General features: G+C 32.1%; 2 protein-coding genes across 4 annotated transcripts; one reads left to right on the forward strand and one right to left on the reverse strand.

Annotated features, from left to right (window-relative positions):
* Positions 1 to 14724: 14724 nt before the first annotated feature.
* On the forward strand, positions 14725 to 66839 carry LOC127698585 (neuropeptide prohormone-4-like). Of its 3 annotated transcripts, none has more exons than XM_052202100.1 (5): positions 14725 to 15103; positions 50232 to 50373; positions 61686 to 61817; positions 63468 to 63581; positions 64602 to 66839. In XM_052202100.1, the coding sequence occupies exons 2-5, from the start codon at positions 50232 to 50234 to the stop codon at positions 64793 to 64795; spliced, it is 582 nt and encodes a 193-aa protein (XP_052058060.1). In that variant the 5' UTR covers positions 14725 to 15103; the 3' UTR covers positions 64796 to 66839. The 3 variants fall into 3 exon arrangements, with proteins under 3 accessions (XP_052058060.1, XP_052058061.1, XP_052058062.1); XM_052202101.1 differs by lacking the exon at positions 14725 to 15103 and adding an exon at positions 49935 to 50076; XM_052202102.1 differs by lacking the exon at positions 14725 to 15103 and adding an exon at positions 49959 to 50048.
* A 23816-nt stretch (positions 66840 to 90655) lies between these two features.
* On the reverse strand, positions 90656 to 109116 carry LOC127698569 (abscission/NoCut checkpoint regulator-like). Its single transcript, XM_052202076.1, has 11 exons — positions 108932 to 109116; positions 104457 to 104578; positions 103464 to 103520; positions 102288 to 102451; positions 101602 to 101693; positions 100662 to 100809; positions 99481 to 99783; positions 98749 to 98831; positions 98373 to 98555; positions 95135 to 95259; positions 90656 to 93193 (listed from the first exon to the last, which is right to left on the reverse strand). The coding sequence occupies exons 1-11, from the start codon at positions 108977 to 108979 to the stop codon at positions 93121 to 93123; spliced, it is 1398 nt and encodes a 465-aa protein (XP_052058036.1). The 5' UTR covers positions 108980 to 109116; the 3' UTR covers positions 90656 to 93120.
* Between the last annotated feature and the right edge of the window lie 22562 nt (positions 109117 to 131678).

Here is a 131678-nt window from a genome sequence, read left to right on the forward strand (position 1 = left end):
AAACAACTACATTACGTCAACCCACATACACATCAAGTAATGTTAAAACCATATTACCTAATGAAAAAACCACATTAAATAATGGTGAAACGACATCGAGTAAGGATAAAACCATACTAAGTAATGACAAAACCATATCAAGTAATATCAAAATATCATTAAGTAATGTCAAAACCATATTATGTAAAAAAACAAAATATCATCAAGTAACAATTAAACGACATAACGTAATATCAGATACCACATAAGACAGCTTTGGTGCTCCATAGTCTTAGGTTTTCTGTTTATAGGTGTACTGCTTATTTATGATGAGAATTTCAACTTTTTAAATCTACATTTCATACAAACGCGGTTTTTGGCCATTGTTACAATGAGAATTTATTCGGAGTTTTTAAAAACCTTGAAGTTTAAAAGATTTGTTGTTCTTAATTCGATATGAATACGAACAAAAGGGTATTCTGTAACTAAAAAAATAGATTGTATTGAAAAACTGACCTAATCACAAACTTTGATAAAATGTAAACTATAAAATTAATGCACAATGACTTAGGGGGTGGGCCAACTAATCATTAATCAACTGTATACCAAATATCATTAACTCACCTAAACACTCGTCGCCGGCAACGGCACTCTAGCGAAACATCGGTGTATAAGCAAAGCATTAATTAGCAAGGGTTTTGTCAAAGAACGTCTCGTTCGTTTTCTCAAAACGTTCATCGGAAAGTAACAAAACCTATTCAGTGTCTACTTCACAAACAATACAAGATGATTTTGAGTTATAGATTATAGGTGCTGAAGTTGTGTACCTTTTTATTTTTCTTCATAGTGTCCCCGTTATTTGTCTTCGTGTTATTATATATCTTTTGGTTGTACGACTTTTGACGTGACTCGGTATTTATACATCCTGCCATCGGATTTTTTACTTTTTAACTTGATCTCGACATTGCTGGTGCAGGTTGATCCTGAGGTGCGAATCGGACATGAAGGGTTTTTACAGTGCTGATTTATTTTACTTTAGTTTCCCGTTATTTGTCTACGTGCTAATATGTTTCTTTTAGTCGTACGACTTTTGACATGACTCGTTATTTATACATCCCGCCATCGGGTTTTTGGCTTTTTAACTTCGGGCATTGCTGGTGCAGGTGGGTTCGATTGGGACATAAAGGGTTTTCACAGTTTTGTTTTATTTTACTTTAGTTCCCCGTTATTTGTCTACGTGCTATTATGTTTCTTTTGGTGGTATGACTTTTGACGTGACTCGGTATTCAAACATCCCGCCATCGGGTTTATGACTTTTTAACTTTGAGCATTGCTGTGCAGGTGCGTCTTGGAGTGCGATTCTGACACAAAGGGTTTTTACAGTGTTGTTTCTGTTTTGTTTACCCTTGTCTTTATATTTACCCAATGTTTACTGTATCGAGAAAGTGTATTTACTATATACAGTATGCTCTATCAACGATAAAACCTTTTTGGGTGACGTCGTTGCCAAATTCAAAATTAACTATCTACTACACCTTTTTGTTTGGCGTCTTTGTTTGATTAATTTGTATGTTTGTTTAAATTTTTTCGTCAGTTGTGTTATATGTCTGTGATATATGTTTATACAGTTTGGCTGCTGGATCTTAATTAGAATCATGTGCAAAACAGTGTAGCCGAGACCATTGATTGGCGCGCTGAAATATCCCATTGACTGGGTCAGATTAGGTGAACGTTCGTCTGTAACGCCCACAACTCACGACGTATTTATTATAAACATTTAAACTGTGGGGTTGCCAAAGGGTCTCAGTATATATACGAACTACAGTGCACAGTATATTATATACATATTTTATTTGCGATCATAAAATGTACGAAGTCGTCCATTACTATGTAAATTGGGTCGATTAAAAAAAAAGCTGAATATGTTTCTGTTGCCAAGGGTTTTTCACAAGTATAGTAGTTAGCAGAAAAGATCACCAAACTATACATTTTACCTATTCAAAAACGTAAATGCAAATTTCACAAGGCTTGATCCAAATAGCCTTTTTACTGTCTAATAACTTGCAAGTACGAAAAAGACAGGAAAGAAGTATATTTTGTCTATATGTTTTGTGTTTGCACACTTTTTAAAGTTGATCATGCATTCGTTCTAAAATAAAATTTTGACCAGATAAAAGTTAAAAGATGACATAATTGGACAACCGCAATTGTTAAATCGCTTTGACGTCCGAAAAAAAGATAATAATCAACACATCCATTGTAACTTTTAAAGCCAGTTAAATCCTTTTTTGCTGAAAGAACGTCCGATATCAAAACATAACAAAAACACAAGTAAAGAACGTTTAAGTATTCAACATAAATCAAAACACAAAGGCTATTCCTGATTAGTTTTTCGAATTATTTTATTTAGGCGTTGAGACCCTTTGGTGACCCCACAGTTTAAATGTTTATAATAAATACGTCTTGATTTGTGGGCGTTACAGACGAACGTTCACCTAATCTGACCCAGTCAATGGGATATTTTAGCGCGCCAATCAATGGTCTCGGCTACACTGTTTTGCACATGATACTATTGTCACATTAATCTGTTATGTATGTTTCAGTTGCTCATCCAATTTTTTCAATATAACGGAACTATAAACAACAGTCATACAAGTGGGAGGTTTGGCTAGCTATAAAACCAGGTTTAGCTCACTTCGAAAAATGCCTGTACCAGGTCAGGAATATGGCAGTTGTTTTTCACTTGTTCTGTTGATTGATAGCGTTTGATTTTGTCAGTTTTTATGGACTTCCCCTTTTAGAATTTGCCTTGAAGATTGGTATTTTTTTTATCCTTTTTATCCGACAACAAACGTGGCTAAAATTAAAACACAAAGTAAAGATAAATGCATGTAATGTCATATCTTTATTTAAAACAATAAAAGATAGAGAGAATCTCGCAGGCAAAAAGAATAACAATGTCAAGATCTACCTTTGTCCTTATGTTATCAAGCTTTTCAGATAACTCCAGTTGTAGCCCTTAAATGACGATTTTTGCTAATTTCAATGCTTTTGCCCATTAACTCGAAAACTATAAACAGTTAGAAATTGTTAGGCTATAATTGCAATAATGATCAGCAATACAAGATCAACAAAAATGCTTATAGCCCGACACCATTGGATGACTCCTCAAAGAGTTATTGTCCTTTAATGACGATTTTAATCACTAGTTTTTCTCTTTATTGAATAATTTTTCAGAGATCTCCTGCTCTAAAGATAATGTTCCAATTTGAACCAATTTTGAAAGTTTGGAAGAATGGTATGTAGTATAATGTTTGTGCTTTTTTTATTCCAGTCAGCCAAACAAAATTGCCGCCATTGAAAAAATAGAACATGAGGGTAAAATGTTTTAATTGTCTTATATCTTGAAAAACATAATAGATAATAAATAATTAGAATGTAAAGATCTTGCTACTTCCTATTTTCACCAAAATTATAAGATGACTTCTTCAAGGAGTTATTGCCCTAAAAATGACGATATTTGGCTATTTTTTATGGTTTTGCCCGTTATCTAAAATTATAATAATTAGGCAGAAACTATTATGGCAGATTTTTGATTGTCGCTTTGGTATCTTCCGCCTTCTTTTTATATGCTTTATTTTAAAAATTAATAAGTATTTAATTATAGTCTGGGAAGTAATTACTTAAAATAAATAATATTACAGTAACTTACAGTAAATAATATTACAGTGAAAAGCTAGATGTGAAATTCCACTTTTATTCTGCAAGTATATATTTACTACCGCAATTTATCTCCACAAAATTCAGTAAAAGCTTTAATTTATTTATAATACTTGGTTTAATGAAAATATTACGTTTACGGAAGTCTGACAAGTCGCTACAAACATGCGCATTGCAATGCCACTGACTAAAAGAGGCTTCATAAAAAAGGAGATAATGGAATAAATCACCATCAAGGAAAGGAAAAACAATAAAAGAAAATTTAAAAGTCATAGATTTTCGAATACTTTTCATTTCAAGTAGCCTTTTGTTATTCACTGTGGAAAAAGGCGACTAAAGAAAGATTTAAGAAATGAATTACACGTCTATTCCGTTTTCAAAACCTGTGAAAAGAAATTAGCTCAAATTACTAGTTTATATCAAATCAGACTGAACAGATGTTAATTCATTTTAACAAACCCGATACTCGATTTATACCATATAATCTTGTAAAAACTTTTCAAACAATTTCCTACACTTTTTAAACTTAAGGATAATCATGAACTTTTCTTAAATATTAAAAAAATACTGTAATCTACGAATCTATTCTATTAATGAAAACAATAACGTCAAACAAAACGGGTGTGAAACTAATGTAATTGCTTTCAAAGTTTTGTGTAAAATAATTTACTAAGTGTTAACGTAGTGCACTTTCTGACTGCGCACTTCAAGATTCAAATTTCTTCAATGCTTTTGCGTTAATTAAGACTCCAATAGCTTAATGATCAAACTTCGTGTAACATGCTTTCCTTCCATTGCTGTGTACGCAGTTTGCTACGTTGCAATTAGTCAAAAATAGTAAACAGGGTGTGCTGATTAAAACCACACAAAATTTGCTCTGAAACATTTTTATTGTAGTTATCATCTGAAAAAATCCGGCCGGGTTTATTTCAATTGTCAGTGTATTTAAAAAAAATTTTTTTAATTCTCATCTTAAAATACCACAGCCGCGGTTTTGTCATTAAGAGTGAGCAATCCCAAGTCTTAAAACGTTTGCACTACTAGTTTTGAACGATATGCTAAATATGAATACATTTTTACCAAATATTGAATACTAATTATATTATGTACTAAATTTCAACATATTTTATAAAAAAAATCAATGTCCATTTCTACTTGCTACATTTAGGAAATTCTGTAAATAAAAATCCTCTTGGGAGCAACTGGCGATTGACTGTAATTGTCATAACATTACTGATACTTTCGAATGACAGTTGATGTTTAACCAAGTTTACCGGTGTTAAAAACCTCTAACCTGTTTGACAGACACCTCAGTTGCATTGTGAATGTATGTGTCAATACTCCTAATAGTGCATGGCTGGGTATTTACGCATCCCGCACAACTAAATGAACGAACCAATAAGAATGGCATTGAAGGTTTTTGTGCATGTCCTGAATATATGCTGGTGGGTCCTGATACGGTGCTGGTGACTTTTTGACAACACGTCAATATTTAGAATCAAACTTTGCATAATTAGTAGAAATGGAAGAAGATTTGCATTCAAACGGATATGTGACACCTATTTTAACTATGGACATTCATTTGACTATATTTCTTAAAAAGTCCGAATCTTAGTTAATTATCAGATGAAAACATATTTAATTAGAATAGTTTTGTTAAAGCTATTTAATGACCTTTAAAAATAGTAATTTTTCATTGAAATAGGATGCTTACTTAAAATATATGTTATAAGACATCCAAGAACAAAAATTGAAGCTACATTTTAAACGACATTGACACTTTTGTTCCATTTTACTTTGATCTGTGTCTCATCTCACCAGAGACTTTTTGTTCGTATAAGAACATTCGATGCCAAAATGTGCTAATCCTATGGAAAAATCTTTGGCGCAAAGATTTGTTTAATTGGTCCAGATATATTTACGAGTTAAGATCTAAACTATTGTTGCCTCTAATTTCCTCCTTAATACATATTGTTTAATTATTGATGTTTAACGGCACTTTCAGCTCACTAAGCTATATAATGGTGGCCTGTTTTTTTTTATATTTGAAGCCCGAGTACCCACTGACTTTCGGCTAGAAACTGGCAATTCTTGTCAATTAAGATCGAAGTAGAACGCACTTTAAATTACCTTGAGCAAGGTTCAAATTTAAAACATCAGTGTTGGCAGGCTAGTGATCCCTGTAGGTGAATCACTTAGACCACTCGGCCACTAAGCCCCCGTCCCCTAAATATATACGTTGTCTTCGACATATTTGACCAAATGAAAAACGACCCAGACTTCTTTTTCATACATGAATGATTAAAATTGATTCGTATAACACGATTATAGTAGGTTGCAAGAGCGCCTTAGAAACAAATGACCGATCTTAGTGTACTCACAAATATTGAAAGTTAGTGCAAACACTAGCACATTATCAGGACAATTTTCTTTGGCAAATTTGCGTGACTTTTGCGATTAAAAATCGTTAATATAGGATATTGGTGAAAAAAGTAGTCGACATAATTGTTGTTTTATTGCTGTTTTCAACCTTACCAGCACAGAATCAGGACTCACCAGCACCAGAACATTCTCTCGCAGGACAACCTTACCCACCGTGATAGGGGAGACTATAATACCGAATCGAGCACAGTCTTTCTTGAAACCATATTATTTAGTCCTTTAGAAATGTTTGCTGTGGTTTCTAATCAAAATGAATTGTTAGCAAAATGCCTCGTGAAGGGAAAGTGTCAAGCTATTTTGCATGTAAAAGAACCCCCGCATGATGAGGAATCCGTAGGCGGACTGTTTCAAGCCAAATTTCTGTTTCTGTCCAACATCCCCTTTTGCGATAGCAACCTAAACTTACCACCCTTCGTATATAATTTATTTACTGGATCCGCATGAAAATTTGCAACTGGACATTTAGCAAAACAACAACCAATCATTTAATCAAAGTTGAATCTTATGTGATTTCTAATGCCATTTAAAACCACTTGTTATCCTCCACCTTTAATATTGTTCGTATAGAAAAGATTTCATCATAACGGTGGATCATATGAGTTATTAGCGATCTATATTATGGCTTACTTAGCAGGTGTCGTTTGCCAAGAGTGTTAAGCAGACTGCATGATTCTCACGTGTACGATAATACTTTTTACATATGTATAGTGAATCATGATAATTAGATTAAACGGAGCTGTAGGGAAAACGCAAATCGACCAACACAACTTATCCAAAAGGCTGACAGGGATATAGAAATGTGGTAACCTGGGCTCATTTTATTCCGATAAGAAACCTGTCTTGATAATTCCCGTTTTCGGGCTTTGCAGGATGCATAAATTCTTAGCCTCTTTCAATTTAATTGGGTTTTTTTTGTCAAAACTGTATCAATGTATAAGGAGAGTTTGTGCTTTTTGCTTTTAGAAGAACCCTTGCAATTAATTTTGAGAACCACATAGGAGACCTCTGCAAGGCATAAAATCTTTATTTTAGTGGCAGTCCCCAGTCCCCAGTCGCCCTTCATCTCGAACAGCCCCCTTAACAGAACCTATCTCATTGAATTATATATTTGATTTGTTTTCGTCCGAAATATATACATAAAGTATTTATCGCAGGGCGTATAGATACGACAATCAATCAATCAATCAGCAGTAGTTCAACATGAATAGACAAGTAGAGGTCATCACCACTTGGCATTCAACTTTTGGACAAGCACGTAAACAAGAATTGGAATATCTAACAAAATACAAATGACCAAAAAATTCACTCATACCAGGCGAAAATCTAGTTGAAATTAAACAACAGAAATTGTATGAGCTTTCCTAAAAAAACAGGGAAATAAAACAATGGTATTTTGGTGTTAACATCTGTTTAAAACTTTAAATAGTCATTAAAAGTTTATTGCCGTCTAGATTTTATCTATGTTATGCCGTCCACGAGGGAATCAACAGCCCAGAAGTCAGCACTTTGTGTTGACATAAAATATCATTGATATATTCATTTTCTGTAAATGCTGTTTATAAAATGTTAAATTTCTCGAAATACTAAGGTTTTTCTAATCCCCAGACATGAAGTACCTTAGTCGTATTCGCACAACTTTTCGGAAATTCGGTTTTCAATGCTCTTCAACATCGTATTATATTTTGCCTTCCATCTGTTTGGATTGGGGCGCCAATGAAGTCTCATGTAGACGGAATGCGCGTCTTGGTTACCTAATTATAAGTCTGGAGTCAGATAAGTTTTATATCTATTTCACATGAATTAAAGTTTGGACGTACCAGATTAAAAATATGAATAAAGTAGACCATCATGATTAAAGAAAAGTAATAGCATAAGGGGACGACCATTTGATTTCCGGGCGGAGGCTTTTGACAATGAATATCCTGATCTGGTAAGAGCTGAAAATTAATAACTTTTCCCAAGACAGGATGAAAATGTATAGTCTACAATACAAATGCAAAATAAAAAATAAAGTCACTCACTTCCTCCCATCCCCTTCCCTCGAATATCATATGGTCGTTCCCTACAAGCTTATTTTAGTAGGTGCAAATAATTTTTGATTTTGAAGATGCATCCTCATACATTCCATCGCAGAAGAACATAGAAAAGATTTAGTGCTTCAATTGAGAGTCCGACTTAGCTGTGTGGGACATCAAACGCCCCCAATCGTCCGGCTTGAATTTCACCTCCGATTCTGTTAATGCTTTTTTTTACCTGGGAAATGCGTGAAGGACGAAGTTGGGTACACTTTTTACATTTAGACGTGTTTGAGCCTTTTGGTTTATCTTTAAAACAATAAAAATGATAATCATGCTTAGAGTCCGTTATTATTTTTAATTTTTTCAATCTAAATGTTGATTTTTATTACATATATTTTATCGAACTTTTGAAAATTCGCGTCCGTTTGAAAACTAACCAGGCAATAATTTTAACTAGTATAAAGGCATGAAAATATATTAAATGGTAAAAAGCATCTATCTTCAAAATATAACCATTAGTTAGTGATCGTAGTGAAGCAATTTGAATAATATTTACAATTTTCAGGAGCTCTCATGACAGCGCGTTATCTCAACAAAGGCTACTTTATTCTTGATAATAAAAGTTCGATCGATAGTTTAACTATGTGACAATTCTAATTATCAATATTTTTCAGTTATAATAAGGTTTTTCAGAGTAGATAGATAACTTTTTAATTTAAACAAAAATACAATCGTTGGTGTAGTTTATTGAAACATTTTTTGTGGAAATATACTATTAAGCTTTTTTGGTAATAAAGGAAACGCTTAAATACAGTCTGTAGGACATTATATAAAGCACATGAATCTTGTGTACTATCAAAAGCGGTTGTCGACTGTCGCACGAAAAGGTAACGATTATAATTTGCAACGGTCGGTGCAAAGTATAAATCGGCCCTTGCCTTGTTAAGGACTTAATCACGAATGATGCTGTTTTCTTTTTAGATCCACCATGACAGTTGTAAAAGCTTCTTTCTCAAGTTCATGGTTAATAAATCCGGATATAATATATAATATCGTTGTTGTAGAGCTCTGTCGTTGTTGTTTCTAACAAAAGAATTGTTCTCATCAAAAGAATTTTTTTTGTTCATTATCGTTGTCACGCTATCAATTACAATTTTTATTCAACTTTTCGAATTTTATAAAAAGAAGATCCCTTTACTTTGAAATTAATACATCTTGGAACGGAACGAACTAATTAAATATACCGGAATTAATTGGCAACACTAGACAGTCATGCAAGAGTATTCATATGGGTAAAAATAAAGTTTAATATGATTATAGTAAATAAGACTTATATAGGAAAGATAGTGTGACTTAGGTTTCTTCGATTAAAAGGAAGGAGTAGGATAACGGCTATTATCCTGACATAACAAAAAATGGCAGTCAAATTCACCAATTCTCAGTTCAAAATTATGAGAGGGAAAAGAATAAATGAACAGGATGATAAAATCAGAAAACAAAAAAGTTATATATGATGTTATTATGATGTAATAACAATGTTGAAATTAACATTTTGACGTAAGAGAGGCGGAAGATACCAAATGGATAGTCAAAATCATAAGTCAAAAACGAACTGATAAGGCCATGGCTAAAAACGAAAAATGACCAAAAAACAACATATACAACTAAAGATTTAGCAACATGAACCCCACCAAAACAAGGGGTAGTTTCGGATGTTCCTGAAGGGTAGGCATATCATGCTCCAATGTGGCACTCGTCGTGTTGCTCATGAGAGTACAAACCTGGTGATAAGTCTATTTCGGAAGGTCACATTTCAAGAAAAAGAGGACGGGATTTTAGCTACGATAATTGGAACATATTTATCGTCATCTGTGATACAGATACTCGATACCGGTAAACCAACTCGTGATGGCGTCCGTAAAATTTTCGAAGGGATGATTTCAACACTTGGAAATACAGAATCATGTTGCATGAAATAAACAAATTTACTTTTAAAGAAGAACTATGTAAAGTTGTTCAAGTTTAACCGTATAAATTACAGGTAACAATTGATTTCAGAATTTCGGACATATTTCTCCATAAAATTGGCAATAAATTCCTGTAACGTAGAAGAATTTTAAAGACTCTTACCTGTAGTTGCAGACATGATGTTATGTTCTATTCGACTGAATAAAACTTCTTATTTGGTTGCTGTATTTGGTTGACTGGGGTGGGGTAAATAATGGATATTTAATGACTAACCATTGTTTTGGTTTCTTTTTTTTTTGCTTTTTTTTTATAAAGTAAACCAGTCAAATGTAAATTTAATGAAAATTAAAAAAAATGATTATACGGTCTACTCTATAAACAATGTCAGACAACTCTCAATACCATATGTATATATTTGAACACCTGAAGTCTAGACATCTGGAATATATCTGTCGTCATCCGTGAAACAGATACTCCATAACGGTAAACCAACTCGTGATGGCGTCCGTAACATTTTCGAAGGGATGATTTCAACTTCAACACTTGGGAATCTTGGTTTAATAGATTCCTTGTGAGCAGTTACCCTCAATTAGGAAATCATGATAGGAAATGCAAGCAATATTGACCTGAATGACCAGCAAAATGTTATGGTCACTTGCTTTCATTTAGTTTTATATTTTCACAAAAAATGGAAATAATACCGTTCCTAAAATTTAGGCATGTCATAAGTATTAGAAAATTTAAGTCAAGATGAACAGATAGAACACGAGAAAATGTATCTTGTTTTTATTTGTCCTATGTTTGAGTACCCCGTATATTGGTGAACAATTGCGATATTTACAGTTTAGATAAAATATTTAAACATTACTTACTACAGGCCGAGATGAAACGTATAGCGGTCTTTGATTCCGTGCTGAGGCATTGACTCAGAAGCTTCAAATCAGTTGCCTCACTTAAATTGCGCCACTGACTTGTAACCAATGCATTTAAAGATGATTAAAGCTGCAATTTTGATGTTTTGAAAAATTTTCTCATTCAAAATTGGTAAGAAGGACATTATTAAACAAAAACAAAATTTATCGAAATTAAAGCTGTGCATTATTTTGTTTCAGATTCAAACTAATTCATTTTGATTTAGGATTTTCCTCGGCGCAATTTTTAAAAAAGAGAGACGAAAGTTACCAAAGTGATATTCAAGCTCATAATGCCAGGGTAAAAAAAAAACGAAAAACGATCAAAAGACAAAATAGAAACTGTCTACAAAACACAACATAGAAAACTAAAGACTGAGCAACACAAAACCAACCAAAAATCGGGGTTGATATCAGGTGCTTTGGAGGGGTAAGCCGATCCTGATCCACATGTGGCACACGTCTTTTGCTCAAATAAGTACAAACCCAGGAGAAAAGGACGGGATTGTGGTTACGACAATTGCAACATATGTGTCGTCATCTGTGAGACAGATATTCCATAACGGTCAACCAACTCGTGGTAGCATCCGTAGCATTTTCATTTGTGAAACAGATACTCCATAACGGTAAACCAACTTGTGATGGCGTCCGTTACATTTTCGAAAGAATGATTTCAACTTCAACACTTTTGATTTTTGGTTTAATAGCTTCCTTGTGAGCAGTAACCCTCAATTAGGAAATCATGATAGGAAATGCAAGCAATATTGACCTGAATGACCAGCAAAATGTTATGGTCACTTGCTTTCATTTAGTTTTATATTTTCAAAAAAAAAAAAGAAATAATACTGTTCCTAAAACTTAGGCATGTCAGGAGTATTAAGAAAATTTAAGTCAAGATGAACAGATAAAACACGAGAAAATGCATCTTGTTTTTTTTTTTTTTTTTTTTTTCTAGGTTTGAGTACCCCCGTATATTGGTGAACAATTGCGATATTTACTGTTTAAATAAAATACAAAATTGTCCCGTAGAAGGTTCGATAATTGTAGAAGATTTCCTTATTTTAATCAAATAGAATATTCATAATTAAAGACTATTCTTTACTTAGTATTCATACACAGAAAAATAAATTCTTTGAAATTTTATTTCAAAAATTTGTGTACTGCAAATTTCCTTGGTTGGGACGTTGAAGACCAAAAATTGCATATTTTAATTAAGCCATCGTCATCAATGTGGGGTTGATGGCTAAATTAATTTATAAAATACTATATCCTTCCGCTGGGGTTGGCCAACTGGAATTTCGGATCGGTACTAAAATGATTGGTATGATAGAGTATCGATGTTGTCTGTTTTCTACCAAGAATATGTTTTTAGATGTCTGCTAAAAAAAATGCATTTTAGTCTTTGCAATTGTATTGAATTTTGAGTCAGAACGAGAATTGAAATACTGGTAAGAACTAACAAAGAAACATTCCTGTCATATTGACTATGGTCTCTGAAAAAGAGCTGTTTTTAAAAAGAAAAAAATATATATGGATAAGGTCGAAGACGAACGCAAGGTGGCGATTAGAACTAATTTGACCAAATGAGCTTAAAAGTGGCCATAAATGAATTTTCAACCAGGAATCGTGTTAATGGTAAAATAAATAAAGAGTAAATCCTTTTAGATAAATGATTTTTATTTCATCCTTTGCACCTTGCATTTAAGCCGCACCAGGTTTTATTATCCTTGTCTTCTTGAATTACTAATCGTATTAAACATTGCTTACCAGATCGAGGAAGTCAAATTTTATTTCGTGTTTAAGTACTACGTAAACCAATTTAGAAGCAATACGGAAAAACATGTACTTATAATAATCAAACTTTTATTATTTGTCGAGAAAAGGAAGAACATGCACGAACCAGTCCATTTCAAATTAACACCGTCGACTAAATACCCTTAATGTATTACAAATATTTATTAAAAATACGTTTCAACTAATCCTGCTGTTATTGTGACGTGCAAGTGGGAGAAAAAGTGTTTTCTAAATTTGTAAAGCGACTGAAATCAAATTGAAAGTTTGGAGTTACCTTCCCTGATCATATGAGTTATTCAAATTAATACATTTTCTTCGGGTCTAAAACTTCAATCTGCAAAATCTGCTAGTCTGCGATTATTGCACTGATACAATCTTTGACAACAAAAATTGCGATCTGACTGTTTGTTTTGTTTAAACTCCGATTATACTAGTCGGTTGTACTGTGTGCTAACCATTAAAAGGCTTATGAAACTGATATTGTGAACATTATTTTTAATGACTTGAGTTAAAAGTGTTTTTTTCTATCATTCGCCTGGGAAAGCACGCCGCAACTCATTGAAATGCAGGATGATTTTATAAATGCACTTCAATAAATATATTTCAAATAGTGTAAATTATAAGAAATGTTGATAAATATAACTGAGACAGCAACCCCTCATCACAAAGAAATCGAAAGATATCTGGGACTCTATAAACAATGTCAGACAAGTTATTAACACAAAATGGACAAAAATAATTCGGACAACTGCTGTCGAGAATTCTACTTTTAAAGTATTATATTAAATTGTTTAAATCGATGTTAATTTTAATGCATTTTAAATACGCTTCCTTAAGATTAAATATTTTCACATCTCCTTTTCTTCGTATTTCAAATATGCTTCCTTTCTGTAATCTTGTCGTGTTTCCCTATTATTTTCTGCACTGCAATCATACAATGAATAATTATGAGTATTTCAACACAAGGATACGGAAAAATACTGTTCGTCATATTTGTGGGTTTTTTTCCATTAATTGTATGATACATTTTTTGTAAACTAATATTGGGAGTGACGAAAAGTGCTCATAATTTCTATTTCATGCACAGCAACATTAATATGACCTAATATGGCCTCATATGTCATTTAAAGTCATTACGTGTTACATCCGCAGAACTTTGTCCTCATTTCGGAAATTATGGGTTTGTAAAACCTTTTTTTGAGACAATGTTAACTTATTTTGAAATCTTTTCTTTGCTTTATCTCATTTGAATATTACATTATGGGGAATGATACCCTTCTGTCCAAAACTGAAACTGAACAGTCGATTTTCTCATTTTTTAAACATAATGCACTCATTAAGTCCTTAATTTATTATATTAACAGACGTCGCATAACTCTTTGGTATTGTATTAGGCACTACTGCGCCTTAGAAGGAAGGGCCATTTAATTATTTATTATTAATCTTCTTTGCAATTTATTTTTCAAATACCAATAGAAATTCTCTAGTATGCATTGTACTTTTATGCCAAACGTATTTTTTTCTGATTCCAAGAAAAGGTATAATTAAGCCACATTTCTTATACATAAACCATACAAGTATAATTAACAATTTTGCATTATAGTAATATACAGTATGTCTCGTTGTAAACAAAATAATCCCAGGTGAACACTCGCTGTATTGTATTAACTTATCAGTCATATGATAAAGCATATAGTAGCTTCCGTAACCATTTGTATTAATATTGTTCTGTAATGGTAAGATCATCTCAGTTTATTATTCTCAGAAATCTTACTTTTTATTATCCAATAGTAACAAATTATTGCCACTAAATGAAATATCTATTCAATCAGTAAATAAAAGGTAAACGTGCATGATTTGTCTATCATATTCAATATCTTGTATGCGATTCAATTTTAACGATAAATTAACACAATTACAGTATCGAGTAGGCATTTCACTGCACTATCCTCAGTGGACATCCATCAAGCTTGACTGGGCGGTTACATTTATAATTCATAATCTCTCAGTGTAGGCGATTGCTGCTGTACGTATATGGAGTTGTCTTTCATAAATTACTCTGTGAGAACCAAATAAGCGACGAAGAAAAAGAAAGACGGGGAAAACACAGAACTTCTTCTTTTCCGGAGAAAATAATACTAGTTTTAAAAAAGGATAAAAAAAATTATTTAGAAGAAAAATTCTGTTTTGGATACATCTGACTGTTAAAACAAGCTTTTAAGTTTCTGCGGATAAACATTTCTAACTAATTTACAGACTTTGCATCAAAAGGTAGGTTGCATGAACAAGTAGATGTTTGTATACTAAACTTGGTAAAATTGTAATATACTCATAGTAAATATTGTATTTACATGATCTGAAAACAAATTCTGATAACTATTAGATGTTAAATGAAGTTCTTAGACACAGCATTTCAGATAGATACATATTCAAGTGCAGTATGATGAAGTCTTTTTCGTGTCAATTAGAAGTTTATAGAATTCTGTCCATAAATATTTGAAGCAAATGAAATTAAATGCACTTTTTAGTCGACCAGGGATTCATTTGGTTTAAATTAATCGTATCGAATTCATTGTTAATGATTCAACAAATGTCTCTTGAGACGGAGAATATACTTAGAAATTCATAGTTCTTAAATTAATTGTTCTGGTCATTAGTATCACGGCGGAGCATAAACTAAATTTTAAAAGCTATGATTTTAAATAGCGTTTTTAGAATACCTTATTCATTTGCATAAAGCAAATTAATAGGTGGAGTATAATTACGGAATTCAATATTGGAATATTTAAAATTCGTGTAAAATCAGAATCAAATTGCAACTGTATAGGCATAGGTAGAGTAAAATTGGCAATTCAAATATCAGAATAAATTACGTTCCTTTAAAATCAGATTCAAGTTGCAGATTAATTTAATCGTTAAACTTTGACCTGTTTAATATTTAAGTAGTAGTTAATGCTAATTTCCTAAATTTAAATGGTAAAATAATAAACACGCAATTTACAGAAAAGTTGTTTTCTGTCGAACCTCCGTTTTCACAGATATTAATTGAAATTTTTGAATGATTAAACGGTTTTAGGGCTATTTGTATTGTTTACTTTTTTTTATTTAAAAGCTCCGATGAATTAAGTTTTAACACACAAATCTAAATCGTCGTATTTCCAGTAATGTTCCGGAAGTTCTAATGTAATGTTTTCATCTGATTTTTTTCTACATTTATCATCATTTTGTGGAGGTATGAAAGCTTTTATTTAAAGCTGACAAGAGATTATAAGTAGATCGATAGAAATAATGTTTTAGAGCTATGATTAGAATTAGTTTACGGTTACTAACTTACCATTCTCAAAAACAATTAGTAACTCCATATGGCGATAAAACTATTCTTCGAGCATTATCAGATCCTCGCCAATTATTCAATAAATTGTCATTTCTACTTTTCACCCTCAAGAACAGAAATATAAGAGATCGTTTTCACTGCCATTTGCTTGAGCAAGTAAATTATCTGCTCTTTGGTGTGAATTTGCCTTGCGGAAAGTTGTTCCTTCTAAATATTTAATTACGTTAAAGACATGGCTATTAACTTAAATTTACCTCATGAAATATTTAATAAACGGGATAATATTTACTGGTCTCAACTGAATAAGAGCGGGATATTAATTAATGAGAAATAATATTATCCTCTTTTCTGGCTGATCACACACAGCAACGTACATGTAGTACAACTATAGTTGCTAACAAATGAAAATGAGGTGTTTTTTGTGTGGAAGAATATGGATACCAAAAGACCAGTGAAGAATTGAATAAGTAATTTAAGATATTTATGACCAATTAGTTGGGGTCATGTTTTTGCAACTGAAATTAGGGATATACATATTTACGTTTTTAAGTTTTAATTTTACAAAACAACAATAGTGTGCATTTGTTATGAGCTCAGGGGATATGAAACAAGACAAAAAAAAAAGTATATACAAGAATGTTACTTTAAACCATGTATTTTATCTGCACTGTTTTTTTATAAGCATAAATAAGAAAAATAAACTTCACTGAAAACTTGGGGTATCGTATAATTTTCCATATTAGAAAAGTTTTATTTTATTTATTTTAGTTATCTGAATTTTAAATTGATACATATTTGTTTGATCTGAGCATAGATTCTATGCTCGAAGTTATGACGTGCTTCATTTTTGTGATGATTTATGAAGTACCAGCATTAGGAATAAAATAAACAATATTGATGATTATTGACATGGGTTTAAGAATATTTATTTATTGTCCTTTTTATTTTTTGGGTTATCATAAATGAAATTCTAGCAAATATTTTGAGTATAAAATTCTATTTTGAACTCTACTTAGTTTGGGGTATCTAATTTACAATTTAAATGCATATGTAAATACTGTAAAAGAGCAATATACTAGATTAAGTGCTGTAATGGTGGTATTGTAATATTCAGTATAACTGCTTTGAATATTTTATCTCTTGTTCAACCAAAAATGTATTTCAACGAAATCCTTGTAGCATATACTGAAAGAAAGGAAATGCAACACAGTTTTAAACAGTTTAAAATGATCCATTTAATAATAAATGCCAATTTTTTGTATAAAAAAATGTTTTGGTTTTTTTTTTCTAAGATTGCTACCCAATTGAAGTATGCCACACTTAAAATGATTGGTTACCTTGACGGGGGTATCAGCCAATATATGCAATATTCCCTGTGAACAAAACAAAGATCAGAAGGGAGATTAATGATAAAATCAGAGTACTCCAGTATAATTTTATTTTATTCGGGCTTTACATGGGATATGGACTAATATTCCATGTTTGTGTCCGATATGATATAAAATACTGCCAGGGAATATGTTTGACAAAACCAATATATACCTGGTGCGAATTTAATATATATTGAAAAAAGTGTACGTGTTAAAATCTCGAGCCTCAGCATCGATAAATTTCAAGAATGCTTTGTTCCTTTTTAGATCATTTACACAGCGGTCGACGATTTGATGTTCTTGTTTACTTCACCCCCTCCCTTTTACTCTTTTCAAAGTTTCCCGTAATATACGTCACTTAGGCAATTAAGAAACGTTTTAATGTAAGTGGGTGTAAGTCATTTGATTTCCAGTTTTTTTTTAAACATTTTTATTTGAATAGAGGGAGTATTGATGTATACGTCAATGAGAACCTCACGATACAAAAAAAAACAAAAGACATCTAGCGTGTATATAGTAGATCACAATGGAAATCGAAGATTTAAAAAAAATGTTGTAGTGTAGATATTTGCATACCAAGTTACAAATCATAGAACCCTCGGCTAACTATGCAATGAAATGGGGAAAAACAGCAATGACAGTGCTGTTCCTTTGAATTTTTTTTCTTTTCACGTGTGTGTAGTAGGTTTGTGTCATGAATTGATACAACATAATCCTTTCTTTTCCATTCGTAAGCTGAATATGCCATTCCTAGTCGGCATCACTTATTGTTGTAACAGTGCATAATATGTGATTGCATGCATTTGTATATCTATTCAAAGCTAGGAAGATGAAATAAACTTTTTAGTTGTCCATTATGGTTTTATCAGCTCTTTGACGTGTATTTTAGGTTTTGGATTTTCAAACATTTTTGATTCGAGCTTCGTTGAAGAGACATTACTTGTCGAACTGCGCATCTGGTGCATTAAAAGTTGTACCGTATACTAGTATGTAATTACACCAAAACATTACGTTTTGCTTAAATTATTTCTGACATTTATAGTTGACCTTCAGTCGGAAAATCAAGATCCGATATTGGGATTGGTTGCTGTCTGCTATAGTTGTTCACGATTGTTTTCTTTATCATTTTCAGTATACATCATGCCTTTTGAATTGTGTCACATTTTGTCATCCCGGAGATTTCAATAGCTTACTATATGGTAAGGGTTATTTTACTCATTGTTGAAGGCCGTACGGTGACATGTAGTTTTTCATATCATTGTCCTTTGGCCTTTAGTGGATAGTTGTCTCGTTGGTTATTATCTAACATCTTCTTATCAATTCAATGTTTATTGTATTACTATTCAGAGGATACGTACTATTGTCTAGTAGAACAGTAGTAACTAACCTATCTTAAGCATTAACTGAATTGGGAAGCCATATGACAGTTTGTGTTATGAACTGTGAGAGGGTTTGTAATTCCCCGATGTCTATGAAATACTAAGAAATACCAACTTTTTCAAGAACTTTATTTTTTATGTTGTTCTTCGACTGTACAGTTGCTTGACGGTTAACAAAATACCAAACAGACAATTTAAAATAATAATTAACTAATACCATATCAAAATCTTGAGAGAACAGAGGCGCCAGAGAAAGATAAAACACATGCTTATGGAGAGCGCATTTAGCTATTGGTTCATTTTACGTGAGCGCTTTTTGCTACACATAGTGTGGAAGTCTCTTTACATTTTGTTCATTGAGAAATTCGGAGTTGATGTAACATCTTTAATCGCCTCTGCTTGCATGCGCTCTCCATAAGCATGTGTTTTATCTTTCTCTAGCGCCTCTGTTCTCTCAAGATTTTGATATGGTATTAGTTAAAACAAAAACAGACAATACCATGGTCAAAAGGAAAACGACAAAAAGACAAACAACAGTCTATAAATTGCTACACATAGTGTGGATGTCTCTTTACATTTTGTTCATTGAGAAATTCGGAGTTGATGTAACATCTTTAATCGCCTCTGCTTGCAGTTTATACAAACCGACAAAAGCGCTCACGTAAAAAGAACCAATAGCTAAATGCGCTCTCCATAAGCATGTGTTTTATCTTTCTCTAGCGCCTCTGTTCTCTCAAGATTTTGATATGGTATTAGTTCTCAGACAACCTAGATTTTATCGTGAGCTGTGATTAACATTATTTATTAGGTTTGGTAAATTAATTATCTCTCCGTTCTAGGTTCGACTAACAGAATGTCAGATTACATTTCCATGCCTTCCTAGTAGAATTGATTGATCAAATACATCAAAAATGTATATAATTAGGTAAAAACTTAAGTGGTCGAAGATTATTTTGTTACTTTAAAAACAACAAACATTTGCGACCTCTTTTGATACTAACAGAAATAGGAGCGGTTTGTTTTGCTCAGGTTAGGATATAAATGTAATTATTATAAACTTTTTTGATATCTTTATTAAAATGTTTACCCTTGAATATTGCTATCCCAGTTGTAACTTCCATTTCAATGCAGTCATAATACACAGACTCAGTTCACGCAGAACATTGGAGATTTAATAGCAGTCGAATAAAAGCTTCTTTTTCTATTTGTGAAGTGGAACGAAAGTCCACATTAAATAGATCTATAATATTTCAAATGGAAATCAGCATGGAATGATTTTCAGTATTTGAGAAAACATTGTTTCACAATTACCTTTATAATTTGTAAATGTATCGTTGTTACAACTATCATCTGTCATTTTCGCTGATGTCGATTTCATTTTAAAGCGAAATTGTCATGTATATGTCAAGTGTGAAATTTGACTATCCCAAAGAAATAGATCTCTTAATCCTTTTACAAATCTGCCATAAATCTGTTGGAACCATTCAACTTTATAATGAATTTCTGTAGGTTTCGAAAGCGGAATGAAAAGATTTTAATTTTAGACAACATTGTTTTTGAAACATTATTCTCTGCTCATGACCCCGAGACAGAAAACGATAATCTTAAAAGTATTCTAGAAGATATTTTGTATAAAAAGCTTTGAAAAAGTCATTACAAATTGATGGATAGTCTGTCTTATTTAGTTTAATTTAATCCGTCTATTTGAGAAAGAAAGACATTTAGTATGTTTCGTATCTATCAATGCACTATATGATAAAAATATGTCAAAAAGGTACTTAAATTTCAGTGATGGAATAATTTTTGCAAGTTGTGCTTGACTCACTGATTGTATTTCAGAGTTATATCTTTACTATAATTCGTTTGTCTGTAAAGGGCTAAATGAAGTGCCTGCTTCTAACTATATTGTATGACGCTTTAAAAATCAATAAATACATGCAGCAATAATTTTGCATTTTGGTTAATTTAAGATTGCTGTTCTTTTTTTCTGCCTTTTTAGCGCAGCTTTTGTTTTGTATGTACTTAACAAGACAAAAAGCTCTTCCTCCACTGAAATTACCAGGGACTGTTTATATTGGAAACAAAATTGTAATTCTTTTTAGTTGTTCTGTGCAGTCTCATCCTAAAAAATGTTTTAAACATTTTTGTGGCGTTGTTTTATAGTTTTGGGTGTTTATCAAGGTAAATATTTTGATCCTTAGAATGACGCTTCTTTTACTTTTCATTTTACCAAAATGAAGCATTTTATGGGAACAAATAGCAAACACTTCCTAAAAAATGTAAACAGAAAAATCCAACATTGCTGACGATCAATGGTCTAAACCAATATTGGTATTAAACATTCTATATTTGTTCTGATGTACAATAAATGGAAACAAGATAATGGAGTCAAAATCTAGGCATCTGATCATTTTGTTTATCAAGGCTTATATTTGTCTTTTACAATACATCACAAATACATTTTCATTTTGAAGTATGGTTTTACATTTGATGAACTTCTATACTATTTTACTGTGCACGTTGTACTTCGTCAGCAATATAATTTTAACAAATATGGTAAAAATAAAATAAAGGAATTTAACGGAAATTGTAATTTTAGTATGTATACGTAGGATGATTTTTATTTGTGTTAGATAAAAAGGTGACAAGGTATGTCAAGTTCTGATGGAAACAAATTAGACGAAAAACCGACTTAAGTTAAACAGTTTTGAAAAAGTTCATATTTCATTTTTTTCTTTCAAAAACTCACAAAAACTAACGTAATGCAGGTTTTGACTTGAAATTCATTTAAGGAGCTAAATCGAACATTAATAAATACCCCCGGTTTTTGGTGGGGTTTGTGTTGCTCAGTCTTTTGTTTTTCTATGTTGTGTGTTGTGTACTGTTGTTTGTCTTTTCGTCGTTTTTCGTTTATTTCCATGGCATTGTCAGTTTGTTTTCAACTTATAAGTTTTAATATCCCATTGGTATCTTTCGCCTCTCTTGAAATAACCTTTTTGTTGCATATCATTTTTCTTGGTGAAGAATAGCGAAAAGAGTTTAAACATTTACATGAACACTAAATATTTCTTCCCTCGCAAGAAACATTTAACCTTATTTTAAGAATTCTATTGTATACAATTTTTTGAAAGCATCATGTGCGATGAATAAAGAAGACTGCGCCTTAATCTTTATATGTGCAGAAAATGAATTTGATTGAAAGGAGCTGATTTCAGAAGGAAAAAGGTACCCGATTTTCTGTGGTTGATGTGTATTTCTTAATAAGGATACACACGTTTGGGACAGCCAAATATTGGTCATACTAGCTGTATAACCACACAGGACCTAAAACAATAGTCATAAACCATCTAAGTCCAATTTGAACAAAGGGCGTCACAACCTTATGTTTTATACAATTTATATAATTTAGCAGTGGACAATTTCTATAAGTGTAAGTGACCAATTATGACCAAGTCAAATAAGCTCAAATTGGAAATATAACAATATACTTTCAAAAGGACAAGTTCCATTTAAAATAAAGGATACGAAAGTTTTATACTTTAAATTTTTTTCAATGTTTAAAGTGTTTTTTGACTCAATTATACTGTTCAGACGTATGAATGGTAGTAGAGCCAGTAAATTTATATATACCCATGTAGACTTATTAATCCTTTGAACAAACTATTCTTCAATGTTATCAATTTAACATTGTTGTAAGATCTTTGAAATTGTTTTATTGGTACTTTTTATTGATTTTGTTTTCAATAAATTAAAACGTAACTAAATACGTATTGTTATGTAGTTATGATCCTACATCACATCGATACTTATACTTTGTCAATGCTCAAGGTCATACTTATCTTAGACTGTTTGTGACATATTTACCCTAAATCCACTGAATGTGTATTGATTGATATTTGATAGATATAAGAAGATGTGGTATGAGTGCCAATGAGATTTATATTTGAGTCTGGAAAGATATGGTTTATTTATGAGTTGACATTGGATTTCAACTAGAGTTTTCACTAACTGCAAGTACTCTTAGATCTGTGATTTGTGTCTTTTTTTTGGGGTAAATTTTTTTGTGCTTCGTTCCGATGAGTCAAGCTGTTACAATATTGTCCTAGATTAAGGAGAGGGCTTGGCACTCAAAAAAATGTTGAGTTGAGGGCCGTACGATGATCTATAGTTTTTATTTACATCCTCGTCATTTGTTCAAATTACATAACAAAGTATAAGAGAAAAAGAGAAAGCTGTTGGGGTCATAGGTCTCGTATTTGGAATTCGTTTCGGATTCCTTTTCCGAATGTATTAAAAAATAATTGTACATATTATTTTAGCAGTGTTATTTAGAAAAATGAAATCTATATTCCGTTCAACCTGTTATAAAACATGGTTTAGCTATTGCTTTTATATTTTGGTAAATATTATTATTCAGATTAGTTGTAAATTTTCACGAGCTTTTTCTTTTTGTGGTTGTCCGATTTTAATGTAAAAAGCAATAAACCACTGATCGACCGGATAAACAGGGTACTTACAAAACTATACATACATGCAGTTTAACCATCCAACATGCTATACCAGTCCAAGGTCAGGAAACCCGTCAATAATTTTTGTTCTGTTAATATTGCAGGGTTTGTCGGTAATTTATCTAAATATTTGGTTTTGATGGTGGATATTTTGAAAATTCTGTGGAATAAACTCACAATTTGTCTAGAATTATATTTAGAGCTTGATGTATACTAGTAGTTTGAATCACCCCCAGTTTTTGGTGGGGTTCGTGTTGCTCAGTCTTTAGTTTTCTATGTTGTGTTTTGTGTACTATTGTTTGTCTGTTTGTCTTTTTCTTTTTTAGCCATGGCGTTGTCAGTGTATTTTCGACTTATGAGTTTGAATGTCCCTTTGTATCTTTTGCCTCTCTTGTGTATTATTTACGCCGTCTGTCTAGTTTGTGTTGTTTTTTAGTGTCTTATTGTACATCTACACCTGCTTTTATATAGAAATAGTTATCAAAGGTACCAGGCTTATAATTTGATACGCCAGACGCGCGTTTCGTCTACATAAGACTCATCAGTGACGCTCAGATCAAAATAGTTAGAAAGCTAAACAAGTATAAAGTTGAAGAGCATTGAGGACCATAAATTCCAAAAAGTTGTGCCAAATATGGCTAAGGTAATCTATGCCTGGGATAAGAAAATCCTTAGTATTCGAATAATACATACTTTTGCAAACAGTAAATTTATAAAAATGACCATATAATTGATATTCATGTCAACACCGAAGTGCTGACTACTGGGCTGGTGATACCCTCTGGGACGAAACGTCCACCAGCAGTGAAAAAGCAGAGACTTACTTATGATATTGATTTTTGTCAGGTTTTTTTCACAAATCGATATGAAAAAAAATTACGATACTTATCCATTTACATTGTGTATTTACAAGAGCTTGTAAAAGTGTGGAAGGCTATGTGTCTACATATCTTTTTGAATTGTCAAGAGAAAATTGTTCAATAGCACAACATTGATAGTTCGTATGTTAAGATTTCTAACCACAGGTTTAATTCTTTGATCCTATACATTGTCATTTACACAAGTATCTCGGGAGTAAACATTCGACTGTCACGTGGAATTATTAAATGCAGTTATTATTGATAAAATTCAAATTATTTGTGACAACAATAAGTCTTCCTTGCCTGATAAGTACTAATGGGATGAAAATTGCAGTCCTGTCGTACGAAATTTCCCAAAGTGCTCTTATAAATAGTTATTATCGAGAAAGCAAGCATACACAAACCTTTCATCGTATCAAAGCAAGATCGTTTTTTCATACAAATTGCGCATATTGTGTCTAATTATTTTGTATATTCGATGTATATTATTAATAAAACTCGCTAGGTCAAGACCTCTACCATTTGAAATAATCTTCAGTATAAAAAGTACGATGTATATTCTATAGAAAAATGTTTTTGACAAAATCAGAGGAATTTGTTTGCCCTATACTTTTTAGTAATTACAAAAATGCCTGTATCTTAACAATCGTGTATCGTCTTTCCCAGGTAAATATTATCCTAAGAACTTCAAATTCCCCTGAATCAGAATTTGAACTAGTCAGCAAAAACATGGCAAAATGGTAAAGTTTGTGTTTCACCAATACCAGATGAAGTTTAAAGTTACCAGTTTGCTGGTACATAACACGAATTTACCGAATGAACTGATTGATAATGGACATGTCAATATGTATAGTTTCAATCAATTTAAGCGAAGTTACAACTGTTTGTGTTTTTATTACGCAACATGCATTTTATTAATATAGAAAGGATCTGCATTTTATAGGTCATTGATAATATGAATTTTAATTTTAATGCATGCTTTAATTGGTAAGAATTCGATAGTGCTAGATGCAAATGTTAGCATAGCAAAAACGTAAGATTAAAGTTACAGTGTAGTCTATAGCTAAATGAAAACACACATTCAGAAGTTTTCCATACTCCTCAATTCCAACAATGCGTCTCTCTCTTTTTCTTTTCCAAAGAATATTAATTGCTATCTTGACATTCACTTATTGACACTATAAAGATTTAACCCTACATATACAGAACCAAATTAGAATGTATCTGTTTTTTCCGTATTGGTTACCAAGAGGTTTTCATGGTTAAATAAATAAGTCATAATACAATTATCATAACAATACAGGACTATAATGTATGTATTAAAGCCAAGAGGATGTTCATTTGGTGTAAAGAAGTATTTATGGAAATTACGGAAGGACGAATGCTTGGTTATACAAGAGAATAATACCATATTAAACAGAATCCTTTTGAAGTAAGCAAAATTGGCGGCTTAAAATCTGAATTTTATGTAAGGGACAACGTCATTGTGATGTCAACGGATATGTTGCGGTGTGTTTTTAGGCATTCAGAACAGACAGAAAATCAATGGTTCTTCTTTTCAATATGTACAACATGAATAATGGTAATAATTTATGTAAATGGGTATTTATTTCAATGCAAACCTCTACAATTGGTATTGGAATCATTAGATAAGTAGGGCTGTTCATTCATTTGCAGTAATAATTATCACTTAATAATTAGGTTTCATTTTTTGTTTGGTTTTAACATTACATAACATTTTTCGTTGGCACCATATATTCACGTTCTGTAACACCAATGTGTATTTTTTCTTTGTTCTTTTAAAAATTTAATTCGCTATAGTCTTTGAGGACGTACGTTTGGTGAAGAAAAAAAATTGAAAGCGAAATAAAATAGAAATATAACATTGCATTATATTATTCTTATTATACGTTTGTTTCGGGTCGTTTGTTGAACAAAATAACTGTTACAGTAAATTTCTAGCGCCTTATTTGATGTACTTAACAGTCAAGACGGGTAGGCTGTATTCATGAGCTAATAAACTAGTTAAGTTTGACATGAGCGGGGTGCATTTTGATGAAAAGAAAGTGTAGAGATATTTAGGCTATTTTTTTTTTTAATTCTCTACACGTAACAAAGTTTTGTAGGATTAGATTAAATATTACATTTGCAGAAATTATTTGTGCATATGGTTTCATAGAAGGTCGCCATTACAGTTTATAATCAGTCATTTCCATTGTGCTGAGTCTATTTGTTAGTCGAGTCCCATTTTTATCCTTTGGTTATTATCTGTTTATGAAATGCTTTGAAAATAACATGCTTATACATTTTGTAAATGTAACAGGTTTATGCAAATCGCAGGAACGGACCTTAAAGAAATAAGACTTGTTGTCTATTTGCTTTCAACTGTTGCTATCGATCTTGTAAACTGTTCTCGTTTGTACCTTCTTTTTCATTGCCGGTGCTTTGTATGACCCGTATAATCAATATGGGACTATCTATACAAAACTTAATTGATACTTGCACTGAACTTAATTTCTTTAATTTTATTTTCTAATTTGTTTTGTAGTGATATTTACATCACCCCTAAAAATAGACATTCATCTATCGTATGATTGATGTGTGTATACTAGTAGGTTATTGGATGCTAAAGTTATATTCCGTTACAAAGAAACATTTTCAGAAACTACATACTTAACTGCGTCTATCTCAACAAAGCATATAACTTAAAATACATTGCTCAAACTATGCAACAATTTCAGACTAAAAGTGATGAAGCTATTTTCTTAAATGCTATTTCAAGCTTAAAAAAGACACAGAACATTCCTGTCCTTTGTAAAGTTTAATAAATCTAGACTTTATTGAGCATGTATAAATGTTTTGTTGTGCCTGTCAGTTACAGACTTGATTTTACAATGCTTTAACAAAACTCAGATGCCATTTAACGCTATTTCTTTGATTGATGACGTAATTTTAAAATTCCTAAAACGTAAATTAATCAATGGCGTTAACCAGTTTATCAATTTTTGAGGTAACTTTTTCAATTTAAATGTTTACAATACTATTGATCTGTTGCTTAATTATTTTCTTTTCTTACGTTTGCTTTTTTCTAACTTTAATTATAAACATGAGAAGGAAGGGCTTTAGATAATCGGATCTTATGTTAAATGAAAGATTTGAATTAAACTGGAATGGTTGCTATGCTAACTATAGGTAATACAATACTTTAGCACTGGGTGCTGATAGTCACCAATGGTATCACTAGCTCAGAAGTTATACTTTTTTTTAAATTCTCCGTTGATAGATTTAAAAATTATTAAGAAGATTAGGATCAAACTTCCTCAGGCATGCAAAGTTGACCTTAATTGGCTTTGGCTATTCACTTTAAGTCCCTTTGAGTCATAAAGCTCCTCAAGTATTTCTGCATTTATACACCCTTTGCTTTCAACTTTTGGTGTTTGGACGATCCTGAGGACGGTTACTCCAGAAATGAGCTTTGGATGTTTCAGAAATATTTTTACAAAAATTTAAAAACTTTGGTAAATATTTTGAACAAATTCATTTTTCTATTATAATTTTCATTCTTCATACCTCACTTTATCTTGTATTTGCCCAAGAACAAATAAGACCAGTTCTTCAAGTGGAGCAGTATTTATTCAAACTTTTTGACACTCGATATTTCCAATTATTATTAGGACGGTTCATATTACCTTGAAGCTTCAGTATACAGAGGTGTTGTTTGTATCCTTCCGTTTGCTTTGAGTTGACTTCGACATTAAACCTCCTCTGGAATTTAGATTTTTGACATTCAATTGAAAATATTCTATTTGAAGACCTTGCAGCAATAAGTTGAAGAGTGGATAAGACTGAAACCTAACCATGTAAGGTGCAAAACAAAAGTTAGCGAATTGGAATTTTGCATGCAAGGCAACTGATGAATCTAATTAACGTAAAAGTATAATGATCTTAAATTATAGTCGTAGAATAGCAACAGTCGTGATAGTTTTAAAATCAAATTGTTCAGCTCTTCTTTGTAATTGAATTTGTTTTAATCGAATTGGATGTATTCCTACACAAAACATGTGAAATGCGTAATGATGTAACCTGTTGTTAATAGATGAATGCTTTTGTTTAGCTAAACATTGACAGTTATTAAGTTATTGCTTGAAAAATGTTCTGTATTGTTTGGGTTGCTTTAACACTTCTATGATTTGAAAAGAGGGTAATGTTTTTAATTCTAACTTTATTTTTCATGACACTAGTACTAGGACTATATTGGACTTTGAATTTCTGTTCCCTATCCTTAGATTTTTTTCTATTCTGGACAGGTTAATTTCTAATTCACTTGAATTAAGTTTACTTTTTCTTTAAATGATAAACAGAAACCATGACCTTTGTAGAGATAACGCGCTGTTACGGTAGTCCATATATCTCTTATTTCTAAAACCTCTAAAAAAATTAAGTGGACTAACTCTTTGGTGTTTTAGCACGGAGAGATTGATTACGCAAAGTAGATATTATCTGTTGAAGTGTTTCCAAAAATAATCATATATGTGAAAAATGCGCAGATGGTTTCGTTGGAGACGAGTTCCACTATCTTTTTATTTGTCAAAATGACACGATAATGGACCTCCGAAAAAGATTTATTCCACAATATTATTTGAATAATCCATGTGAGGCTTAAATGTGTCGTATGCGTATACTATGTCATACAGAGTTACTTACAAACTTGTCTCTGTTTATTAAAAATTAGTCCACTATTTTAAACCTGGACTCCTGTATCCTCTCTATCCCCCATGTTTTTGTATTTACACTGTTCATTATAGATTGTATTGCTCTTTGTATATTGTATAATATTATGTTTTGTGTTTGCTTATGTTGCACACTTGTGTGCCTGGGTTGTTGAAATAAAATCTTGAAATCTTGAAAAAGAGTTTGCTAAAAAGACTCAGTAACCAAGTCAGAAATATTTCGAAAAAAGTCAAATACTAGTATTACGAAACAAATGATATAATTTCCGTAAGCAAAACGCTTGTTTCTGGAATAACTTTGATCAGTATAGAAATAAAGAGATGTGGTATAAGGTACGCCCATGAACAAAAATTTGGTGAGACAAAGAATAAAACGTTTGAGAGCATAACAAACAAAAAGAGTTTAAATAACATAATTCGTCCAAGGTCAACTTGCAACTGTACAACTGTACCAAGTAAGAAATATGACATTTGTTTTCCGTACGTTCCGTTGGTTGATATAGTCTAACATTTGATTTTATCAGGTTTTATGGATTTCCCCCGTTTTGAATTCACCTTGGAATTCGTTATTTTTGTTTATATTTTTTTGCCTGAGGGAGTTGCAACCTTAGTTTCGTGAATACTAAGTGCACCTTTAGTAAGTGTGCAACATTCCTTTATATATTTATTGAATTAATTTCTCTTTGAATTTTTTTGCATAAAAAATGCAATATTTGCACTTCCTTTTTTCATTTTGCAAATATATGATAATTTAAATCATGTACCGCGTTAATTTCAGTCTGGGTTTGTTCACCAGGATGCACAAATTTTCGACTTCAATAATACCCTGAGATATAGAAACCGCAGTTTCTCCATCTTAGGGATAAAACTCCTTTACAAAAGGGCGTCTGTTTTGCTTTGTGGGATGTATAAAGACATAGCCTCGTCCGGTAAGAGTGGGGACGCTAAGTGGGACATCTCGCTTGTGGAATTTGTCATGCTGTCTGCAATTAAAAGAACCCTTACAAAAAGCTTTAGGTAGGACGTTAAGGTAAAAAGTGAAATATTTGTCCATATCCAACTTTTAACCTTTTTTTCCATTTTCAGTCTAAGTTTGTTCAGCAGACTGTACTTTTAAGGCATAGATAATACCACAGAGAACAAATTACTAGTATTATACACTTTCAATTACATTTTAAAAAATGGCATATTATGCTAAATTACTTTTCAATTACTTTTCAATTATATCTGTATTGGTAAAATTTGGTGCATAGCCTCTATGAATGCTCTTTAACCCTGGCGGTGCCCCTATCAGTGGCATTCCAAGCCTCCCTTCATTTCAGTCTACCCACTTTACAGAACTATTCTTACTGAATCGGTTGTTAATTTGCTCTTTTCCTAAAAAAGCATCAATGTTTTGCAACCGGATTCAAGCCTTGTCAATGAATGAATCAATCAATGTAAAGTAATTTTCCTTAAAGTTTATGTCGTATAGAATTTACATAAACCAGAGAGCCTTTAGTCGCCAAAAAAGAAATGAAGATGAATAAAATCGCTACTTATTCGAAGTATTGACATGAAATGTCAATTTAATGCGATAAATATTACCTTCCTCGTCATAAAATGATGTTTCAATCCATTATATTAATCAACAAATTGTTCTATCGCTGCTTGGTTGTGCATCTGCAAGTTCAGAATATAAAGTTAGCAACTGATATTGCTCTTAGGCTGAGATATATATGTTATATCGATAAAACGATAATTCGGCATCGATACGCCAAAATAACAAAAATACCGAACTTTAAGGAAATTTCTAAACGGAAGTCCCTTATCAAATGGCAAAATCAAAAACTCAAACACATCAAACGAATTGAAAACAACTGTCATATTCCAGACTTGGTACAACACAATGTTACGCTTATTTTGTCGTTTGAGGTATTGCAACTTAATATATAGAGACTAACTGATCTGTATTGGAAAAAATGAAACCGGTGATGGGCCCATGTAATTTTTTTATCATCAAAACAGAAATGTTCTTACATGTAAGAATAACGTGTCATTTTTATAAATGCATACAATATTTTATGAAAAACCGAATAATTACTTACATTTCGCCTCACTTTTATTGAAATATTAATACACATCTATAAATAACTCTTCATATTACAACATGTTTGGCATTATTTTCAATTTTTGTCAGAAACAAATGATAACTAGTATAATAATACCAGATCAAATCTCATTGGGACATGTGTCGTTATATATAATATTTTTCGATATCAGATATGACATACGATTGATGCAAGTAATCATTTTGTCTGGACCGTCTTTTTATTATTGTGCACTTAGCACCGTCAGTTCGTTACATATGTGCTGTTGTGAGTAGTTTTGTCAAGACACATTGTGGAGTTATTGCTTTTATATACTTATTAAATTCAACTAGATATTAGAATATCTTGCAATGTTTTAACAATTACTATACTTTATGTATTCTAAAAAATAGGTTTCACCTATGAGTTCGTTTTATAGAAAAACTTCGAATATAAAACTCGAATTTCTTTGATATATATTTTAGAAATTATATATGAGTGATATAAACAACAAATATTTCAGCACGTACAACTGTGTTCGTATAATACCCCACAAGTTTTTTATGTTTCGATACTTTCATTTTATAGACTATAAGAGCGAACCATATAGCAGCACCACTGTTCAATCATTGCGACAATTCAACGCTATACGTCGGGTATACAAAGTCAAAATAGTTGCTATTATCTTCCCTGAAACTCGTGGCATTTTCTAGTCATAAAAAGATCATAAATACCAAATTTTGATATCTCATAAATTCCAAATTTGGATATCTCACCTTTGAAATATAAGTGCAGACAAATTAAATTGCCGGAACATTTGAATTCGCTATCTGCTAAATAACCATGTTTGCCGTACACAACCCAATGAAATTGCCCCCAAAAATTAAACGTTTTACAAAACATGCGACAGTAGTCAACAAACAAACGCGTTATAACCTGTTCTCAACCGCAACAAAATCTTATTATCTTCAACCTGAAACTATTATACCAGTATAATAGTCCCAGCTTTAACCCAACAAAAATTATTACTTAGGCACTGTCGAAAATCGTTTCGCCCTTACCGTTCAACGATAATAAATAAATCTTTTCTTTTTTCTTTTCTTTTTTTTTCTATTCTAATTAGGGTATTTTTTTTACTGAAAAGGGATTGCAACAGATTGAAATGAAAATGAGTATACCTTATCCAAGATTTCCAAAAAGTTTTTCACACTCTAGAAATATACTTTTTTATTACATCGAGATGACCGTGAGGATATTAAACTAGTGCAAACTAACATTCCATATCGTTTGTTATAAATACATCTCTTCAATGAATACTGATAAAAATATTTTTGTTTAGAACATAAATTAATAATATGAAAATGTTTTGTCGTAAGTATATATATATAAATATATAAGTAAAAAATCATTGATAATATCTATGCACACGTACCGAAAAATTGTGTTAAGAGCATGCGGAAGAATATTTCAAGAACGTTTTGCGACAATCCCGGCAAGGACCGGTAACTCTAGAATTGTTTTTGCGGGAAAATATGAACTCCTACTCATATCCAATCTTTTAGAAAATCGAATTTTTACAGAAGAGTGTCCACTATGCACTTGCATTGCACTATTATTAGAATAGTAGAATAGAATGATATACAAATGGATGAAAATTATATATACATGTAACTGTTATATTAATATAATATATAACAACAAACCAGTGTATACTGATTTGTATCACTACAATATAATAGTTATCATTTTACGGTGAGGTTGAATTTCCTGTCATTTATTCATAATCAACGCACGAACTTGTCTCAGAAAAAAATATATATCTGTACATTAACCTCAGTTTCAGGTATAGAGATGTGATTTTTTTCTGTGACAAGTGCTTTTGACCAGCCACAAGAACTTGCGGTCATCCGATGTTCAGTACTTCAGTACTTTGATTTGTTTTTAAGTTTAGATATCGTTTAAGTAGATATATTTCGTATAAAGTTGCTATTATAATGTCATTACGATTACCTAAAAATCTCATTCATATTTTTTTAGAAAGATTCCAATGATTTTTGTCAGCTTTCCTTCTGCACCAATATTTGCAGTAAGATGAAAGTTGGTCGCTTATGACAACAGTTAATTTTACAAAGTGGACTATATTTCGGACGCTTCTTTTAAAATATGTATGTATCAAAGTATTTCAAGATCAACAACTTAATTAAATGAAGTTCAAAATGTCTCATACAAAGATAGGGTGGTAAATCTGTTCTTATCATAAAGTTCATAAAAAATATGGATATGCATTTTTATTTTAATTTGTCAATTTTAAAATGTTTTTGATATCACATTGAAACTGCAAGTGAAATGTTTGCACAAGAATGGCACTAACAGACTATCATCTGTATAAAAATTCCAAAATAAGTCTGAAAAACAAAAACTGGTATGTTTGATGACTAAATTATTACAATAGATTTAAGGGATTATATGGGTTTAAAACAGATACGGAATTTAATATTGTACGCAAACTTAAAACACAACAAACAAAAGGTTTCCGAGTAAATATCCGCTTTCGTGCAATATTCTTTGAAAGCATTGAAGGAATGGCTTAAAATAAAAGGTAATATTTACATTTATTTTCATTAAGGATCGATTAAAAATTATGTTGCTACAAAATTAATGTACGATTTTCCCTTTTATCGTGAATGGGCTTTTAAAGTTGACAAATGAAAGGGAAAAATCAGAAAGACTCAGAAACAAACACGAAAATCCAACAACAGTCGACTCATTGTACGATTTCAGATAAGATAACAACAGGAAATAAAAGAATAGGATGTGAAGGCCCATTTCGTTTGGTTGACAGTGTTCTATAGGATAAAGGCGATGACTACTTTGCCACGTGTTTTGCTTAAGATTTTAAATCTTAAAAATAAAACATAAACTATATGTATCGCAGCGAAGAGATATTTACCTTTTTTCAATCGAAAACATCTATTTAGATTACTAGGCTTATAATTTGAAACCCCGGAAATTTGAAGATCTTGGGTTCAGTGTCAGAAAAGCCTACTGCTTTCAATAAAACACCTTGTAGAAGAACTTATGGCATTTGCTATGGAAATTCCTGACAAAACAATATTTAGTTAATATGATATATTATCGAAGAAGTTCTATTCCGGAAGTCTATAATTGAACTATTTATAACAAAATGAAAAATAACCAGTAATTGACACGCAGTGATAAAGATTATTCAGATTATTAATTTTCTGAAAGAAATGGCATTTGTCATAATCATCAAAATATATTCCATAGTCATTTCAGCTTAAAAAGCCTACGATTTCTACAGTTATTGACCTTCTCAAAGTCAAATCTGCAGACAATAATTCAAAATATCACATTTAGTTCCCATTTTCCTTTGCAAAGAAAAAAATCCTAATCGTAATGTTGAAAAATATATTTGAAGATGTTAATTACAAGACAAAGACAGCCTTAATTTGAAAGGGTATGTCGTCTTCTAAGTTAAAATATCATGTTTTGACATCTTGATTTTCATTTTACGACATAGCAAGGGAAAAGTATTGAAAACGATACCAATAAAATATCTCTTCAAGAAAACCTAATAGCTATTACAAGGTTCCATTTTCAGAATAAAGCTCACTGTTCTACAAATGATCACATGTATACACATAATGTTTTATTGTATTTCTATAGTACACATTGTACCGAGTATCCTGTTATCCTGCTTCTTTGTTGAGCGAACAGAATAAAAATCATTGTTACGTCACAGTTCATTTTATGGTCGTCTTCGCGGTCCACGTATAGGTCGTGTAGATTTCTGTAACATCAAAGACAACGATTGGGAATTAAAGAAGTTTATTTATAACATAACATAAAGTAAACGGATAAAGTCAATGTCAAAGACTTTATTGATATAAAATCTCAAATCTGGATTGTCATCAAACACAGAACAAAACACGTATAAGTATTAATATATGTGATATATATTCATGCATTTTCAAGACAAAATTTAAAATATTAATAGAAGAAATATGTCTTTTTACTTTCATTTTTACTGAGGAAGCACAAATATCAGGCGTTATTAATGTCCATATAATAAAATAAGTATATAGAAGAATTTATATTTAAAAAAATTATCATAAATGATATATAGTGAAATAAATTAAGTTAATCTAGCTTTCTTTTAACTTTCATAAGAATCCCCTGTATGTCTTCAAACGAAAAAGGGGACAAATTGGCGAAAAGAGGAGCACAGTTGGTTCCCCTAGGAATGCCGCTTGTGTGGTTAAAAATACTTCAAAAAAACATAATAAATATATTGTTACTTAAACAAAACAAGCATCTGTATGATGTCAGTTTCAGATAACTTATCTTTAGAATCAAAGAAGAGTTGTTCCCTTATAAAACAAGATATTTGTATTGGCGTTGGCTATTTTTTTATGAGTATTAATGATAGTTTGAGATTTATAATTGTCTTAAAGACTTTAAAACAAACGATAGTGATAGATACTTTTGTCGGAAGTTTCTATAAAGCATATGAACAAAAGATTATATCTTACAAATGGATAAAAAATGATATTCCTATTGATATCTATCTATATATAGATCTCGAAACTCAATTTCCTTACTGTTATTACAGTAATGATACTGAGGCAGCTCTTTCTAAGTATCAAATGACATTGTCCCTAAAGGCAACTTTTTAACCTTTTATCAATGAATTTGGTCGTCAACTGTCACAAAGCCAAATCAAGCATTCTAGATATTAGATGATTTATTCTACAATACTTAGTACTAGAACATCTATATGTTGTCTACACATCGCATCAATGTGATATGACACGACTTAATTGAACTTAAGAATTCTGTATTAAACCCTTCTTTGAGTTCATACTTTGACATAATGTGAACGAATCAAACGGCTGTATGACTAGTTATAACTTCCTTTCATCATGCTAACATAAGCTTTTGCTTCTTTTTTTATGTCGTTATTCCTTTCCGGGATTTGACCGTCGGAAATTAACGTCACATTTATACATTTCCCTTGTACATTTATAAATTAAAGGTAGACCTTTGTTAAGATAACTCTTCAAATCATTAATGCGTTTGTAATAGTCAGCTTCGTCAAGGCTTTTTGAAAAGCATTCATACGAATCAGAATCTAAATTCAAGGTTATGATTTAGATATAAATAAGAAGATGTGATATTAGTGACAATGAGACAACTCTCCATCCAAGTCACGAGGTATTAAAAGTTAACAATTATAGGTCAAAGTACGGCCTTCAACACGGAACCTTGGCGTATATTTATGAAAATGGTTGACACAAAAGTAACATTGATTTTTAAGAGATGTGTCTATTAAACTATGTAAATAATATAGCAGATAGGGGGTTGCATTTCTGAAACATTGCCAAAGTCAGCAGCTGAAAGTATATATTAGGAAGAGCAACAAGCTTGATTATCCGAACTTTTTTGCCATTCTCAAAATTGTTTGCTCGATGAGTGGAACAATTTGTGAATGTGAGCGTTCGAATAGTGAACTCGGGTTACTAAAAATATGTTTACATGCATCTATGGTCCAGGAACGACTCAGTGGACTTGCACTAATGCACGTGCATTATAATTTACATTAAGAATTTGGTGTGGTAGTTGACACGTCTGCACACAGGCATCCACGAAAAATGAAATTGGAATCAAATGTATAAGTCCTGTTTAACCATTTGCTTTAGTTGTTACTATTTTCATGACATTAATATCAATAAAACAAAATTGAATTTTTATACGAGTTCGTAAGGTGACCACCCCTGACAAATTTCTGGATCCGCCCTAGCATGTATGCCTTCTATAATGCCATTACAAGACGTATAGTCAACTGAATCACTGCAGAAAGCGTTACGGCCGCATCAAATGTTTAGAATATTTTTTTTTTTTTCATTTTTTCTTCATTTTTAGAATAGCCCTGCAATATTTCCAAACTATTTAATGCTATTTAGCAATTCAATTTCGGATCTGGCATCAACATCATTATCTATACAAAACAATGAGTTTAAAACCTTTCAAAGACAGCTTCCTTTTACAGAAAACAGAAATAAACCAATTTATTGGAATACAGAGAACTGCATGTTGTAATTAGTTGGACGTCACAAAGATGAAATATTATAGATGCACTGAAACGATGCAAACTTATAATAGATTTGTTTTTGTTTTGATATAACTTTTACTTGCTTGTTAATTGACTGATCATAAGTCATTACACGGAAACATTTCCATAATACAAATAAATAGCCTTTCAGTTAGAACAAATACGAAAAATAGCATGTATCGGTGTCATTATTTTACGGAAGTTCGGTTGTTTTGTCGATTCTGAATACACAGTTGTTTATGGTACAAGTTACATTATTTATTAATCGAATAGCTGGCGTTAAATAGAATATCTTTTCTTAAGCCTATATTGGTACCCAATGTTCCAACTATTCTAAATAGTTATAGAAGTAGTCGTGGGAAAGGCTGATTTATATGACACCAGTAGAAACGTTGACTCGAGTTGAGCTAGCTAATAGTGCTAATCACTTCAGATGTTGGGAGAGTTAATAGAATTAGCGGAGCTAGGAAATCCACTAGGGATCGTCATAATAACAGCAAAATTAATCAATCGTAAAAACAACAGACTTTATTGGTTAAACTAGAGATTAGTCGATCAGTCCAATTTCTGTGTACTCCGGAAGAATAATACAACAAATATTAACTTTCCTAGATTTGAATGGATATGTCACTGGTCACTAGTAGGTCAATGTTGTAACAGGGATAGAGTGAATATCTATTGATTACAGATAAATGAGGGATAGGAAATGACATTATGGAAGATTATTCCACCTACAATTTAAGTGGTGTCCTTTAATTATTAATACACTATCTTCACACATTTTAAGATAAAAATCAAAGTACTGAAGTACTGAACATCGGATGACCACAAGTTCTTGAGGATGGTCAAAAGCACTTGTCTCAGAAAAAAAACAACATATCTCTTTACCTGAAACTGAGGTTAATGTACAGAGATATATTTTTTTCTAGACAAGTGCGTGCGAGTATGATGAATAAATGACAGGAAATTCAACTTCACCGTAATAACTATTATATTGTAGTGATACAAATCAGTATACACTGATTTGTTGTTATATACTATATTAAAATAATAGTTACATATATATATGATTTGCATCCGTTTGTATATCATTCTATTCTACTGTTCTAATAATAGTGCAATGCAAGTGCATGGTGGACACTTTTCTGTAAAAATTCGATTTTTCTAAGATTGGATACGAGTAGGCATTCATATTTTCCCGCAAAAACAATTACAGAGTTACCGGTCCTGTCGCAAAACGTTCTTTGAGATATTCTTCCGCATGCTTTAACACAATTTTTCGGTACGTGTGCATTGATATTATCAATGATTTTTTACTTATATATATATATCTAACTACAAAACATTTTCACATTATTAATTTATGTTGTAAACAAAAATATTTTTATCAGTATTCATTGAAGAGATGTATTTATATCAAATGACAAGGAATGTTATTTTGCACTCGTTTATGTGCGCATATTTATCATGTTTATAGATCGGTTACAAACCCAAAACTAATTTACATAATGGAAATCTAGGCGATAGCAATACATCGGGATGACCTCAAGGTCATCGCGATGTAAAAAATGAGTTATGAAAATAAAAATTTTGCAAATGGTGCGCTGCCTACATTATAACAACTCAATGAATGTGTAGAAACTGTGATTTTCGGCCAATCAGAACTTTGGATTTAAGATAAAAATTGAAGGGAAGCAAATTCACGAATTTTTCATAATGGAGTAATGTCGCCTCCTGTTTTCCTTTTAATAGAAGAATAAATTCTAAGATTGTATATTAGTAAAATCAAAGTTGAAATGATATTCTCTTTTTTCAGGACTGGTTGTGATAAGAAATGAAGTGTAAATACAATATATAAATTGATGATATGACTAAGTGTAAGGATATAACCTCCGTCATTTTTGTTAATTATAGTTTGTTTTAAGACTAAGATCTGAGTATAGAACAATCATTTTAGATGTTTTAAGCTTATCTGTATACAAAAATAACACTGACGTTTTGATCATCCTTGACATGCCTTTTTTTCACTCCGAGTAAGAACAACAGGAAACATGGCCTATCTCGAATGTGAAAAATGATATATTTCATTCATCACTGGTTTGGCAATTAATGTATGATATATATCATAATAAGAAATATCCAAATGTAAAATGGACATTTTCATGATAACAATATCTTACAGCAAAGCAAAAATCCCATCATTGCATGCCCTTTTAAGAGTATACTAATCGATAAATATATAACATGCGAGATAGAAAGACTGATTTTAACAGCAACCCCAATCACTCTGACAATTGTAAATCCTGTTCTAACTAGCCTTTTGATCATTGATAGACATTCACACTGATGCCTTAAAGATCTGTGTGTTCTTTGCTTTGATACATAAAGGACGTTTTCCTTACTATTAAAGACCGTCACAAACCAAAAGGACAATAACGTAATTACCATATGATTTCGATTTGTACAAAGTCAAACGTCTTGGGTTCTTAAGGCTTAAAAGAATATTGATAATCGGTAGACAGGACAAGCTGCCGACATGATGTCAACACACTAGATGTCCAGTCTAATGAGAGTTGAGAAGGGAAAGTCAATAATGCCTTATATTAGCAATTTTGTATGCGACACAACCGACCTTGCTTAACATTAATTCAGCAGTAAAATAGCACGAGATTTTTTTTTATTTTTTAGCAAATTTGAATTAAACCATTATATTAGAATTTGAGATATAGTTTGCAATAACTTCTCTTTAACTAATCATTATTACCTCTTTTTTTTTGAAATCATGATATTAGTGATTTCACGCTTGAATTAAAGAGAGATTATCGTCTCCTTGAAGGAAACAATACTAAATTATATCGCATCAAACTTGATGAATGGTATTCGCTTTAAAACCCTAGTTTCTCGTCAGTGGCGCTCGAAACAACGAAGAGCAATAACCTACAAATAATGACAAGGCCGATAGTCCTCTGTGCATTGGGAGTATAACTATAGTGTGCATTTTAACAAATATTATTTATTGTCAAATAGAATTTTAAAGTATTAATAAAAGAGTGATAGCAGTTGATAAGGAGTGAAGAACTGTTTCAACTTTAGTAAAAATATATAGCACTCTTTACCGAAATTCTTAGAATAGTTTTTTCTCAGTTGATATGTTACATAAACTAATCATTTTTTCTTTTAAAGCCATTTGTAATGTCTGTCCATTGCCATGTGCATTAGAAATATGAACAATGAAAAATATGCATTTATAATTTAATTAAAGATAGAGACAGGGACTGTATATAAGCTATTCCTTATATTCTATGTTAATTTCGTGTGAATTATTGTTTTTCCCCTTACCACTGGAACCCTGTCTCAATGTGATACACTCGTCCTGAACATACATGAAATATTAACCACTGGAAGGTAAGCAACCAAAATCAATCAATCAATGTGATACTTATACTTTTATCATGTTAGTTCTACACGGTAAATCAAAGAAAAATATGAGTTAAGCATATAACCATATACTGGCATGACACTGTACAAACGATCGCAACACGGTTCATCGTGACATGTAAAAAAGATAAAAAGCTGCAAACAAATAGTTCTTTCCTCTGATAGAAAAAACGACAAGTCTCGAGAGACACGGACCAATATGCCAGATTGACACAATTAAAGCTTCTATTATCCTTATTAATAACGTTGCATTTTGCACTCAATAACATTTCAATAACAGAAACGAGGGTGCAATTCATGACGAATGCTTGATTAATATTAAATAGAAAAAATGTAAATACAATTTCGATCGATTTTGGAGTTAGAAAATTGCTGTTTTAGATAACAATGATTAAAGAATGTTGCTCATCAACTACCCTTGATATCATAATCAAATGTAGTATGTCAAATAATTGAAGTAGGGACCCCATGCAAACATGTCGTTACATTACTTTGAATTTTTTCAGTAAATAAATATTTTCAATTAAGTAAGATATCAGATTATGTTGAACTATTACCACATCTCCTTATTTTCATATTAAACGAACAACTGGAATCTTATTCAGATAACGTAATTATATTCTTTGTTGACCAATCAGAAATCATTGCATTTAAATAAAATTGAGAATGGAAATGGGGAATGTGTCAAAGAGGCAACAATCCGATACTTATTTCTCTCAATTTTGTGTGTTTTCACTTATCGAGATAAAACGGGGATGATTGAAATTTTGTATATATAAATATAATCCCAAACATATTGATATACATATCCAATGTAAAGAACCTCGTCTGAGGTTGCGCACGTATTCGTGTGTTGTCTTTTATAAGAAATTAGTGTCAGCTTTTTAGTAACTCAATATTTATTCCTATTTTTTAAGATATGACAAGTTGTATTGAATTGTTGTATAATGTGTTTTTGCGCTATAGTCACTGTATGTTTCAGACAAGACTAATTGCATTAGTGATGTGACCGCTACTAGGTCAGTGACTTGCAAAGGATGTTTATATATTTAATAGATTTTTTTATGTATGGATATAGGATATATTTGCGAGCTTACAATTTAGGAAATATTATAACTGAACTTATAAATTTCATGTTGACAACTTATTCATAAACTTTTTTAAATCAATCATTAAAATTTTGAATTTAACGGTGATTTTCGGAAATTATATCTTTCTTACGATATGCTTTCATATTTCATTTCCTATATGCTGTATCTAAGATGTTTCTTGAAGAAATAGTGATAAACAAAGATTCACGATTAATACACTGCATATACGTTAAACAGTCGATATTTACTACTCACCCCAGTACTCCTTGTATGAATCTGAAAGAATAAACAACCATGATAAGCTTTTTGTATGTTTTAAGTTTCCGCTGATCGTTGTATTGAAAAATGTGCATGGCGTGTACATTTGTTAAAAATGTCTTGAAGCATATATATAATGGTTTTTTTTTTCATTTCTGTGCATCTACTCTATATATGTTTCTTTCAATGTTTTTTAGCACAGAGCGACCTAAGTGTTTGTGTCTTTTAATGTTTATAGAAGTCCAAATAGGTATTACGTTTTGTACGGCTTTTTTATATTTTTATTGGTTGCTGTCTTGCAAAAGCCGCACAAGACGTCAAAGCTATTTTGACTATGTTTGTAGAAGGTACTGATCTTTCCTTTGTCTGATATCGCAGCCGTTCTAAGTATTTTGTTATTTTTGCGGATTGTTGCTTGCTGTCGATGTCCGTGCTTCTTTCGTCCGTTATATGTTTTATTATAAGAACATGGAATTACATATGTACTTACAACTTCAAGATATAAAAACTCTTTAAACGTTCAATGTGGGAACAATAATTCCATGACATAGCATATTATCATTTGATAAAAACACTGCTAAAATCAGTGTCGTTGCATGTTAACCGTCTGTCATATTTGTTGTTCGTTTATTGTTTTGTTGTGAATCTCGTTTGAATTGTTTCACATTTTGTCTTCCCGGGGCCTTTTATAGCAGACTATACGCTATGTGTTTTGCTCATTGATGAAGGACTACACTGACATGCAGTTGTTTGCATCCAGATTGGCTAGTTGCCTCATTGGTAATCATACCACATCTCTATATTTCTATACTTTATATCTGTAAAATGAGATGCCCGAGCGACGTCTAAAGTAATCTAGAAATCCAATTCTTTTGAGGAGGGGTTGGGGTGGTACTATCATTTTTACATCGCGATGACCTTGAGGTCAATCCGATGTATTGCTATCGCCTAGATTTCCATTATGTAAATTAGTTTTGGGTTTGTAACCGATCTATAAACATGATAAATATGCGCACATAAACGAATGCAAAATAACATTCCTTATCGTTTGATATAAATACATCTCTTCAATGAATACTGATAAAAATATTTTTGTTTACAACATAAATTAATAATATGAAAATGTTTTGTAGTTAGATATATATATATATATAAGTAAAAAATCATTGATAATATCAATGCACACGTACCGAAAAATTGTGTTAAAGCATGCGGAAGAATATCTCAAAGAACGTTTTGAAGGACCGGTAACTCTGTAATTGTTTTTGCGGAAAAATATGAATGCCTACTCGTATCCAATCTTAGAAAAATCGAATTTTTACAGAAAAGTGTCCACCATGCACTTGCATTGCACTATTATTAGAATAGTAGAATAGAATGATATACAAATGGATGCAAATCATATATGTATGTAAGTGTTATTTTAATATAATTATATAACAACAAATCAGTGTATACTGATTTGTATCACTACAATATAATACATGTAGTTATTACGGTGAAGTTGAATTTCCTGTCATTTATTCATCATCCACGCACGAACTTGTCTCAGAAAAAAATATATCTCTGTACGTTAACCTCAGTTTCAGGTAAAGAGATATGTTTTTTTTTTCTGAGACAAGTGCTTTTGACCATCCTCAAGAACTTGTGGTCATCCGATGTTCAGTACTTCAGTACTTTGATTATAGATGGTAGGTGTTTCTGGTATGCACGCTCAGTCTCTCGTGATTATTCGTCGTCGACAATGTTCTCTGATCTGTGTAATCTTTACTGGTTATCCAAACTGCGATATGGGTTATTGATTTTCATGGAAATTTTGTGAATTATTTATAAAAATTAAATACAAGCCTGAATACCTTAGACGTGTTCGGTCATTGTTGTGTGAATCATTAAACAGTGTTGATAGATTTGGTTAAGTCAGGCGCGTATGTTTTGACAAACTATAAATCTTTTGTTAAACAGTTGAGCGTATAATTGTAAATAATTACAAGTATAAACTTTAGTATTCGTCCGTTTTATAAACAGTTTAGTAAATTCTGTATGTTAGAAGTTACTTATAGCCTTTTACAAACGGTTGAAATAGTAAGCGAACAATATTTTCGCCCTTTCCATCACGATCTTCTATTCCATAACATGCTTTTTCATTTTATAATTTCGACGTTTATCCTTAACATAATATTTTTAAAACTAGTTAGATAGGTACTCGAACTATGACTAAATGAATGCACTCGAAACAAAATGAAACTATTCACAGATTATAACAGCAAGTGCAACACAGAAACGTTAAAAGTAAATTAAGGTTTGCACCACATGACACACTTGTTATAAGACCCGTGTTGGAATTATATTTCAGATGTGATAGAAATCTTTCCAGTTGGATTAATTGATTAACTGAACGATTTATGAAAATTTGTGCACACTGGCTGTCGTTATAATCAACGGGAAAATGCCGAAATACCTACCAATAATTGCAAAATGAGAAACAAGAAAAGATCAAGTACCCGTATGCCATCATCAACTATACTATAGGCTTTAAATCCCGCTTAATTTTAAGATAATTCTATTTCATGAAATTTTTGTTCAGCTGAGCCTCAATAAAGCTAATGATTTGATATAATGGAAAATTGGAACTATTCTTATTCTACTAATTTTCATTTCAAGATATAATTAAATTTTTGGAAAATTCTATTAAATATCGGGTTTCTCTAGCCAGTGTGTTATAGTGGTAGTATAGGTTTGGAAGATAAGTAAGCTGAACAATAAGGGAGGTAAGCAAATTAAAAGATCACTTATAACAAAGAATACAAGGGCAATTTCTGAGAAGTATATTGTTGCTTCATCGTATTTTTTTACAATTTACATAATGCAAAATGTGTTTTGACATTTTGGAGCATTTGGTGTTGGAGGTAGATCTTTGAAAATCTCTGTTAGATTTACTCCCAATGTTTTACGGCTTCACTTGAAATAATGTATTGACACTGATTTGTCTGTAGCTGAAGACTGTATTGTTGCCATTTAATTTCCTACACTGGCGGTGAGGTAATGGTAGAATTTATTCCTTTTTACGTCAAATGAATCTAAGAAAATTGTTCTCATACAGTTATTGGAAAAGTCATGTTTATCCAAGCTTATTGAAATAAACCTCGTCACTCTAAAACAATCTAATTAACTTAAACAAGTCTTCAGTAATTAAATTGAACCTTTTCTATTAATTGTTGAACTGTTTAAATTTAAATTATCATGGAAGGCCAGAAAGTAGTTGACTAATATCAGAGAATTCATCGTAACTTTGGAATTCGATTAGAATGATTAGATTTATTTGCATCTTTAATTGTTTTATAAAGATTAAAATTCTGGTGTTGACTTTGTTATTGTTCCTATAGCACCACCCACAAGTCGTTAATATTTAGTGATTCATTTTTTTCACTTTAACTTCAACATTTACATCGGTCGTGTTTGATATTCTCCATTATTTATATAGGTCAAACAAATGATCAAACATACATGATACATGGCACGATACTAAACCCTAACGGGAGGGACTGTGGTTGAATTTCATATGATAAAGACATAATCTTTCGATCAGTTTAATGGGGTCTGGAGCTGGCATGTCAGTAACTGCTAGCCTAGTACTTGTTGATTTATTTTGATCATTGTCATTTTGCTTAGTTTCTACCGTTAAGTATTCTAACATCGGACTCAGACTTCTTTTAAACTAAGTTTTACTGTGCGTATTGCTGTAGGGAGGGGTTGATATCTCACAAAACATGTTTAACCCCGCCGCTATTTTGCGCCTGTCCAAAATCAGCCATTGTTAGTCTTTTAGGGTTTATGTTTCAGGGTTTAGTCATGACGTCCTTTTCGCTGAAATAGTATACATTATTGTTTAGGGGTTCAGCTAAAGCCCGCCTCCGGGTGCAGGATTTTCTTGCTGCGTTGAAGACCTTGGGCTTCTTTCTGCTCTTTGGCCAGTCGGGTTGTTGTCTCTTTGACAAATATCCAGTTTCCATTCTCTATTCTATAATAAAAAAAGTTAAAGTCCATTAGCATTGAAGTTCACCTTGTTTAAAAGCACATGCAAGCTGTTCGCCAACAGTATTCGGATATCGGCGCCTTCCAGAAAAGTTTGTCCATACTCCAAAAGATGTTTCATACAATTCACTCTTTCGTTACATTAAATTTCAATTTAAATTTTGAATAAGTTTTGAATTTTCAAATATTTTGGCCTCGAGCATCTCTGAAAGATACATTCATTGTAGCAGTGCGAACAAACTGCAATAAAATTGGTACAGCTAATGTTATTACTAGAAAGAATCAAACAAAGTACTCTTGGTTATTCTTCCTGCTGAGCGAGTATCATGTCTGTAGTTCTCAAATGGAAAATTTAACTACTCTTTGTTAATCTATGCACTTTTCATATTGTTCAGAATGAAACGATTTTTACAGTCAATAAGTGATTGCCAACCAATTATATTGCATTTACTATGTAAGTTTCGGCTTTGACCACAACAAAATTATACCATTTGCATTATTTCGTAAATATAACTGTCCAAATATATTATACACAGATAATTAGTTTACTTGAATTTTACATAATGGTGTGTTAATAGGCAGCATATTTTGTTATCTTACTCGAAAACAGCAATGCTGCACGTATCAAAAGATGTTTTGTCATTGAAAAGGGTAAAAAACAAACTCCGTAAGAAAGATATGACATATATAGTTAATTATGCTTTTCAAAGCTTTTCCTAATCCGACTTTCCCTGAGCCTAGACATGCAACTAAAATATCCAACACTCAATTTAGTTTTCAAAAATGAAATGATGCAAAAATGATTTAAAACCCTGATAAATAATTCACAAATGCCACAGCTTTGTATCAGGTTGACAGCGGTACAAGGCAATTGAAGTATGCTTCATTACATATAATACAACTCTATCAAATGTCATCTAACTGTTCAATGTAATCCTATTCATTGGCGAACTTCCATTCTGCAGCAGTTATTCGGACCCAATACTCTGGAGAGCACGAAGCAAGATTTATATGAAAATGGATATTGTAATGAGACACTACGCATCCTCAAAATGTGTTGCATAATTAAAAGTTACTGGTGAAAAATTAATAGAAACAATATCGTTTGTCACCTAAAAAATGTATTATTCGATACTTAAAATATGTAATTCAAGATTATTTTTTGTAAGTTTCTTTGTTTAGTAGATGACATTTTCATTTAATTGTAATAGATTGAGGCCAGGTAGAATTCAAATTAAATAATCCTATTTCTTTCTTGTGGTAAAATGGAAAACACATAATGTCTTTTACAGGGTTTATGCTAGCATCACAGATGACTGAGATGAGACACAATACCATTTCTACTTTAAAAAAATCCAACATTTAAAAAAAATACTGTAACTCTTGTGCAAGTTACATTGCCTTCATTATAATATGTTGTAAATCAAATGAGCTGCATGAAGTAACATTGCCATCCTTCCTAAAGATGTGTTGTAATAAGCTGCACAAGTATACCATTCCAAACTTCTGTACTTCATTTACCGTACAAACAGTCCTTAATGAAGTCAACGAGGAAAGGCACAACATTCATATTTTATAGTTGATCGAGTTGTCTAGGGAATGGGATGCAGTGCAGGTGGCAGGGTTGCTGTTGATATCTTAACATCTTGAATATGAAAATTCCTATGATGAAATAATTAAAACTTTGCAAGTGCAAAAGAGCACTTCTAACATTGAGAGCTCTGCATACGTATTGTCGCGACTAACCAACGGAGAAACTATAGCAGAAATGTTACAAGTAAAGTGTTATAATCATCAATCATTCATAAGCCTAATATCTTTGATGACTTTTTATTCACACGTTCGTCAATATCAGTTGCCTAATGTTAAATGGTGAAAAAGTTATCGTTTGTAAATAATATAAACTGATTAAAAGATGTTCATCTAATCATTTTGTCAGCAGTTTAATATCCGCTGTTGTATTTCTGAGTAGATATAATAAAGCAACTCAAAAATAGTATAAGAACAACACAATAGACAGCGGTGCCCATTACAAGTAAGACCAATATAGAAAAGAAAAGTTAACGTTGTTTTATGTTCAATCTGGTTAAAATACAGATCAAATAACAAAGCTCAATTGAACCAATGGAATTGGTCCTGACAATAAAAACAGCTGCCATTTTAATGATCTTTTATGGTACCAAACGATTAAGTTTTCATGTACTTGCATTTTAGCAGAAAATGACATTTAAAAGATGAATGTATACGGGGTGAATTACAATGACAAACAATGTATATAAGCTGCGCAAAGTTAATTTCGTTATTGAGACTGTAAATTGACTTTCATCTCATTACTTTTCTCTACATGAATGAAAGATCGAGAATTGTTGATGTCATTATTACTGGTTGAGGGAAACCACAAATAGCTTGATAGAAATAGCAGACCTTAAAGTATCTGATATCCATCAATAGTTTAATGCAGCTTTTCACAGGCCTTTTTGGTTATTAATGTTTCAATGGCATTGTCAACATAATGGTATGAAACTGACCATACTTAGATGGAATATGGGATTGATGCTTACGATGCAATTAAATGACCATCGCTGTCTTTCGATCCTTGCTTTAGCTTGTCCATTCATTATATATATATATTGCTATTTGCATTTCCAGTTTCTCGTTACTTGATATTTTGAAATATAAAACACTTCATACCCGTATGTACAGTCATATGTAAACATGTTTTGGCGTAGTTCTATGTTTACTACAATCATATAATAGTATTAAAAAGTTATCAGGTTTCTCAGGATCATGAATATAAATATTTTTTATAAGAAAAATCAAAACCAATTTTTGCATGTTAAAAATTATCAGTTTTACTTCAATTTTTCCCGCCCTTTAATGATGCTTATAAACAACAATGAAAAATACTCAATGGAATTTTACTATTTCATCAGTCTTAAAAGTTAAGACTATCAAACATGACATCTTTCCGCATTATTTGCTGAAGTATTTGTAATTCTGTCTTGTCAGCCTCTTTGTGCAATTAAACCCTTTAATTTGAATCCATATATCATTCCCTAAAGTTTATAATATTCATACATAAAGAAATTAATCACAAAACAAAGTTAAAACTATAAATAAAGAACTGCCAAAAGGGCATAAAAAGATACCAATCTTACAACAGGACAGGATACGCGCTTTTAAAATTTTACCTCCCTGCTTCATCAGAAGCGCTTGAACCTCACTTGATTCGAAGTTCGAAGAAGGAATAATTTGACGACAATTCATAACCAATATTCTTAGAATTGATCTTAAGTTAGCCTTAGCCAAACATTGCAGAAGAAATTTTTAATTTGTTAACTACAAACGACTTAGTATCGGGACTTGTCTTGAAATGTTACCGGGTTGTTAAGCTATGTGGTAGCTTGACCTAAAAGTATAAGGATTTTAGAATAGCCCATATCATGTTTGAAAACATGGCATCTCGAATTCTGCAGATTCCCTTCTATCGCAGTGTTTTCCGGTATATGAATAACCTAAAAACAAAAATAACCACATCTAAAGGGCCATATACATTTTTTAACAATGCAATGTATCAAGCTCTATAAATCGTCTCGAATCTATTAAAAGTTGTAAATAAATTTCAAAGTAACAAGCAATCAACACTCAGTTCTCCAAATAACCATAAACTTTAGGATATGAAATACGGCAAATATTGACGTAGTTCCTCACTTGTGACAGGCACATGACAATGGGGCAGGGTTTCAACTAATATTTTTATATCTCATATGCACTTTTCAAATATGCATCGCAGACCTTTTGGTAGTCCATGAGGACAATGATTCATATTATATAATTTCATATTTTTGCTGTCATTTAAAAATTACTGAAAATCGTTTATTAAAAGTTTTAATAATTTATAAGCCAAGCATTATAATTACGATATCAGTGGTTGGTATCTGATTATATTGTGCAGTTGTTTTGCGGTTTTAATAAGTACCGGGACAACTTATTCTGTAGTCTCAAAAAAGGACTGTATGTACCGTTTACTTGAAGTGTAAAGGTTTGAATCTATTTATGAAGATTATGTTGTCATCGCAATCATTTTTTGTGCTGGTGTTGTTGTTTCAGTAGCTATTTTTAATGTATTTATTTATCTGAATGATTTTCAAATTTTTGTTAGTATTTTTTAACCAATTGTATAATTTTCTGTTTCAGATGCGATTGTTAGGGCGGCAGGAAATAATAGTGTATTTATTGGGACTTTTGTGTGCATGTGTATATGGAATGAAAGTAGACTTTTCCAGATTAAGACAAATTCGACGTCCATACATAGAAAAGCGAAATAATCACTGTTCAGGTTAGTTGCAACAATTTCTACACTTATCTTATAGGCCTAATGGGTCTGGTGTATTTTTTTGTTTTTAAAACATACTTGTATGACACATTGGTTTTACATAGTTCACTATAATAAATAATTGACTAACTTACCTATACTTGAAAGAACATTTTTTAAAAAAGCTTGTGGAACCGAACACATCCGATTAATTTGGGGCATTTATATCTTTTTTTTCTGGATTTCATGACTCTATGCTATTCTGTATGCTCCTGTTGTATCGACATATTAGTTTTACTTATTTTATGGAAATATATTTAAATGCAAGTTTTCACAATGAGTAGAAGATAATTCATGTGCAAAATAATTTATAGATCGAAGCATTTGAAATAATGTTAAAAATACTGTATCGTCACAAGAATGTAGAAATACCAGTCGTTTTGATTCAAAACTTTTCAAGGTATTCTTTTAATCACACCTTAACCAGTTATTGTCATTTAATTTCATATTTTTCAAAATTTTTGACTTTTTAAAAATCTCTTTTTTCAAATCAAATATTGTTTCACCAACTTCAATATGTTTTACTAGTTTCTTATTCCTATAGCGAAAATCAACAAAAAAAATTGATGGTACTAATGAAGAGATTATGACAATTTTATCAGAATTTACTTTGGTTTGTCAAAATTAAATCTATTTTCACAAACATTTCGGAAAATGAGGTGAGACAAGAGCGTTTGCTTTTACTGTACTTTCAATACAATGTTTGTGTTTTTTATATAAGAATCCGCCTTACATAAAAGGACAGTGTGTACAGTTTCGTCTTCATAATAAGACTTTTCCAACATCAATCAAATAATTTAGTAACTTGATTTGAAGAAGACATTTCGTATTGGGAACCTGAATGTAATTACAAAGGATTGTATGTCTTGTTTCTCCTTTACTTTTTTCAGTATCTTTAGTGAAAATCATCAAAAAATATTAATTTGGGCCCAATGCCCTCTTCACAAATGTATTTTTTCAATTATTCGTGATAACGTTAACTTCAGTATTTTAATGTTACACTGCAGCCATAAGGTCGCTTTCACAAAAACAGATAACGATATCTTTAACATTCAAATAAAATGTCCGTATTAAAGTTATCTTTTTTCTGTTTTGCCTGTTCTATTTAGGTCTTTTTTGGCTTTGATGCTTTCAATCGTTTTATCTATTTAAAAAAAAATGAAACTATTGTGCCTAAAAAGGTTAATCTACACACACATGTGTTGCGCGCTTAATCCGTTTAAAATATCACTTCCTAATGATTGCAAAAACACTTCCCTAGTGGTAAATTCAAAATGTTAGCTGATATTGAGCAGCATGATGACAATTATGGATAAAGAATGTTTATGGTTAGATATTTAATTTTGAATGATTCTGTGTAATACGATGTTGACATGTAATTGGCTCTAAATTTTTATTTCATTTTAACTTTTCGCTTTAATTTCAAATATTCTATTTCATACAAAATTTTAAAAAAATTATATCATTAGGGACACAATGAAAACCATAAGTCAAAGATGGAAAGACTTCACCATAGCTAAAAGAAAAAAAATTGAAATGAAGAACACTACACATTAAACTGGTGCATACGAGTCCCACCAAAAACCACCAGTGAAATAAGAGTAAGCATGTTTTGCTGCACTAGACACACCAGTCGTATTACTTGTGTAAACTTTTGACAAAGAGACATGTCTCGACTGCGTTGCATGTACCTATGCAAAAATTTCAAAGTCTATTGTCCATGACTGATGTAGCGGGTGAAATAATCTCAAATGAGATACAATATTTTACACCAAACATCATAAATTACCAATTAGTGTTTCCCCTTATACTAACATAATCACAAACTTTAATAATTTGTTGAAACCGTCGACATCAAGGCAACACAAAAATTCCAACATTTACATTCGGTGACACGTAGTGATTGAGGAAAGGAGGACGATTTTGTTGTAACGACAAATGGAACATGTCTGTAATTATCTGTGAAACAGTTATTCCGTTACTGGAAAGAAGGTCATGATGGCCTCCGTAAATCTCCGGAAACCATGTAAATGTAGTATTATTTTTACATTTTTTTAAAATCATAAATCGTATAATTTTTCAGTGATCTATCACAATAGGATTTTAAGAAGGGGTAAATTAGAACAATTATCTGATCCTGGTAATTAAAGAAATAGATAATTCTTCGGAAATATCAATTGTAATATCAGTTTGCTGTCACTAACATGTCAAAACTGACTTTTTGAGTTCATGTGAATCTCTCAGTTTTTGTGTGTCACCTTGATTTGCGTTTTTTATTCGATTTTCGAGATTTGAATTACTATAATCTTTAGTCTTAATATTTGACATAAAATGGCAATTTTAGACACAGTTTCGGAAAATAAGATATAGGCTACAGCATTACATAAAAAGATAACAAAGTCACAGTGAGGCGTTCAACACTGAGCATAAAAAACTCTCACCTCACTGCAAGTTTAAGGTGGATGTGGGGTTTCAATCAAAATCCATAGATTTTTTAAAAATAATTTGTCAAAATGTACTTTTTATCATGCTTTTTCCAAAATATAATAAAAAGTATGGGTCACTGGACGTTTTTCACGCTACTGGTTGTGCAAAATTTTGTCAGATTTTGTATAGATAATGCATGGAAAAATCCAATTTTGTGTAATAAAAAGAAAACTACACCATAGAATTTTAAGATAAAATGTGAGAAGATAGCTATTATAACATGTTTTCAGATAAGAAAAAGTAAAAATGGGGTCACCAGACTTATTTTCTTGCTACATATTAAAACAGGTAAATTCACAACACTTTCTATTATAAAAATTACTTTATCTGAGTTATCTCTCTTACTATATGAGTTATATCCCCTTATGTGGCAAAGTTGAATAAAAATGAATTAAACAAAAATAATGTGTTTTTTTTTAGAAAAAACAGCCGTAAATATGATAAAACACACAATTTTCTATATTAACATGAAAAGTCTTACACATGAATTACATACTACTCTCAAAATTTGCACATTTCATTAAAGATCTAGACCAATTGTTATCTGCTATTTCAAAATCTAAGATGGAGGAAGACACCCCAGCCACCTTACCATTCCAATCCACAGTCACGTCTCAGTCATTACAACTGAACGGACGTGCTGGGTCAGCTCTCCTTTACCCGCTATCTTCGATGAGGGTTTACTGTTAGATGGATCAACGACTTACTACTTTCGATGACAGAAACCAATCCAACGCTGTACAGACTACGTTAGGCTATAATCCGCGTAGGGCTAATTCCCGCGTCAACTTTCACTTCAAAACCCATTGTGGATGGGGGATTGGTATGCCGAGTGACGTCCGAGGGCTGTATCCTAGGTGTTAGATGATGGACCGCCATTTCACTGTCTCACGACTTTGGTCCTGATAATGCTTCCTGTCATCGTTATTACTATGTCCGAGACTCATCGACCAGTACTCCATCATCGTGGTTAGCGGGCTGCGAAGCTGACCAACCTGGCCCTGAAAGCAGCCGTTGTGAAGTAAACAACAAAATAGTCAACAAACTATACCAAAACAACTCACCAAATCCAAGATGGCCGCCTACCAAAATGGCGAATTCCAACTGTTCCTGTCCGACTGCAAAAATATTTAAACGCTCACCAAAACGCCTTCGGGCACCGAGCCGACCGTGCGAGGGCTGAACAGCCAGTCAAGGTCGTTAAACACTTCCAGTAGTAGCCACCTTACCGACCATGCGAGGGCTTCATAGCCAGTCAATGCCGTTAAAAACCCCTATCATCATCAGCCACCTTAAGACGGCACCTAGCAACGGTTTAAGCGCAATTCTTTACAAAATGACGATCACACCACAACTCAAAGCCATTGAGTAATATAATATCAATAAAATAAATCTGGCAAAGAAATCAAACATGTACTGTCATGAATTAGCACGACGATCACACTGAAGCGTGCAAAAAACATGCTCATCCTTGTATATGACAAATTGCAGCAAAATATTTTGGTAAGGCTATGACTCATATCTTAACATTAAAAGACTTAAAAACTGCAGTTTTCCATTTATGCATACAGTTTGAACACTTAAGCAGATATGCAAGACAACATTAAAATGATACTGATATCTGACAAAGTAATGTCTTGTGAACATCTAAAGAAGATATTTGATCGATTTTTAATATCTTTTGAATTTTGAATTTATAGGCAAATATAGGGCTTCTCGAATTGCACAACTGTTAGAGACGTCTTGAAAACTTTCTGAACAATCTGTTGTTTCCGAGCTACACCTTCATATTTTCAAAATAAAGCTCTAACTTTACCTTATGAAATAAATATTTACCTTTCCTTTGCTATGAATTAAAGTATAACAAAAAGAATTGCCATGGTATAACATAAAGAATTGCCATGGTATAACATAAAGAATTGCTATGGTATGTTTGTGTAAATCAAAAGAAACTTTTAATGCGATCTCTAGCTTTAATAAATTTCCAAGACATGTCCTATAGAATTAACAGCGTTTGGTGGAATTAATGGATTCTAGTGAATTTATGCATAAAGCAGAAATTATTGCTTTCAGTCATAGTCACACTGATGTAGCTGATTTTTGTTGATATTACTTGGAGAAGAAAGAAATGGACATAAAATTGTAATTACCAAATATCCAAATGAATAAATAGTAGATTATCAGACATGAAGTGCAATAATGCTTTTGTTTTTCTAATATTCCGTCTGGGTGACTGACGTAATGTTACCTTTTATGGCCAGACTAACAAAATATGTTCAAATCTCGTGCTACACTGTATATAAGTGTAGATTTTTCTAACAGAACTGTCATTTTGGGAAATCTACGCTGAATACTGAATACTTAAGTTACTTTGTTGTAATTTATAATATCTAGATGTTATAAAAAGAGAGCAATTAATCAGTAGTCACGGAATTAAACTGTCAGAAAATGTGCTTATTGACAAAATATGATGGAAAGTCAATAAATTCTATGATCTGAGAAGGGTATTACATCGGTGAACAAACAAATAATATCTTTGATGAGTAGTTATTGTCAAACGGAAAGATGTAACAAATATCTTTGGTACTGCTTTTAACCACAAAACATGCCACATGTTTCACTCGCCTTCTGCTCAGTGAAAACCTTGCATGTTTTGGGACATACATTTTTATGAATTCTCGGTTAATTAATATATTCATTTATACAAATTCTTAGTTTCCAATCCACTCAGTAGCTTTTACATTGGTTTGGCTATTTGTTTAGTTCCCGTTGGTATTCCTGATAAAGATACTATTTCCGTAAAAAAATTCCAAATACAGCATTGGTATATATTTGGCACTTTCTTAAAAACTCTCAATTGATAAATTTCATATTTTTTTTATGGTAATTAGGTAACTGCCTCAAGAAAATTTGACCTTATATTGTGTTTGCTTTTTTCATGCCTGTATTCAAACATTGCTCACTATACATTAATTCATTTTTATCCTAAAGCATTCCTGGTGCATGTTCATCAAGAGAGAAAAAAACGCATGAACGCAGCACATTTGGCATATTTTATTGTAACTTACAAACAAGTTTTTTTCCTACTGATTTTTTACCTCATTAAAGCAAACAAAATCTTTTTTTTTAATATAGAAAGTTCTTATTCTTTACAAAATTACAAAACACAGATTTATTTAGAATTATGACCAGTGGTAATAGTAAATTGTTAACAAGAAAATTATATTAGTATTTTAGCATGATATTATATGTCATTCGAGATCACAGGGGGCATAGGCTCATATTCCCTGTCAGTGTTTTATATCTCCTGAGCGTACAGGGAATATGAGACCATATCCACTGTGAAGCCCGAAAAACAATTATATTATACTTGAGTGTCCTAATTTCAACATTTATACCATTCTGATATTCGGTTTTGTTCACAGGGTATATGGGCTCTTATACCCTGTCAAGGCAACCAATCAAATTGCGTGACGGTAACACAGAAATTTCCCTCCTTTATAATACAAAGTAATATTGCGACAATAAAGCACGTTTTATCGCAGGATAACATTTTAATTAAAATTTTCTAAAACAATACTTTTTATAATCTACCACACACGAGCAGAACTATGGTATGACAATAACTTATACTAATGTTAGACATTATTTACTACACATTTTTAGATAAATTTTCAATTCATAAGTTTTGTAACTAAACAAAACTAACGTTCCATTAGGAAAGTTGACCCTTTTACCTGTTTTGTAACTCTTTTTGGTACTTTCTGTTACTAGTGTATTTATACACCTGGATTTCAAGCTGTTTGGTTCTCAACATTCCTGGTGAATACACAAATGTGCATGGAATGCAGTGAATATCATTCACACACTTAGACTAAATTAACTAATACTCTGATACCAATGCTGAGCACAAGGGTATTGTCCAACTAATAATTAGAATAACCATGTTTTATAACATAAATCTTGATAAATTCTGTGTTATGAGCCAACGGTTTCAAATAGAATTCAAGTTATTTCTACGTGGTCGTTTTACGAATGCATTTATGACTGGACTGGCTCTGTAAGATAATATTTGTGTCACAGAAAAGTTTCATTTGTCGAAGAATCAATCTAGACATCTTTTCCTCATTGAAGACTTTCAACTGAATTCGACTAAACACTGAATTTGAACTTGCCATTAGCAATACAATGGGTGTCACTTGTGGAGCAGAAACTGCTTACCCCCAAAGGGTTTCATAGAAGTGTTCGTGTATCTTTGGCTTTCTATGTAATGCTTTATGGACTATTGTTTGTCTTTTCGTCTTTCATCTTTTGGGCATGGTGTATGTGTTTTCTCTTCGCCTTGTGGTAATTTATTGATGACTTTATGGTATTATCATACTTAGCAAAAATAATCAGCTTGTCTCGTCTTATTATGCACACTTTTCATGATACCTTCCTATGTCTTAATACGCTTTGACTTTCGAAGCTTTTGGGTCTGAGAGTGTCCGATTAAAAAAAAAAAGAAGAAGTCGAGTATGGCGCTTTCAATTTATAAACTGGTATGGTTGATCCTGATTTAGCAGTATATCGATACCATACTTTTGGAACCACCTTAAAAAGACAACAAACATCAAAAAATTCATTAGACTTTATTAGAAAAAAGTCATTCAAAAGTTACCCCTTAAATTAAATATACAATGATTTTCTTGGTTTTATGCTTTTGATCTTTATTCGCCTTTAACTCGTCATTTTATATTTTGCATTGGACAATTTTGCATTATAATAAGTTTCTGACAGCTTAGATTCTCTCTGAAAACTCTTCCTCATTTTCACTTTCATTTGTATCCTATATTGACATATCATGTGTTTGTTATCAAAACAAACAATTAATGGTGTCTGAAGACCTTCCTTTACAATTATTTACCGCTATTAATTTTGTATTTGTCACTTACACTTGTCTAGGAAACCAGGGTTACGTCTGTGTTGCGTGACGTCTCGCTCATTTTTTTCATATCTGTATTTTCATTTCCGTAAGATGTTACACTGCTGGGAATATGGTGTAAAATTTGCACAATATTTTCAGACAGTGGGTTGAAATTGGTATATATTTTAATGTCTCTTTTACATCAAAACTTTTTTTGGTGGTTTGTTCAAATACTTCACCGTATAAAATAATCTAAACTATGGCTTAGAATAAACAAGTTAAAGCAACTTTAGTACTAATGGATTTACAAAATATATGGATTTTAATTGTCAAAGTTGACGTTGCAGTACATAAAAAAATTCATTATTTGTGTGATATAGGTTTAGCTTACTGTCGCCATTTACGGAACTTCATACATTTGTTCATTATCAGATAATGTCTTGTAAAAATCGATTATTCTGATAAATTGTAGACTTTAATTTCCTGAATTATATTGCCACACCACAAGTTTAAACAGAATTATATCTGACCATTCCCTTTGATAATACTTGGCAACCATATTTTGTCCTAAATCGACACATGAATCAGTAGGTACTTTCTTTGCTATTTTCAACACCACTCCTTTAGACGAGATGATAACGCGTCACCTAACAAATAAGGTGACACGATGTCGATGTCCAGATAGTAATTCATGCTTACACGAAAGTTTTATTTAAGATTAATCATTAATTTTGAAATTTGTAAAACAATATTCTTTCTTATGCAATTTTAAATCGTCCCAGATGAATAACAAGTCTGTAATAAGACAATCTGTTCTTTATTGGATGTTTATGCAACAAGCGCCCTATAATTCGACAACAAGGTACAGAAAGTAGTGAATTATGAAGGTGCATTTTGCATAATTATAGGATTCGTAGATATCTGAAATTTAATATAGAGCTGGTATCTTCAGTGATATCTAATTCTCAGTTGTTAACCTATTTCTCTTATGGTAAAAATTGTCTTTGTCCTGTGGGAATATTTTCGATATATTCATTGGCCTAACGAATAGCCAATGGAAATGTCGCAATTTCGTAACACATTGCAGGATAGGCCAACCAAATTAACACATTTTTCGTATTACTTATTCAAATCACGTTCAGTATGATACAAGATATGTCCATTCATGCGAGAAATAGATCGCAGAGATGTGTGAATAAAGTTGATGCGGGAATGAATCAACCAGAACGCAACCAAACATCACAAAAAACAGACATCTAGATAACAACATATATAATCATCAACAATAAAGAAATGCCTTAGCCACGCGACAAGGTCTATATCGACTTGAAAGAATGGTGAATTGGTGTTTAACGTCCAGTGACGAATATAACATGCATATCAGGATGACAACATATCAATGTTATGTGAATATAAACAATTCTTTGTAATAGATCATCACGCTGAGTCTGATTTTAAACGTGCTGGTTTACAAGGTAGCAGTTGACAGGAAGACATGTCACCTAACCCGTAAACATTATTCTTACACCGAGCCGTCTTTCTACTCTTGTCTTGTTTTTTTTTATGAGTTATAAGTTGAGTGATTAGAAAAAGTAAACTGGATCTATGTAAACGAATAATGGACTAGCAACAGAACGAACTCAGTATATCATTGTTTAGACGTTTTAGTCTCTTTTATTATAGTATAGAAATTATTCATTATGGTATAGAGACTATTAGTAAACAGATTACTGTTATACTCTAACAACCTTTTCTCCAGAAATTACACTCGCAGATAATTTCAAACTTTATATAATGAATTATTCTCTTGTAGATAATATCAAACATTGTCTCAAGAAATTATACTCTCATAGTTGATATCAAACTTTGCCTCTATAATTCAACTCTTGTAGATAATAAAAAAGAATTCTAAAAAATAAAAATATGTAAACATGTGTATGTTAAAAAAAAAAGGTTATGAATGAAATAAGAATTTTTTTTTGTAATTCACTGATAGAACAATGCGGTCTACGTTGTGATTTTGGACCTGTAGAAAATTTGAAACGGCATTAATCTTACTTCCCTGTATTGAAATACAATTGCTTTACCAAAATTCCGACTTGTTTGCCTGTCTAAAGTTAAGATTAGTGGTGTCAATGCTCTCAGGCTAAGGTTGGAACTCCCTATAACCATAAACGGTTCTGGTTGTTTTGTACAGGTCTTGTTTTGGTTTCTCCAGTGTTTATATTTTTGACAGAATCACGCGGTGTGCGCACAGAAATCATGTCATATCTTTGTACAAATTGATAAATTGTTGTTCTGCAAAACTACTTAGATTTTGTTTACTTTTACATTCCCAGCCTTTGACTCAAGACAGAAGGGAATATATGGAAGATTATTCATATATGTTTAACTTACTCATTTCTGATTTTTTACGATATTAGCGATTTGCTCTTTGACATCAATTAAAGATTTTTATGGATGATAAACATCATTGAGAGCAAAGTTTTTCCTAAGCAAGATTAAACATTGTGTTTATCAATAATATTTTATGTCATTGGTAAGATTGTTTTGATTCGTCTAAAGTGGTATCATCTCATTCTGTATTTGGTTTCTTTAAACGTACAAAACACAGTATAAGTTGCGAAAGTTTGTTGCAGAATTTATAAAAATTTAGAAAGAAAGAGACATTTTTCAAAATTTGTTTATAGCACTATTTCAAAAACTCGTTGTTTTTTTTTAGTTTAAATCATATCTCAGAAATTGACTTAGATTTTAATATACACTAGAAAGCCATGCTTTCTTCTTCATTTGATAAATGATATGTTCATAGCATAACATATATTTGTTCTCTCTCTCTCTCTCTCTCTCTCTCTCTCTCTCTCTCTCTCTCTCTCTCTCACACACACAGAGCTCTGGAAATTGCAAGAACTCATTACAGCTTAATCGATTTTATCACTTCTATAATATTACAAAGTAACAATTAAGAGAGTTCCAGTTGCTTGTTGTTTTCCTCCATTATTGGTTCTTCTTATCCTCTTAGTAATAATGTTTAACGTTGTAAAACTAATAATCTTGTCAAATTGATTCCTCGATACATTCCACGACACATCAACAACTGTATGGTTTTTCTCTGAAAATTAATAGACTAGTTTATAAAACCTTCTAATCCGTCAAACAAGGGACAGAATGAATTCCCATACGCCATTTCATTTCAGAAATTAATCCCCATTCATCATCAGGAATAACTGTGAAAAAAAAATCTTTTTAATCTGGGGCTTATATAAGTGAATTGAAAAGAAGCCAGATTTTCATTTCATATTACCAAACGAACTTATTCTTATGTCTTAAAAAGTAGGATAAACATTTAAAATTCTGATAATAATCTTTCAATTAACTTCATGGGTTTCTCTTATAAAAGAGAAAACTATTAAGATCAGGCATTATAGAATATCAGATATGTTTTCTATGAATGAATAAACATGCTAAGACAAAAGGATACAGTTCAAAAAGGGGTCAACATTGACCTTAAAAAGTATAGTTTCCTTCAAGTAATTATTACACTTATGACACAAAAAATTCTAAGGAGAACTTGATGCATTTTTGCATATTGTATCATGTCATTTTAATGCCATATATTCCCATTTTAATGAAGAATTGTTGAGTTGTCTGTTTTTTAAGTACTTTTAAGATTTTATTCAAAGGTTTTGGCCAACGTTTAAAAAAAGACCTGAAAATGCACGTTTTACTTATACAATTATCTTATGTATTATTACACATGTTATTTGATTATGACTTGAAATGCTTTCGGAAGAAGATATGATATTCACGAGAACACGTGTTTATCTGTCTGCTCTTCTTCTCTTTGTATACAAACACATTTTTACAATTTTTTCCTTTTCAGGTAACCCTTGCGAAGAAGATAAACCATTTCTTTGTCGATCGTCACCAACATGTATAGCTTTAGAACAAGTGTGTGATTCTATTCCGCAATGTCCTGATGGGTTCGATGAAAGTCCAGCTTTATGTAATGCTAGTAAGTTTTTAAAACTATTACAATCTATTATCACTTCTTATGTCAACCGGGCACTACTCGAACTTAAAAGTGAATATCATCCAGGTGGTCTCATGGTAATGTGCTCGCTTTGAGTGTAAGAGGTCGTTGGTTTGATCCTCGGCTACGTCAAACCACAGACTTTATAATGAAGATAGTATACCGATTTCGAATAAAATATAATATACATAGACTTTCATGTGAGTGACGAACCCTTTAAATAGACGGAACTCAAAGATAAGACGACAGGATAAGCATCTCCTACTACTCAAAGATAAGACGACAGGGTGAGCATCTCCTACTACTCAAAGATAAGACGACAGGGTAAGCATCTCCTACTATTCATACATCTGCCTTCCTACGATTCCAAGGCAGTACCGAGTAACAAGTGTACCCTTTGCGAATTAGTATTTGCTAAATTTTGTCGACTCAGAGCCAGAATAATGTCTTCGGGAGGGTAACATGTCTTCTCGCGGATTGTGACCTTGTTGACTTGCACATCAAAATCCGATTTGGGATATCAGACAAGCGAATAAATGATACTTATGGCAAATAATAAAAAATACTAGTGACAATCAAAGCAAAATTAATACAAGGGTCGATCAAAGCAAAAATGATGCCATGGCCAAGCAAAGCAAAAATGATACTGATGGCAAATCGAAACAAAAAGGTGCTAAGAATAAAACAAAGCAAAAATGCTACTAACGCGCTACCAAAGCAAAATTGATACTAGGGTCGATCAAAGGAAAAATGATGATAGGGTCTTGCAAAGCAAACTTGAATGATACTGATGACCAATCAAAACAAAAAGGTGCTAAGAGCCCATCTAAGCAAAAATGCTTCTAAGGGACAGTCAAAGCAAAACTGCCTCTAAGGGGCAGTCAAAGTAAACATCATAAGTCAATGAAGGAGCGACAACACTTAGGCACTTGTCTCTGAAAAAAATATGTTCTATTAAGGTATATAGGGAAAAAAATTTCAGAGACAAGTGCCTGAGAGACATTACCATGAACGAAGGAGAAAACACAATAAAAATTTTAAATTGTCATGAAAACACTAACCTTACACAAAAAAGTTGATATCAAGAAACTTGATGCAAACCAAAAACTATGGTGAATTCAGATGCTTTTGAACACATAACAGTTGGTGTTTCTATAAGCAGAGCAAATAAATCAAATCAAAATCCCAGTCCTGATTATAGCAGGAAGATTTCCTGCTACACTAAAAACATTTATCCATCCTAACATTATAGGGGTGACTAGGGATGACTAATATCATCTAATAATACATAAAAAATAATCAACAACGACTCCCCCGGAAAAAACAGACATACAAACTAATACAAACAAACACGAACAACACATGGTTCAGAAAACCTGACTTAGTAAAGGCACAACATGTGTTGGATGGAGATATTAATGTCGATTCACTACCTATTGGAACTTAAGTCTCTAAAAATGATTTCATTATTTCCCTATGGAAAAGATAAGTTTGGTAAGACAGTCGTGGGCCAGAAGCATTACCTGAAAAATACAAATTTTAGAATTAGAACTAGTTCAAAACAAGTGAGTTTGTATGTTTAAAGCAAGATGTTTTAGATAATATCGCAATGATTAATTATTTGCATTATAGAAAAAAGACCTTCAATAGGAGATCTGGAGGATTTTCTAATCAAAAACGAGCATTGGATAATCCCTGCATTATTTAATGGAGCCTCACCAGAATTAGTAGCTCATAGCCTAGTTGGTAAATATTTTGTAAGAAATTAAGAAAAATCGGATTCGTTTTATGTGAAGTTTATTGTACTGCTTGAATTACTTAGGGTGATACTGTGTTTTTTTTTACACAAAATTCTTCAAGTACGCACATAACATACCGGCTGGGAAAACTTCTTGGAGCATCAAACTATATATAGCTAAGCAAATGGCACGAAAAACTGCCTAAAGTTTACTTAGCGAAACACTGGCATATAACTGATATGTACATACCGATTAATGGAACATTGCCGAATTAGAATAAAGATATATTAAAACATAAATATTCATAGGATTTTTTTTCATTATCAAATCTTAGAGATAGAACATTTCCAAAAGACTATTTTGTTTGGCAATTTCTTTATGTTCATATTATCCAGTATTCAATTTGGTGATCGCTAATTCAGAACAGCAAAATAATACCACATTGTATATTTTTAATTTGATATAATAATGAGGTATAAAACATATGTTTTTATGCTAAAACCACGACAAACTATATTTTATCTTGTATAATTCTATCAGAATTTGTTATTATCAGAAATGTGATATTAATAAAAATGGAAATTGAAACGAGTTATAGATTTCTTTCCGTATTTTGCCGAAGTTTTCATAATATAGTTATTTATCTGACGGATACATGACCAGAATATAACTAATCTCATAAGTTGTGTTTTCGTTTCATATTCCTTTTATTTACACAGGCAGATAGATTTGAATTAGCTAGACAAAATAAATATAATCTCAAAATTGTTCTTTCTATATTATAGCAATTGTTGACTTAATACGTGACGTATAAGAGAACAATTTGCCAAATTAATACATAGTCAATTAGATAAAACATTTTTCAGAGTTATAAGACTTTCAATATCAAAGAAAACCTTTTATTACATTTTTGTAATAAATGACATTATTTTAACATGCAAATTTCTATGTATAATCATGCACAGAGTGGTACTTTTCTAACATTATAATCATCCTTGACATTTTTTTTAAATTTATTTCTGAATAGTGTCGTCAGATTTGGAAGAGGTGAAACTTATGGTTGGAATGGACCCACAATCAGAAGAAAATCTTCATGAAGCTTTTATGGCGGTACTGACTGGAGACGAAAGGCCATTGTTGAAAATGGGAATGCCTCAGGAAGAATGGTTCGATGTACAATTCATGCTGAACAGGCTGATTGAAGGTGGTCTACAAGTGTGACGTAATGATGACGTCACATTAAATGCCATATATTATTCAAAATGATCTTCAGAAAAACATATTTTGTAACAATAAAGTTTAAAATGCATCTAAAATATATTTATTTTGTTAAAAAACAAAATAGTGTGATATTGGATAAGAAAAAATGATAAAGGTTAAGGAAATAATCTTCACATTCCGAGTGAATTTAATGAGTTAGTTTAAGCTGAATTGTTGAAATGTAAAAGTGTTAATGATATCAACCAAACGGTCGATTACACTCACGTTAAAATTACTTTTTTCTATAAAGTTGTTGTAAGAATTATTCTGTTGAAGTTCCTTTACTTCATTCTCTTTACTAAAATGAACTGATTCTGTTAGTATTTTTGATACAAATCAAGACATTGGAATTTTAAAGTGTTTGATTTACAGAACAGACGATCAAATTGTTAGTGCTAATTTTACAATCTTTTTCATTGTCAGCGAAAATCATTCTTGCTGATTTTTGGCACACCATTGTTAAAACATTATGACATATGCTTTGACAATCTCAAATAGGATAAGTAATACAATTTAAAACCTTTTGTAGTTGTGGTAATTTTTATGGTTTTATATATTCTAAAGAGTAACTGCCTTTGAAGTGAAATGGATAAAGACCATATAGGTATAAAAAATAAGTATCTTAATAGTTGGATATCAGAGTAGATGATTAATGAAGTTTGTAATTCATTACATAAAGTGCCGTTTTCTTCCACAATTTGTTTGTGCGGTTTACAGATAACTTTTATTATTGGTGACGTTTACACGAGTGCTATGGACAGATTGCCGTCAAATATCAATTTGGACATCCTCTAGAGTTTTCAACAAGAAATGGAATTGAATAAGTGTATCGAATTCCAGTTGAAATATTCCAGGGGGACATAATTCTAAGCTGTTAAGAATGCAAATCAAGATTATGTATTTAAACGCGTAGGTTCGTAATTAATTTATGGCAACGAAAATATTACGTTTGCCATCCAATAAAATTTGCTATCATACATAAATTTTGAGAGAAACATTTCAAAAAGTTTTCCTTTCGATTGATTTTAATGATGATTTATCTAATATTTTAGAAGTTCTGCGGATTTTTCACCCTTATTGTTTTAGTTTTGTTCACGATCACATGTTAACTTATCGTAAACTAGTAATTGCTCATTCGTATACTATCTACATCATTAGAACAACTCTTGCAAGTAGATGTCATTTTCATCAACTAAAATAAACATGTGAATACCTACAACAACAAGTGAAAACTTCTTTGCTCACTGTTTATGGAAGATTTTAATTTCTGATGTCTACATCAAATTTGGAAATTGATAAACGATGCAATTTTTAGTTACTTCAAATCGAATACTGATAGTTCAACGAATTAACTGTTTGAGATCAGAGCGATTATCACAAATAATTACTTGATTCGTTCGAACGAAAGACTATATGCTGTTAAAATCAAGCGCGAAAGCTTAATAGTAAAAATGAATGTGCAATCGCTATCAATATCAGTTTTTTCTCTTCATTACCATGACTAAAGGGTTACTACATTTTCAATCTATCATAAAGCGATCTTTGTCTTTCTTTTTCTTTTTGTCTCAATTATAGGATCAGTTTGGCATCAGAACAATAATTGTAAAGAAACAGATTATTCAACTTATTTGATTTAAATATTTTGTAGAAAATTATGACACAAAAAAAAATTCTTTATACGGAATTGGATTGTGTTACCTTGAAATTCTATCTCTGTGACTCAATATATTAACCGAAAAGATTTGTATCACTTATATATAGAAAAGGTATTATGAACTACTCTACTTTTGATCATCCACATCATGCATTAGCAATTAAATGTTACAGAAAGACTATTTCTTAGTTGCTGATTATATCATTTAGATACGTAACAAAGTGAAGGTTACATAAAATTTTTATTTACCAATATTGGATACAATAAGAAATGAAGCTTGTACTTGCTGTTTGCTAGATAACTCTGTATCTTTTGTTCGAATACTAATAAAGTTTATTTTGTTTTCATGAAGTTTTCTTTGCATCTGATTTATTAGTGATATACACATACAACATTTACCCAATCCAAAAACCCAACCCTTCCCTTGCACAGGCGGGTTGAACTTGATAGAGAAAGCAACCCCCATCCCGTACAAAAAGCACACAGACAGACATCGGGTGGAAAGTGGGAATTATGCTGTGAAAGTTGATGAAAACTTTGCTTTCATCTTCTGTTGCTACTGAGAGGGGATGCACACTAAATCATAAGAGAAGAGAAAACATCAAAATGTCTAATACGTTAGAACATATTAAACATATATAAACAGTCAAAACTTTAAGACAATGTATTTACAACAAATTTTTGCCTGTTTGTTTATAAAACTCCATTGAGTACAGCTCTGAAATTCTTTCATTAATACCATATATTGATTTTAAATTCCTAGAGTGTTTGGAGTATTTTGAAATAAATGATGTAGACAAAATTGTTTGTCAAGTTAACAATATATTTAAAAAAAAGAAAAGAAAACAGCATCTAGAGCTTTTAAAAAGTTATAAATAATGAAATGTCCTTTATCTACAACTAGAAAACTCACCTTAATACAAGCTGTAGTTCAAGTTTGTCGTATATGAAATTATTTTGAAATAAATTGCTACCTCCCTCTGAAGTGTGTGCTATCGTTGGTTTCACATTTAAGAACTCCGGATATCTTATTTGAATTCACTGTCAACATGTAAAAAAAAAAGACTGTAAACAAAAAATGGCCAATGTATGATTAATATATGTTATAATTGAAAAAAGATCGTCAAATTCGGAGCTGTAAACAAATGTAGGCAATAAAGTTGTTTGTGACTTGTCCTATATGTAAACATAAATTCATGGACTATTAACTGTGACTTAAAAAATAAAAATAAGGAGATGTGGTTCGATTTTCAATGAGACAAATATCCAGGAGTCGGTTTCACAAAAAAAAAATACGACTAAGATTGATCGTAAGTCATGAACAGTTCAGTATACTTACGATCAATCTTAGTCGTAAGTTTTTTTGTGAAACCGACTCCTGAGACCGAAGGACGCGGAGTAAAATAAATTAAACCTGCCTGAAATTCGTTGTATCGTGGTAGGTCTTATTGATAACACAATAAGACGACTGTCGCCTACATATCGGACACACCATTAATTCACCAACGATTCCAATGTCTTTGCTTATGACATGTGTTTCTGAAGAACCCGCCACCATGTTTGCTAGAGTCCAAAATTTAGGACCTGAAAATATATTCCTTTAAAGATATTGACATAATAGGAAGTGCTCACTTGTCAAGAGCTTTAAGTTTTAAAGGTTTTTTTAAATACGTAACCTATATTTCTTGAATCGGCTCCCAGTGGGCCCAGTGGGATAATTAGCATAACCAAGAACAACAGAAAGGATACCTTCCTAAGGTAAACATGTCAATAGTGTGTGCTCTTCCGAATGCCAAGAGATTAAAAGTTATTTTGAAACCTCTATTACCTATTGATGAGGTAAGGTCTGTCCGGAAATTTGTTAAAATATATTGGCGATTGATTTGAGTGTTTACAATGTAACAAGTATAACCTTTCCAAAAAGTTATCTCGTTTGAATTGTTTAACATTTTTTATGTCTGTGTGCATCTTATAACTTACTATGCAGTACGGGTTTTCCTCAATAAGAGACAGTACCGTGCCCTCTAGTTACTAACTTCCATTCAGATTGGTCTCTTGTGGAAATTTGTCTCATTGGTAATCATATTTTTATATAGAGTGTTTCGTAGTATCATGAATTAACGTGAGCTTTTGCGTTCATGTTTTTTTTCTATTTTAAGATAAAACAAATGTTTTTTTTAATATTTTCTATCAGAAGTATTTATTACTTATTTCTATTTTTGGATACTTTTATGTGGGTGTCAGTATCAAATTTAGTAGTAATATAATATTTAAAAAAATGTGATCTAACAGTGAAAATGCTTTGATATGAGGGCCACGAATAATGGACTACAAAAGGATAATGTAACATAAAAAAAGTTTAACTAACTAATTATTTATTAGACGAAGGATGTTATATTCGGATCTCCTTGATTAGACTGACACGCAATACTGTTACTGTAATTCTGAATGAATATGTTTACTCTCTCTAATGAATTAAATTATGAATGTCAGGTACTCTCGACTCCATCATCTTTCTCAAGTCTACACATATTCCTAAGGTTACACACACCTACACTGTTGTTATATAATCGTATGTTGGTTATTTTGTCATACTGTTTTTAAGTGCCGTTTTATACCAATACTTTCTAAATTCTATAATGTGACAGTTTAACAAATTGGATTATAATTAAAAAACCAATTGTTCAGAGAAAAAATCAAGGTCTTTCCACCTCACAATTTGATATTCAAGGTTCAAATCAACTTTTGTTCAGATAAGCAAATTTTTCTTTTTAATTACAAAACAGTAACTTTCGTAAATCAAAAATCTTACATAAATAGTCACTTCAGGTGAAATCTGAATCCAAAAATATATTGTTTCTATATACTTCCCTATTAAAAAATGGAGATAATTTGATACTTTTCTATATATATAATGTCATATGATAGCTTTCATTACACCGATTCGAAAATATATGGTTTCTATATACTCTTGCTTGATATAAGGGAGATAATTGGCTACTTCCGGTGTATAAAATGCCTCTTCCGGTGTCATATGATAGCTTTATCCCGGTTTTTGGTGGGATTCGTGTTGCTCAATCTTAACTTGTTTACTATGTTGTGGTTTGTACGCTGTTTTTGCCTGTTGGTCTTTTTTTATAATGGTTTTGTAAGTTCGTTTTCGATGAGTTTGATAATCCCTTTGATATCTTTCGCCCCTCTTTTTCATTACACTGATTCGAAAAATATGTGGTTTCCATATATTTTCACTTCTAATATGAGAGTTAATTTGCTGCATCCGGATTACAAAATGTCACTTCCAGTTCATATGAAAGGTTGATTCTAATATGACGTGCTTCTTTAGCTTTGTAAACAACACCGTGATAAAATTCTCGATATATCAGAGATATACATAATAACGGCTTTTACAATATACCTCCCACGTAAATCCACATATATCGTAACCTATGTGCAAACGCTATGCCGATTTCGCTGTGTTAAAAATTACAATTAAAGAAAACAGAACCTTTATTCTTATGATGATGTATAACAAAAAGAATTAATGCATTAGAGCTCGGGAAAATGTACAAAATCAAAATAAAACAAAATTCCGCGAAATTCTGCATTATTCGTACATTTACTGATTTTAGCAAGTCAACAACAACAACTGTGGATTTGACGGTAGCTTACGAGAAAAAAATGTAAATTAAACATGGCAAATGTTGGGGTTGAGTAATGACAATTAAAAGAATTAAACACATTTTTTCTAGCGATTTTTTAAGAAATAATTTATGCAAGCTATAGATTAGCTTTATCTAACAGGGGGCATAATAGCCACACACACGGCATACCCACGCTCGGTTTTAAATTACCGTATTTGTCCTATTAGAATCGAAATAATTCACACTGATTCTGAAAATTCATAAATGGTGCAATCAACAGTTTTTTTCTATAGAGTCATATTTTGAGGGACTATGCTTGATGTATAAGTGAACCCTAAGTGGTGGTATTAAATAAAAATACTTGTACACAACTAGAAATGACTGGAATCAGAATTGTCTCTAGTTTATAATGAAATAAACATAAAGTATAATTTTACATAACAAAAAAGTTATACCCAAAGAAAATTTAAAAAACCATTGCCCAATTTCAACATGAAAAACACAGGCACTTGTCTCAGAAAAAAAAATTCCTATATATACCTTAATAATTTAATTTTGGATGTAACGCGTCTTCTGATTGGCTGACGTTGTTTTGTTTATCAGCTCATAGACATAATTTTGTCATGTGACCGTGACGTCATCAACGTTTTTCAATGGTTTACTCCGGTTTAAAATGGAATTTATAATTAAATTATAAGAAATGACTGTAATATTTTTTCTGTCTATTCGAAATAACATAAAAAATGTGGTGCACACTTTAAAATAACTCGCTACGCGGGTTATTCAGTGTGCACCATATTTTTGATGTTATTTCTTCATAGACAGAAAAAATATTACAGTCATTCCTTAAATATAACACAAGGTACTCAAGTTAACGCTTCATATTGCTGTTGAAGATAATTTTTGAAAACAAATTGCATTCCAATCCTTTAAAGTGTGGAGCTGATTACAAGAAAGCTATTGAACCAAGGATTCCTAGTGGCTTGGTTGAAGTCATTCCTTCGAAAGTTTTATAGACGCCATCATGGTTTGGTTGTCCGTTACGAAACGTTCTAATTGTCGATGCCACAATCCCGTCCTGTTTTCCTCGAATGTGACCTCATCGAATGAGACATTTCACAAAATGTGTACTTGCCATGAGCAACATGACTGGTGCCACACGTTATACATGATCTGTTTATCCTTCCGGTACCTGAGCTCACTCGCAGTTTTTGGTGGGGTTTATATTACTAAATTTTTATCAATTTAAGAAAAGAGATACGGATAAGGTTTACATATCGTGTACGATGAAGAGCTACTGGTGTCGTGTACGCTCTAGAGGTACTAGTGTCGTGTTTGCTCTAGAACTACTAGTATCGTGTACGCTATAGAACTACTTGTGTCGTGTACGCTATAGAGCTACCAGTGTCTTGTACTCTGTAGAGCTGCTAGTATCGTGTATGCTGTAGAACTATTAGTGTGGTGTACGTTGTAGAGCTATTAGTATCGTGTACGCTGTAGAGCTTCTAGTGTCGTGTACGACTATAGCTACTAGTGTCATGTACGCTCTAGAGCTACTAGTGTCCTGTACGCTCTATAGCTACTAGTGTCGTGTACGCTGTAAAAATACTATCGTCGTGTGCGCTCTAGAGCTACTAGTGTCGTATACACTCTAGAGCTACTAGTGTCGAGTACGGTCTACAGCTTCAAGTGACGTGTACGCTGTAGAGCTACTAATGTCGTGTATACTGTAGAGCTACTAGTGTCATGTAGGCTGTACAGCTACTTGTGTAGTCTCGTGTACGTTCTAGTGATATTAATGTTGTGTCGTGTACGTTGTAGAGCTACTAGTGTCGTGTACGCTCTTTAGCTACTGGTGTAGTGTCGTGAACGCTTAAGAGCTACTAGTGGCGTGTACGCTGTAGAGCTACTAGTGTCGTGAACGCTGTACAGCTACTTGTGTAGTCTCGTGTACGCTCTAGTGCTACTAATGTTGTGTCGTGTACGTTGTAGAGCTACTAGTGTCGTGTACGTTTTAGAGCTAGTGTAGTGTCGTGTTTGCTGTAGAGCTACTAGTAGCGTGTACTCTGTATAGCTACTAGTGTCGTGTATGCTGTAGAGCTACTAATGTCGTGTACGCTTTGGAGATACTAGTGTCGCGATTTTTCGTATTATAACTACCGCAGAAGCTAAGTTTATATAATACACTGCAACATTTTGATCGTGAAATGGTCGATCATTATTGAAACACGTTTCAATAAACATAGGTTTCCCATATGCAACAGTATAACTAATTTTTGAATACTGCTTCGGTGGTTTTCTTGTCATCAAGACTTAGCGAAATGCATGAATGCCTTTTGAATGAAGGCTTCACAGAAAATGTAATTCTTACTTTGATATATACCTGTTATCAGTGTAACCAAAATTGCCGTCAACGTATGAGGATTTCATTTGAGTATATCGGTAACATTATCTTTTTAATCAGTTGATTCTTATCAAATATGTAGTTTTAACGCATTGTGGTTCCGCTATTTCATGTATTATTTATGAAAACTTCTTGTTTGGTGTGAAATCGTGTATAGTGTTCATTCATATATTGATAAATTGTAAAACATTTATTTAATCAGATAATGTAAGCTATATAATTGTATATTAAGAAATTAAGAAATGTGGTTCGAAGAAACTGTTAACATTAGACTTGGATTTTTAAAAAAAGTCGATAACGTGACACATGAGGGTATCTTTGAATCTTACGGCTAAGTTTAAGAGATTTAAGGGTCATTTTTACCTCGATACTTAATTTTGACTTCAAAAGATCCCATATGATGTTACAAAATGCATAAGAATTAATTTATTTCTATTTAAGACAATTTCAGATTTCGCTTTAATGAATGAAGATAGAAATTTCAATTGTATTGCCACGGTTTCTTTTTTTTTTATATTTTTTTATATTATATATTTGTCTTGCCTTTGACAAAGTCATGAAGCGACAAATCGGCGGCATGTTGTTTCCTGTGTCCACATCGGCGTCAGCGTCGTCCACAACTGTTCAAGTTGTTAGGTCAATTCAATTAAATGAAGCAACTAATGTGAATCTCAGTATCACGAGAAACTCTTTACTAAAATTTCAGAAAAAAAGATGATTTTTCGTTCCCTATTGTTAATTTTTTACGGTGATGTTCATTTGGTCCTATCTTACGGTGTTTATATATCTCCAACTCGTTCGCCATGTCCGTGTCTGTAGTGACGTTATAGATTTCAATGAACTTAATCTATGTATACTGGTAAATTATTAAGGCAGGGATTTCGTTACAACAAATTATCTAAAACCTTTACTAAATTCTCTATGAGATACAAATGTTTGGTTTGGAAGTTTGGTTGTACCGGCAGAAAACTTATCACTAACGGGGTATCACATAGAGTCCGTAAATTTAGATACGATCCATGTAAACTTATCAATCTTTTGAATAAACTTCTTCTAAAAGGTTATCAGTTTAACACTGTAATAAGATAATTGAATATTGTTTTATCGGTTTTAACATTAATTTTGTTAACAATACATTAAAACATAACTAAATAGGTATTGCTATACAGTTATTAACACTTACGGTTCTACATAAAGTCGCGATCGATACTTATATTTTGGCATGGCATAAGGTCATGTTTTCCTAACTTTTTTTGACGTCTAAAATCTAAAATCCGTTTAATGTGAACTGATTGATATATTGTCTTTGATACATGATTATTAGTTAGTATGGACTTTTGAACTAGCTTTCAGTGACATGCGAGTACGCTCAGACCGTTGCTGCGTGTCTTTGGTGTTTTTGTTGATAGTTTTTTTTTCGATATAATGAATAGAGCCCTTTTCAATTGGGTTTTTTTCCCAAGTTTGTCCTTATGAGTGCTGTTACTTTCCACCAAAGGTTAAAAGAGGGTGCGCGCCTACAAACATGTTTAACCCAGCCACATTTTGTATGTGCCTGTTCCAAGTCGGGAGCCTGTAATTCAGTGGCTGTCGTTTGTCTCTATATATCATAAATTGTTTTTCGTTTGTTGTTTTTGTTTTTTTTTTTTTTTTATATAAATCCGGCCATAGGTTTTATCATTTGAATTGTTTTGCATTTTGTCATGTCGGGCCTTTTATAGCTAGATATGCGTTATGGGTTTTGCGCATTGTTGAAGGCCGTACGGTACCTTAAAGTTGCTAACATCTACGTCATTTGGTCTCTGGTGGGTAGTTGTCTTATTGGCAACCTAACCACATCTCTTTTTTTTTTTAAATTCACCCGTCAAATCGAAATAAGCACCCAAAAAATGACAAAAGACACAAAGTACCGATCTAGGAGTATACTGGCAGTCACGTCACGGAACGCTAATATAAAGCCCTCTACCAATAAATAAACTATGTTTTCCAGTCTAATATATATCAGTCAGTGAATCTGCAACAGATTTGGTATAATCACCTATATGCAGTCTGAGAAAAGCGATGTGCAATGTGTTTAGGCAATATATTTTAGGTGAACAAATTTTATTTTCATGTTTTAATCAGTATTTTTGTGTAATGAAGTGTAAAATTAGGTACTTTTAACGAATTTTTTGTATAAATATTTTGGCCAGCATGCAAATAAACAGATCTTTTAGCATGTTAGGATCACATTTTTTGTGTTAAATCTTTCATTGTGGAAATTTTGTTTTTGGTTTTATAACGGAGCCAGATTAAAAAGGTTTATAAATCGTATACTAGTACACTCATTTGATTGGGGCTACTTATAGACAAACCAACTCATAGACAATACATAGCGTCTTTTTAGTTTTGTGGTGTCATTGGAACAATTTGCTAACTATGAATTTACAATGACTGATATTTTTTTTTCTAAATAAGCCTCCAACATTGCAAATTACTGTATTAAAAACATTACAATAGTCACTTTTAATTTGATCAGAAACATAGGGGCAGACTTGGTGCTGCTTAATAAATTTATCTTATGAAAAATATTCCGATTCAATACAATTTAATCTCTTTTATGAACTGGATAACTATGTTCTACTTGATTTTTGATTTTTGGGGCAGTGAGGCTGGCAATGTTGTATCCCGAAATATTTTCCATTGATTTTGCTGTTATATACTATACATTGTTGTGTCCAATACTCAATAACAACTGACTACATTGCTTGGAAACTCAATTGGGTTAAAACTTTTTTCTGGCAATGATATGTTGTATATGGCATGGAATCATATTAACTTAATTCTTTTACAAATTGAAGGAAGTAATAAACTTACACGTTTGGTAATTTGAATCTTTCAAATGATAAAAAAAAATATCCAATTTCATGAAATATTACAACTTTTCACAGCAGTGTAGTTAATATTTAATAATTCAATGCAATTTTATGGTCCCATAGAATATATTAATCCATATTATATATCAACAATATCAGCTTGAGTGGAGTTCTCTGTTTAAAAATCTCAGATTACGGTATAGTAATGAATACGTAGATTTTTTATCTTCTCTGCATTTCTCAGTGCAGGCTGTGAGTACTATATACAGAAAATACATGTGTCCTTTGATGCCTACTTCAAAATGATACTAGATTAGTCTCGTTTTCATAAGTTTACATCTGACGACCCCGCTGTGCATCCTAAATGAAAAAAGGTTTTGCACGCGTCGTTATGTTACATTGTGATAGAGTGATGCTCAGCATCATTGGGGATATCAAACCTTCCCTGGCGATATGTTAAGTCAGTTTTGGCTTGAATAGGCCAAAATGGTTCGGAAAACAACAGTTTTATGCATATGCATTTTTGAAAGATCATTGGTGCAAAGTTATAGCAAGGATTTGTATAGTGAGACTATACAAATCCTTGGTTATAGACATTATACCACACATAGATATCATAGATATATATAGTATACAGGCTCATTGATTTGGAGATTAAACGTGCACTTTAAGCGTTCAATGCGAGTCCGCATGATTATTTTCGTTTCCTAAGTTGGAATAATTGATGACCTTTCATTATGTAACATCAGTTAATATCATTAATCAAAAGTGTATCTTTATGTAAAGCAGACAGTATTACATGTCTTATTTAGAAGCAGACTAATTCATTATGAATAATATGTGAAAAATCTTTCAAATAATTAGGACGTGTTTAAATGTCTCTAATAAACTGCAATTTGATATAGAAATTATTGATTTACATTATGCACCAATATTAGATCCAGAGGTTATTACTGGTAAAGTATTAAGTCTAGGATTTCGTTACCACAAATTTCTTAAAACCTTAACTAAATTCTTCCACATATACAAAGATTTAGTGCGGAAGTTTGGCTGTGCCCAAAGAAAACTGGTTACAAACGGGATAGCACATCCTAGTTTTTACTATGACGTTGTTCACCGAGCCCGTAAATTTAGATACGATCTATTTTGTTTTCAAAATAAATATATTCTAAAAGATAAGCGATTCAACACTGTTATCATATCTTTAAATATTGTTTTATCGGTATAAATATTAATCTTGTTCCCGATAAATTAAAACCAAACTAAAAGTTATTGTTATACACATGTGTACATTCACGTTTCTACAAACTATTTAGAATTGAAACGGGGAATGTGTCAAAGAGACAACAACACGACCAAAGAGCAGAAAACAGCTCAATGCCACCAATGGGTCTTCAACACAGCGAGAAAATCCCGCACCCGGAGGCGGGCTTCAGCTGGCCCTAAACAATAATGCATACTAGTCCAGCGAAAATAGACGCCACACTAAAATCCGAAACATATCAATGAACCAAAATAAAAAAAACACATAGAATATTAAAAAAGGCCATAGGTTCCTGGCTTTGGTCAGGCACACACATACCTATATTTTGGTATTACACAAGGTCATATTTTTCTCTTTATACTAAATCCATTGGAAGTTGTTATTGGCATTGAGCTAGCTTTCAGTAACTGCGAGTACTCTCAAATCTGTACTTTGTGTCTTTTGTGTTTTTGTCAGTTGTTTTTTTGTGCTTTGTATCGATCCCTTTTTAACTGATTTTTATAGTTTGTTTCTTTTGTTGTGCCGTTACACTACTGTCCCAGGTTAAGAGAGGGTTGGTGTGCCCGTCAAAGAGGTTTAACCCCGCCACATTATGTGTGTCTGTCCTAAGTCAGGAAAAACTTTACTTTTGATGAAAATTTATGGAAATGGTGCCGTCTTGAAAAAAAAGCCCATTTAACTCATAAGTTGTGCTTCGATACAGTGTTATATTTCTATCATGTGAAAAGCAAGCATAGAAGTGTGAGTCCACGAACGTAACGTCGTCAAATTACTAAAATCATTTACAACGTCGGCATTTTCCCCCCAGAAAACAAAAGCATAACAAAAACACTGGACACTTAGTTTATTACATAATTTTAAACATAAACGTTCAACATATTTCTTTTTTTCGAACAACAAAGCACAGCAAATGCACATTCTGGAAATCTAAAAAAATATATGCTAAGAGCAGTGTAATGGAAATAATAAGCGACTATGCCGTGGACCCTATTCAGAAAATAGCGTTAAAACATCATTTCTTTAAACTGTAACATAATAGCTGGACATTAAAAAAATTCAGGCGTTCAGCCTGGACTATCGAATCATTCATATTATGCTGATTTTTTTAAACCTCTTGTTATGCACATTTGGAATATCAAGTCATTTCGAAAAAAGAAAATGGCAAGTACATATTTTTTTACCGATTCTTCAATTTTCTAATTTTAATCCTTCCAAATTACTACTTCTTACACATAACGAACTACATTCCAAACGCATCCACCATGGCAGTTTTAATTTTTTTTAGGTGAAGTTCGTATGACGTTATAGTCCGAATCCGAAAAATTCTATTGTACGAAAATGCAGGAAAATACGTTTAATTTGTACAAATTTCAGGTCGAAAACTCTATTTTATGCTTATTTAATGTTAAAAGTTTCCCATATTTTTGCCGTTTTCTCCATGTTCGTTTCATACTTTATAGATTTAATTTTGATAACCTTTCTAATAATGTGGATTTTAATGGCTAGCTTTAATCATTTTATTATAAAAGAAACTTCCCATTTAAAATATATGTTTAACACGGTTGTATAAATTACTTTTAAAAGCGCATTTAACAGTTGCCGTCAACTTTGTGCACGCCGTCAATTTACGTTAAAAATTTATTCACTCTGTTTTCTGTTCTCTTTATCAAGTGATCGTGTATGAACAATCGTCTTGAATAACATTTAGTTGTATTTTTTTCTTTTGTGTTATACATATATTTATTGGAAACAACTCTTAAATCAGGGCGAACACGGTGGTACTAATTTATTGCTTAAGTTTTAATTGAATTCATACAAAAAATATCAACCACCAGATTATACTATTAATATTTCTTTTACAAGGTAGTGATGTCATTTTTGTTCAATCTTAAAACGTTTACCAGTACATCATTGTTCAATCTTAAAACGTTTACCAGTACATCATTGTTCAATCTTAAAACGTTTACCAGTACATCATTGTTCAATCTTAAAACGTTTACCAGTACATCATTGTTCAATCTTAAAACGTTTACCAGTACATCATTGTTCAATCTTAAAACGTTTACCAGTACATCATTGTTCAATCTTAAAACGTTTACCAGTACATCATTGTTCAAAGATCTTTGGGTTTTTTTTGTTGCTACTACTAACGCTAATTTTGATCAGTTATAGAGCATAATTAAATGTATCATGGAGGTTTGAGTGTTGACAACTGTATGATCCCATCCTATTACGTACTTCATGTACATGTCCAAAGCCAATGAGACTGTGCTTTATAGGTAGTCATTGTCTTCTTGTTATATTTAAAAAATGTTTGGTTTGGGTTTGTTTTGTTCTTTATATGTTTAGTTTTTGTTTTTGTTTTTGTTTTTGTTTTTTTGTGTTTTTGGATGGGGATTTGGGGTCTGGTGGGGTCTTAAACATAGTTTTTTTTTATTTTCTTTTAGCCGTTGTGTTTTGTCTCTATGACTGAATTTTTTAGGCCATTATGTTTTGTCCCTTGATTTTCATCTTTGTCCATTACTGATGGGAACACAACGTGTCCTGATTGTATCTTAACTTTCATTTTCTTGTACTTTGATTCCTAATAGTTCATTGTGTAACTGTTTTTTTTGCAGTCACATAATACAGCCTTAGTTTAAAATATTTGTTTTCTTGTTTTTAAATATATCTGAATCGTTTTACATTTTGTTATAACTGAAAAAGACTAAGCTCATACATATAAAAAATATAAACATTGTTGGTTCGTTTGTGTGCAAACTACATTGGCATGTTAATATCGATCATGACAATGTAATTAGTTCCATGCCATGGGCTTATATCATTACTGCGAATTTACTGTTTTGCTATTCATAATTCATGTTTTGCCATTGAATATATTTTAGTAATGGGTAACTCAATTAAACACCGGCAGATTCATACTCATCAAACATCTAAAAGGAAACAAATGCAATAATACAAAAAATCAGATTTTTTTCTTACATTACAAATTTCTGTCTGATGGATTTTTTTATATAGCTTTCGAAAAAAATATTTCGGGAAAGATCACGCTAAACGAGAGATAACTCGTAAGCCTTGAAGGGCGGGAAAATATAAATACTAATGAATGTCAAATTATAAAGGGAGTTTGGCATTATAAGTACGCTTTATTTGATTGAATTTGGATTATTTCACTCAGCCTATAACCTTGATCATGATAGAGTAAACATAGAATAATCGTGTTTCAAGTTTAACATATTTTAGGAATATGGGTGTAAAATACAGTTAATCATTGGTATCCAGTGGTAAATCAAACATGCTCATTCGAGGCATAAATATACAAAAGTCGTTTGAAAATAACCTGGTTTTATGAATAGCAGGGAGGTTGGACAAATTGCAGTTAAATTTATTTCATATTTATCGGATAACCTTTAAATTTTTACTAAAATTAACAGTATCACAGCTTTAATATTTTTGGATTTCAAGGTTTTAAGGTGGTACCTAACACTACAGGGAGATAACTCTGTAAAAATCAGCTAAACGTTTTAATTACGTTGTATTGTTAAGGAAATACTAAGCTTCTCAATGATCAAAATTAGTGTTTGTCAAACTGCTATATAACCAATGAAATTTTTCTGATAAAGTGGTTGGTTCAAATTTTTTGAAATTTTTATATTTTTGTCAAAGGGTCAAAGTAAACATTTTGTCAAATTTTTATGAAAATTAAACGAGCCAAATTAATATTAGTCAAGGTGTTGGGTACCACCTTAAACGAGACACAATTTTGGCGCATTTCTGGACAAATTTAATTCCATGAGAATGTCTTATACTTTGTAATTTTCATTTAAAAAAAGGCAGATTTTGAGTCTTTATCACCAAATTATCTGAGTGAGGACATTAAGTGGTCTTTACCCGAAACATAAATTTTGTCGGAGGTAAAGCTGTTGATTGTCCTTCAGATAAAAGTTAAATCAATTTGGTTATTATGATGGTGTTCGTAGATGCAATATTATCATATCAACATTGTCTTCAGCACAATGTGAAGCGCTTAACAACAAATGTATTTAAAAAATATGTGTCAAATTGTTTGAAAATCGTTTGAACCATTATGTATTCCGAGTTTATTCCAAATCCAGTAGATTTAACATCTCTCTATGATTTGGAATGTCCCTATACGTGAAACAAATACACGGGAAATTTGTTATACCTGTCTTCAATTTAATTAGCACCAGTCCTGTCGCAAGTTCTGTAGTATGCGGAACCTCAATAAGTCTCGTATAGTGCACAGTCGTGTCGTAAGCTTAGAAGACTCATTTATCTTTACTGTGGTGAAATAAACAGAATGAGAAGGTCACCATCAATTTCTGGTCACCTCTCAAATTATTGTTCAGGTGTAGAAAATAATCAGTGGGGTGTTAAAAATTTAAACAAAAACATGAAAGAAAAAGTTATATTCCAAAAATTAATACCATCTTTATGTATATGTAGTTTAATTCGGTGTAAAAGGTTGACACTAAAAGATTATTTACACTGCGCTCCGGTTGTCACTTTAGAACTAGTGTTTTTAAGGACATGTACGTAACGATTTAGAAATATGTCTTTTCGTGTTGTTGCTTTTCTGGAAAGTTTGGTGTCAGTGTCAGATACATGTAATTGGTAATTTTTCTTCAATTTATTCACCACTTGATGTTCGGTTCCATTTAGAGCTTTTCACCGTTTAAGACTGTACTGAGATGTGTATGCATTTATGTTGGTTAATTATTGTTGGGTTGCATTCTTATTGGCGTTTATGTAGATTTCCCTTACTTTTTACAGAAGAAGCGTTAGCGCATTTCTTTTTTTTATGGTAAAAAGATTAAAACGCGTGCACACACACATACATAGACGACCATTGTGAATATTTGTGCTTTGCGATTGTTGGACACGCGCGTATATACAAATAAATACGAAAATGTGGTATGAGTGCCAATGAGACAACTTTCCATCAAAGTCATAATGTATAAAAAGTTAACAATTATAGGTCAAAGTACGGCCTTCAACAAAGTGCCTTGGCTCACACCGAACAGCAAGCTATAAAAGGGCCCCACAATGATTAGTGTAGAACAATTCAAACAGGAAAACCAACGGTCTAATCTATATAAAAAACGAGAAACACCTATGAACCACACCAACAAACGACAACCACTGAACAATAGGCTCCTGACTTAGGACAGTTGCATAAAACTGCAACGGGTTTAAACGTTTTAACAGGCGCCAACCTTCACCCTAACCTGATACACTGAGTAGTGTAACATTGCAACATAAAAAGTCACACTATAAAATATCAATAGAAATGACTTAACTCGATCAAAAAGACATTTAAACAAAAACAAGTAAACATTCACTGAAAGAATAAGGTTAATAATTTTTAGAAATGCATTTAATTGTCGTTATTAAAATACTTCAAATAGATTATATTATGCTGTTATTACAAAACAAAAAGGACAAGCTTTAAAATTCTACTTTAAACCAGGAATGATATTGATTAAAGTACAACTTTTGGATAACCATACTCCATCAGTTCTTCAACTAAAAATGGGGGTCCGGGGACTTCATTGTACCAGTGGTATACGTAAGCCTCCCACTCCAGGACAACTTGTGGATTTGTATCCAACATTCTGGTATAATATCCCATAGCTGTAGGTCTTTCTCCATTACCTTCTTCAAAATCTCTAGGGAATGTCTCTCTTGGGGGAGGATGCAACAGCAACATGAAATCTTTGCCTATACAAAAAACAAAAAAAAACGCCTTTAACATCTGGTATCTTCCTTTTAAATTTGAAATATTGTACTTAGGAAATGTAAAATTTCTATTTATGATTTACCAAGGACAACTAGGATAATTTGAAAGTAACCTGTTAACGTATGTATTTGAAGTTCCTCTGGAAACTAAGTTATATAAGTGCAATGCTATGATATCTCTTCCCGTAGGAACAAAAAATCGTTATCCTTTATTCCGTGAGGAACAAACAATGTAGTATTTCTTTCAGTGTAAACAATATTCCAAAATATTTCTTGCTTTTAAAACTAATTTTATAAAGGAATTCCTATTCCATGACACTTCATCACATCTATATGGAAGCGTCCGTTTTATTTATTGAAATTTCAACTTGTATCGAGTTTTGTTCATATATATTTATGGAATTTGATGTTCCTATGGTGGCCGGTTAAGGCCATTTCGCCTTTTCGCGTTTTCCCCTTTTTGCATTTTCGCGTTTTCGCGTTAGGAATGCTGATATATATTATCGAGTACATGTATTGTTAATTGTTTATTTCAGGATTTTTTGTTATTTGAATATACGTTTTAGTATGTTATAAATCAAATATGAGAATTTGAGTCAAATCGGTGAACATGCTGCTAATTCCCCTTTAAGACATAGGTACTTGTCTCGGAAAAAAATCATATATAAATGTGTTATGTCACTGTGAGCCTTTGATCATGGTGCCTACCGAGCGAGACCCTCATGGGTAGTCAATGTTGTTAAACACCAATTCATAGTGGTGATCATGGTGACGTAAGACACACGCGTTTCCAACTTTGGCAAGATTTATGATGTTAAAAACTTCTTTTGGTGTCAAAAGACAGTCATCAAACAGGACTAGAAGATTTGAATGTAACATGAGTCCGATGCTGATTGTCTCATTATGTTTAATGTATAATAATTATATGAGACTACTTAAAATGAATAGAGATAGAATATTATTAATGCGTTAACTGCAGATCAAGAGTTACGCGAAAATTTGGAACCATTACTAAAATGCATCAGTTTACTGTCCACAGCTCCAGATTTTATTTTTTGTAATTTTGAGTCAGATTGCTGTTGTATCTAAGTTTAAGTACTTTAAATATTTTATTTAGGGTAGAAAGGCAGAATTTTCAGGTTTTTTTTAGATAAATTCTTAATCTGCAGTTAACGCACTATATAATGTTCTATCTCTATTCATTTTAAGTAGTCTCATATAATTATTAGACTTCGCGTTTTCGCCCTATAGAATATGTAGGGCGAAAACGCGAAAACGCGAAATGGCCTTAACCGGCCACCATATTTTCCCTCTTTTTCTAATAAATGCATTAACTGCCATAGAAATATATCGGACTGCAAAAAAGCTGATGAAAGCAGAAAACTTTACCTACACAGGGAATCGGATTTGATGAACCCATTCCAAGAGTACCACAATTTTGAATTATTTGTGTGTAATATGGAATTTCACCATTATCTATTTCTTACATTAAAAAAGCCTTTCTTAATAACATATTTAGGTTTAGACGAATGGGAGTATTTTTTGTCCTATCCACAGAAAACTTACCCATAAATATAGCATACGATTTTCCACTAATGATTTGAATCCTGGGATACAATTCTCTCAATCTTGACTTTCGTAACATTTTCGTGATATAATTTCCTTGGCTCTCCTTTATCATGACGAAAGGGTCTCCCTTTTTGGCCGGGTGACAAACTAACCATACCTTTAGATATTTCACATGCTCAATAAGATATGACGACTCTGGATATCTTTCTAATAGATTTTCTGAAATATTTGATGCGTGGTATTTTAAATATATTTTCATGCCATAAAGACCGTTGGCATAGTATCGAAGGAAATGTGGAACATTGAAAGCTTCGCCATCATGTTGCCGATCTAACTTTAAATTCTCCAACCCTTTTTGGATCCGTACTTCTATATCACTGAGAATCAAATGGCCGAATTTTTTCTTTGCATATTTTGGAAGAAATGGACTATCGACGTATTCGATAGCAGAGCAATTCAATCGCCTCCTTGGTCTGATTAATCTTTCAAGTTGTCCTTTCTGTTCAATTGATTTTTTATCGTTGCTACCGTTTAAAAATTCTGATTTAGGTATATGTACATTCTTTATCTTTGTCCATTTGCACATTGACAGATGATTTCCCATCTCTTCATCATTGTTCAGCTCAATCACAGAAGAGCGTTGCCGAGTTGATTCCGCAACGTAACTGTTTTGATTGTGACGTAGCATGATAATAACGTATCTGTTGACACCGTAATACAAATTCCAACCAAGTAATTCAATTATTTAGGATCCAAAAAGTAAATAAAGTAAATAACTGATAATGAAACTGATGATGAAACAATTTCGGCCATCTAGAACACGGCATAAAATATTTGATTTTTTATAGTAAAAGAAACAAACACAATGTAAAAAGTGGTGTGTCACCCATTACAAAACAATCTACGTATCACATAAGTCTAATACATAAATAAAGCCCATTGTCTATAAACTTCTACTATGTGCGATTCCTACTAACATGCAGTAACAGCTGATAAGACCTTATTTTGAAAATGGATGTAAATGAACCAATGTCTTTAAAAACAGACACAACCACTGTAAGTTGAAATAAAGTATAAAGACACTAAGGGGCAATACAATTTCTAACGCTAACACCATAGCCATATGGGGAAAGTACTATACTAATGTATAAACCACCAAAACAACACTTTGCATAGGTTAGGCAATACGAGAGATTTTGTGTCTGTAAGATACAAATAATGCAACTTTTCTAAAAATGTAGACATATGCACGCCTTTACTTTGTTAACAATTCTTCTACAATAGTCAAAGGTAAAAAGTTGAAAACTGAACAAGGATTTAGATGGCCAAACCATGTATCCCATTTACAATTAAACTCCAAATTTGATAAATCTTAAAGTGGATCATCGGCATATATTTCCTCAGATAGAATTTTCTTAGACTTTGTCAAAATGAAGATTTTTCTATGCTTTTTTTTTAAATAAAATAAAATGTATGGGTCACTGTGCTATTTTTCAAGCTACAAGTCATGCAAAATTGCACAAATTTGCATAGATTGTTCATGAAAAAACACATTTTTGTGAATAAAAAGAAATCGATGAAATAGAACATGAGAAGATAGGTTTTATAATATGTTTTAAGAAAATAAAAAGAAAAAACGGTGTCACCGTACTTGTTTTCTTGCTACAAGTAAAAAATGAAAATTTCCCTATCATTCCAGTATAAAACTTTTACTATAAGAGTTTTTTCCCCTTAAATAGTTAAATTGAAAAATTGATTCTAAAAACATAAATATTTGGTATTTGTTTAAACATTTTGGATAATGCAATAAATAACTTATTTTTCTTTATACAAATAAATAGTCTTATACATAAATTGCAAATCTGTCTCAAATTTGCAGATTTAGGCAAAGAATTATACCAATTATGTGCTGCTAATGTACAATCCAAGATGGCGGTATACAGTGAAAGTACTTTAACAACTTAGAATTTTGTGAAAAAGATTCTACCTTGCAATCTGAAAGATATGTTTTACAAACAAAACCCTGTATGCTATTTGGGAAATTGTCCATAAAAAAATAAATAAGTTCAACTGCAGGTAATACCTGACAATCATATATAATATACCCTATTTCGATGGACTGAGACATGGTGAGGCAAGGAGTGTAAGTGGACATACAGAGGTAATTAATGTACCCTGATTTTTAGTTGTAGGTTCTTAGAAACCTACATAACAACCCGTAAAACAGAAAATTCATGATTAAGCAACTCTGTACCGAGGTAACAAAATCTGTATGCTACACAACACTAGTTAGACCATCATGATTGCTTGGGTATGAATGCTTAGTTTGGGACCCGCTTATCAACCTCAACATACAGAAACTAGAAGTGTGCAAAGACGATCAGACCAGTTTGTAATGAACGACTACCAAGTGGCAACAAACCAGCAGTGTAACATTAATGCTATAAACTCTACAGTGGCAACCACTAGCCGAGAGGAGGGCCAGATGTAAAGCTGTGATGATGTACAGAATAGTACATGGCCTCGTAGCAATACCAACACTAGAGCTGCATAATACATCATCAGTAGTTAGAGGACATACAGCAAGATTTCTTGTACCATATGCCAGAACATCAACAAACAGGCATTCCTTCTTCCCAGACAGCATACGGATATGGAACAGCCTTCCTTCTTCCTGGACAGCATACGAATATGGAACAGCCTTCTTTCTTACCAGACAGCAAACTGATATTGAACAGCCTTCCATAACATTTGGTTGATAGTACCTCACTAGATGCTTTCAAGCAGGAGGTACTGAGCAGAGCATCCAAGAATCGTACAATCAGACTGTTTTTAACTCGCACTTGTAAATATTTTCTTGTACCTTTGTTGTCACAACAAACAGCATGGCAATAGTGTGATAATACTCAATTAGAGGACTGCACTGTATCGGAAGAAGTGTATTCAAAAAAAAAAGTTATACAAGATAGTAAGGTTGTTAATTAAGGAAGCAACAAAGACATTGAACTAGGTGTTCAAAGAAGCATGTACCTCTCACCTAGCATGTTCGCATCAAAGTAACAGAATGCAATAAAATATTTTCGATAGTTTTTGGCTAAAAAGGGTTAAATTTCAAGGGCAATAACTCCTATAAGGAGTCAACTGATGATTTCTGTCAAGATGACTTCTTTTTAGATCTTATTTTGCTGATCATTTTGGTTATTTAAAATTTCCCTCTTAGAGTCTAACTACTATAGTTTCTGCAAAATACACAAATATGGATCAAAATCATAATTCAATGGCATTAACTCACATGAAATGTTGACTTATTAGTAGATCTTGTACAGTACTACTGATTATTAATGCCAATTAAAGTTTCTCTTTATCTATTAGGGTTACCTCAGTTGTTGAGAGCTCTAAGTACTTGAACTACTGTATCACTAGCCTGTCAACACTGATGTTGTGAGTTTGAAACCAGCATGTGGCAGGTGTGCTAGACTCCAATCTTAATTGACTAGGATTGTCAGTGATTCTGTCCAGACACTCAGGCTTCCTCCATCAATAGAAACCCACTGCCACAAAATAGTGCAACAGTGCTGAAAGTGGCTTTAAACATCAATCAATCAATCTTTATCTATTATGGTTTTCAAGATAATATCCAAAATCACAAAAAAATGGTAAAAATAATATATTTAAGAGGCAATAACTCCTATAAGCAGTCATCTGACAGTTTTGGTAAACATGGACAATAAGTAGATAGATCTCAACATTCTGAATGTTTATTACCCTGTCAAGCACTTTTATATCTATAATAGTTTACAAGATAATAGACAATGCTCGCATTTAACCTCTATGTACTATTTTCAGCCTTGTGGCCATGTTGGTTGATTGGTCATCAGACACAACTACATACCCCAAGGATGATTGTGGTTATTATAGTAAAATTTCTTATTCCAAATGTTCCAATTGGCCCCATAGTATCAAGGGAGAAGATGTTTGTAAAGGTAAGCGGACCATGAACGACAACTGAAGACTGACAACCACTGATTCCAAGTGATGAGAAAAGCTCAGCTGACTATTTGGGTCAAGTCAGCTTAAAAATCAACATCACAACAAAGAATCAAAGAAATTAAAAAACCAATGCCAACACTCTTTAAAAATACAATGAATAAGCTCAAGTGTTTCAGTTGGGTATGCAGTTCCTGATCCATTATCAACAATGTATAAATTGTATGAATACAAGTTGACCCAACCCTCTAAGTTTTAAGAATAAATACTCCCTACTTTATACAAATTTGTCCAAAATCTGTTAGAAATATAGTCTTCTCTTTACATAACCTATGTCTACATTTATCTCTGAGTTTGCATAACAAAAAATATTTTGGACAGAAAATATTTTTTTATGAAAGAGGCTTATGAAGCAACCTTTCTTTTAATAACACTGTTCCAAAAAGTCTAAGCTTGATCTTTATTATGATAAAACCTAAAGAAGGATATGTCAGCTTGGTATAAATAAGTATCAATATTAAAATAATAATTAAGTCGATCTATTCTCATATTTATGATTCATACAAAAATACATACAAAACAGGTATAATGTTTACTGCATACAACTAAAGATTGGATTTTATAGTTTAACAAAAAATATTAACAGTAAAATAAAACGAGATTTAATAAATAATAACAAAATATAGATACCTAATTCCATTAGTCCTACATCACATTCTTGTTTATATTTGTCTTTGATTACAGTATAGCATTATTTGTACATTGATATCTGGTAAATCATAAAAATGATGAGCCAAGATAAAACTTAACTGTAAAGGCCATCAGTATCTTTATAACTGATAAGACTTATCAAAATATTCTAGACAATCCTAGGTTATTGCTTGATATCAACTCTCATCATTTAATTCAAATCATAATAATAAACTCACAGAAGGTCCCTTATTATTATATTGAAATAAAATAACCACTTGATATCAAGTAATATCTAATTCTCATTTGTTATGAAACATATAGTTCATGCAATTGCTTTAGTCCTATAGACATAATAAGATTAATAGTATATGTTAACTAAACCTTAATATCTGCAAGCTAAAAACTGAGAAAAAATTATTCACATACAATTTACCAAGTCCAATGTTGGTAATTAGGTCAAAAGTAAAGCAATCTGAATACAGTAGACTCCACGTAATCGGATATCGGCTAAACGAATATATCGGCTATTGTAATATTATTTCAAAACACCAAACCCTTCCCTATATGTTTAATGATAATTTTATCGTGTAATCGAATATCGGATATAAGAATATATCGGCAAATCGGATAAGAATATTCAGTTCATTTTGTTCAAAACCATGCACAATCGGATATTTTCAATGGTTTTCTGACAGGAAATGGACCCGGAAGTTACGAATTTACAATCTTGCAGACAAGAAGATTTTGTTTTTACTAAATAAAAGGAACTATTTCTTAATAAATTGTTGTCTTTAATCATTGTCTTCCTTTGTCATGTGAATTAGATGCCCTTTTACTTCAAATGGTTTGAATTTATTTATAAAATATGCAAGGCTCAGTTGACGTTGCTGTTTGGAGAATTTTGATTAAACTCTAAATGTTCACAGAATCAGAAATATAATCTAAACTGAATGTACCTCCTTCTGAATAATTTATTGCAATATAAATATAAATCCCTTCTGACAAGAGAAATCTGACTTTTGTCAAATATATTTTTTTCACATGTGCAAAAGTAACCACATGTCATGGACGCCATTTTGGATGTTTACAAATTTGTGAGGAAGCCTCTAGAACTATGACCTAAATATAAATAGTCTTCAGAAAACGTAAACTTTATGCAATAATATTTTATCAATCATGATTATTTTCATAAATTTAAATTTGATTATTTAAAGAAATAAAATTATAACAAATACGATTTTAGTTTGGAGATTCTACACAGACATGCTTAGATCTATTTATAGCCAAATTAGTTTACCTGTGTGATAATGTAAATAATGGATATTAATTTGCTTACAAAACAAATAAAGACAAACTATGGATGGTAGATAATAATTCACATAAATATTTCAGGACATTCGATTTATTTTAATAAATAAAGGATTTAAAAACTGCAAACAAATTTAATCATTACATAATCAGCTGATAATTTTTTACACAAACATCGTGGTGATGTAACTGATAAAAATCACTCCATCAATCCTCCAGCCCTTTCACATATTTAGCAATTGTCAGGGTTAGTAACATCTCAGGATTATATCTACTCATTATTGCAGAATATTCAATGAATATACATTCATCGTCTAATTGAATATATCGGGTAATCGGATATTTTTAGCTGACATTTTGGGTATCCGATTTGCCGGAGTCTACTGTATTAAATGTGTTATTTAGGTGATTTGTAAATGATAATTTTGCAATAAAAACCAAACGTCAGCGCAATAACTTCAAAGAGAAACAACAGGGAAGAAATATGTTATTTTCCTGAAATTATATAAATTGAAAGGCAGATTTAATTAGGTAGAAGGAAATTCAACTGGAATTCATTTGAACTTAATTAATACTTACTGGTATAACAAAATATACAAACTAAAAATTAGCTAAATATCAAAATACAGAATGTCTTAAAAACATTGTTTAACCAGTTTTACCCCTATGTTCTATTTTCAGTAATGTTTTTAGTGATCAGATGGCAACATATGCTCTGAAACTACACAATCTAAAGATTATTGTGACCAAGTTGGGTTCAAAAGTCTCTGTGAATTAAGTGGAGCATTTTTTTTTTTTAAGTTTACAATCTGAGTATGAAAACAATGGATAAACAACAGATGATAAAATATCTCGCACTGATCCTTTAACACAAGCAAAATTAAAACAGTTTCATACTTTTTTTTTTTTTTGCTGGAAAAGAATATCATTAAAAGTTTAAGTAAGATTAAATTTTCCTAATAATTTGAAAGGAGTTCAAGAAGAAATGAAGAAGCTTTAAAAGCTACAACAAAGTGATGACAAAGGATGACATGTAAAACTATAATGCTGTATGTTAAACTAATATGTAGCATAGGCTAAATTGATATAAATAATGTTAACATCTGACATGAGAACTGGAAAACACAACTAGCCTTGGGGTAATACAAATTTCAAGCATAATTCTCGTACTCAGACACAAAAATCAACCAATCAAGATACTGGATTTGGTGTTTCAAGCACAAATTTTGTACTCCAAGTACTGAGTAAATTTTATGACTGAGGGCCCTGGAAATGGAAGCTACCATTACATCAATATTCCAGTTTCAATAAACCATTGCGTAACATGGGTGCAGCTATTGAAATGAAGATAGCATGCTATTGAGGCATCCATTGAAATGAAGATAGCATGCTATTGAGGCAGCCATTGAAATGAAGATAGCATGCTATTGAGAATTAAGAGTATAACTAATCCTGATCGGTTGGTGTGTGCACCTGATATTTATTATAACAAGATACCTTGTTCACTCTTCCAGTGAACAATTAATTACCTGTGACAAGACATGTATTCATATGCAAGGGAGATAACTAATATTGGGTAAAGAAAATCAACAAGAACCTATATTTTTGGGACTAAAAATATATTGGCTTATAATTTTTCTTCATTGATGACAAGATTTCATTCTGAAAATCAACTTTCTGAACTCTGTTTTTTGAAAAATGCTACTATTGTAGCCTATACTATGGGAGAAACAATTGTATTTTACAACCTCAGAACTTTTAAAACATTTAGAATTAAGAAATTAAGTTATCTCCCTTCACCTATCAAAGAATATAGGTCAGCACTGTTACCTGAGAACCATAGAGGTGCTGCTTTTTTAAACAAGCATTCTGAGAGTATTGCATGGCAATACATAGTCCCCTACCGGGTAAAAATTCATTTTACTGGAACAAAAAGCTAACTTGTTCTATAACTTGTCATGGTGTAAACAAAAAGTAGATATCATGTTAATATCTTCAAGCATGACTATAAACAGTGTGGAAAACTGTTTATACAGTGAAAAAAACATTAGATATGATTAATAGTTCTCTATAATTAGATATGATGTAATACAGTGTATATCTATTTTCAAATTATAATCAAATATAATTATTAGTTCCAAATATTTTTTCTTTCATTTGTCACAAACTAATATAGATTTGTAACTTATCTATAAAATGTCAACAACTTTTATCTACACAATGTAATGTATTGAAATATATACATTAATAAAAATAGATTATTATCTAATTAAAGGATTTTCTTCATAATTTTTTTTATATCTATAGCATTCAGAAAATTAGTTTATACTAAAAACAAACAAACCTGCCAAAAAATTCTTCAAATAATGTAACAAAGAATGTCCTTTAAAAAATGAGTTATCTCCCTTTGTACAGAAATATGGTTTAACATAGTACTCTAACATTAGATATGGTCCAGAGTTATGGTCCATAACTCTGGACTAAATCATCAGACAGGAAATTCGAACTTGAGTTATAACTAGTCATGATAAAACTATATACCAAATATCAAATCAATATCTTCAAGAACAAAGAAAAAAAGTGTGGAAAGCTGATTTGCCAGACTGACGGACAGATGGACAGACGGACAGACAGACGGAGTGCAAACCTAAAGTCCTCTTCGACTTCGTCGGTAGGGGACTAATAAAGCCTTACCAAGCACATTCTGTTGTTGTCCTTTCATTACAATATCACCTGACTTTAACAGTCAGAGATAGTCTTAGATTTCGTTTTGCAAAGTCAGATAAAATGAAACGAAAATTAATTCAAAATAACATCATTAATGATTCTTAATTAGCCATCACTAAAACGGGTCTGCACTCAATAAAGATTTTAATTTCTTTTTATAAAAATAATAACTTACTCATTAAATAATCATGTTTCAAGAACATAAAAGAAATCTTTGGAACTAACTTCTCTTATTTTTTTCCCCAAAAACTGTGACATTATAAAAATTCAAATGTGTTTAATTTAGACTATATAATGAGGTTAAAAGTGATAAACCCATCATAAATTTGAAATCGTATGCTATTACATATCTTTAAATAAAAAATGTAAAAATTTGCATAAAAAAAATGCCATGGAAGATTATGTATAAATCAGTATATTGTTGCTAAGTCCTTCCTTTCTTCTGTATATATTTTGAAGTCACATGATCATCCATTTCAAACTGGACATGACTCTCTCTGAAAAGAAAAAAAAGAGTGCTATTTAGGATTTTTCTTCGCTGTCATCAATTCTGAAATAGAATTGAATCAATATTAAACAAGACATCTACATACAAGATATGAAGTATTGTGTGCTTTCTGAAATATGAAGCTTTTATACATAGAGCTAAAGAAGCCACAGCCACCACAAATTAGCATCCTTATGTCTTGAGAGACAATTAATTATACGTGCTGAACCATGAAATGAGGTCAAGAACAAGACAAATGCCAGATAAAACCTTGGAACATAAGGCATCTGTTTTCGAGATTAAACAGATCTAGGGCTTTTACCTTCTGAAATACAAAAGAGCTAATGCCACCACTGCCAGATTAGCACTTCAATGTCTTGCATTCTATGACTTTCATCACGGATGACTTTCTTTGAAATAAGGCTAACACAAAACAAATCACCTTAAATGCTGCGAATCAGCCAATCTAAATTGATCACAAAAACAGCCTACCATTAAAATAAATTAAATCTGTAACATTACAAAGGTTTTATTCACAACAGTTGTTAGAAGCTCTCTTTTCAAGTCTTTAATAAGATATACATGTGACTTGGTAAAAAGGTTTTGTTTTGATGATCACAGTAATTCAGACTTTTGTTACTTATTAAAATCTGGAGTTGTTACAAAGACCCCCATTGGCTGGTTAAAAAATTAGACTTACCATAAAATGCATGTTCAAAGAGAGATTCATATATCTGATTACTGATGAATATAGTGGATTTTTGTGGTGACATATTACTGAATCAACACCAGGAGTTTCTGAGAAAATGGACAAAGGGATTCATCATCTATAACAAAAGCTTTTGTTTAGATACATTAGATGACAAGCCAGATACTGCTTTTAGACCCATGTAATATTTCACATCATATTATCATTTATGTTTTTTTTTATGTTTAACATTGTTATAATAAACAGCTGCGCCATGAGCGCATGATACGCCCGTCGTCTCGTGTGTGAATTTTTATGCAATAAGCATAAATAGTTTCTGACATACGGCGTGACATGCGAAAAACCCCTTTTTTTTACAAAAAACTCAATATCTCTAAAATAAAATTTTGAATCAAAACCAAAAAGTATACAGATCTTTAGATTAATATAACTAATAAGTGTGTAAAATTTTAAGCAATAATCATAAATCGTTTTTGAGATACGGCGCGACATGTGAAAACCCCACCTTTAAAAAAAAAAAAATCAATATCTCAAAAATAAAATTTTGAATCAAAACCAAAAAGTATACAGATCTTAAGATTAATATAACTAAGAAGTGTGTAAAATTTTAAGCAATAATCATAAATCGTTTTAGAGATACGACGCGACATGTGAAAAACCCCTCCCCCTTTTTTTACAAAATACTCAATAACTCAAAAATAAAATTTTGAATCATCACCAAAAAGTATACAGATCTTAAGGTTAATATAACTAAGAAGTGTGTAAAGTTTTAAGCAATAATCATAAACTGTTTTTGAGATACGGCGCGACATGTGAAAAACCCCTCCCCCTTTTCTAACAAAATACTCAATATCTCTAAAATAAAATTTTGAATCATCACCTAAGAGTATACAGATCTTAAGATTAATATAACTAAGAAGTGTGTAAAGTTTTAAGCAATAATCATAAATTGTTTTTGAGATATGGCGCGACATGTGAAAAAAAAACACACACCTGTTTTAGTTACTAAGTCCCGTAACTCAAAAAGTTTTAATCTTATTTTCACCAAAAAGTATACAGATCGTTTGACCATCATAAGAAACAAGTATTATAGTTTCATGAAATTTGGATAAGTCATTCTCAAGTTACGGTGCGACATGTTTACGCCGGACAGACAGACGGACAGACAGACGGACGGACGCCGGACATTTGTATAACATAATACATCCCGTCAAAAATTTGACGGGCGTATAAAAATCTTACTTCCAACATCTGTCACAATATAAGTCAAGGTCACAACCATGGCAACGAATGATAGCGTCTTCTGTACACATCACACAATATGGCAATTCATCATCGTCATCAACATCACTGTTGTTTTCCTCCACCTAAAGCAAGGACAGAAAGTCTAAGTAATCAATCTAAATAAAATGCTTTGCTGAGCGCAGCCAGATACGACTGCAGAGGTCGAACCCTGAACAGTTGGGGCAAGTTTGGACACAATATTCAAGCTTGATACTGTCTGAATTTGGATTGTGATCAAATTTTTGACATAATATAGGTTTTTGACACAAAATAAATGTGGTCAAAGATCTTAAAAATTTGAAATGGGACATTTAATTTACCTAGAATGGTCTGATATCTAAAATCTAACAACATGGTTAGATTCAACATATAAAAAAACACCAAAAAATTTAATTTTAGTTGAAATCAAACAAAGTTTAATTTTAGACCCTCCAAACCTTAATATGGACTAATTTGAAAACAGGGCCCAAAATAAAATATCTAAATGCACAATAATATTCAGAATATCATACAGCCGCAATAATTCAGTTTTTGATGAAATCAAACAAACTTTAATTTTGGACCCTTTTGACCTCAATGTAGACCAATTTAAAAATGGGGCCCAATATCCAAAAAAGTAATACAAGGTTAGAACACCCAAAAATTTAAGACTTTAAATTAATCCCTTTGAAACTGGTTAAAAGATTTGGTTTTATTTTCAATTGAAGATTTCTTGCTATTGCACAATACTGTGCAATTCAAGATTTCTTGCTATTGTGCAATACTGTGCAATTGAAGATTTCTTGCTATTGCTCAATACTGTGTTGTTGCCCAATACTTTGATATTGCGCAATACTGTGCAATTGAATTTCTTGCTATTGCGCAATACTGTGCAATTGAAGATTTCTTGCTATTGCCCAATACAGTGTAATTGAAGATTTATTGCTATTGCCCAATACTGTGCTATTGCTCAATACTGTGCTATTGAAGATTTCTTGCTATTGCCCAATACTGTGGTATTGAACAATACTGTGCTATTGCGCAATACTGTGCAATTGAAGATTTCTTGCTATTGCCCAATACAGTGTAATTGAAGATTTCTTGCTATTGCGCAATACTGTGCTATTGCTCAATACTGTGCTATTGAAGATTTCTTGCTATTGCCCAATACTGTGGTATTGAACAATACTGTGCTATTGCGCAATACTGTGCAATTGAAGATTTCTTGCTATTGCCCAATACTGTGGTATTGAATAATACTGTGCTATTGCGCAATACTGTGCTATTGCGCAATACTGTGCAATTGAAGATTTCTTGCTATTGCCCAATACTGTGGTATTGAACAATACTGTGCTATTGTGCAATACTGTGCAATTGAAGATTTCTTGCTATTGCGCAATACTGTGCAATCATTTGAAATTACAAAAATTTTGAAGAAAAAAAATATGAACCCCCAAAAAAAATTGGAAAAAAAAATCCCCCAAACTTTTTGAACCCCCTCCCCCTTGGAGTAATTACCCCCAAATTAATCGCTGTCTTCCCTTTGTCGTATGGAATCTTGTAGTACAATTTTAAAAAGATCCATACACTTAAACACAAGTTACTGTCTGGAAACTAGAAAAATGCTTGTTTTTGGCCCCTTTTTTGCCCCTAATTCCTGAAGCGTTGGGGCAATTACCCCCAAACTCAATCCCAGTCTTCCCTTTGTTATATGGAACCTTGTGGTACAATTTCAGAGAGATCCATACACTTAAACACAAGTTATTGTCTGGAAACTAGATAAATGCTTGTTTTTGGACCTTAATTTCTAAACTGTTGGTACCATAACCCCCAAAATCAATCTCAACCTTTCTTTTGTGGTATTGAACCTTCTGGTAAAATTGCTTAGAGATCCATTCACTTAAACTAAAGTTATTGTCTGGAAACCAAATGTGTCTTCGGACGATGCCGAGGCAGACAACGTCAACACCATAGCATTATACGATGCAAAGAATTTTTTACGGTCGTATAAAAATGTGTGTGAAAGTCTGAAAAGCCATCCCAACACAGGTATAAATGATTTTAACTAGACATCATTTAGCTGGGAGCCATCTCTGTGGGCCCGCTGTAAATAACGTGTGGTAAAAAATTTGTATCGATAAGCTAATGTGAAGTTTTTGACCTTGAACTTTGACCTAGGAAGTTGTACAAACATTATGACACACCCTCTGGTGTTGGTTAATATACATGTCAAGTATAAAGTATGAAATTATAAAGGTTCTCTAGATATAGAGCGGACACAATTTGTTACGGACGGACGGACAGACTGATCACTAAATAATAAACTAAAGTCAGCTTGGTGTAGTTTTGGTACAGAAACATTGATGTACTATAGAACAGAAATTAGTAGTCATATAACACTGGCATGTACTGCTGAACCTTGCTGGCTATAACATATCATTTTTAAGAAAAAAGGGAATTTTGAGTGAAATTACTGAATGTTTAGGCAATATCTACATGCATTTTATAAATCTATGTCTATCAGATATTCAATTAAATTTGCCTATAAAGGTAAAAAAAAAACCTACATAATTGAAATCATAACATTTTTTGTCAATGTACAAATGCAGTTTCAATAGCTTTTGTTATAGGCAATAGACTATTTTCATATTACCGACTTTTGACTCCGGATTATATAATTTGTCGACTGGTTACCTTGGACATCATGGTACTCAGTCAAGTAAGAGCAACCAAAATAAGTAAAATCAAACATATAATTGGTGTAATTTGAGGGGAAAGTTTACTGTTTTCCGATGATTTTGTAGTGAAAAAAAAATGTTAAGCAGGTAATTTTCCCCTAAAATTGTACCGATTGAACGCTTGGTTTTACTTCTTTAGCTTGCTCTTACCTGACTTGGTACCATGATGTCCAAGGTAACCAGTCGACAAATTATATAATCCGGAGTCAAAAGTCGGTTATGGAAATAGTCTATTTTTGGTTAAAATCCAAAAGATGGCCTATTACTTACCCCTCACTTTGATACATTCTCTACAATCAATCTAAAGAAATTGTTAAAATATGATTTCATTTCTGGTTCAAAATTAGAAACAATTTATGGTGAAAAAATCTTATATGTGTATAGTATTATTCAAAGTTTTCTGTCAACCCCTGGTGCTATTTACATTAAACTAAAGGTAATACAATACAAGAAACAGCCATATTTTATATTGAATTTACCCTTTGTTTTTTTGGTTCTGTATTCAGTACTTTCTTTGATTTCTTGTTGCTCTTTGATTTTTCTTTACTTTTCTTTGAATCCTTTGAAGATATTTTACTTTTTTCTTCCTTCAAAGAGTTTGTCTCTGAAGTGTCTACTCCATCTTTAGCTGCTGCTTCGTCTAATTTATTTTCTTCTAAAATCTGAAAATAAAAATGGGTTATCCATCAAACTTTTAAATAGAATCAGCTTTTAGCTTAGTGTTAAGAATTTTTTTACATGCAAGATCATACCCTTAAGTTTTTTTCAGTGCTTTTATATACTGCAAATTATAAGTTCCTTGTAAAATACTGATTTTTAAACATAATCAATCCATTAAATAGTTTCTGTACATACTTGTTTAATGAGATTCTTAGTCAGCGTTTCCTCATTCTCATTGTCACTATCAGATATTTCGTCAGCACTCTTTTCATCAGTATCTGTTAAAGAAAGTATTTATTTCATTGAATCGCTCTTACTATACAACAAAGTCTGGTGTATAATTCATTAATGTTTTATACCAGATGAATGATATTTTCTTCAGAAAGTAGCAGAGGACATTGCTCTGTAATCTTATCAATTGACTTCTTTTTAATTGTCCAATTACAGAAACAGTGTACCTGTCAAATAAGTTTTTGATTTCACTACACTTCCACTTAGCAGCACAATTCAGTTCATATTCTGCAGATAAAGATTTAAGTCTGGAGAACAATTTGGGTACAGGATTGACTTGACCTTTTGGGCCAAACCGTGAAAGCCTTTAGCCATATCCTCTGAACAAAGAACTGTGGTTTCAAAGACATGTGTTTAATTGCTTGGAATTCAGGTGGTAACCATTATTCAAATTATGATAATAACAACAGTAAACAATGTCTTCATTAAAGTTAGTCTTAAGGTCCTTTGGTCAAATAATTCATAAACATTAGAGTTAACCCTTGATTATGGACTCAACTGCCTTATGAGCTTGAAATCTTAAAAGTCCACCTCTAATTTCATCTCAGTAGCCTAAAAATTGTATTTGTGAATGTTTGGGTTCCAAAATACTGCCAAATGAGAATTATAATTATTGTCCATTGTTTAATTTTGTACCTTTATTCACATCCTCTTTCTTTCTATTCTTCACTGCCTGTAGTCTTTTCATGATCTCTTTGTCTTTCTGTAGATCTTCTAATGCTTTTTGTGCATCAACATCTAACTCTTTTGATGCCTCTGCTATTAATCTCTGCATTTCTTCTAATGGAATCTCATCATTTGTTCGTTTGTCTGTTGTTTGTGTATTTGTTTTGTTATTGACGTCTATGTTTTTTGTAAATGGCACAGTTTCTTGTGAGTCTTCTCTGTTTAGATTGTTACTGGATTTTTCAGATTCTCTGTGACTTGGTTTGTCAGACTCTGTAAATTACCCAATATTATACTAGAGAACAAGTTGAACTGTGAGCTATTGCACAAAAATGATACACCAGGGCCACTATTAGTATTTGTTAAATAGGAAGTTGAAGAGCCATGGATGTGGAAATGCAACACAAGGTATAGCATACTCCCATAAATGTTGATACAAAAATTTGGGGTACTCTGATTCCCAGTTCCTTAGAAATGTGACTAAAATTTCATGCATGGTTACTGTTAGTGTTTTCGGTAAACAGAAGTTGATGAGAAATAAATGTGAATATGCCTTATACAGTAAAACATGAAGTCTGGTAACAAATTTTAGAAAAACTGTGATTTGTAGTTTTTGACAAAAAAAAATTCTGGAAATTTTATGGGACAGACAGATGGATGGATGGATGGACAGGGGTAATATAATTTACCCCTCCTTTGAGGAAGGTTATAATTCTAAAGAAACTACTGTGGATTCATTTATTTTCGTTGATATCAATTTTCGTTGATTGAGGAAAACTTGCATTTTCCTGGATATTTGATTTCATGGTTTTGCCAATGTCTACGTACAAGGCAATAGAAAATTTGTAATTCATTGAACATTTAAATTCGTGGTTCACCTGTTCCCATGAAACCCACGAAAATTGGTATCCAACAAATAATAATGAATCTACAGTACATAGATTTGAATCTCCAGTGTAATGCAGGTTGCAGTATAAAATATACTTTTCATCATTGTTTAAGAATAATATTGTCTTGCTGCATTTTTCTGTTTATTTCTTATAACTTATAAGGCTGAACTTTTTCTTATATATCCTATGTCCTGATTTGTAATATGAATTTGGAATCATTACAATAACAAAACCATTTAACAAAAAAAGTAGTCTGTATACCTGGATTTCCTCTCAGACCAGCAAGTCTATTTTCAATGTCCTTTACAGGGTCAGGTCTATGTGAATCTATTTCAATTTCCTCCCCAATTTCATCCAATAAGTCATTAATCTGATCCTGTTGAGTTCTTCTGTCTGGAGCCTGGTATGCCTAAAGGAAAAGAAAATTGTTTGTTTAAGAGCTTAAGATGACCAAGCCTTATATATGATACAACATGATTATCTCCTCTTTCTCAAAAATTTAAATTAAGTTCTTTGTTGTTTTTTTTGGAGGGAGGTTGGAAGTTTCATTAACATGTATAAAAGAACATATTGTACATATACTGTTACTCAATACATATTTAGTTGCCCTGAATGCAATGCTGTATTCATCAATTTAGTGATTGTCTTTGGTTGCTGTCTACCTTATAGCTTACTATACAGTATGGGCTTTGTAACTTTGTTCATTGTTGAAGGCTGTACAGTGCCCTATAGTTATTTACATCCTCTTCCTTTGGTGTCTAGTGGATAGCTGTATCATTGAAAATCATACAAATTGTCCTCATTATATATGTGAACAACTGTAAGTCACAATACAGCGATTGAATAAACAATGATATCAAGAAAACTAAGGAATAATCTTCAACTTTTTAAGAAGGTAGAAATTGAATGTAATAAGCAGCATTAAGAAAATATTTAAAGCAATATGGACACAAGCAAGGATGACACATCATTGTTATCTTACACATTTCTTGTCAAAATACCTTTTTGCATGTTCTGATTTCTTCATTACTAACCAGTAAAGTTACAAAAATACTGCATTTTCCCCTGAATAGAACACATTTAATCATAATTTTATAATATTTTTCTACAATTGACAGCAATCATTGGTTTGACCTTTGCAATTAAGTGAACTTAATGGAGTCCAGAGTTATAATGACTCTTTACACTTATATCATCTTACTGGTTTCTTTGTAGCTACTGTTGCGGCTGCAGTTTCTCCTCTTAACTTTGAAAGTCTTTCTTCTATTTCTTTTTGTGATGGACTGTTTTTTTCTGAAATAACGATTTTTTTTCTTTAAATGACTTCAATATAGTAAAAAGAGGGGCCATTATCAAAATTTAATTAAATCTTACTTTCATGTAAATCAAGCATTAAAAGAAATGTCTTGATATTAAAATCAAAACATTCAAGAGAACTGAATGGTATTGAATCACACAGAAACAATCATTTGCACAGTTTGTAATTGCAATGGCAACTCAATTTTCTCAAATGAATTGTCAGAACTTTAGAATACAGCCTATATGCATATATGTATGTTTAAGACTGAAGAAAAAAAAAGAAAGAAGAAAGCATATTGATTTATTTTGATTTCAAATATTCTTTGTTGGTTTTTTTTTTTTAAAGTTAAAATAAAAAACACTGCGACCTTAAGCAAAGGTGAAGGGTCCTGCAGACTTCAATATTTGTCCTATTAGCATAAACTAATGCATAGCTATAACTTGAGAACAATTCTAAGATCATCTGTCTACATTTATTTCTTGCAATAACTTGAAATAATTTGAGCACATATATATATTATGTAACTATACCAATATATTTTGGCAAAATTATGGTTCTAATGAGTAATTTCATAAACTGCTTAATACCTTTTTGTATTCTATCTTCCTTTAATTTATCTAATCTTTCCTGTATTTCCCTCTCAGGTTTTGCAAGGTGTTTATATTCTGGTTTGCCAGTTGGTTTTGTATGATGCGTCTTACTACCATGACTGCCTCCACCCTTTTCTCTCTCTTCTAATGCTGCTACACGCCTAAACAGAGATCAATTTAAAATCTTTAATAGTCAATTCAATATAACATAAAAAATAAAAACCTGTATGATGAACTACGTATTTACCTAAGCATTTCCTAATATAGGATTTACAATATTCTTTTCCAGCTAGCTGATCCAGCTATTTCAGAGATATCTTTTTTTTTTATTTTACATTGAATTGTAAGAGGAATTTTGAGGCTTTATGGTATGACCAATGCTCCATTATAATAAAATTAACAGTTATCTCCCCTCAACAAAAACAGATTTTCAATTTCTTATTGAAAACTGGACTATGTAGTTTTGAGCATTGTTTAAAATTAGACTACAAGACTCTCTACAACAATTTTTGAATGCTACAGTTTACAAACAAAAACATTAAAAAAGAATTTACTAAAAAAGGGGGCTCTGTAAAGAAAATGTCAAAGAAACAAAATAAAAAAAATCAATAAAAATCAGTTAAAAATTTAACCTCTCAAATTTCAATAAGTGAAAATACCAAATGCTGCTGCTATGAGCCCATTGTTTTAAAATGGAAATGACCATCTTCTCATAAATTAATTTTAAACATTCTTTTGTTCCAATGATCATTGTGTTAAAATTTCTAAAAAAAAGTGATTGATTGGTGTTTAATGCCACTTTCAGCACTATTGGCTTTTTCATGGTGGTCAGCTTTTATTGGTGGAGGAAGCCGGAGTGCCAATAGAGAACCACTGACCTTCAGTAGAAAAACAGACAATCCTAGTCAATTAAGATTGGAGTCAAGCCCAGTGATTCGAACTCACAGCTTCAGTGTAGATAGGGTAGTGATACAGCCTATAGTATAAGTTGGCCTACTTATATCACTAGGGCAATGAAGATGTTGACAATAATACTATACCATGATTGCAAAACTGTTAGGAAGGCATGTAAAAAATTATATAGCCATAACTGATGGGATAAGGCCTTGCAACTGGAATAAAAGGTTAATTATGTAGAAAATCCAACATTTTCATCCTGTTACTCAAACTCACTTTTTGTAAGCCTCCGGAGGAGAGTATCTTCCAGAATCATCCTGGGGTTTTATTTTTCTACAAATAAAAATACATGGTACAGTCTATTTTTTAAAACAAGAAATTGTATGTCATCTTTATTTTTGTTCTTCTCTTTGTGAATGAGAAGTTGGGAAGCAGAGAGATTCGTAACATTCTGCTAGATTTTTCATTATGACAAAACCATAAAGAATTACAGATCTATTGCATATGTTTTCATATGGGTATGATTCTTTTGTTTTGCTTTAAAAATAAGTATCAATGCCTCAGTATAGAATTTTGATGGATTTATCATTGTTCAAATATGTCTTCAAATATACAGCTTTTTGAGTGTTTTTTCAAACTGAAATTGAGACCAAACTTTGTCCTTCAATGCTAACATAGGACAACACTATTTATGTTCATAAAATATAGGATAAAACAAGAATACGGTATGTGTCCATAGGGCACAATGCAAAATGACTGAAACTTTCAGTTGACTCCCTGTAGAAATTGTTGCCAATGACTATTTCTTTACATAATACATTAGCTTTTCTTCCTACTATTTTGAAATCTATTATAGATGGACAGAAATTGTAAACAGCAAAAATTATAGCAATTAAGTTTTGCAAAAATTGCATAATGCTTAAAACCATCAGTACACTCCTTAAATATAATTGGAGATAATCTTGTACATATCCTTGATAATTGGAGATAAGTTTCTATATTTGTTTCTCATTTTTTGTAATGGAAATTTTATAGTTTTATTTATGTTTCAGTACATCATGTTGGGTGACAGTATGCTGTAATGCCCAAATGTCAAAGAAAAATATATTACTCTGCTTAAACTTCAGGCCTTTGTATATCCATAACATATTCTGTTTTACTCAATCAACAGTTCTGTTTATAAAATAAATACTTTCCATCGGTTCCTATGTACAAGTACATGTACCTTAAAATTCAACAATACAAATGTATATAGGAAAATCCACAAACCCTGTTAAGATGTTATAACACTTGTTGCACACATGGTGTTTTTCATTCTTCAGTTTAGGAACAGCTATCTTCTTGTTTAGACAAGAATTACAGAAAGCAAATCCACAGTTTTTACAGCCATGCTGGAATTTATATGAAAGAATAAATTTTCATTGATAATTACTTATAAGTTGTAAACTGCTCTTATACATATATGTAAAAAAAATTAACTCTACAGAAATTGCTTTGTAAGTTTCAAAACTAAAACTGAGCAGTTAATGAAACTTCTTCCTCACTGTGGATTATCATAATGGACCAGTAAACTAGTTGAAAGTTTTGTCATCACATCAAGTTACCAACAGCCTGCTTTTTTCAATGTCAGTCTGTTCATGTCCATAACCAGATGCATCAAAATACCAAAAGACTTTCTTACCAAGAAATGGCCATATAATCAACCTGACACCTTTCAATCCCTTTTACCAGCATTTCTTATCATGTCAAATAAGCTAGGAAAATTTGCTTTAAAATATCACTTTCCATTCAAAATTAATTTTACTTAATATGTTATTACATTACTGATTCTCAGTTGCTTTGCTCAATTCCGTGCATTTATTTTAAATACTTAATTATATGTGGCGATTTTTAATGATAATTATACAAAATGACCAATTTCTGTCTTTCACTTCACTGACCAAAAAAATGTAAAAAACAAGTAAAAATGATATAGGTGCCAAACTGACTCACCAAATTTATGCCGAAATGACTTTGAATAGGCACCGATTTGACCAGGTGCCAATTTGACTTTTTCTGAAGGTGCTGAATTGACTAAGTACAGATTTTATTTGTAAAGGGATTTAGGGCAAAATGTAGCTGTGAAACACAACTTCTTAAATTAAATTGTTTTGTTTTAAATTATGAGTGAACTGTCCTTGTTTACCTCTGGTAATTTGGGAGAAAAGGCATGGTTGTCATTGGTTCACTTTGGTGGATAGTTGACTCATTGGCAATCATACATCTCCTTATTTTTATATATTTTTTGGGGTCTCACAAAAGACCCAAACCATTTTTTGGGTCCCACAAAAAAACCCAAATCTTTTCCTTGTTCCACAGGCAATCAACAACATCAGATTCACCAAAACACTACAGTTTCAAAACTTTTTAAATTTTTTAATTCAAGCATCACTGATGTCAACAACATTTAATCTTGGTACATGTATCTATGATGAGTTTTATATACAAGATCTTTCAACTGGTGTATTTTCCCTGAAAATTTGACCTCAAAAAGCAAATATCTTCACTTCAAAATGTCCCATGACACATTTTCCCCTGAATGACCCCATTTCAACAGGGGCAATTAATTCATAAAATCGAAATTGGAGTTTCGTGTTTCTAGCACGAGAACAGACTACTGCAAAAATAGTTTTTTCTCCAATACTTTTGACTTATATCATTTTCATTACCAGAAATACTCTTTTAATAGACGCTGATTCTCACGTCATTTAAACGTTTTATGGGCTAACTGGATCCCTGCATCTTTGAACTGATAAAGTAATTGTGACTGCTTGACATTTTTCAAACACCTGTATTTATCTTATGTACATAATCCAACCCTGCCTAAAGAAATATAATAATTTTATCATTTAAAAACAGTTATTGAGGCAGTCATGAGGAAGTTATCCCCATTGGAATATTCATCCCTTAGCTTAACATACTGACGTATATTTTATGCTCAACAACAAACAAATGACGTCAAATAACGTCAACCTAAAACCAAACACTTTGACTTCTTCTTTGTCGTTCAGCACTCCATCAACATACTGATGATATCGTGCCGGGCACTGATGTCACTATGCCGCGCATGCGTGGGATATATAATTTCTATATTTACAGTTAAATATATACAAATAAAAGTTCAAAGTAATTTTCTTTTTCTTCTGTTTTGTACTATACATTTTGGTTAAAACTACATACATCGTAATATTAATTTAAATGTATAGATGTTTGCTGAGAACAGATATTGGGATCTGTTCTCGGAAGCAGTCTAGTGTAGTACATTTTACTGCAGCTACAGGTAGAAGGTTCCATTGTAATATTGTTCTAGGATAAAATGAGTACTTGTATGAGTCTTTAGATGTTTGTATTGGTCTGTATGAATGATTGTGTGGATTTTGTCTTGTTCTTGTGTCAGATTGGATGAGCAAGTCTGTTGGATAAATAGCTACAAGATGGTGTATTATTTTATAGAAAAAGATGATGCGTGTTCTTATTCGCCTTTTTCTAGGGTTGTCCAGTTTAGAGTTTGTAGCATTTCATTGAAGGAGCTGGTGTTATGGTATCTGTTGCAAGTGTACCTAGCTGCCCTGCACTGGACCATTTCAAGTTGGTGTGTTTGAGATTTGGTATGAGGGTCCCAGACGCAGCTACTGTATTCAAGCTTAGGTCTGACCAGTGATGTATATGCTCTTTCTTTTACTGTTTTGGAATTGACTTTTAGATTTCTCTTGATAAAGTTTAGCTTTTGTGTGGCTGAAGCTGTAATATTATTTTAATATGTTTGTTCCATTTTAGGTCTGTTTGTATTGTTACGCCAAGATATTTTGTGGATTTTTCTTTTTGCAGTATATGATGGTGGAGAGTGTAATCAAAATTTTGGGGTTTTCTTTGTTGTTATCTGAAGGATTGAGCACTTGTCTGGATGGAATGACATGAGCCAGTCCTTCTCCCATTTTGCTGCTGATGTTAGATCTTCTTGCAGTTTTTGAGTGTCTTCTTTGTTTCTTATTGTTTTATAAATTATGCTGTCATCTGCAAATAATCGTAAGGTGCTGTGTTTCATATATTCATGGAAGTCATTTATGTGCACAAGGAACAGGAAAGGACCCAAAACTGTGCCTTGAGGAACGCCAGATGTTACATTTATTTTGTCAGACTGTACACCATCAATAATGACTGTTTGTGTACGGGATGTAAGGAAATCTTCTATCCATTTTAAGGTGTTGTATTCAATGCCGTAATATTTTAGTTTAGAGAGAAGTCTTTTGTGAGGAACTTTGTCAAATGCTTTGGCAAAGTCCATCACAATTATGTCAGTTTGGATGTTATTGTCGTTGTTTTTTGCAAGTTCTTGTATGAATGATACCAACAGAGTTTCACATGATCTTGATGCTCGAAATCCATGTTGAAGGTCGTATAAGATGTTATTATTTTCTAGATGATCCATCATACTACTGGCTATAATATGTTCCATGATTTTACAGAGTATGCAGGTGAGTGAAATAGGTCTGTAATTTATTGCGTTGTGTTTATCACCTTTTTTGAATACGGGACAAACATTTGCGTGTTTCCAATCGTCTGGGATTTTTCCTGTGTCTAGTGATTTCTGAAATATGTATGTTATTGCGGTTGAGATGTCATTACTTAGCTCTTTTAGTACTTTTCCGCAGATTTGGTCTGGGCCAGTTGCTTTATTTGGGTTAATCTTGTTCAATAATTTTATGACACCGTTTTTGGAAATAGTGATGTTTTTCATATTTGGATATGATGATTTCCCCTTATCCGGTATGGGCTCACTTGATGTTTCTTCGGAGAATGCCTTTTGAAACTGACTGTTTAAGATGTTAGCTTTTTCTGATGTGATGTCTGTTAGTTTGCCATCTTTTCTTAGTGCAGAGATACCTGTGTTGTCATTTTTCATGCTTTTAATGTATGTATACAAGTTCTTTGGTTGTTTTTGTCTGATGTTGTTATCTGGTTCTTCTACTGGTAGGTCAAATATCATTTTTTCAATGTAGTTCCAGTAGGCATTACGCATATCTCGTTGTAATGTTCTTTTCAGGTTTTTATATTTTTTCATTTGTTCTGGACCATTTTTGCTCTTTTTATGTAGTCTTTTAACTTTATTTATCATAATTTTTAATTTGTTATCAACCCAGGGTAGTTTTTTCTTGTTTGTGATTGTCTTCTAGGGAATGTTTTTCTTGACTGATGTAAGTAGTATGTCAGTGAATGTTTTCCAGAGGTCATAAGTGGATGAACTATGGTAATGACCTTTAATATCTTGTGTTAGTTTATTCACGTCTTCCTTGATGTTTTCCCAGTTAGCTTTTTTATACTGGTTTGTTTTTCGGGTTATTTTCTTTGTTTCCTTACAAAGTTAGTGCACATTCTGCATAGACGATATTGTGGTCTGCATTTCCAATAGGGGGCATAGTTTCCACTTTGTTTACTATGCTTGGTATGTTTGTTAGTATGAGATCAAGTGTTCTGTCTCCCCTTGTGACTTAAGGTAAGGATTGGAATCAAGTATATTCACAATTGTTTAGTGGAACACACTTCTACAACAAATTTTCACCCATACCTCTTTTGGTTATTTTGACACACTGATATAAAGTCAACGACAAGTATCGTCAGTATCCTGAGATTTTATTGTACGACTGAAGAAGACAAAGTTGTTTATGAAATCTAGATGTATATAAGTTTTTTATGTTTTATAATACCTCTTTTTTAAATAAACTGAATGAAGTTCCGCATCCATAACACGACATTCTGATTCTAAATTCTTTTTTCTCTGTGGGTTTTGTATTTTATCTACATGACAGTACGTATCATTTGTGAAGAAATGAAAAAATAGCCAATAATCACATGAAATTTCGTCAAATACTAATAACAGGGCGACAACTCTATCGTGTACTCTAAATTTGGAATGCATACCGGTATAGCAATCAATTAATTCCGAAAAAAACTTAGTCTTCGTCAGTCTGGTCACGACAATGAGTCTAATAAAGCTACGAAAATTAGGTCTGGAAAATTCCCAATGATTTATGATAGCTACTAACTAACAAAAGAGTAATTTTCCATGATTATTTATTAATTATACAGCAAAAAAGAATAACTATTTGTATACTGCTATTCTTTATCAACTGTGTCAGAGACATTGTATTATATGTCTCTGACTATGTCTTATCACACTATATCTTACAACACCGTGTCAAAAACATCAATAACACCAGAGACATGTATAGTGTAATATATATGTCTCTGATGACACCAATAAAAGTTATGTCAGAAGGCTATTTAAGTCGCATTCATTATGAAGTCTCTTCTTTTGGCTGTGAGTATATAGGTCATATAGTATGGTGGCATAACCTGGGACTAATACCTTTTATGGCATTTGGTCCCCAGGAAAAACGAAAAATCCATGCATTCGGATATTTTTTATACCGTTTGCAAAAACTTGTAGTCACATATGATTGCAGACTTTAAAAATATACATGTATCATATAAACAGAGACATATGATACAACTGTATGTCTCCGAGTTGTATCTGAGACTACTATAACACATGTGTTATAGCAGTCTCAGGTTGTATGCAGTGTAGACCACCGATCAACAACTACTAGTATGTCATATTTTCAAACAACAGAGTTTCGAGAACTCGTATCTAACTGAATTTCTATCGCTTAAGCCCAATCTCGGCTTTTATGTGACAATTTTTGTTATATCTATTTCATAACATTTGATTGTATCTCTGAAACTGATATTACTATGTGTTATAATAATCTCAATCTGAAAGAATAATTGCTGCAGATATCAAATTTTCGATATTTATTTGTAGCTCAGAGTTCTAGATGACCATATTTCTATACCCCAGCCAATCCTTGGGGTTTGACTGTATATTTATCAAAGACCCAAATAGGGATATGTGAATAATAACAAACTAAATAATATTCATAATAACACACAAAGTAAAGCAATGAATGTTATGAACCTTCAATGAAAAATGAAAAATGAAAACAGCACTTTATAAATTTCATTAGTCCGAAGCGCTTTTCTGGATTTACCTTCATCAGGAACGCTCAATGCTAGATATTTGAAAGCCAAGGATGTTGTTTTGTAATTTTATTATAGATCAATATGTGACACTTAAATAAACTATTATTTAGTCTTATCTTATATCTATACGACCAAAAAGGACCTAAAATAATAGCCAACTCATCTAATGTCAATTTTGCCTTAGGAAGTTGAAACCTTGGTTTCTTTTTTCTGAATTTAAAATTTTTTTTTTTATAAATAACGTATATCAGCTACAAGAAGCAATATGTTTTCAGGAAAACGGTCAAATTGACATGGACATATATATGTTTGAAATAGTATAAGTTAACAACTGCTAGTAAAATATTACAAAACTTGGCAATTGAAAAAAAACATTGAAGGAGTCAGAATTAAATAACTCATTAAAAAATTTCAGTATTATGTTTGGTAATGAGATTACCAGGTAATAATGTCAAAGACTAGTGATACACATACTACAGTGATCATAACTTCCTTGATTCTGATGTAGGTCGTTGTACTTTCATGTAGACATTCATAGATACAAGGAAGTTTGGCTATTTCTGCAGAAAACTTATTACAAAGGGATTACACATCCCAATCTTTACTCTGAATTTTTACAGTGATGTTGTTTATCGAGCCCGAGTAAACTTGTAAATCCTTTAAATAAACTTATTCTAAACGGTTGACAATTTAACACTTTAATTAAATGTTCGAATATTGTTGTTATCAGTATAAATATTGATTTTGTTATCAAAAGATTAAAACCCAACTAAATATTATTGCTATGCACTAACATTAACGCTCCTATAATCTGTGCCACAATCTGCCGATACCTCTATTTTGGCATTGCACACGATAACTTTTTTCTCTGACTGTTGATGACGTCTTTACACTGAATCCATCGAATGTTAGATGTGTATATATGTATACTGATTGATATTTTAGTCCTAGAAACATGGTTTTGTATCAGTTGGTATTGGCTTTGAACTAGTGTTAAGTAACTGCGAGTACTCCCAAGTCTGTGCTGTGTGTCTTTAGTGTTTTTGTTAGTGGTTTTTGTGGTTTGTATCGATCTGACGAGTTAAATAGGCCCTTTTTAACTGATTTTAATAGTTTGTTCTTATGTTGTACTGTTACACAACTGTCCAAGGTTAGAGTAGGGTTGGGCGCCCGCAAACATGTTTAACCCGGTCACATTATATATGTGCCTGTCGGCGTAAGTCAGGAACCTGTAGTTGTCGTTTGTTGCTGTATATCCCGTTTTTATCTCGTTTATTTTTTTATACATAAATCAGGCCCTTTAGTTTTCTCATCTGAATAGTTGTATACATTTGTCATTATGAAACCTTTTATACTTTGATATGCAGCATGGGTTTTGCTCATTGTGGAAGGCCGTTTGGTGACCTATATTTGCTAACTACTACGTTATTTGGTCTCTGCTGGATCTTATTGGCAATCATACCACATCTTCTTATTTTAATATATAAGAGTAAACACAGCTGCAACGTCATCAACAGTTCGCTCGATTTTCTTTCTATTCTAAGCAATTTAGGACAAATTTTGTTTTCGAAATTTGCATAGTCTCTGATCTCTATGGATCTTTTTCAATCATTTTGACTTTTGTTCTTAATTTTTTTAAATCAGAATAAGTTCGATTTAGGTAAAATTCTCTGTTTAAATAAATCTTTATTGGTTTTTTAAATTGATTTTGTTGCTTTTATTCAAATTATTTATTTTTTCTTTGTTAACGTTTTAAAATATCCATTACAGCATAGTTTAATAGCATTTTTTTTATTACTTACATCAAGATGTCGTTAAAAGAAATTGGATACCCTGTATTATCATTCTTTTTAATAACATATTAACGTAAATTGTTTTATTATAAATTAGGCCGTTAGTTTTTCTCAATTGAATTGTTTCATATTTTTCATGCTGGGGCCTGTTATAGCCGACTATACGGTATGGGTTTTTTTTTTCTGATTGTTGAAGGCCGTACGGTTGCCTATAATTGCTTACATTCGCTTCATTTGAACTTTGGTGGGTAGTTGTCTCATTGACAATCATACCACATCTCCTTATTTTTATATGATAAAATCGATGAAAAAAAAACCTCCTCAATTATTGTAAACTATCATTCTGCATTGCCAATAATAGCTTGGTGTAAATTAGATACGCCCATTCGGGCTCACTCCCTCAAGGTGTATCTAATACTTATATATCTAACTCTGTGATCTGACAAGACAAGACAAGACAATGTGTATACAATGGTTTTAAAGAATAAAATTGTCTTGTCAACAAGTTTGTGATTTTGAATTTTTAATCCAGATAAAATATCAGTAAGCTATGTTTACCAGGTGTATATATATTCCTTTATTTATGGGTGCGAACGTTCTTGGTGAAGGTAATCAAGAAAACCGCTTTGGACGCACCAAATGTATAAGTGTCATTCTAACTAAGTAGAATTAGTCGATACGCTGTTGGTGGACTGTTAGTCCCATATGTATCATAGTTGGTCACCTTAGATTGTTTTTGTCTTTTTTAAGATCCCTTTTAGTCATATTGCGTCTAAATTATTTATACATAATTGGCATTCAACTTGTTTGGTGTTAGCGTTCTTGGTGATGGTTAATCTAGAAAAGTGCAAATAGACTCTCAAATTTATAAACTTCAATAAACAGTTAAAGCAACAGATTCAGCCATTTGACTTAATTGTAGATCTTGTATTGCTGACCATTGTTGTGGTTTACAGTTTCTTTATTTTTCTGTAATAGTTTACAAGACAATAGAGATGTGATGTTGGTAAAAGAAAGTTTACATTTAACGGCGATATCTCCTTTCAGAACCAATTGATAGTTTCAATCACATTGGTATTTCTAGGCATCTTGTTTTGTTGGTTCTTTTGCTGTTTATGGATTATATCTATCTATATTATGTATCAAAATATAGCAAAAACGTTTAAATTTGTCAAAAACCGGCGTTTAATAAGAACAGTTATCAGCCTACAAGGAGGCAATTAATCACTTGGTATTTTATTATAGATCTTGTATTGCTGACCATTTTTCTGTAAAAAGTTTCTCTCTATCTAAAACAGTTCTCAAGTAAATATGCATATATGTTTAAAATTGATTAGAAATCGTTCTATAGGGGCAATAATTCGTATAAGTAGTCAAGTGATGGTTTAAGTCCTTCGAGCTTTTTTTAACAAATTTTGTATATAGATAACCCCTGCATGTAAGGAGTTAAATTAATGGTGTAACTGAATGGGTGATCATTTTTGCTGTTTACATTTTCTGTCTATGTATGAAAGTTTTCAAGATAATAGAAAAAGCCTCTACAATTGGTAGGACAAAGTCGTCGTTTAAGAGCAACTAATACTATATATATACGTCTGACTAGTTTGGAAGAAATTGAGGGTCCATAGACATTGACATGAACATTTCGACATGTCAGATTTTCTATATCAATTGTGATTTCATAATATAAGACAATTACGGACGTCTTATTTTTAGCGGCCACCTGTAAACAGACTTATTCAGAAGGGATATAGTTACGATACTGTTGTCAGGTCATTAAAGATGGCATTTTTGGGAATTAATATTGATTTACTCTTAGGGTTTTTGCATCGGAAATAAACACATTTATTCTGAAACCAGTTGTTGATATAAATAAGAATATGTGGTATGAGTGCCAATTAGACAACTCTCCATCCAAGTCACAATGTATAAAAAGTTAACAATTATAGGTCAAAGTAAGGCCTTCAACAAGGAGCATTGGCTCACACCGAACAGCAAGCTATAAAAGGCCCAAAAATGACAGTGTAAAACAATTCAAACAGAAAAATCAACGGCCTAATCTATATAAAAAACGAGAAACACCTATGAACCACCCCCAACAGACAACCACTGAACAACAGGATCTTGACTTAGGACAGGTGAATAAAAATGCAGCGGGTTTAAACGTTTTAACACTTCACACTAACTTGAGACAGTAGTGTAACATTACAACATAAAAAGATACACTATAAAATATCAATTGAAATGGCTCAGTAACTCGACCAGAAAGACATTTAAACAAAAGCAAGTAACCATACACAGATCGAATAAATTTGATCTAAAACACAATATAAACACAATATTAAAACGTATGTGCCTTTATAACACAGACCTTACAGGTGACAATAAAACAGATGTAGGAAGAGTGTCAAGAAAACAACTCTTAACAGACAAAATGGCGTTAAATGAAACAACTTAGACAGGTAAATTCAAGTATAATAATTTTGTTGTTAGGAGTACGGAAGTAAACATTTTTTACAAAATTAATAAATTTGTTGTTCAGAGTACGAGTACAGAAGTGAAAATTTATCGTCATACTAAATACTTATCAAAGGTGGTACATATTAAAAATAGTGAGACGAGATATAACACAAAATAAGTAACATTGAACTACAGAAATGCATTACAAATTGTGTCAACAATCAAATTAACACGAAAGTACGAGTTGAGAGTACTCGCAGTTACTGGAAGTTAGTTAAAAGCCAAAAAACAAATAACCAAAAAAAATCATGCATCAGAGACTAAAATCAACTAAAACACATCCCATGGATTAAGTGTTTTAACGCCATGGACAGTCAAAGAAGACATGACTTGTGCAATGTCAACATAAAAGTATCGACAGTAGGATCGTTGGGATTTAACCTTATAAACGGGTTATGTTCTTCTCGTATATTTTATGATGGTATGATACTAAACCCCTAACGGTAGGGATAGTGCCCTGTGAGTGGAGTGTGAGGGCCTCAAGGGAGAATAGTGTTTGTACTAATTGAGCATACCCTCTTGAAATAAAGATTATTATTATTATTATTATTATTATTATTATAGTGATTGATATTCATATGATGAAGACATAATCTTTCAATCAGTTTAATTGAGGTCTGGAGCTGGCATGTCAGTAACTGCTAGTAGTACTTTGTTAATTTATTATTGTCTTTTTTCTTAGTTTCTTCAGTTAGCTATTCTAACATCGGACTCTGACTTCTTTTGAACTGAATTTTACTGTGCGTATTGCTGTGTGTTTGTTTATTCCACATTGACTAGACGTATAGGGGGAGGGTTGAGATCTCACTTAACATGTTTAACCCCGCCGCATTTTTGCGCCTGTCCAAGTCAGGAACTTCTGGCCTTTGTTAGTCTTGTATGTTTTTTTTAAATTTTGGTTCAGTTATATGCTTCGGAGCTTAGTGTGACGTCCATTTTCGATGAACTAGTATACATTATTGTTTAGGGGCCACCTGAAGCCTGCCTCCGGGTGCGGTATTTACTCGCTGTGTTGAGGACCCATTGGTGACCGTGGGCTGTTTTCTGCTCTTTGGTCGGGTTGTTGTCTCTTTGACGCATTCCCCCTTTCCATTCTCAATTTTATTTTTGATGGGTCGAAATTATATCAAGTAACTTTAATCAAGTTGAAACCCTTGGAGGAGAAAAAAGTACCATGTTTGAATTCTTTTATGCACGGCGGATGCTAAATGATAGTAAAAAGTTATACTAGCCGCCGGGCAAGTGAGCTATAAATACCATTTTTACTCAAACACCTGCTTAATTGTCGAATCATAAAATCCATAAGAAGACAAATGAATACAAATAACCTTTTTTGCTTGATTGATTCTAATATAGACGGAAGAAGAAACCACAAGACTGGAAGGATCAAGACTATAAGGAAATCTAAAGAGTGGTTTCCAGAACGATATACTGCGAGCGTTACAGTCGCACACCATCGTGAATCGGGATCTCAAGTTCGGAAATGAGCGTATTCATTCAAATCTCATTGGCGTGTACATTTGTTGTCTTCCTGGAATGCCTACATTCAATAAAATATCTATTCCTCGAATGCCAACAAAATAAATTGAATAGATGTTGTTTTAGTGAATGTGTGTTGTTTTAGAATTAGTAGGGAAAATGTATTTTTTTAAAGTTAAAAATTATTTTTCACCTTCAAAATATCCCTTTTTTTCAATGAAAATTTTATTGGAATGGAATGGAATAATAAGGAAAATGATATAAAAACTTAAATTAAAAAATCAATAAATTGAAACAAATAAATGTCTTCATTTATAGATGTGTTTGAAATTACCAAAATGAACTGTTATTTAAAAAAAATAAACTTCGTAAAATATGACCATTTATGTTGTAAATTTTAAATATGTGTGTGCATAATTCATAATTGATTATGACATGTGCTTTGATATGGTGGTGCAGTTTTGTTCTTTATCTTTTTATATATCTATGTTCTTGTTTGCATGATTATTAGGGAGAAATCTACTTTGCGCCAAAAAATGCGTCCTTTTGTGCCACAACTCATTCGTTTGCGACACTATGTTTTAGAATGAGTGTATGACATAAACGCTAATTTTGAAACTATCATATTTTTCATTTGCGCCAACACAAAGTTTTCATTTGCGCCAACCTGACAAAGTTTTCATTTGCGCCAATTTAATTTGAATAGGTAAGATCTGCTACATTTTAGATAATTCCCGTTACTTAGGTTATCCCATATGGAAAGCCTCAGCTGTCATATATTAGAGATTTACAAAACGTTATGCTGAAGCTTAAAATGTAAAGTTAAGACAGCGTGATGTTGAATTGAGTCACCAAAATGCTAACTCTAAATTACAATATGCTAAGTTGAATTTGCGCAATGTTGACTTGCAATGACAAGTGCTTTAGTCGTGATAGTATAATGATAAGTCACGATGTTGTGATGATATGCCAAACACACGTAACGTTGGGTTTAAAGTACTTGATACTGCTCAGTCATCCACATCGACAGCTATGATAACAAATAAAATGAATAGCTAAAATGTATGGTGCTGACTTGTTATTAATAAATGTTGAGCTGAGATAGTACAATGTTATATCATTCTGCTATTACGATAGGTCTATCATGCAATCTGTTGATTTAAAACACCATGATGCACAGTTGAAAGTACATGATGTTAAGTTAAGATAACACGATGCTACACCACTATATTGAAACGAAAGGTTTACCATACAATTTGTTGACTTAAAACAACACGATGAAACGTGTTAAGCTAAGATGCTCACTTGAAACTATAGGACGTACAGTTGAAATTTTGTAATGTTAAGCTACGATAGCACGATGTTATATCATTATAATGTCACAAGAGGCTTATTATACAATTTGCTCATTTAAAACTACACAACGTACAGTTGAAAGTACGTGATGTTAAGCTAAGATAGCACGTTGTTATATCATTAGAATGTCACGATAGGCTTACCACACGATATACTCGTTTAAAACTACACAACGTACAGTTGAAAGTACGTGATGTTGAGCTATGATAGCAATATCTTATATCATAATAATATCACAATAGGTTTGCCATACAATATGCTCATTTAAAACTACACAACGTACAGTTGAAAGTACGTGTTGTTCAGCTAAGATAGCACGATGTTATATCATTATAATATCACGATAGGCTTATTATACAATTTGCTCATCTAAAATTACACCACGTACAGCTGAAAGTACGTGGTGTTAAGCTAAGATAGCACGTTGTTATATCATTTAATGTCACGATAGACTTACCACACGATATGCTCATTTAAAACTTCATGATATTCAGTTGAAACTAGGTGATGTTAAGCTAAGATAGCATGTTGTTATATCATTTGAATGTCACGATAGGCTTACCATACAATATGCTCATTTAAAACTACACAACGTACAGTTGAAAGTATGTGATGTTGAGCTATGATAGCACGATGTTATATCATTATAATATCACGATAGGCTTATTATACAATTTGCTCATCTAAAATTACACCACGTACAGCTGAAAGTACGTGGTGTTAAGCTAAGATAGCACGTTGTTATATCATTAAATGTCACGATAGACTTACCACACGATATGCTCATTTAAAACTTCATGATATTCAGTTGAAACTAGGTGATGTTAAGCTAAGATAGCATGTTGTTATATCATTTGAATGTCACGATAGGCTTACCATACAATATGCTCATTTAAAACTACACAACGTACAGTTGAAAGTATGTGATGTTGAGCTATGATAGCACGATGTTATATCATAATAATATCACGATAGGCTTGCCATACAATATGCTCATTCAAAGCTACACGACGTACAGTTGAAAGTACGTGTTGTTGAGCTAAGATAGTACGATGTTATATCATTATGACGTCACGAGAGGCTTATCATAAAATGTGTTGACTTGAAACTACACGATGTAACTGATTTGAAGTAGTTTGGTCTTGACTTGAAACAGTAAAATGTTAAGTTATAAAAACAGAACGTAAAGTCAAAATAAAACAATGATAGGATGACATATACTTGTGCTGAATTGAAGATTTTTGGTGTTGACTTCGAATATAGTACAAATATTAGATCGTTTTATTTTAAATTGAAAGACAATAATGATGTGTAAAACATTACAGAATTATGTGAAATGAAACTGCAATTCTATGGAAAAGAATGAGGGACAAATCCCCAGGATTTTTTCTTCTTCATTTGCAAGTTCGGAGACAAAATGATATACAAAGAAAGTTTTCCATAAATTCATAAAGCAAAAGAATTACCCATCGCTATATATTACACTTTAATATACTTTTGCCGTATATTTTACATGTTTTGTTTTGATTTGATTTTTTTTTATGATTAAAAACCAGACTTTTTTTTATGAACAATATTTAAGAAAATATTTATCTATGTTGTGTGTTAATATATACAGCATAATATTGTGCTTATAAGACTTATGGCTGTGAGGGTCAAATTTTACTCATATAAAATCACATCTATGTAAGAGTTAGCGGAGAATTTGTATTTACCACTCCCGTTTTCCACGAAATAGAACATAAGAATCTGAAGTCTTAATCTTAAAAAACAAAGATCAGCTGATATGACAAATAATACGGTAAAGCGTAGGACTGAGAGGGTCAGAGCTATATGACAATGTGACCCCACCCCCGGCCTTGTTAGAGGTATCTGAAAATTTGAATTTTCTTTTCCACGAAATAAAACAAAAAGAATTGATGGAGTGGAATCCTACAAAATGGGGCCAACCCAAACATAAAGTATGGTAGACTCTGTTGTATACTTTTCGCTCATACATGAAGTCTATATGAAACCTAATGAAATTTGACCTAGAGCCTCCAGTCTAAATCGTCAACTTTAAAAAAAAATACATCATTTACAGCAGTGCCAACTATTTTTCCAGCACCAAGTAAGATAGTGCCCAGGTTTATGTATATATCCACTCTGAGAATATTTCATTTTTATTAAATTGGTAAAGTCATTAATGGACAATAAGCCCTATAACTTATATTAAGAAGCCAATTAATGATTTCCGTCACTTATTTTCTTGTCTATAGTGATTTTCTTGGTTCTTTGCAGCTTCGCTCTATCTATATGTGTTCAAAGAAAAAGAAAAATATCAAAAATCTGTAAAAATTGTTAAAGTCCATGAATTATTTTGGTATTGCTTTGATTAATTTGTAGATATGTTTTTTTGATGTCAACAGTTTCTCTCTCTCTCTCTCTCTCTCTCTCTTATAGTTTTCATGAGTGTGGACTAAATTAAAATCGGAAGATTTTTTAAAATTATTTGCCAAAATGTAGTTTATTCTTTTTGAAAAACATGATAAAAAGTTTGGGCCACAGAGCATTTTGCAAGCTACAGGTTATGCAGTATTGTCAGATTTTGCCGTATAAACTATACATGGAAGACTCACTGTTAGAAAATAAAAATAAAAATTGGGATCACGAGACTCGTTTTCTGTCTACAAAACAAACTAGATAAAGTCCCTACACATTCCATCATTAGAGACGAAATATGCCAAAGGGATTTCAAACTCATAAGTCGAAAACAGACTGACAATGCCATGGCAAAATAATAAAAAAAATAAAAAACGACAAAAAATAATGTTATCCGAGTTATCTCCCCTATATGGAAAAGTTGAAAAACATATGCAAAAAACGTTCTGTATTAAAAAAAAAAAATAGTCGTTTTAATCAGATAAATCTCATAATTTTCTTCATCAAGATGAAAAGTACTACATATGAATAACATTCCTCTTTCAAAATGTGTATATTTTTAGATCTAGACCGATTGTGTTGAGCTATATGAGAATCTAAGGGAGCTACCATGTGATTTTTAGGGGGGGGGGGGGGGGGGGGTGCTAGGACGAAAAATTTTGTCCTGCTTTTTTTTAGTTGTAATCTCTGTCCTGCCTTTTTATTATTCACTCTATTCGGTCCTGCATTTTTTTTATTAGTTTATTCTGACTTTTTTTTACATAAACTGTCATCCTGCCTTTTTTTGCCAAGTTGCTCATCCTGCCTTTTTTTTACTCAAAAGTCCAGTCCTGCCTTTTTTTCAAATTTCATTCTAGCCCCCCAATAAAAATCAAATGGTAGCTCCCTAAGATGGCGGAAGACACCCGATCTACCCTAAGGGCAATATGTCTAATGAGGAAGAAATTTACAATTTCGGTCACGTCGAGTTACTTGTAGATCTCCTTTTGTTGAAAAGGGTTTCTGTTTTCATTTATCTATCTATTATACTGTTCAGGGGGAGGGGAGAATCGAAAAAAAAATACACAAAAATGGATAAAAGAAGGCGAAAGATACAAAACGGATAGTAAAAATCTTAACCAAACTGACAATGTCATGATAAAAACACATGAGCCGAAATAAACGAGAGAAAAAAGATCAAAAGCCAAACAACAGTATATTAAGCGCAACATATAGAAAACCAAAAACTGAGCAACACGAAACCCTCAAAAAAGGAGTTATCTCAGGTGCTCCAGAAGGGTAAGCAGATTCTGTTTCATATGTGGCACCCGTCACTTGGCGATTTTGCAAATAAAGAAGGAATGTGTTATAATTTTCGAGGAACTCCCAAAAAAACATGAACTACAGGGTGTCAAATCGATGAACGTTCTTAAAATAGGCTCCTTTTCATAAAAAAAGAATTGATGAAAATGTATTTGTATTTAGTGTACAGTGGCAAATATTACATGCATATAAGGACGAGAATGCGTAAGTGTAATATGAATATGAATAAATCGTGGCTCTGTACAAGACATATTTTGCTTGCTTAGCCGAATTTTTAACAAACTAGTTGACAAACCGACTCTGACAATCTATGGAAATCCAAATAGCATCGGTTTTGATTAAGTCCAGATTTTTTGGTTTTAATTTCGGGGAAAAGGGGTGCGTTTACGTACAGTGGCAAATATTACATGCATATCAGGACGAGAACATGTAAGTGTGATATGAATATGAATAAACCCTGCTTTGTTACAAGACATACTTTACTTGCCTAGCCGAATCTTCAGCGAACTAGTCGACAAACTGTCTCTGACATTCTATGGAAATCGCAATCGCATCGCTTTTGATTAAGTCCAGATTCTTTTGTTTTATTTCATGGAAAAGAAAGTTCAAATTTTCAGATACCTCTAACAAGACCGGGGGGGGGGGGGGGGGGGGGGGGGGTGGGGTCACATTCTGATATAGCTCTGACCCTCTCAGTCCTACGCTAATCGTATTATTTGTCATATCAGTTGATCTTTGTTTTTTAAGATTAAGACTCCAGATTCTTATGTTCTTTTTCGTGGAAAACGGGAGTGGTAAATACAAATTCTCCGCTAACTCTTACATAGATGTGATTTTATATGAGTAAAATTTTACCCTCACAGTCATAAGTCTTATAAGCACAATATTATGCTGTATATATTAACACACAACATAGATAAATATTTTCTTAAATATTGTTCATAAAAAAAAAGTCTGGTTTTTAATCATAAAAGAAAAATCAAAACAAAACATGTACAATATACGGCAAAAGTATACTCAAGTGTAATATATAGCGATGGGTAATTCTTTTGCTTTATGAATTTATGGAAAACTTTCTTTGTATATCATTTTGTCTCCGAACTTGCAAATGAAGAAGAAAAATCCTGGGGATTTGTCCCTCATTCTTTTCCATATATTGCAGTTTCAATTCACATAATTCTGTAATGTTTTACGCATCATTATTGTCTTTCAATTTAACATAAAACGATCTAATATTTGTACTATATTCGAAGTCAACACCAAAAATCTTCAATTCTGCACAAGTATATGTCATCCTATCATTGTTTTATTTTGACTTTACGTTCTGTTTTTATAACTTAACATTTTACTGTTTCTAGTCAAGACCAAACTACTTCAAATTTACATCGTGTAGTTTCAAGTCAACACATTATATGATAAGCCTCTCGTGACGTCATAATGATATAACATCGTACTATCTTAGCTCAACAACACGTACTTTCAACTGTACGTCGTGTAGTTTTGAATGAACATATTGTATGGCAAGCCTATTGTGATATTATTATGATATAAGATATTGCTATCATAGCTCAACATCACATACTTTCAACCGTACGTCGTGTAGTTTTAAACGAGCATATCGTGTGGTAAGCCTATCGTGACATTCTAATGATACAACAACGTGCTATCTTAGCTTAACATCACGTACTTTTAACTGTACGTTGTGTAGTTTTAAATGAGCAAATTGTATAATAAGCCTATTGTGACAGTATAATGATATAACATCGTGCTATCGTAGCTTAACATTACAAAATTTCAACTGTACGTCCTGTAGTTTCAAGTAAGCATCTTAGCTTAACACGTTGCATCGTGTTGTTTTTTAAATCAACAAATTGTATGGTAAACCTTTTGTTTCAATATAGTGGTGTAGCATCGTGTTATCTTAACTGAACATCATGTACTTTCAACTGTGCATCATGGTGTTTTAAATCAACAGATTGCATGATAGACCAATCGTAATAGCAGAATGATATAACATCGTACTATCTCAGCTCAATATTTATTAATAACAAGTCAGCACCATACATTTTAGCTATTCATTTTATTTGTTATCATAGCTGTCGATGTGGATGACTGAGCAGTATCAATCTGCAAGCTAACATCATGCAACGTCAACTTCACATCATGTACTTTAAACCCAACGTTACGTGTGTTTGGCATATCATCACAACATCGTGACTTATCATTATACTATCACGACTAAAGCACTTTTCATTGCAAGTCAACATTGCGCAAATTCAACTTAGCATATTGTAATTTAGCGTTAGCATTTTGGTGACTCAATTCAACATCACGCTGTCTTAACTTTACATTTTAAGCTTCAGCATAACGTTTTGTAAATCTCTAATATATGACAGCTGAGGCTTTCCATAATCCCAACGTAGCAGGTAAGTATTGTTCAATGATTACAAGACCAGGTTATATATGTACATTTATATGTTAGCAGCAATAAGTAAAATTAGGCATTAAGCTTAAATCCTAGGCAATAAGTTAACGCCTAGGCATTAATTAATTGCCTGAAATTTTCATGCATTAAGCTTATTTCCTGAAATCTGATGGTGATTATTCAACCTATTGCCAAACATCATTTCAGGCAATAAGTGAACTTACTCATTTTTGCTTTATCTTCCATGTAAATCTACATTCGGTGAAATATTCTTGATGTAAAATTTTGTTTATATAATATTCCAAATATCAATATACATAAATTTAACAGATCTTCAAATTTTAGCATTTTTTTCATATTCATAACAGAATTAACATGTATTTCTTTCTGGTATGTCAAAAGTTAATTTGTTTCAAACAAGTGATCGTATCGAATGAAAGGAGGGGGATTGGTGATTCTATCTGAAAATTATTTGAAGAAAATTCGCATTTCACTGGTCAAGCTGGTTTTGGTCAAAAGTAGACAAAAGTAGATATTTATTTGTACTCACATCATCTTTTCATTGATTTATTGGATATGTAAAACATTACTGTTAAATATTTTGTTAAAATAGTACAATGATCTTTTGGCAAAGATTGGACTTTTACCTTTTAGAATCCACAGAAAAGACGGCAACTATAGCGTACTACAATTAAAAAAGGTATAGCATTTTTAGCATTGGAGTCTTTGAAATGTAAAAAAAAAAAGTAAATGTTGAATGTGTCCATGGGACACAGATGATGCCCCCTTGTATATAACGTTATAAAGGGCATAACTCAAGAACAGTAAAAGTGACGCCATTCAAATTCCTAATCTGTATTTTGTGGTAATAAGCATTGTGTATAAGTTTCATAACATTTGGTTGAGGCAAACTAAAGTTAGAGAACTGAAACCAATTTTGGGACGAACGTACGTACGGACGGACAAGGGTAACACTTAATGCCCCCTCCGGTGACGGTGGGGGCATACAAATGTTTTTCTAGAGGGACTGTATGGTACTTTGTAAAAGGCACATACACAGGTCATGGCGACAGAGACCGTATGATTTAACCAACTTAATAATGCATATGCAAATATTTCTCGTGATTCCATGGCTATGCAAATATTTCTCGTGATTACATCGAACTATTTCTTTCATTTTGTGAAAATTGTAACATGAAGAAAAAGTATTTAGGGAAGGGAGAAGTAGTGAAACCAATTTTACCCAAAGAGTTCAACTGTAGAGGACAGGTGATTTAATGGATTTCAAATCAAACCCAGATGGAAACTCTAGATTTCTATAAAATCACCTAACAAAAGTTTCTTACATTAGAGCTCTCATGTAAAAATGTGCTTCAGAGGTGACTTTTGATTTAACTGATGTTTTCACAATTTTTGTTGCGCCCCACAAACTGCAAAGTGACAATGGTCGTAAATTAACAGCTTTGGTTATATCGGAGTTAAAACTTAAGGGACCAGCACTAGTTACTTTATTTCAAGTAGTTGACATTTTAAACTTCAGTTCTTATCATGTTTTTCTGTACCAAATGTATTTTAACTTTGAAAAAATGTCTTTTTATTTGCTCGCATTTACATTTTAGACATTAAGATTAATGCCTGGACACATTTTTCAGGATGTAAGCTTTAATCCTAGGATTTAAGAATTATGCCTAACATCATTTAGACAATAGACTTACTGCCTAATTTCACTTATTGCCGCTAACATATATACATACATGTTGAGCTCATTGATTTAAACACTTATGTAGATCTTTTGCACACAGATTCTTTTAATGAACGTTTTCCTTCATCGAAAATAGAGTGTTGTCGTTTTCATCTCGCACAAAACTGGTGGTGAAAAATTCAAACAGTTGTACTAAGTACAGACTACAAGAAGTCAAGTGAAACTGGTAAGTGGTAGGCAACAACTTATGTAAAAATCAGATCTCTCGACATGCCAGCAGCTGTAAGAATATATGGACTTTGTTAGTGAAAAGTATCGAATGTATTGTAGAGAAGATATCACAAGGCAGTTCATCAGAAATGTTGCATACGAATACACAGCCATCACGACCGGCTTGTAAATACGCAAATGTGCTTTTGACGTTAAATTGTTACTATCTTTTTAAAAAAAAGGTCTATTTAGTTTAAACCTATTCTATTTGCATAACACATATTGGATGAGACAAAAGTTAAACAGACTTGTGAAGTCTTCTCCATTAAACATATTTAACAATACAATATATAGGAACATGCATACATTACATATTATTTCAACATTTGTATAAACTGGACAGAAAAATTAAGTTCTATTTGACGTGGGATGTATATTTTTTAGAAACTTCTACAACAAACTTGTCCTGCTCTAACTCTCACTTCCACCTCCCCGTGGTGAGCAGATGGCAGTATATGTTTACGCCAATTCGTAGATAAAATCTAATTTAATTTAGATTTTACACTATACAATTGAAAGCTGGTTTAGGAGAAATTACCAAAAACCAAAAAGCCAAATTGAAAGCAAGTGACGACAATTCTTAGATATACCATCATCAAATACATCTTATGCATCCTAACAAAAAAGACTCAAATAATCTCAAAATGAATAACTATTAATTGTCAATACTACAAGTTATTGTATTTTTCTGAAGTTCTTTTTAGTTTTTTTCGTCTAACCTAGATTCAACACCACCTTATAAATATCTATTCTTCTGTATGCAACAATACTTAAATTTATTCCATAAAGTATTGCATGTTATGTACTATAATTTGTTGAAGACTAAGATATCTGTCAGATTAATGATTGATTGTTGGTTGCTAAACGCCCAGTGACAGATGCATGTTCAGGACGAGAACAAATTAATATTCATACAATAGGTAAAGGTCCTGCAAAGGGGGTAGACCGGCCGAGGATGAAGGACGGAAAATTTGAAATGCCACTGGAAAATCAGGGTAAATTGGATAGGGACTGAAATTTTGCCTTGCAAAAGGCCACAAACCCATACAAAAAAAGAGTCTTCACAGCAAATAAAAGAATGGTAATACATTGTTGTGTATTACCTTTAATTTTGAGTGGAGGACCAAGCTTACCTTTACGAATGGTTATTACCAAAAAAAGTTTAAATAAACTATTAGATGTCTAGTTTAGTATCAATGGCATTTGTTTTAAGTTTTATGTCTGTAGTGAACTTTCCTTTTGCCGGAAGCGCTAAGAAGAACTTTCACACACGCGAATCATTCTAAATATTTTTTATGACGTCTTTCGTTGGAAGAGAAGTCTCATGTGGTTAATTACGATACTTAATCTCGAAGAATGAAAATTTTGTCTGGTATATATTGATCTAAACAGAGTCGTATAATACCATATTTTTTTATATGTCTGATATTAACTTTATTTGTCTGATTTTAACTTTTATTTTCACTCTGTTGTTATTATATAAATTTACATAACAAACAAAATGGTATTATGTATCTGGTTTTTTTTTCAATTGTCATTTCATTCCTTTTCTCCAAAACATCAGTTAAGAAGGAGTTTTGATTAATTTGCCTTTCTCTTTTGAGATTCATGAAGATTAAAAATCATAGTATTCCATTACGAGTAACCATATCATTTACGGTTATGTTTGATGGAAATATACAAGGAGACGAGAGAAAAGACGATTTCAAGGTCAGATTCAGGATTCAAACTTAATGGGGGCGTGACCCTAATAATGAGCGGAGCGGAATGAGGCGAAATGTGTTTGCCGTTTTTTTTTTAAGGCGAATAATTTTTTTTCAGATGTTAGGAGGGCACACGCCCGATAGACCCCTTTTAAACTGTCCCTGGATCTGGTGGTCTAGTTAAGAAGACGTAGTAATATGAAAAGTTATACATCAAAACTTGTCTATCAATGATTTTTAAAAGCGGTGCAAGAATATTGTGTCCCGCCAGTATACTTATGTATGTAACTGCAGATTACTAAACGAACAACCATGCAAAGGACAAGCTTATCTCATAAACTGAGATACCAGTCCTTTATACCCCTTTGTGGCCTGTTGGAAATGTATGAAAGTTTTGAGAATTTAAGTAGTCCAAAAGGGTGAGATTATCATGTACATAAAAGATAGTTCACGAAAGTGTTCGGTTCACTTGTCATCTCAAAATCGCTCTATTCTCGTCTATGTGCTTGTTTTCTTTGTATAAAAAGAAGACATAAGTGACTGCTGGTTAGATTTCGATGTTTCCGCGTGTTTCTCGTCAATTCTTATTAAAGGAACTTTATCTATCAGCCACGCACATCCATTCCTTGGATCCTAAACCACGCAGCAATTTGTGAAACCATATCTCTTAAATATACAACTATGAGATAAACAAAATTGTGTATCGTTGTTATGAAAATGATTGATTGTTGCCAATATGATATGCATATAGTAAGAACGATTTTTTGTAAATGTCATATGAATATACCCTGCTTTGTACAAGATCCATACATTGATCCAAATTTGACCTGGGTCAGTTCGTATAGAAAGACATGTCATCTTTGTGAGGTGAGGGAGGGCGACAAGACCCCCTTCTGATAGAAAATTTGTTGTTCTGGTACATATCATCTGATTTGTATTGCTGTCCCACCTTTCAGACACAATGTTCATCCCTTTCGATATTCCTGGATTTGTCATTGGTGTTACTCAATGTCAACGTAGACGACTCGGTTGTCAATGACCCCCCCCGCACTCACACAAGCACACAAGTTGTTTTAATTATTTTTCAAATTCTGTTAATAAGTAGTAATGAACTCTTGCGGTTTTAGACCTCTTTCTGAATCTTATATCGTCTCATTATTATTATTATTGTGTCTTATAGTTTCACCTAATTCCTTCTGGTGTAACGTGGCTGTATTATGAACAAATCTGTTGGTAAATATAAATTAGTGTAAACGGGGAATCACGGGTAGTAATTTTATTTTGGATGTCTTCTGATTGGCTGAAAGTTTTTTGTCTATCAGCTCATAGACATAATTTTGTCATGTGAACGTGACGTCATCAACGTTTTTTTCATGATTTACTCCTTAAAAATGGAATTTATAATTAAATTATAAGGAATGACTACGCGGGTTATTCAGTGTGCACCACATTTTTATGTTATTTCTTCCTAGACAGAAAAAATATTACAGTCATTAATTTTTTCGAAAACATGTACTCATATTTTTGCATTGCATAAAGCCATGCTTTTCTCCGACTGTTTATGACGTCTTTACACTAAATCCGTTGAATGTGTACTGATTGATACTTTAGTCTGGAATAACATGATTTTTGTATTGGTAGTAATTGTCTTTAACTAGTAACTGCGAGTACTCTTAAATCGGTACGTGTGCATGTCATTTGTCTTCACGTAAGTTATTTATTTTTGTTTTGTGATTCGTGCCAATCTGGTGATTCAAGCCATTTCCAACTGACTTTTACAGTTTTTCCATGTTGCACTGTTATACAATTGTCCAAGTTAAGGGAGGATTGAGCGCTCACAAATATGATTAACCCCGCCGCATTTTTATGTGCCTATCTAATGTCAGGAGCCTGTAATTCAGTAGTTGTCGTTGGTTGCTGTCTGTTATATCTGTTTTTTTTTTATTGTCTTGTCATAAATCAGGGCGTATTTACCGATAAAATTTATCACATTTGTTATGTCGGGGCCTTTCATAGCTGACTATACGGTATGAGTTTTCCTCATTGTTGAAGGTCGTGCAATTATCTAGAATTGCTTTAACCACGTTATTTATATACTCTCTTTTATATGTAGTTGTTGTCTCATTGGCAATCATTCCACATCTCCTTCTTTTATCTTTTGTAAGAGCACGATTGTCGAACAGTCCTTTTCGTAAAATATTGTACTCTTGTAGATATCATTTATTATTCAAAGATATCGTTTCAAGATACAGACATTTCATATATGTTTGTCGTGATTGGCATTATGAATTAGCTTTTTTGAAAAACGTGTGTAGCTCCTTCTCAGTATACCGGAGTAAGTAAGTAGTCCGTCATCACTTTGTCCTTAAATGAAGATTACTTTTAAATATGTTTCACACTGTGACAAGTCTGCTATTCCTTTATTCATGTCAATAGACCCGAATGCTCTTATATCAGACCAATTTGGGGATAAACTTTGAACCCCATGCTAGCATTAATGGTTTGTTTATTTATATTAATAAATCTATCTTGAACATGCGTTCTATTTTAGCTCTTAAAACAGATTTTAAATCCATAAGTATGCATTTGTCTAATATCAGAACTGTCTATAAAGCGCTTGGGCGTGTGCCTTATTGTCTAAAATTTATATAAACATATAACCACACAATTTTTTTTTAAAGTCACAAATTTGCAATTTACCAACTAGAGTCTAAAAAGTTATTGTGAAATAAACTTCATCAGAGACTTTCAAAGATCTGACATTATGAGAACACAAAGCTCTTAAGACTCTGTAAATTCGCGAAAGGAATAAAACACTACAATCAACTGAAGAGGTTCTTAACTTTGAATGGACATATGAATACTAACATATTGATGTACACGTTAGATGATGGGAAATGAGGTGGTTCTTGAAATTTGCGTTATGTTAAAAGACTCTTTACGTATGTTTTGCTCTAAGAAAGAGTGGGATTTAAATATTTCCTCCATGGACTTCTTAATGTAGCGGAGGGTTGAGATTTTAAAATTTTTTTTTAACCCCGCCACAAATGTTCATGTACCTGCCTCAAGTCAAAATGTCTTATATCATATCTTAATGAATTTTTAGTGTGTTCGTTTTTTTTTTTAGAATTTGGCATCAATGAAAGATTTTTGTTTTTTATGTTTAGTTGACATATAAACACTAAGTCTTGCCTCAAAACGTCAATAGATTAATATCATCGGTGTGTTGCTGTCTCATTGAGGTAAACCCTCCAATCGACTTTAATTCATTTATGAGACGGAAAATATTACTGGTGCAACTTAATAAATAACAAACTGGTATGCAAAAAAACACACACAAAAAATGAGGTCCGGCACTTGTACTAGCCGCACACAGCGAGTTTCTTGAAATTCAATGAAAAGACAAAGATTTTGTTCATATAATTATTTACGGTAATACCTATGGATACCCATAGAACGCTGACACTGTTGTACTAATCTATTCTGCTCTACTTCGTATTCCCAAATTGACTTGGGTCATCGCCAAACCCTCAATTCAGTCAATTCAGGCCCATGTATTTAAATCGGAGTGAAGTCAAAACTTGGAATTAAACTGTATTGATATATCACACACAGTTAATAGTCCCGTCGGCTAGATTTGTTATTTTGATAGGGCGTTTGTTCATCTAGAGAACACTTATAGTAAACTCTGTATTAACGGTATGAGGCACCGACCATTCATCAGTGTTGAAAAAAGGGTCGTTAAATTTTTTTTCTAAATCTCAGGGCAACAAAATGTTTGTTTCCGATAAGGGAAGTGAAATAAGAAAAGTGTTTCGTCTCTTTTGAAAATTAGTTTAAAACAACATTGAAGGTGTCCTTGGTTTGGAGAAAACCATTGTGTTCCCGTATAAAATTGAAAAGAATATTTGTGTATGAAAGTTGAACAAAAAATAGTATATTATTGCGTATACTTTATTATTATAAAGTGTAAATGTTTTAAAACAAATTGTCAATAAATATAAGAAGATGTGGTATGAGTGCCAATGAAACAACTCTCCATCCAAGTCACAATTTTTAAAAGTAAACCATTATAGGTCAAAGTACGGCCTCCTACACGGAGCCTTGGCTCACAAGGGCCCCAAAAATGACTAGTGTAAAACCATTCAAACACCGTGTCACTTTAAAAAAAAAATGCAGGAGGAGAACTATGATACGGTTTATGTTCTTCTAATATATTTTATGATGGTATGATACTAAAACCCTAACGGGAGGGATTGTGCTTGATTTTCATATGATGAAGACACAATCTTTCAATCAGTTTAATTGAGGTCTGGAGCTGACATGTCAGTAACTGCTAGTAGTCCTTTTTTTATTTATGAATGATTGTCATTTTGTTTAGTTTCTTTTATTTTTTAGAGTTTAGTATGACGTCCATTATCACTGAACTAGTATACATAT

The sequence above is a fragment of the Mytilus californianus genome, unplaced genomic scaffold, assembly GCF_021869535.1.
Source record: "Mytilus californianus isolate M0D057914Y unplaced genomic scaffold, xbMytCali1.0.p SCAF_4, whole genome shotgun sequence".
Taxonomy (NCBI): domain Eukaryota; kingdom Metazoa; phylum Mollusca; class Bivalvia; order Mytilida; family Mytilidae; genus Mytilus; species Mytilus californianus.

Coding starts and splice junctions, on each gene's coding strand:
- LOC127698585 (XM_052202100.1), top strand. CDS start 50,232: ATGCGATTGTTAGGGCGGCAGGAAATAATAGTGTATTTATTGGGACTT. Junction 50,374..61,685: donor GCGAAATAATCACTGTTCAG/GTTAGTTGCAAC, acceptor TTTCCTTTTCAG/GTAACCCTTGCGAAGAAGAT. Junction 61,818..63,467: donor TCCAGCTTTATGTAATGCTA/GTAAGTTTTTAA, acceptor TTTGCATTATAG/AAAAAAGACCTTCAATAGGA.
- LOC127698569 (XM_052202076.1), bottom strand. CDS start 108,979: ATGTCGTGTTATGGATGCGGAACTTCATTCAGTTTATTTAAAAAAGAG. Junction 100,810..101,601: donor CAGTAGCTACAAAGAAACCA/GTAAGATGATAT, acceptor CTTTTCCTTTAG/GCATACCAGGCTCCAGACAG. Junction 99,784..100,661: donor TGGTCTGAGAGGAAATCCAG/GTATACAGACTA, acceptor GGTAATTTACAG/AGTCTGACAAACCAAGTCAC.